The sequence below is a fragment of the Balaenoptera acutorostrata genome, chromosome 3 (genome assembly GCF_949987535.1).
Source record: "Balaenoptera acutorostrata chromosome 3, mBalAcu1.1, whole genome shotgun sequence".
Classification (NCBI taxonomy): Eukaryota; Metazoa; Chordata; class Mammalia; order Artiodactyla; family Balaenopteridae; genus Balaenoptera; species Balaenoptera acutorostrata.
The window spans coordinates 72,222,191-72,366,013 of record NC_080066.1 but is presented as its reverse complement, the minus strand read 5'-3'; the positions used below and the strand labels follow the sequence as shown (position 1 = coordinate 72,366,013).

General features: G+C 42.7%; 5 protein-coding genes across 15 annotated transcripts; 2 read left to right on the top strand and 3 right to left on the bottom strand.

Annotated features, from left to right (window-relative positions):
- Positions 1–26,470: 26,470 nt before the first annotated feature.
- Positions 26,471–66,271, bottom strand: SPG21 (SPG21 abhydrolase domain containing, maspardin). Of its 5 annotated transcripts, none has more exons than XM_007166004.3 (9): positions 66,250–66,271; positions 55,899–55,985; positions 52,827–52,988; positions 35,725–35,805; positions 34,683–34,828; positions 32,288–32,396; positions 31,509–31,616; positions 28,682–28,822; positions 26,471–27,181 (listed from the first exon to the last, which is right to left on the bottom strand). In XM_007166004.3, exons 2-9 carry the CDS (start codon positions 55,959–55,961, stop codon positions 27,065–27,067), a joined length of 927 nt encoding a protein of 308 aa, XP_007166066.1. In that variant the 5' UTR covers positions 55,962–55,985; positions 66,250–66,271; the 3' UTR covers positions 26,471–27,064. The 5 variants fall into 5 exon arrangements, with proteins under 5 accessions (XP_007166066.1, XP_007166063.1, XP_007166062.1 ...); XM_007166001.3 differs by lacking the exon at positions 66,250–66,271 and adding an exon at positions 59,724–60,046; XM_007166000.2 differs by lacking the exon at positions 66,250–66,271 and adding an exon at positions 59,788–60,046.
- A 1,217-nt stretch (positions 66,272–67,488) lies between these two features.
- MTFMT (mitochondrial methionyl-tRNA formyltransferase) lies at positions 67,489–87,542 on the bottom strand. Of its 4 annotated transcripts, XM_007166009.2 has the most exons (9): positions 87,280–87,542; positions 85,203–85,412; positions 83,589–83,711; positions 81,804–81,906; positions 80,597–80,672; positions 77,002–77,093; positions 70,137–70,215; positions 69,200–69,282; positions 67,489–68,018 (listed from the first exon to the last, which is right to left on the bottom strand). In XM_007166009.2, exons 1-9 carry the CDS (start codon positions 87,504–87,506, stop codon positions 67,818–67,820), a joined length of 1,194 nt encoding a protein of 397 aa, XP_007166071.2. In that variant the 5' UTR covers positions 87,507–87,542; the 3' UTR covers positions 67,489–67,817. The 4 variants fall into 4 exon arrangements, with proteins under 4 accessions (XP_007166071.2, XP_007166073.2, XP_007166072.2 ...); XM_007166011.2 differs by lacking the exon at positions 85,203–85,412; XM_057544523.1 differs by lacking the exon at positions 69,200–69,282 and having other exon boundaries at positions 67,882–68,018.
- Positions 87,543–113,203: 25,661 nt separating this feature from the next.
- Positions 113,204–121,230, top strand: SLC51B (solute carrier family 51 subunit beta). 4 transcript variants are annotated; one of them, XM_028167082.2, is made up of 5 exons: positions 113,204–113,584; positions 116,797–116,882; positions 117,096–117,302; positions 118,365–118,455; positions 121,011–121,230. In XM_028167082.2, the coding sequence occupies exons 3-5, from the start codon at positions 117,206–117,208 to the stop codon at positions 121,213–121,215; spliced, it is 393 nt and encodes a 130-aa protein (XP_028022883.1). In that variant the 5' UTR covers positions 113,204–113,584; positions 116,797–116,882; positions 117,096–117,205; the 3' UTR covers positions 121,216–121,230. The 4 variants fall into 4 exon arrangements, with proteins under 4 accessions (XP_028022883.1, XP_007166070.1, XP_028022884.1 ...); XM_007166008.2 differs by having other exon boundaries at positions 117,093–117,302; XM_028167083.2 differs by lacking the exon at positions 116,797–116,882.
- Positions 121,231–121,524: 294 nt separating this feature from the next.
- RASL12 (RAS like family 12) lies at positions 121,525–135,366 on the bottom strand. Its single transcript, XM_007166005.3, has 5 exons — positions 134,738–135,366; positions 132,726–132,782; positions 126,793–126,866; positions 125,878–126,068; positions 121,525–123,220 (listed from the first exon to the last, which is right to left on the bottom strand). The coding sequence occupies exons 1-5, from the start codon at positions 134,838–134,840 to the stop codon at positions 122,845–122,847; spliced, it is 801 nt and encodes a 266-aa protein (XP_007166067.1). The 5' UTR covers positions 134,841–135,366; the 3' UTR covers positions 121,525–122,844.
- Positions 135,367–141,794: 6,428 nt separating this feature from the next.
- Positions 141,795–143,465, top strand: KBTBD13 (kelch repeat and BTB domain containing 13). Its single transcript, XM_057544381.1, has one exon. It carries the CDS (start codon positions 141,795–141,797, stop codon positions 143,169–143,171), a length of 1,377 nt encoding a protein of 458 aa, XP_057400364.1. The 3' UTR covers positions 143,172–143,465.
- The last annotated feature ends 358 nt before the right edge of the window (positions 143,466–143,823 follow it).

The window sequence follows — 143,823 nt, the reverse complement described above, 5'->3', positions numbered from 1 at the left end:
CTTCTTTGCGGTGCACAGGCTTCTCATTGCAGTGGCTTCTTTTGTTGCAGAGCATGCGCTCTAAGTGCGTGGGCTTCAGTAGTTGTGGCACGTGGGCTCTAGAGCGTAGGCTCGGTAGTAGTGGTGCACAGACTTAGTTGCTCTGTGGCATGTGGGATCTTCCCGGACCAGGGCTTGAACCCGTGTCCCCTGCATTGGCAGGAGGATTCTTAACCACTGCACCACCAAGGAAGTCCCTGAATTGTCTATTTTTGATTGGTTCATCTTTATAGCTTCTAGTTCCTTGTTACAGTGATCTGTGTTTCTATTGATAATCTTTCTTAATTCAGTTAGCATTTTTATTACCACCTTTTTGAACTCGGTGTCTAGTAGACTGGTGAGCTCTGTTTCATTATTCTTTCAGAGGATATCTCTTGCTCTTTTAATTGGGAGTAATTCCTCTGCCTTTTCATTTGACTTAACGTTCTCTGTCTCTATGAATTTAGGAGAAACAGTTATCTACTGTGGTCTTGAAGAGGCATTTTTTTGTGGGAGTGTCCGTGTGTAGACTGTGTGTGTCCAGTGTTTTTGGTGCGAGGGCTGGTTTTGGTATGGATGACAGCCACATCTTCCCTCAGGAAGTGCTGGCCATTATCCCCTTGATATGGGTGTGTGGTTGGTGTTGGAGTATCTAAAGCCTGTGCAGGGTGTGAGGCAGGACTTCCCCTCTGCTCCACGGCTATCACAGCTCTGTCAGGGGTGGGGTCTGCTCCTCAGTTGTTGAAGTAGAAGCCCTGAGGGTTGGGTTCAGTCAGGCTCTGTTGCCTTTGGGCACGTGCCCTGCTGCAAATGAGGTAGTTGCTGGAGGAAGTGAGCCCCATGCAGTCACAGGGGACCTATGTGCTACCTGTGTGTGCATCCACAGTTCTGCTCAGAAGCAGCCCAAGGTCGTGTCCCTTTCTCAGTTGTGTTCCTCTCAGATCTAGTGCAAGGCTATGCTGTGGAGCAGGCTGAGGCTGGGGGTTGTGATGTGTGGCTGCAGGAATTGAGGTGGCTGCACTGCCCACCAGAGATCTGGGCTGCCTCTGTGGCAGACTTCTCTCAGGACATGTCTACCAGATCCAGCGCTAAGCTGTGGTGTGGAGTGGGCAGAGCTGAGGTGTTGACCCCTTTGGATTGGGAAGTGTGGTGAGGTGGCAGCAGCCAGTGCAAGGCTCTCTCTGCCCTGATTGTTAGTGAGCCAGCATGGGCATACTCCTTGTGAGTGGAGTCTAGGCTTCTCCAGCCCTTCTGTCTATCCCAGTGGATTTCCCAGCAGGCAACTGGGCTTGTGTCCTCCATGCAAGACCCCCAGGACTGGGATGCCCAGATTGTGGCTCAACCTGCTTGCTCTCCAGGGTGAGGGTTCCAATCCAAGAGTGCAGGTCCCAATCCAATGGCTTTTTTACCTGTCTTACCCAGTTACATGGAAATCTTTCTTGCAGGTTTGGTTACATAGGAGTTCTTCTGCCAGTTTCCAGTTGGTTTTCCACAAGAATTGTTCCACATGTAGATGTATTTTTGATGTGTTTGTGGTCGGCAGGTGAGCTCTGTGTCCTCCTACTCCGCCATCTTGATCCCCCTTTCTGTCTCTGAGGAGGGAGGTGGAGGGACTGGCAGCACAGAGCTGAGGTAACTGTTTTTAATTGAAGTATTGTTGATGTACAATATTATGTAACTTTTAGGTGTACATATAATGATTCACAATTTTTAAAAGTTATACTCCATTTATACTTATTATAACATTTTGGCTATATTGCCTGTGCTGTACAGTATATTCTTATAACTTATTTATTTTTATATATAGTAGTTTGTACCTGTTAATCCCCTACCCCTATCCTGCCCCTTCCCCTTCCCACTGGTAACCACTAGTTTGTTCTCTATATCCGTGAGTCTCTTTCTTTTATGTAATATTCAGTAGGTGGTTTTATTTTTTAGATTCCACATGTAAGTGATATCATACAGTATTTTTCTTTCTTTGACTCATTTCACTAAGCATAATACCCTGCAGGTCCATCCATGTTGCTGCAAATGGCAAAATTCATTCTTTTTTTCATGGCTGAGTGGTGTTCCATTGTGTGTATATTTTCTTTATCCGTTTGTCTGTTGATGGACATTTAGGTTGCTTCCATATCTTGGCAATTGTAAATAATGCTGCTATGAACATGGTGTGTATGTATCTTTTCAAATTAATGTTCTTGTTTTTTCACGTAGATACCCAGTAGTGAAATTGCTGGATTATATGGTAGTTCTATTTTTAGTTTTTTGAGAAACTTCAATGTTGTTTCCTACAGTGGCTGCACCAATTTACATTCCCACCAACGGTGTGTTAGGGTTCCCTTTTCTCCACATCCTCACCAACATTTGTTATTTGTGTTCTTTTTGATGATAGCCATTCTAACAGGAGTGAAGTGTGATACATCATTGTGGTTTTGATTTGCATTTTCTCTGATAATTAATGATCTTGAGCATCTTTTCCTGTGTCTGTTGGCCATCTGCATGTCCTCTTTGGAAAAATGTCTATTCAGGTCTTCTGCCCACTTTTCAATCTGGTTGTTTTTTGATGTTGGGCTGTCTGAGCTGTATAAATATTTTGGATATTAAGCCCTTATCAGTTGCACAGTTTGCAAATATTTTCTCCCATTAAGTAGGCTGTCTTTTTATTTTGTCGATGGTTTCCTTTGCTGTGCAAAAGCTTTTAAGTTTATTTAAGTCCCATTTGTTTGTTTTTGCTTTTTTGTCCTTTGCTTTAGGGGACAGATCCAAAAAAATATTGCTACGATTTATGTCAAAGAGTGATCTGCCTATGTTTTCTTCTAGGAGTTTTATAGCCTCCCGCCTTACATTTAGGTCTTTAATCCGTTTTGAGTGTATTTTTGTATATGGTGTTAGACAATGTTCTAATTTCATTCTTTTACATGAAGCTGCCTGGTTTTCCCAGGACCATTTATTTTTATTTTTTCACTTTGCCCTGTTCCTTTTTTTTTTTTTTTTGAATTTTATTTTATTTTTTTATACAGCAGGTTCTTATTAGTTATCTATTTTATACATATTAGTGTATATATGTCAATCCCAATCTCCCAATTCATCCTACCACCACCACCCCCACCCCCCGCTTTCCCCCTTTGGTGTCCATACATTTGTTCTCTACATCTGTGTCTCTATTTCTGCCTTGCAAACTGGTTCATCTGTACCATTTTTCTAGATTCCACATATATGCGTTAATATACGATATTTGTTTTTCTTTTTCTGACTTACTTCACTCTGTATAACTATCTCTAGGTCTATCCATGGCTCTACAAATGACCCAGTTTTGTTCCTTTTCATGGCTAATATTCCATTGTATATATGTACCACATCTTCTTTATCCATTCGTCTGTCGATGGGCATTTAGGTTGCTTCCATGACCTGGCTATTGTTAATAGTGCTGCAATGAACACTGGGGTGCATGTGTCTTTTTGTTTTTTTTGTTTTTGTTTTTTGGGTTTTTTTGTAATTTATTTTTATAATGGGGTTTAGCTGATTTTCACTGCTGTTTTATTTTCACACACACACACTGTATTTTATTTTTACAAGAGATAAATAGACTGACACCAAGCATTGTACATGGATGACCACAACAAAAGCAACAATGATTGCAATTACCACACATGAAACACACTCATACTATGTCATAATATTGACATTCAGTCCAGTAATCCTCCACTGTAACAGCTCCTTTACTTTGCAGTGAAAATTGATTTGTATATTCTTTGCCTCTGAGTCCTTGTGGGATTTTTTTTTAATTCAAACAGAAAGTCACAAAAATTATAATCATCCTCATGAGTTCACTCAGTGCCATGTAATTAATTTATTTTTTTTTCATCTTGATGTTTTGTTAGCACTTTTATGAGTTTGTCAGTTTTTCATTAGAGTTCTGAAAATGCTTATTCATTCAGTTCAGCAGTACAGTCAGTTACCAGAAACCTGTACTTGTCAGAGCCTTTTCCATGAATTTCTTAAAGATGAAACCCTTTTATAGGAACATATTTGCAAAAGCATCAGAGTACACCCAGAACTGTCTGTAAATGACAAAAGACTTAAAAATGACCACGGTTAAAGATTTGATGAAAGTTCATAATAATGCAGTTGACAAGAAAATTAGTTATTTCTGAGATATACATTTCAAAGTAATAACTAGGATTATGACTTATAACATTATACCAAAATATATAAGATTTTTAGAAATTTCATGTAATGTCTGAAACATTTATATTAACATATTTCCATACAAATAAACCAGTGAAAGTTTAGAATTAGTTGTTTTGTTTGTTTTTTTATACTGCAGGTTCTTATTAGTCATCAGTTTTATACACATCAGTGTATACATGTCAATCCCAATCGCCCAATTCAGCACACCACCATCCCCACCCCACCGCAGTTTTCCCCCCTTGGTGTCCATATGTCTGTTCTCTACATCTGTGTCTCAACTTCTGCCCTGCAAACCGGCTCATCTGTACCATTTTTCTAGGTTCCACATACATGCATTAATATACGATATTTGTTTTTCTCTTCCTGACTTACTTCACTCTGTATGACAGTCTCTGGATCCATCCACGTCTCAACAAATGACTCAATTTCGTTCCTTTTTATGGCTGAGTAATATTCCATTGTATATATGTACCACATCTTCTTTATCCATTCGTCTGTTGATGGGCATTTAGGTTGCTTCCATGACCTGGCTATTGTAAATAGTGCTGCAATGAACATTCGGGTGCATGTGTCTTTTTGAATTATGGTTTTCTCTGGGTATATGCCCAGTAGTGGGATTGCTGGGTCATATGGTAATTCTATTTTTAGTTTTTTAAGGAACCTCCATATTGTTCTCCATAGTGGCTGTATCAATTTACATTCCCACCAACAGTGCAAGAGGGTTCCCTTTTCTCCACACCCTCTCCAGCATTTGTTGTTTGTAGATTTTCTGCTGATGCCCATTCTAACTGGTGTGAGGTGATACGTCATTGTAGTTTTGATTTGCATTTCTCTAATAATTAGTGATGTTGAGCAGTTTTTCATGTGCTTCTTGGTCATCTGTATGTCTTCTTTGGAGAAATGTCTATTTAGGTCTTCTGCCCATTTTTGGATTGGGGTGTTTGTTTCTTTAATATTGAGCTGAATGAGCTGTTTATATATTTTGGATATTAATCCTTTGTCCGTTGATTTATTTGCAAATATTTTCTCCCATTCTGAGGGTTGTCTTTTTGTCTTGTTTATGGTTTCCTTTGCTGTGCAAAAGCTTTGAAGTTTCATTAGGTCCCATTTGTTTATTTTTGTTTTTATTTCCATTACTCTAGGAGGTGGATCAGAAAAGATCTTGCTGTGATTTATGTCAAAGAGTGTTCTTCCTATGTTTTCCTCTAAGAGTTTTATAGTGTCCGGTCTTACATTTAGGGCTCTAATCCATTTTGAGTTTATTTTTGTGTATGGTGTTAGGGAGTATTCTAATTTCAATCTTTTACATGTAGCTGTCCAGTTTTCCCAGCACCACTTATTGAAGAGACTGTCTTTTCTCCATTGTATATCTTTGCCTCCTTTGTCATAGATTAGTTGACCATAGGTGCGTGGGTTTATCTCTGGGCTTTCTATCTTGTTCCATTGATCTGTGTTTCTGTTTTTGTGCCAGTACCATATAGTCTTGATTACTGTAGCTTTGTAGTGTAGTCTGAAGTCAGGGAGTCTGATTCCTCCAGCTCCGTTTTTTTCCCTCAAGACTGCTTTGGCTATTCGGGGTCTTTTGTGTCTCCGTACAAATTTTAAGATGATTTGTTCTAGCTCCGTAAAAAATGCCATTGGTAATTTGATAGGGATTGCATTGAATCTGTAGATTGCTTTGGGTAGTATAGTCATTTTCACAATGTTGATTCTTCCAATCCAAGAACATGGTATATCTCTCCATCTGTTGGTATCATCTTTAATTTCTTTCATCAGTGTCTTATAGTTTTCTGCATACAGGTCTTTTGTCTCCCTAGGTAGGTTTATTCCTAGGTATTTTATTCTTTTTGTTGCAATGGTAAATGGGAGTGTTTCCATAATTTCTCTTTCAGATCTTTCATAATTAGTGTATAGGAATGCAAGAGATTTCTGTGCATTAATTTTGTATCCTGCAACTTTACCATATTCATTAATTAGCTCTAGCAGTTTTCTGGTGGCAGTTTTAGGATTCTCTATGTATAGTATCATGTCATCTGCAAACAGTGACAGTTTTACTTCTTCTTTTCCAATTTGTATTCCTTTTATTTCTTTTTCTTCTCTGATTGCCGTGGCTAGGACTTCCAGAACTATGTTGAATAATAGTGGTGAGAGTGGACATCCTTGTCTCGTTCCTCATCTTAGAGGAAATGCCTTCAGTTTTTCACCATTGAGAATGATGTTTGCTGTGGGTTTGTCATATATGGCCTTTATTATGTTGAGGAAAGTTCCCTCTATGCCCACTTTCTGGAGAGTTTTTATCATAAATCGGTGTTGAATTTTGTCAAAAGCTTTTTCTGCATCTATTGAGATGATCATATGGTTTTTATTCTTCAATTTGTTAATATGGTGTATCACATTGATTGATTTGCGTATATTGAAGAATCCTTGCCATCCCTGGGATAAATCCCACTTGATCGTGGTGTATGATCCTTTTAATGTGTTGTTGGATTCTGTTTGCTAGTATTTTGTTGAGGACTTTTGCATCTATATTCATCAGTGATACTGGTCTGTAATTTTCTTTTTTTGTAGTGTCTTTGTCTGGTTTTGGTATCAGGGTGATGGTGGCCTCATAGAATGAGTTTGGGAGTGTTCCTTCCTCTGCAGTTTTTTGGAAGAGTTTGAGAAGGATAGGTGTTAGCTCGTCTCTAAATGTTTGATAGAATTCACCTGTGAAGCCATGTGGTCCTGGACTTTTGTTTGTTGGAAGGTTTTTAATCACAGTTTCAATTTCATTACTTGTGATTGGTCTGTTCATATTTTCTATTTCTTCCTGGTTCAGTCTTGGAAGGTTATACCTTTCTAAGAATTTGTCCAGTTCTTCCAGGTTGTCCATTTTATTGGCATAGAGTTGTTTGTAGTAGTCTCTTAGGATGCTTTGTATTTCTGCAGTGTCTGTTGTAACTTCTCCTTTTTCATTTCTGATTTTACTGATTTGAGTCCTCTCTCTCTTTTTCTTGATGAGTCTGGCTAATGGCTTATCAATTTTGTTTATCTTCTCAAAGAACCAGCTTTTAGTTTTATTGATCTTTGCTATTGTTTTCTTTGCTTCTATTTCATTTATTTCCGCTCTGATCTTTATGATTTCTTTCCTTCTGCTAACTTTGGGTTTTGTTTGTTCTTCTTTCTCTAGTTCCTTTAGGTGTAAGGTTAGATTGTTTACTTGAGATTTTTCTTGTTTCTTGAGGTAGGCTTGTATAGCTATAAACTTCCCTCTTAGAACTGCTTTTTCTGCATCCCATAGGTTTTGGGTCATCGTGTTTTCATTGTCATTTGTCTCTAGGTATTTTTTGATTTCCTCTTTGATTTTTTCAGTGATCTCTTGGTTATTTAGTAACGTATTGTTTAGCCTCCATGTGTTTGTGTTTTTTACGTTTTTTTCCCTGTAATTGATTTCTAATCTCATAGTGTTGTGGTCAGAAAAGATGCGTGATATGATTTCAATTTTCTTAAATTTACCGAGGCTTGATTTGTGACCCAAGATGTGATCTATCCTGGAGAATGTTCCGTGCGCACTTGAGAAGAACATGTAATCTGCTGTTTTTGGATGGAATGTCCTATAAGTATCAATTAAATCTATCTGGTCTATTGTGTCATTTAAAGCTTTTGTTTCCTCATTTATTCTCATTTTGGATGATCTGTCCATTGGTGTAAGTGAGGTGTTAAAGTCCCCCACTATTATTGTGTTACTGTCGATTTCCTCTTTTATAGCTGTTAGCAGTTGCCTTATGTATTGAGGTGCTCCTATGTTGGCTGCATATATATTTATAATTGTTATATCTTCTTCTTGGATTGATCCCTTGATCATTATGTAGTATCCTTCCTTGTCTCTTGTAACATTCTTTATTTTAAAGTCTATTTTATCTGATATGAGTATAGCTACTCCAGCTTTCTTTTGATTTCCATTTGCATGGAATACCTTTTTCCATCCCCTCACTTTCAGTCTGTATGTGTCCCTAGTTCTAAAGTGGGTCTCTTGTAGACAGCATATATATGGGTCTTGTCTTTGTATCCATTCAGCAAGCCTGTGTCTTTTGGTTGGAGCATTTAATCCATTCACGTTTAAGGTCATTATTGATAGGTATGTTCCTATGACCATTTTCTTTATTGTTTTGGGTTCGTTTTTGTAGATCCTTTTCTTCTCTTGTGTCTCCCACTTAGAGAAGTTCCTTTAGCATTTGTTGTAGAGCTGGTTTGGTGGTGCTGAATTCTCTTAGCTTTTGCTTGTCTGTAAAGCTTTTGAATTCTCCATCAAATCTGAATGAGATCCTTGCTGGGTAGAGTAATCTTGGTTGTAGGTTCTTCCCTTTCATCACTTTAAGTATATCATGCCACTCCCTTCTGGCTTGTAGAGTTTCTGCTGAGAAATCAGCTGTTAACCTTATGGGAGTTCCCTTGTATGTTATTTGTCGTTTTTCCCTTGCTACTTTCAATAATTTTTCTTTGTCTTTAATTTTTGCCCCTTTGATTACTATGTGTCTCGGCGTGTTTCTCCTTGGGTTTATCCTGTATGGGACTCTCTGCACTTCCTGTACTTGGGTGGCTATTTCCTTTCCCATGTTAGGGAAATTTTCGACTATAATCTCTTCAAATATTTTCTCTGGTCCTTTCTCTCTCTCTTCTCCTTCTGGGACCCCTATAATGCGAATGTTGTTGCGTTTAATGTTGTCCCAGAGGTCTCTTAGGCTGTCTTCATTTCTTTTCATTCTTTTTTCTTTAGTCTGTTCTGCAGCAGTGAATTCTACCATTCTGTCTTCCAGGTCGTTTATCCGTTCTTCTGCCTCAGTTATTCTGCTATTGATTCCTTCTAGTGTAGTTTTCATTTCAGTTATTGTATTGTTCATCTGTGTTTGGTTGTTCTTTAATTCTTCTAGGTCTTTTTTAAACATTTCTTGCATCTTCTCGATCTTTGCCTCCATTATTTTTCCGAGGTCCTGGATCATCTTCACTATCATTATTCTGAATTCTTTTTCTGGAAGGTTGCCTATCTCCACTTCATTTAGTTGTTTTTCTGGGTTTTTTTCTTGTTCCTTCATCTGGTATATAGCCCTCTGCCTTTTCATCTTGTCTGTCTTTTTGTAAATGTGGTTTTTGTTCCACAGGCTGCAGGATTGTAGTTTTTCTTGCTTCTGCTGTCTGCCCTCTGGTGGTTGAGGCTATCTAAGAGGCTTGATGGGAGGCTCTGGTGGTGGGTAGAGCTGACTGTTGCTGTGGTGGTCAGAGCTCCGTAAAACTTTAATCCACTTGACTGTTGGTGGGTAGGGCTGGGTTCCCTCCCTGTTGGTTGTTTTGCCTGAGGCAACCCAATACTGGAGCCTACCTGGGCTCTTTGGTGGGGCTAATGGCAGACTCTGGGAGGGCTCATGCCAAGGAGTACTTCGCAGAACCTCCGTTGCCAGTGTCCTTGTCCCCACGGTGAAACAGAGCCAGCCCCCGCCTCTGCAGGAGACCCTCCAACACTAGCAGGTAGGTCTGGTTCAGTCTCCCCCAGGGTCACTGCTCCTTCCCCGGGGTCCCGATGCACACACTATTCCGTGTGCGCCCTCCAAGAGTGGGGTCTCTGTTTCCCCCAGTCTTGTCGAAGTCCTGCAATCAATTCCCACTAGGCTTCAAAGTCTGATTCTCTATGAATTCCTCCTCCCATTGCTGGACCCCCAGGTTGGGAAGCCTGACGTGGGGCTCAGAACCTTCACTCCAGTGGGTGGACTTCTGTGGTATAAGTGTTCGCCAGTCTGTGAGTCACCCACACAGCAGTTATGGGATTTGATTTTACTCTGATTGCGCCCCTCCTACCATCTCACTGTGGCTTCTCCTCTGTCCTTGGACGTGGGGTATCCTCCTTGGTGAAGTCCAGTGTCTTCCTGTCGATGATTGTCCAGCAGCCAATTGTGATTCTGGTACTCTCGCAAGAGGGAGTGAGAGCACGTCCTTCTACTCCGCCATTTTGGTTCTGTAATCTTCGCATGTGTCTTTTTGAATTATGGTTTTCTCAGGGTATATGCCCAGTAGTGGGATTGCTGGGTCGTATGGTAGTTCTATTTTTAGTTTTTTAAGGAACCTCCATACTGTTCTCCATAGTGGCTGTATCAATTTACATTCCCATCAACAGTGCAAGAGGGTTCCCTTTTCTCCACACCCTCTCCAGCATTTGTCATTTGTAGATTTTCTTTTCTTTCTTTCTTTTTTTATGATGGCTAGCACTTTTTAACAATCAAGTATTTTTTAATTAAAAAAAAAAGAGAGAGACCACTCAGGCTGCTTTGTAGGAAACAGACTTGCAGGCGGGACTGGAATAGAATCAGAGAGACCAGTTAGGAGGCTACTGGAGTATTTCAGGCAGAGAAGATGGTAGTTTGGATGGTGACAGCAAGAAGAATTGGTCTGAGTCTGGCTATAATTTGAAGGTTCTTGCTGCTGATTGGATGTGGAGTATGAAAAAGAGAGAAATCAAGGATTGCTCCAGAATATATTGCCTGCTCATTTGAAAGCTTAGAGGGACCTCTAGAGGCAAATTTGGAGTTTGGTTTGGGGCATGTTTGAGACACCCAAGTGGAGCCGTCAAGTTGGCATTGAGTCGTCAGCATATGGATGCACTTTGAAGTCAAGAAGTTGAATGTGTTCACCAAGTGAGTGATGAGTCGAGATAGAGAAGAACTTTCTGGACTGAATCTCGAGGCAGCCCTAACTCTTGGAGGTCAGGGACATGAGGAGGAACCACAAGGAAATTCTGTACCAACTAGAAGCCCCTGGAAACCTTGGAAATCAGCAAAGAGTATCTTAGCATGTGCTGCTTAAAGGGTGGTCCCTGGGGCAGCTGTATCAGCATCACCTGGAAACTTGTTAGAAATACAGATTCCTGGGCTCCACTGCAGAGCTGTTGCATCAGAATCTTTCGAGGTGGCATCCAGCAGTCTGTTTTAGCAATCTCTTGTGATTTTTTAAAACTCTAAAGTTTGCAAAGCGCAGTCCTGGAGGATCCTGAAGAGTCGAGTTTGAAAGGCATTGTTGTGGAGGACTTGTTACAGATCTGGCCTCTGCTTTCCTTTGCCCTTTATCCTCCATATAGGAGGTCAGCAGGTGACCCAGTCTTCCACACTTGCTTCGGAGAGAGCCATCCTAGTGCAGGGCAGGGCATACATGGTGTGAGACAGGTGCCTGGCAGAGCAGGCTGTGCAAAGGTCCAGGACAGGTGGTTAGAGGAAAGGAGGACACCTGAGCTCCTGAAGCACCACAGTCCAGGGTGCATCTTAGAGTGGACATCCCAAGCGGGTGTATCTGTTTGTCTGAATTTGCCCTGGGGCTTGGATCTAAGGGAAAAACAGGTAAGGGAAGGCAGAAGTTCCCGGTCAGTGTCTTTGCACTACCTACTCACTAGCTCCAGGCTGATTTTGAGAGTTCTGCTCGTCTGTGTCCATCACAGACTGTTGATGGGATTTGCTAAGTGCATCTGAGGGGCCACACCTGTCCAAGATAGTGAAGATAAATAAAGGAAGAAGACTGGAGTCCCTCAGTGATTTAGAGATGTTAACAAGGCAGGCTGTGTGAAAGGTGCTAAGCCAGCATTTTAAACAGAGTGTGGCTGGGGCCCAGCGTGGTTCATCCAATCTGGTGCTGACAGGAGAAGGCTTCATTAGTTCTTGAACTCGAGTCTATGGTGTAATGCAGCAGGTCCATGAACTTGAGTGGGAAAAAAATGTATACTTGTCAAACTGAAAATTAGCACTTCCTTCTATTATGAATGTAGGCAGCAAACCACAATAGTATTAGCAGAACCTGTGACTCTGTTATCCATGTAAATCATAGATATTCTTTTTTTAAATTATTAATTAATTTATTTTTGGCTGCGTTGGGTCTTTGTTGCTGCATGTGGGCTTTCTCTAGTTGCGGTGAGTGTGGGCTGCTCTTCATTGTGGCGCACAGGCTTCTCATTGCGGTGGCTTCTCTTGTTGTGGAGCACGGGCTCTAGGCATGAGGGCTTCAGTAGTTGTGGCACACAGGGTCAGTAGTTGTGGCTCACAGACTTCAGAGCACAGGCTTAGTTGAGAGTGCAGGCTTAGTTGTGGCGCATGGGCTTAGTTGCTCCGCGGTGTCGTTTGTAGATTTTCTGATGATGCCCATTCTAACTGGTGTGAGGTGATACCTCATTGTAGTTTTGATTTGCATTTCTCTAATAATTAGTGATGTTGAGCAGCTTTTCATGTACCTCTTGGCCATCTGTATGTCTTCTTTGGAGAAATGTCTATTTAGGTCTTCTGCCCATTTTTTGATTGGGTTGTTTATTTTTTTTTAATATTGAGCTGCATAAGCTATTTATATATTTTGGAGATTAATCCTTTGTCCATTGATTCGTTTGCAAATATTTTCTCCCATTCTGAGGGTTGTCTTTTCATCTTGTTTATAGTTTCCTTTGCTGTGTAAAAGATTTTAAGTTTCATTAGGTCCCATTTGTTCCAGGACCATTTATTAAAGAGACTTTTTTTCCATTGTATATTCTTATCTCCTTTGGCATAGATTAATTGACCATAAGTGTGTTGGTTTATTTCTGGGCTTTCTATTCTGTTCCATTGATCTATGTGTTTGTTTTTTGTGCCAGTACCTTATTGTTTTTATTACTGTATCTTTGTAGTATAGTTTGAAGCCATGGAGCATGATTCCTCCAGCTCTGTTCTTTCTCAAGATTGCTCTGGCTTTTTGTGGTCTTTTGTGTTTCCATACAAATTTTAAAAGTATTTGTTTTAGTTCTGTGAAAAATGCCCTTGGTATTTTGATGGGGTTTGCATTGAACTGTAGATCACCTGGGTAGTATGGTCATTTTAACAATATTAATTCTTCCAATCCATGAATGTGGTCTGTCTTTCCATCTGTCTGTGTCATCTTCAACTTCTTTCATCAGTGTCTTACAGTTAGTTTTCTGAGTACAGGTCTTTTACCTCCTTAGGTAGGTTTATTCCTATTTTACTCTTTTTGATGTGACAGTAAATGGATTGTTTCCTTAATTTCTCTTTCTAATAGTTCGTTCTTAGTGTTTAGAAATGCAACAGATTTCTGTATATTAATTTTGTATCCTGTAACTTTAGTGAATTAATTGATGAGCCTTGTTAGTTTTCTGGTGGTGTCTTTAGGATTTTCTATGTATAGAATCATGTTTTGTCCAAACAATGACAGTTTTACTTCTTCCTTTTCAATTTGGATTACTTTTCTTTTCTTGTCTGATTGTTGTGGCTAGGACTTCCAAAACCATGTTGAATAAAAGTGGCAAGAGTGGGCATGCTTGTCTTGTTCCTTATCTTAGAGGAAATGCTTTCAGCTTTTTACTGTCGAGCATGATGTTAATAGTGGGCTTGTCATATATGGCCTTTATTATGTTGAGTTATATTTCTCTCTATGCCCACTTTCTGGAGAGTTTTTTATCATAAATGGATATTGAGTTTTTATCAAAAGCTTTTTCTGAATCTATTGAGATGATCATATGGTTTTTATTCTTCAGTTTGTTAATGTGGTGTATCACATTGATTGATTTGTGAATATTGAAAAATTCTTGCATCCCTGGGATAAATCCCACTTGATTATGTTATATGATTCTTTTAATGTATCATTAGAGTTGGTTTGCTAATATTTTGTTGAGGGTTTTTGCATTTATATTCATCAGTGATATTGGCCTGCAATTTTCTTTTTTTGTGGTATCTTTGTCTGGTTTTGGTATCATGGTGATGCTGGCCTCATAGAATGAGTTTGGGAGTATTCCTTCCTCTGCAGTTTTTTGGAATAGTTTCATAAGGATAGGTGTTAACTCTTGTAGAAATGTTTGGTAGAATTCTCCTGTGAAGCCACATGGTCCTGGACTTTTTTTGTTGTTGTTGGGATTTTTTAAAGTTTCTGATTCAGTTTCATTATGGGTAATTGATTTGTTCATATTTTCTATTTATTCCTGGTCCAGTCTTGGGAAGTTGTATATTTCTAGGAATTTGTCCATTTCTTCTAGGTTGTTCATTTTATTAGCATATACTTGTTTGTAGTAGTCTCTTATGATCCTTTGTATTTCTGTGGTGTTGGCTGTAACTTCTCCGTTTTCATTTCCGATTTTATTGATTTGGGCCCTCCGTCTTTTTTCTTGATGAGTCTGGCTAAAGGTTTATCAATTTTATCCTTTCAAAGAACTAGCTCTTAGTTTCACTGATTTTTAAAAAATCTCTATTTCATTTATTTCTGCTCTGATCTTTACAATTTCTTTCCTTCTATGGACTTGGGGTTTTGTTTGTTGTTCTTTTTCTAGTTCCTTTACGTGTAAGGTCAGGTTGTTTGAGATTTTTCTTGTTTCCTGAGGTAAGCTTGTATTGCTATAAACTTCTCTCTTAGAACTGCTTTTGCTGCATCCCATAGACTTTTGGATCATTTTGTTTTCATTTTCATTTGTCTCTAGGTATTTTTTATTTCCTCTTTGATTTATTCAGTGCTTGTTTAGTAGCATATTGTTTAGCCTCCACCTGTTTGTGTTTTTTGCAGGTTTTTTTTTCCTGTAGTTGATTTTTAGTTTCATAGCATTGTGGTTGGAAAAGATGCTTGATATGATTTCAATTTTCTTAAATTTACCAAGAATTGTTTTCTGGCCTAGCATGTGATCTATCCTGGAGAATGTTCCATGAGCACTTGAATGTGTATTCTACTGCTTTTTATGGGATGTTCTATATATATCTATTAAGTTCATTTGGTCTAATGTGTCATTTAAGGCCAGTGTTTCCTTATTGATTCTCTGGATGTTCTGTCCATTGATGTAAGTGTGGTAAGGTCCCCTATTATTATTGTTACTATCAATTTCTGCCTTTATGTCCATTAATATTTGCTTTATGTATTTAGGTGCTCCTATGTTGGGTGCATATATGTTTACAATTGGTATAACTTTTTCTTGGATTGATCCCTTGTTCATTATGTAATGTCCTTCTTTATCTCTTGTAACAGTCTTTATTTTAAAGTCTATTTTATCTGATATGAGTATTGCTACCTTGGCTTTCTTTTGATTTCCATTTGCATGGAATACCTTTTTCCATCCCCTCAGTTTCAGTTTGTGTGTGTCTTTACATCTCAAGTGAGTCTCTTGTAGCCAGCATATATGTGGGTCTTGTTTTTTTATTCATTCAGCTACTGTCTTTTTTTTTTTTTTATAAATTTATTTATTTTATTTATTTTTGGCTGCGTTGGGTCTTCATTGTAGCGTGCGGGCTTTCTCTAGTTGTGGCGAGCGGGGGCTACTCTTTGTTGTGGTGTGTAGACTTCTCATTGCGGTGGCTTCTCTTGTTGCAGAGCACAGGCTCTAGGTGCACGGGCTTCAATAGTTGTGGCACACGGGCTCAGTAGTTGTGGCTCGTGGGCTCTAGAGCAGAGGCTCAGTAATTCTGGTGCACAGGCTTAGTTGTTCTGCGGCATGTGGGATCTTCCCAGACCAGGGCTCGAACCCGTGTCCCCTGCATCGGCAGGTGGATTCTTAACCACTGTGCCACCAGGGAAGCCCCTACTCTGTCTTTTGATTGGAGCATTTAGTCCATTTACATTTAAAGTAATTACAGATATGTATGTTCTTATTGCCATTTTGTTAATTGTTTTGGGTTATTTTTATAGGTCTTTTTTGTTCCTTTCTTCTTTTGTTCTCTTGTGATTTGATGACTATCTTTAGTGTTATGTTTGGATTCCTTTTTCTTTTTGAGTGTGTGTGTCTATTACAGATCTTGTGTGTGATTACCATGAGGTTTTTTTTAAAAATATTTATTTATTTATTTTGGCTGTGCCACGTCTTAGTTGTCGCATGTGGGATCTTCACTGCAGCATGCATGTGGGATCTAATTCCCTGACCAGGGATTGAACCTGGGCTCCCTGCATTGGGAGCATGAAGTCTTAGCCACTGGACCACCAGGGAAGTCCCCCATGAGGTTTTTATATAGCAATTGATATATATATGTGATTGTTTTAAGTTGCTGATCTCTTAATTTCCAATGCCTTTTAACAGCCCTGCATTTGTACTCTCCTCCCCTCATGTTTACTGTTTTTGATATTATGTTTTTTTTAAAACATCTTTATTGAAGTATAATTGCTTTACAATGGTGTGTTAGTTTCTGCCTTATAACAAAGTGAATCACTTATACATATACATATGTTCCCATATCTCTTCCCTCTTGCATCTCCCTCCCTCCCACCCTCCCCATCCCACCCCTCTAGGTGGTCACAAAGCACTGAGCTGATCTCCCTGTGCTATGTGGCTGCTTCCCACTAGTTATCTATTTTACATTTGGTAGTGTATATATGTCCATGACACTCTCTCACCCTGTCACATCTCACCCCTCCCCCTCCCCATATCCTCAAGTCCATTCTCTAGTAGGTCTGTGTCTTTATTCCCGTCTTGCCACTAGGTTCTTCATGGCCTTTTTTGTTTTCCCTTAGATTCCATATATATGTGTTAGCATACTGTATTTGTTTTTCTCTTTCTGACTTACTTCACTCTGTATGACAGACTCTAACTCCATCCACCTCATTACAAATACCTCCATTTCATTTCTTTTTATGGCTGAGTAATATTCCATTGTATATATGTGCCACATCTTCTTTATCCATTCATCCGATGATGGACACTTAGGTTGCTTCCATGTCCTGGCTATTGTAAATAGAGCTGCAATGAACATTTTGGTACATGACTCTTCTTGAACTATGGTTTTCTCAGGGTATATGCCCAGTAGTGGGATTGCTGGGTCGTATGGTAGTTCTATTTGTAGTTTTTTAAGGAACCTCCATACTGTTCTCCATAGTGGCTGTATCAATTTACATTCCCACCAACAGTGCAAGAGTGTTCCCTTTCCTCCACACCCTCTCCAGCATTTACTGTTTCTAGATTTTTTGATGATGGCCATTCTGACTGGTGTGAGATGATATCTCATTGTAGCTTTGATTTGCATTTCTCTAATGATTAATGACGTTGAGTATTCTTTCATGTGTCTGTTGGCAATCTGTACATCTTCTTTGGAGAAATGTCTATTTAGGTCTTCTGCCCATTTTTGGATTGGGTTGTTCGTTTTTTTGTTATTGAGCTACATGAGCTGCTTGTAAATCTTGGAGATTAATCCTTTGTCAGTTGCTTCATTTGCAAATATTTTCTCCCATTCTGAGGGTTGTCTTTTGGTCTTGTTTATGGTTCCCTTTGCTGTGCAAAAGCTTTTAAGTTTCATTAAGCCCATTTGTTTATTTGTGTTTTTATTTCCATTTCTCTAGGAGCTGGGTCAAAAAGAATCTTGCTGTGATGTATGTCATAGAGTGTTCTGCCTGTGTTTTCCTCTAAGACTTTGATAGTGTCTGGCCTCACACTTAGGTCTTTAATCCATTTTGAGTTTATTTTTGTGCATGGTGTCAGGGAATGTTCTAATTTCATACTTTTACATGTATCTGTCCAATTTTCCCAGCACCACTTATTGAAGAGGCTGTCTTTTCTCCACTGTATATGCTTGCCTCCTTTATCAAAGATAAGGTGACCATATGTGCGTGGGTTTATCTCTGGGCTTTCTATCCTGTTCCATTGATCTATATTTCTCTTTTTGTGCCAGTACCAAACTGTCTTGATTACTGAAGCTTTGTAATATAATCTGAAATCAGGGAGCCTGATTCCCCCAGCTCCATTTTTCGTTCTCAAGATTGCTTTGGCTATTCGGGGTCTTTTGTGTTTGCATACAAATTGTGAAATTTTTTGTTCTAGTTCTGTGAAAAATGCCAGTGGTAGTTTGATAGGGATTGCATTGAATCTGTAGATTGCTTTGGGTAGTAGAGTCATTTTCACAATGTTGATTCTTCCAATCCAAGAACATGGTATATCTCTCCATCTATTTGTATCATCTTTCTTTCATCAGTGTCTTATAATTTTCTGCATACAGGTCTTTTGTCTCCTTAGGTAGGTTTATTCCTAGATATTTTATTCTTTTTGTTGCAATGGTAAACGGGAGTGTTTTCTTAATTTCACTTTCAGATTTTTCATCATTAGTGTATAGAAATGCAAGAGATTTCTGTGCATTAATTTTGTATCCTGCTACTTTACCAAATTCATTGATTAGCTCTAGGAGTTTTCTGGTAGCATCTTTAGGATTCTCTATGTATAGTATCATGTCATCTGCAAACAGTGACAGCTTTACTTCTTCTTTTCCGATTTGGATTCCTTTTATTTCTTTTTCTTCTCTGATTGCTGTGGCTAACACTTCCAAAACTATGTTGAATAATAGTGGTGAGAGTGGGCAACCTTGTCTTGTTCCTGATCTTAGTGGAAATGGTTTCAGTGTTTCACCATTGAGGACAATGTTGGCTGTGGGTTTGTCATATATGGCCTTTATTATGTTGAGGAAAGTTCCCTCTATGCCTACTTTCTGCAGGGCTTTTATCATAAATGGGTGTTGAATTTTGTCGAAAGCTTTCTCTGCATCTATTGAGATGATCATATGGTTTTTCTCCTTCAATTTGTTAATATGGTGTATCACGTTGATTGATTTGCATATATTGAAGAATCCTTGCATTCCTGGGATAAACCCCACTTGATCATGGTGTATGATCCTTTTAATGTGTTGTTGGATTCTGTTTGCTACTATTTTGTTGAGGATTTTTGCATCTATGTTCATCAGTGATAGTGGCCTGTAGTTTTCTTTCTTTGTGACATCTTTGTCTGGTTTTGGTATCAGGGTGATGGTGGCCTCGTAGAATGAGTTTGGGAGTGTTCCTCCCTCTGCAATATTTTGGAAGAGTTTGAGAAGGATAGGTGTTAGCTTTTCTCTAAATGTTTGATAGAATTCGCCTGTGAAGCCATCTGGTCCTGGGCTTTTGTTTGTTGGAAGGTTTTTAATCACAGTTTCAATTTCAGTGCTTGTGATTGGTCTGTTTATATTTTCTATTTCTTCCTGGTTCAGTCTCGGCAGGTTGTGCATTTCTAAGAATCTGTCCATTTCTTCCAGGTTGTCCATTTTATTGGCATAGAGTTGCTTGTAGTAATCTCTCATGATCTTTTGTATTTCTGCAGTGTCAGTGGTTACTTCTCCTTTTTCATTTCTAATTCTATTGAGTCTTCTCCCTTTTTCTCTTGATGAGTCTGGCTAATGGTTTATCAATTTTTTTTATCTTCTCAAAGAACCAGCTTTTAGTTTCATTGATTTTTGCTATTGTTTCCTTCATTTCTTTTTCATTTATTTCTGATCTGATCTTTATGATTTCTTTCCTTCTGCTAGCTTTGGGTTTTTTTTTGTTCTTCTTTCTCTAATTGCTTCAGGTGCAAGGTTAGGTTGTTTATTCGAGATGTTTCCTGTTTCTTGAGGTAGGCTTGTATTGCTATAAACTTCCCTCTTAGCACTGCTTTTGCTGCATCCCATAGGTTTTGAGTCGTCGTGTCTCCATTGTCATTTGTTTCTAGGTATTTTTTGATTTCCCCTTTGATTTCTTCAGTGATCACTTCGTTGTTAAGTAGTGTATTGTGTAGCCTCCATGTGTTTGTATTTTTTACAGATCTTTTCCTATAATTGATATCTAGTCTCATAGCGTTGTGGTCGGAAAAGATACTTGATACGATTTCAATTTTCTTAAATTTACCAAGGCTTGATTTGTGACCCAAGATATGATCTATCCTGGAGAGTGTTCCATGAGCACTTGAGAAAAATGTGTATTCTGTTGTTTTTGGGTGGAATGTCCTATAAATATCAATTAAGTCCATCTTGTTTAATGTATCATTTAAAGCTTGTGTTTCCTTATTTATTTTCATTTTGGATGATCTGTCCATTGGTGAAAGTGGGGTGTTAAAGTCCCCTACTATGATTGTGTTGCTGTCGATTTCCCCTTTTATGGCTGTTAGTATTTGCCTTATGTATTGAGGTGCTCCTATGTTGGGTGCATAAATATTTACAATTGTTATACCTTCCTCTTGGATCGATCCCTTGATCATTATATAGTGTCCTTCTTTGTCTCTTGTAATAGTCTTTATTTTAAAGTCTATTTTGTCTGATATGAGAATTGCTACTCCAGCTTTCTTTTGATTTCCATTTGCATGGAATATCTTTTTCCATCCCCTCACTTTCAGCCTGTATGTGTCTCTAGGTCTGAAGTGTGTCTCTTGTAGACAGCATATATATGGGTCTTGTTTTTGTATCCATTCAGCCAGTCTGTGTCTTTTGGTGGGAGCATTTAATCCATTTACATTCAAGGTAATTATCGATATGTATGTTCCTATTCCCATTTTCTTAAATGTTTTGGGTTTGTTATTGTAGGTCTTTTCCTTCTCTTGTGTTTCTTGCCTAGAGAAGTTCCTTTAGCATTTGTTGTAAAGCTGGTTTGGTGGTGCTGAACTCTCTCAGCTTTTGCTTGTCTGTAAAGGTTTTAATTTCTCCATCGAATCTGAATGAGATCCTTGCTGGGTAGAGTAATCTTGGTTGTAGGTTTTTCCCCTTCATCATTTTAAGTATATCCTGCCACTCCCTTCTGGCTTGCAGAGTTTCTGCTGAAAGATCAGATGTTAACCTTATGGGGATTCCCTTGTGTGTTATTTGTTGTTTTTCCCTTGCTGCCTTTAATATGTTTTCTTTATATTTAATTTTTGACAGTTTGATTAATATGTGTCTTGGTGTTTCTCCTTGGATTTATCCTGTATGGGACTCTCTGTGCTTCCAGGACTTGATTAACTATTTCCTTTCCCATATTAGGGAAGTTTTCAACTATAATCTCTTCAAATATTTTCTCAGTCCCTTTCTTTTTCTCTTCTTCTTCTGGGACCCCTATAATTCGAATGTTGGTGCGTTTAATGTTGTCCCAGAGGTCTCTGAGACTGTCCTCAGTTCTTTTCATTCTTTTTTCTTTATCCTGCTCTGCAGTAGTTATTTCCACCATTTTATCTTCCAGGTCACTTATCCGTTCTTCTGCCTCAGTTGTTCTGCTATTGATCCCATCTAGAGTATTTTTAATTTCATTTATTGTGTTTTTCATCGTTGCTTGGTTCCTCTTTAGTTCTTCTACGTCCTTGTTAAATGTTTCTTGCATTTTGTCTATTCTATTTCCCAGATTTTGGATCATCCTTACTATCATTATTCTGAATTCTTTTTCAGGTAGACTACCTATTTCCTCTTCATTTGTTAGGTCTGGTGTGTTTTGACTCTGCTCCTTCATCTGCTGTGTGTTTTTCTGTCATCTCATTTTGCTTATCTTACTGTGTTTGGGGTCTCCTTTTCACAGGCTGCAGGTTCGTAGTTCCCGTTGTTTTTGGTATCTGTCCCCAGTGGCTAAGGTTGGTTCAGTGGGTTGTGTAGGCTTCCTGGTGGAGGGAACTAGTGCCTGAGTTCTGGTGGATGAGGCTAGATCTTGTCTTTCTGGTGGGCACCTCCACGTCTGGTGGTGTATTTTGTGGTGTCTGTGGCCTTATTATGATTTTAGGCAGCCTCTCTGCTAATGGATGGGGCTGTGTTCCTGTCTTGCTAGTTGTTTGGCATAGGGTGTCCAGCACTGTAGCTTGCTGGTCGTTGAGTGAAGCTGGGTCTTGATGTTGAGATGGAGATCTCTGAGAGATTTTTGCCGTTTGGTATTACGTGGAGCTGGGAGGTCTCTTGTGGACCAGTGTTCTGAAGTTGGCTCTCCCACCTCAGAGGTACGGCCCTGATGCCTGGCTGGAGCACCAAGAGCCTTTCGTCCACACGGCTCAGAGTAAAAGGGAGAAAAAATAGAAAGAAAGAAAGAAAGAGGCTATAATATAGTGAAGTAAAATAAAGCTATTGTAAAGCAAAGTTATACAGACAAAATCTCACCCAGAAGCATATACATATACACTCACAAAAAAAGGAAAAGGGGAAAAATTAATATCTCCTGCTCCCAGAGTCCCCCTCCTGAATTTGGGCTGATTCGTTGTCTATTCAGGTGTTCAGCAGATGCAGGCACATCAAGTTGTTTGTGGAGCTTTAATCCGCTGCTTCTGAGGCTGCTGGGAGAGATTTCCCCTTCTCTTCCCTGTTCGCACAGCTCCTGGGGTTCAGCTTTGGATTTGGACCCGCCTCTGCGTGTAGGTCGCCTGAGAGCGTCTGTTCCCCGCCCAGACAGGACGGGGTTAAAGGAGCAGCTGCTTCGGGGGCTCTGGCTCACTCAGGCCAGAGGGAGGGAGGGGTACAGAGGAGGCGGGGCGAGCCTGCGGCGGCAGAGGCCGGCGTGACGTTGCACCAGCCTGAGGCGCGCCGTGCGTTCTCCCGGGAAAGTTGTCCCTGGATCACGGGACCCTGGCAGTGGCGGGCTGCACCGGCTCCCGGGAGGGGCGGTGTGGAGAGTGACCTGTGCTCGCACACAGGCTTTTTGGTGGCGGCAGCAGCAGCCTTAGCGTCTCACGCCCATCTCTGGGGCCCGCGCTGATCGCCACGGCTCGCGCCCTTCTCTGGAGTTCGTTTAGGCGGCACTCTGAATCCCTTCTCCTTGTGTGCCGCGAAACAAAGAGGCAAGAAAAAGTCTCTTGCCTCTTCAGCAGCTGCAGACTTTTTCCCGGACCCCCTCCCGGCTAGCTGTGGTGCACTAACCCCTTCAGGCTGTGTTCACGCCACCAACCCCAGTCCTCTCCCTGCGATCCGACCGAAGCCCGAGCCTCAGCTCCCAGCCCCCGCCCGCCCCGGCGGGTGAGCAGACAAGCCTCTCGGGCTGGTGAGTGCTGCTCGGTGCCGAGCCTCTGTGCGGGAATCTCTCCACTTTGCCCTCCGCACCCCTGTGGCTGCGCTCTCCTCCGTGGCTCCGAAGCTTCCCACCTCTGCTACCCGCAGTCCCCGCCCACGAAGGGGCTTCCTAGTGCGTGGAAACCTTTCCTCCTTCACGGCTCCCTCCCACTGGTGCAGGTCGCGTCCCTATTCTTTTGTCTCTGTTATTTCTTTTTTCTTTTGCCCTACCCAAGTACGTGGGGAGTTTCTTGCCTTTTGGGAGGTCTGACATTTTCTGCCAGCGTTCAGTGGGTGTTCTGTAGGAGCAGTTCCACGTGTAGATGTATTTCTACTGTATCTGTGGGAAGGAAGGTGATCTCCACGTCTTACTCTTCCACCATCTTCTCTCCGGCCTGATATTATGTTTTACATCTATTTGTTTTGTGTATCTCTTTTCTGCTTACTGTGGATGTAGATTTTACTACTTTTGTGTTTTAACCTTCCTACTAGCTTTGTGCGTGGGTGATTTCCTGCCTTTACTGTTTGCCTTTACCAATGAGATTTTTTTCCTTTCATGATTTTTGGGTTTCCTGTTGTGGCCTTTTCTTTTTTGCTTAGAGAAGTTCCTTTCACATTTCTTGTTTGGTGGTGCTGAACTCTTTCTGCTTTTGCTTGTCTGTAAGGCTTTTGATCTCTCCATCAAATCTGAATGAGAGCCTTGCTGGGTATTCTTGGTTGTTGTAGGTTTTTCCCTTTCATCAGTTTAAGTATATTGTGCCATTCCCTACTGGCCTACAGAGTTTCTGCTGAAAAGTCAGCTGATAGCTTTATGGGACTTTACTTGTATTTCATTTGTTGTTTTTCCCTTGCTGCTTTTAATATTCTCTCTTCATCTCTAATTTCTGCCATTTTGATTACAATGTGTCTTGGTGTGTTTCTCTTTGGGTTAATCCTGTGGGGACTCTGTACTTCCTGGATTGGATGTGTGTTTCCTTTCCCATTTTAGGCCAGTTTTCGGCTATTATGTCTTCAAGTTTGTTCTCAGCTCCCTTTTCTCTGTTTCCTCCTTCTTGGACCTCTATATTAGTGCACTTGATGTTGTCCCAGAGGTCTCTTAAATTGTCCTCATTTCTTTTCATTGTTTTTTCTGTTCAGCTTCAGTGATTTCCACTTCTCCATCTTCCAGCTCGCTGATCCATTCCTCTGTCCCATTTAGTCTACTGTTGGTTTCTTCTAGTATATTTTTCATTTCAGTTATTGTATTCTTCATCTGTTTGGTTCTTTACATTTTCCAACTCTTTGTTTAAAACTTCCAACTTTTCTGTTTATCCACTCTTCTCCCGAGTTCTTTGATCATTTTTATGATCACTACCCTGAACTCCTTCTTGAGTAGACTGCATATCTCCACTTTGCTTAGTTTTTCTTCTGGGGTTTTATCTTGTTCCTTCGTTTGGAAAATACTCCTCTGTTGCCTCATTTTGCCAAGTTGTTTTTATTTTTATGTATCTGGCAGGTTGGTTCCGTTTCCTCACCCTGGAGAAGCGGCCTTTTGTAGGAGATGTCCTGTGCATCCCAGCAATGCATCCCCCTCTTGTTACCCAAGCTGTATGTCCTCTAGGGGTTCACCCTATGAGGGCTGCATGGGTCCCTCTGTTGTGGCAGACTGTGTGGGTAGTTTGGTAGGCTTGATTGGCCCCCGGTTCAGTTGATTGCCAGGCCTTGCCTTGTGTGGGGGGTGCTAACTGCTGGTTGCTGGGACCAGGTCACGTGGTGGCTGACTGTGGAACCCAGGAGGCCTGGGACTAGTGCTAGGCACTGGTGGGCAGAGTCAAGGTCCAGGGGACTCTGGGGCTGTTGCCCACCCACTGGTGGGGGAACCCAGGTCCTGGGGCTAGTGCCAGCCTACTGGTAAGCAGAGCCAGATCCTGGAATCTAGTCACAGTGACCAGGGGTCCCTGAGCTGGTGTCAGGTCGCTGGTGGGTGAGGCCCATTCCTGACATGGTTGAGTGCAGAGTCCAGAGCATCCTGAAGTTTGTGTTGGCCTGCTAGTGGGTGGGGCCAGGCCCAGCTGGTCCTAGTGCAGGATCTGGCCTGCTGGTGGCGTGTCTGGATCCATCGGCCGTGGAGCTGTGGTTTTCTTGCTGTTGGTGTCTGCTCCCTGGTGGGTGAGACTGGTCTGGAGGCTAGAGCAGACTCCTTAGAATGTGGGACTGTGGCCCAGGCACTGGTGCCTGCCCATGGGTGGGTGGAGCTGGGCCCTATGGTGGGCAAGGCCATGTTCAGAGGTGGCTGGGGGCTCAGGGGGTCTCAAGGCAGCCTATCTGATGGTGGGTGGAGCTGTGTCCCCACCCAGTTAGTTGCTTGGCCTAAGGTGTCCCAGCAGTGGTGCCTATAGGCTGTTGGGCCAGGGCCAGGCTGGGTGCTGGGGCTAATAAGCTGGAGGGAGGATTCCACAATGACTTGTCAGCACCAGTGTCCATGTGGTAGAATGACCTCCCAAGAATGGCTGCTGCCAGTGTCTGTGTCCCTAGGGTGAGCTGCAGTTGCCTCCTGCCTCTCCAGGAGATTCTCTAAGAGCAGCAGGTAGGTCTGACCCAGGCTCCTATATAATCAATCACTGCTCCTGCCCTGGGTCCTGGAGCATGTGAGATTTTCTGTGAGCCCTTTGAGAGTGAAGTCTCCGTTTCCGCCAGTCCTCTGGTACTCCTGAAAGTAAGCCCCTCTTGCCTTTCAAAGCCAAATGCTCTGGGTGCTCATCTTGCCAGTGCAGGACCCTTGGGCTGGGGAGCCTGACTTGGGGCTTGGAACCCTCTTTTGGGAGAACCTCTGCAATTGCAATTCTCCTGTATGTTGGTCCCACACCTGGGGGTATGGGACTTGGCTATATTGTGACTCCACCCCTCCTGTCTGTCTTGTTGTGGTTCCTTCTTTATATTATCTTTAGTTGTAGAAGAGCTTTTTGGTAGGTTCTGGTCTTTCCAAGTGTGAACTTTGGAAGCTGATTAGAACAAGTCAACTGTGAAAAGACATTTATGAGATAATCACAAATAAGAACATTGACTGGATGTTAGACAGTATGAAGGAATTATTGGTGAATTTTTTAGTGTGATAATGGCATTACTTTATCTCTTGAAGGTACATATAGAAATGTACAGATGAAATAAGGTATCAGAAATTGCCTTAAAATAATTCAGTCATAGGAGTATGTGTGGAAAAAGTGAGGGTGGGGTAAGAGATGATACAACACTGTCCATGAGTTGATAATTTTTGAAACTGGGTAATGGGGATGTAGTTCATTATACTATTTTCTCTACTTTATGTGTGTTTGTTTAAAATCTTCCACTGAGGTGGAAAAAAAAGCAGGTATGAAAAGTACCTTGCACATAGCAGCAGCTCAATAAAGGATTGTTTCTGTAATCTAACAAACAATGAGCAAACTGCGCTTTAGAGAGAGAGATTAAGTAACTTAACGTAAAGAAAGACACACAGGCTTGGCAAACACAAGTCTGCTTCTCAGAGAGTCCTATGTGTAGGTAGCCCAGTTGGCAGCTATGATAATCACAAAAGCCACTCACTCAAATTGAATTTTTATTCCAAAGACTGTAATGGGTAGAAAGACAGACAACAGCCAAAACTGAGAACAATTTGCTTAACTGGAAATTAGTAGTTCATTTGCAGGAGAGCAAACAGTGGGTGACAGCCTTGGCACTCTGATAAATTATAACCAAGAAAGCATAAAAATAACCAACGTCCTTCTGATACACAATGTGGATGTGCAGCATTTACAGCAAATAACAGAAAGAAAGAAAGGAAGAAAAGAAAGAAAGGAAAAAAATCCACAGAATCCCCAAATTCAGAAACTAACATTCACTTAACAACACAGTGGTGAAGACTTTTTTTGGTAGCAAAATTTTCACAATTCTTAAAATGGGAATCTTCAGGAGTACTTCTTTAAGTTCAAAAGCTAAAAAAGCTGAAGAGGGAATAGTTACACTGGCTTAGAAGAGCTGCCGCCTGTCACGAAGATGACAATCAGTCCTAGTTCCAAACACAGTGATAACCGGTGAACCTGACGAACCGAAGAGAGAGGCCGACTGGTGGGCACTGATGTCACTGATTGTACGAACACACTGGATCCCTCATCACTAACAGCCAACGCTAACAGCTACTGCTCCTCCTGACTGATGCCAAGGTTGCCTTTCTGCACCTCGAGTTCCTCAGCACTGACCATCGATGGGTCAATAGCCGCATATTTGGTTCCGTGGAATTGCAGCAAATGTATCTGCAGAAATGCAGAATAATTATTTTAAACATCATTGTCGTGTATTAATGGTTTCTAGTTCTAAAATTACAGAGTACTGGGGGAATGGGCAAGATAAGCTCAGGGGGTTAAAAGGTACAAACTACTACGTATAAAATAAGCTATAAGAATATATCGTACAACACAGGGAATATAGCCAATATTTTATAGTAACTTTAAATGGAGTATAATCTATAAAAATGTTGAATCACTATATAGAACACCTGAAACTAATATTGTAAATCAACTATACCTCAATAAAAATAAAAATATACACTAAAAAATTAGAGTAATACATACTAATTAGAAAAATTAGAAAACAGAAAAGTCAAAAAATTTTTAAAAACCACAATTTGGAGATTTCCCTGGCAATGCAGTGGTTAAGAATCCGCCTGCCAATGCAGGGGACATGGGTTCGAGCCCTGGTCCGGGAAGATCCCACATGCTGTGGAGCAACTAAGCCTGTGTGTCACAACTACTGCGCCTGTGCTCCAGAGCCTGCAAGCCACAACTACTGAGCCCGTGTGCCACAACTACTGAAGCCTGCGTGCCTAGAGCCTGTGCTCTGCAATAAGAGAAGCCACCGCAATGAGAAGCCTGCGCATCACAATGAAGAGTAGCCCCTGCTTGCTGCAACCAGAGAAAGCCCGTGTGCAGCAATGAAGACCCAACGCAGCCAAAAGAAAGAAAAAAAAAAAAAAACAAACCAAAACCACAATTTGGGATCTTTGTTCCTCACTTAATATGTAACCAGTCTTTCCAGGTAACTACAAATTGTTATTAACATCTTAAATTGCCACGTGCTTCTTCACTAGTAGGTGTTTACCCTTCCCCTCTGCTGCTACGAATCAGGTCCTACCCATCCTCTGCTGTTCTAACACCGTAATGACTATCTCTGGGAATCAAGTTTTTTTTGTATTTATGATCCTCTCCTCAGGATCTGTTGCCACACGTGGACGACAGGATCAAAGAACGTGACTGGTTTTTTAAGGCTCTTGATACTACTTGCCAAATTGCAAAGCAACCATTTCTCACCACTATTCTAATATCCATTTAGGCAGGTATTAGAAGAAGTGGTGTTTACTTGTTTGTGTGGTGTTTTAATGCATAAAATTAGACCAAGAAGTCACTTCATGGGATTCAGATCGACTCCATTTAAGTCTGGTATCCTGCTCTGGCTGAATTCATTGCGTCCAGGAGCCAAGGTCCCATCGTACCAAACGGCTGCTTCAGTGTGTGAGTTCAGGCCTGTGGTTCTTAGAAAAGGGATAGTGGGCAGAGAGTCCCCCAGGCGTCTCTAATATGCTTGAATTCTTCTGTAAGTTATTAATGTAGACCACCTTTATCAAGTCAATGCTTCATTCCTACAGAGAATTCTGTAGTTCTCTTACTCGACCACCAAAAAAAAAAAATAAAAAAGCTTTATGTTTCAAACCATAGACTCTGGGTTCAAAGTGCTCTGGGTTCCAACCTAGGACCTACCTGTACATAGAGATTCACCTCTGCACTTCTGCACAGGTATGGGAAATTGCCTCCTGTTTTCAGGTGAGCCCTCCGGGCATTAGGATACAGTTTGTACATTTCTTCTTTAGCTTCAGTTGAAAGTGCACTCTGGTCAAACACCTTTAAAAGAACATGAGGCCCAAACTGTTATTTCAATGTGTTCTTTTCACATTCAGCAAAGTGCCCCCCCCAACCAAGCATTCCTTTCAAGAGACATGGCTGAACCCTTCTAGAGCCTGGGCCACCCCACCCCCTCTTGCTCATCCCTGGTGACTCTAACTCCAATGTAAAACATTAACACAGATTTTACTGCCAAATGTCTCTTGCATTGTTTAGGGGAAAAAATTCTACCATGAATTTCCTTTGTCCTCAAACATAGTTAACTAAATTAACAATATTAATAGCGATGTTTTTTTTTGGGCTGCGTTGGGTCTTCGTTGCTGCGTGTGGGCCTTCTCTAGTTGCGGCGAGTGGGAGCTACTCTTTGTTGTGGTGTGTGGCTTCTCATTGTGGTGGCTTCTCTTGTGGAGCACGGGCTCTAGGCGCATGGGCTTCAGTAGTTGTGGCTTCCGGGCTCTAGGGCACAGGCTCAGGAGTTGTGGTGCACGGGCTTAGCTGCTCCGTGTCATGTGGGATCTTCCCGGACCAGGGCTCGAACCCATGTCCCCTGCATTGGCAGGCGGATTCTTAACCATTGAGCCACCAGGGAAGTCCTGTGAACAATCATTGAAAATAACAATTTCAAAAAGATTGCGAAACCCTAAAAGAACTTATTATTAATTTGAGACAGTTATAGGGACTTTCCTGGTGGCACAGTGGTTAAGAATATGCCTGCCAATGCAGGGGACATGGGTTCGAGCCCTGGCCTGGGAAGATCCCACATGCCGCAGAGCAGCTAAGTCCATGCGCCACAACTACTGAGCCTGTGCTCTAGAGCCCGCGAGCTACAACTACTGAAGCCCACGCGCCTAGAGCCTGTGCTCCACAACAAGAGAAGCCACTGCAATGAGAAGCCCACGCACTGCAACAAAGAGTAGCCCCTGCTTGCCACAACTAGGCCCGGGCACAACAATGAAGACCCAATGCAGCCATAAATAACTAAATAAATAAATTTATAAAAAAAAGAAAAAAAAGAAAGTTTTCTTAAAAAAATAGAAACAGTTATACAAGTAGCATATGCTCAGTGAAAAAGAATTCAAAAAAATTTTTTTATAGTATAAGAAGAAGTCCAGACCCTTTTCTGGGGGAGCCACTGTTAGAAGTTTGGAATGTATGACTCTAGAATCTTTCAGTACTCATACAAATTTATGTTTATGCACATGCAACAAATTATTCAAAATAATTTAAAAGAAACAAAAAAACCCATGAAAATAAAAATAGGTGTATCTCCACCTTGCTAAAACTTGCAGACAGTTTTAAGTGACCATGTACCCAAGTGGTGAACACAACTTTGAAAGGGCAGGCAGAACAAATGCACTGCGAGGACCATGTATTTCACTGAGAGTGTTGAAAAGCTTGCTCTGTGTCATGGTAAATGTTGGAATGTAGGAATTATAGTGGAGAATGATAAGTTATTGTACATGTTTGTAATGGATAATTTCCTGATAAAAATCAGTTCTTAAAAATACCATGTTACTTGCATTTAGGAATAAATCCATTATGAGACAGAACAGTTACATGATTAAAATAAAAAGTCAAAGCCACAGTGAGATACCACTTCACAACCATTAGGGTGGCTACTATCAAAAAAACCAGAAAATAACAAGTGTTGGAGAGGATATGGAGAAATTGGAAACCTTATGTATTGCTAGTGGGAATGTAAAATGGTACAGCCCCTGTGGAAGGTGATAAGGCAGTTCCTCCAAAAGTTAAATATAGAATTACCAAATGATTCAGCATTTCTACTTCTAGGTATGCACTACCCAAAAGAATTGAAAGCAGGAACTCAAATGGGTATTTGTACACCAATGTTTGCAACAGCCAAAAGGTGGAAACAACTCAAATGTCTGTCAGGAGATGAGAAGATAAACAAGAGGTGGTATATACGTACAACGGAGTATAATTCAGCCGTAAAAGGGAATGACACTGTAACATGGATGAACCTTGAAAACATTATGCTAAGTAAGTGAAACAAGCCAGATACAAAAGGATAATTATATGATTCCACTTGTATGAGGTACCTAGAATAGGCAAATTCATAGAGACAAAAAGTAAGATAAAGGTTACTAGTAGGGACTGGGGGGGATGGGGAATTATTGTTTAATGGGTACAGAGTTTCAGTTTGGGATGATGGAAAGTTCTGGGGATGGGTAACAGTGGCAGTTGGACCACACTGTAAATGTACTTAATGCCACTGCTCTGTACACTTAAAAGTGGTTTAAATGGTGAATTTTGTTATGTATATTTCACTACAATTAAAAAATATATAAGAAGCAAGTTTTTGTGTTAGACTTTATGGGATTCTTGATTCTCTGCACTCATGAGGCACCTTCACTTTACTGCCCAGATTTGTAATTTAGGCTAAAGAGCAATATCTGTTGATGAGAATAGCAAAGCAAACCAAAATGGGTAAGGAGTACCATGTTTGTTTAAATTTACTTTGATTTCAATGGTGTTATTCCTGCCAGAAAAAATACAGGATAAGCAATAAAAGATTATTTTGGATTTGAGAAAGCTGGGGGGTAAAAAAAAGAAAATCCAAGGCAGTATTTGAAGAGGCACACTGAAAAATCATAAAATAATTATAAGGTGGATCTTGACATATACATATAGAAAAGGCAAAGCATCTATTTTACTTAAAACTTACGTCCATGATGGTCACAGGGATGTCCCGAATTTTATGAGGTTCCACATAAGAATTTTGACAATTCAGGGTAAGTCTTGAAGCCAGTTCACTCTGCCCCAAACTTTCCAGCTGCAGAAAGAAACAAAGGTGAATTTTTTAAAAATTAATTTTGTTTTTCACATTTACATTAAATCCACAGATAATACCTGTGCTCAGAAAGGCGGTATTATGTGTGGTGGGGCCAGTATGGTCACCACTGAGGAAACACAGTGTATTTGAGACCATAACTGGGTCTTGCAAGTGGTGACATTTTTCTATTCTGGGCACCTGGCCTTCCACAGCCCTCAACCTGAGCAGACTCTTCCACCAGGTGCCTGTGGGCACCAAGCCAATTCCAGCAGCTCAAAGAGGACAGATAGACATTTAAGTAGAGGCCTCCAAAGAAAAACGTCTATCCCAGTAGTTCCTAAATGCAAGTCCACAGACCTGCTCCATCACACTTACCTGGGGAGGTGGAAGAGGAGTGAGGTAAAAACACAGATTCCCAGCGCCCTCGGCCAGGGATTCTAGTTCAATGGTCTGGTGTGAGGCCTTAGAATCTGTATTTTTAAAAGCTCCCCCAAGTGATTCTGATGAATTACTTAGCAGCAGGAATATCTGTCTGGATGTAGTAAAGTTAATACGGAAGAACGCTTAACAAATACCTCTAGTACACAGTGAGACAGGTATTTCTTCAGGAACCAAGCAGACATGAAAATTCCGAGTACAAGGTGTCCCCACCCCAAGGCCATGATCCTTACCCTGTCCACCATGAAATCAATGGCATCAGCCATCATAGGGTCCACTGGGCCAGATGAAAAGTTTCCAAGAACTATTTTTTTGAGCATAAATGATGGCATCAGCCAAAAGCTGTTAAAAAAAAAAAAGACCTGATAATTTAAATTTCCAAGACTACACATAAATGGCAAATATTCATTCAACACTGAAGCTTCGTATTAGCTAGGTACTTGGGACCTAGAGATTAAAAAAGACCTAGTCCCTTCCTTTAAAGAGCTAGTTTTGAAGCATCTAGTTTTTGTATACATTTTCTCAAGCTCCAAGAGTTATGGTTTAATATGATCCAACTTTTAGGGATTTGGAATAATTATAAGCAATATTTCAAAATGCCTTTACAGAGGTAGACATTCTGATGATTCCAAGATTTTATTTTCTATTTGGTCTTATTTCCAATGGCTAACCTATTTGCGGTAAACTGAACACTTACCATATCAACCTTCAGGTTTATATCACCTCTTGATTAAAGATAGATTTCAAAATAGGAAAATCAGAGTTATTATACCTCCTATTGCTACTACTGGGTTCAACTGGGCTAATTCAAGGCAATTCAATCTTTATGTATTTCTATATGTGATCTGTCATGAGTATTTACTCCACTAATTACACTGAGAGCCATTATACAGGGTAAACATGAATTTCTCTACCCTATGCTGAAAATGACTTATAAAAGGTGTAGACCAGGGTCTTCCCTGGTGGTCCAATGGTTAAGACTCCATGCTTCCAATGCAGGGCACGTGGGTTCGATCCCTGGTTGGGGAACTAAGATCCCACAGGCCACGGCCAAAAAGAAAACACAAAAAACACGTGCAGACCACCTTCTGATGCATATTCTCAGTGGGCTTCCCTCACAAAGACCAGACAGCCATCTTTCAGTCACCTTCAGTGATCTAAGTTCTCTGCCCCACAGTTCCTTATCTTCTAAAGGTGATGCTGCCTAGGTGTGCCCTGTAGAGGGTGCCTCCTCTTGGCTCTGTTTGCCCCTGCGGCCTCTGTGTGGCACAGAGTAAGCACTCAGACATTTGATAAAAAGTAGCTGATATGCAAGAGCACGAACGAAGTGGGGGAAGTCTTGGCTTCTGACAATTAAAACAACATGAAAAATCATCAAAAATAATCAATGACTTAGTGCATCATCTGGACATGAAGTATCTGTGTGTGATGTATACAAGAAATTGCTGCATGAATGCTGAGTAATCAACTGAGAAAATATCAGGAGAAATATTTTAAAAATCAGAGTGAATGCTGAGTAGATGTGAAAACCATGAAAACAATGTTTACCTAGAAAATTATGTGAAAACCAATCTGATCACACAGGTAGGTTTAGTTACTAGGCTGCTTTTTGGGGTAGAGCCTAGCCTTGCTAGCAATGAAAGAAATATCATGAAGTCAGCTTTAAGGTACCATTAGACATCTATCAAGTTAATTAAAATGATAAAAATCAATAAAGGGATGGCTTAGAGGAAACAGGTACCCCACTAGTTGCCCCGCAAAGCATTCCACCATTTCCATCTTTCTAAAAAGCAGACTAACGTTGTAAAAGTGTCAAGATGTGCAGAACATCTGCTGACAGACTAAATGCTCTAATCTCTCCCTTTTGGGGAACATATCTCAAGAAAATAACCCAGAAAGGGAAGGAACAAAAGTAATTTATACAAAGATTTACAGTAGAACATGATGAAAAATTGGGAGAAGCCAAAGGCCTTAAAAAACTATAACAGGGGGGCTTCCCTGGTGGCGCAGTGGTTGAGAATCTGCCTGCCAATGCAGGGGACACGGGTTCGTGCCCTGGTCTGGGAAGATCCCACATGCCACGGAGCAACTGGGCCCGTGAGCCACAATTACTGAGCCTGCGCGTCTGGAGCCTGTGCTCCACAACAAGAGAGGCCGCGATGGTGAGAGGCCCGCGCACCGCGATGAAGAGTGGTCCCCACTTGCCGCAACTAGAGAAAGCCCTCGCACAGAAACGAAGACTCAACACAGTCATAAATAAATAAATAAAAGAACGTGAAAAAAAAAAATTGTTAAAAAAAACTATAACAGGACTGTGTACACAAAATACTAAGTGGAGCAAGCAGAACACAGTATCAGTTACATATGCACTAAACTGTAAAGGCATGTGAACGTATAGTAAACAAAGCTAGACAATGATTTAGAGTAATGGAAACAACTGAATTTAGAAGTCTTTCAATTCTTTTCTTTTCCAAAGGTGATTGTTTCTAATTTTAAAAGCCAGGGTGGTTTCAAAAGACACAAGTATACATGGCCCCTCCCTCCCTAATGCATCGAAAAACCAAAAGCCAACATTTTCAAAATTCCACTGAAAATAAAAAAATGTTGGCTGAATGTTTACATTCTTACCTGTTTGCAGTCCATGTTTGGTTAAAGATAGAAGTGTCACTGAAGGAATTGCAGAGGATGAGAGAATGGACTCTGGGAGATTTGTGAGTGTATTCAGCAAACTTCTGGGCCAAAAAGCCTCCCAAAGAAGCCCCAAAGAGATGAACCTAATTGGAGACAAACACAAGGATCCTAAAAACAATGATCAATCTTGAAGTATCAAAAAAAATTGTTTTAATTATCACCAACTACAGAATACAATGTCATCACCAGTCATTAGACTGAAATATTTATAGCAGTTAGAAATTTAGGAAATATTGTATTTAAATGCAGTGTCTACACCCTGTCAAGAAAAAATACAACTGTGTATATAAATTACACAAGTTAAAAAATATTATTCATAGATTACATTAGAAAATTAAACTACTTTGTAGTTTCTGTTTAAGAAACCTATGATTTGGTAATTCCACTCCTAGGCATGTACCCAAGAGAACTGAAAACATCTGTCTACACAAAAACTTGTATAAGAATGTTCATAGCAACATTACTCATAATAACTAACCAATGGAAACAAACCAAATGATGAATGGATAAATAAAATGTGTTATATCCATACAATGGGATATTACTTGACAATAAAAAGCGATGAAATATTGATATAATCTGCAACATTGATGAACCCTGAAAATGCTACACTAAGTGAAAATAGCCAGTCACAAAAGACCACAAATTACATCATTCCATTATATAAAATATCCAAAATAGGCAAATCCATAGAAACAGGGCTCCAGCCAGGGAGGAAGGGTGGGGAGTGACTGCTAAGTATGGGGTTTCTTTCTGGGGTGGAAAAATGTTCAAAAATTGACTGTGGTGATGGTTGTACATACTGTGAATATATTAAAAACCAGTGAATTATACACTTTAAAAGGGTAAACTGTATGGTATGTGAATTCTATCTCAAAAGAGCTGTTATTAAAAAATAAAAGACAACACCAGACTTAACAATGTATCAATAAATGTTGCATTAAAATCACACGTGAGTAATTAGTTTCAAGGGACTCACTTTATCCAACTGTAAATGGTCTAAAAGTTTTCTGAATCCATCACAGAATTCAAGATGGTCCCAATAAACTGGATACTGCAACTAGAATAATAACAATAAATTTAAAATTTATTTTAAAAACTGTAGAGGTAAAATACAACTCATATATATCTGAAAAATTTAGGACTTTCATAATAGCATTTCTCATTTGCCTAATCTCTGCTCCTTATTCAAAATATGTGGAAAATAAGCTCTCATCTTATCCTAAACTTCAAAATTCACATTTTATCTAATAGAACAATTTAAAAAATAAAAATAAAACACACTTTAGTGATATTATGTACACAACAATTTTAATTCACATCAATTTCCTTTCCAAATAGCTAAGAAACTCTGAGGTTCAAGGATGAACAGAGCAGAACCCATTCAAATAAAGAAATTCTGTTTTCCCTTTAAACCAATTTCATTCTGAATTATGGCTCAGGAGAACTAGAAATAAAATCTGTTCTAAGGAGAGTTTCCTCTCTTTTTGGCAGCATTTCTTTAAGGGAATATTCAATAAAATTGTTCCTCTACTTTTAATGACTTAGTCATTCTATCTGATTTCTTGTAGTACTTTTGTTTGTGACCAAAAATTTCAGATGCTTGACCCTAAGTAGCCTATTAATGTTGACAATAATGAAGAAAAAAAACCACAAGTCATTAATTCCTTTCTAGGAGACTCAGGCTTGTCACCTAAGAGTTCCCCTCTCTTTAATACATGTAAAACCCATCTTAAAGGCTTGCTGTTTTAAGCACTTAGATTCATTTTGCCATTGACAAATCACTGGGATAGATACTGCCATGTAAATTATGGGATAATTTCAGATATGATGTAATATGTTACTTTTACTATTAAAATTCCACTTGTGGATAGGATTCCACTTTTCTGAGGCAGGATGGAGAACAGACTCTCCCTAGCTGTAAATTTGAGAATTTGAGTCAGATGACAGCCTAAAAGAAAGGAGATGACATTTTTATGAATCCTTTAATTTAAAACTGCCTGTGCCTTATGGAGTGTAGCAGAGCTGAGGTGTCAAGCACGGCCATTTCACACTAGAAACTCTGGCTTGAAGTGCCAGGTGGAAGGCCTCTGCATGCAGGACTCTATGAGCAAGTGAGACTGGAAGCACAAAGGGAAAAAAAAAAGCTGGAGACAAGATGGTGGAGTAGAAGGACTTGAGCTCACCTCCTCTCATGAAAACACCAAAATCACAACTAACTGCTGACAAAAAAAACTTGAGCCTACCAAAAAAGATATTCTATACCCAAAGACAAAGAAGCCATAACGAGACACCTGAGGAACAGAGATCACAAACACAGAAAATTAGACAAAATGAGATGCAGAGAAATATGTTCCAGATGAAAGAACAAGACAAAACCCCAGAAGAACAACTCAGTGAAGTGGAGATAGGCAAGCTACCTGAAAAAGAATTCAGAGTAATGATAGTAAAGATGACCTAAGATCTCGGTAAAAGAATGGAGGCACAGATGGAGAAGATACAAGAAATGTTTAAGAAAGAGCTAGAAGTTTTAAAGAACAAACAGAGATGAACAATACAACTGAAATGAAAAACAGAATAGAAGGAATCGATAGCAGAATAAATGAGACAAAAGAACGAATAAGTGAGTTGTAAGGTTGGTGGAAATCACTGCTGCAGAACAGAATAAAGAAAAAAGAATGAAAAGAAATGAGGACAGGGCTTCCCTGGTGGCGCAGTGGTTGAGAGTCTGCCTGCTAATGCAGGGGAGACAGGTTCGAGCCCTGGTCTGGGAAGATCCCACATGCCGCGGAGCAGCTGGGCCCGTGAGCCACAACTGCTGAGCCTGAGCGTCTGGAGCCTGTGCTCCGCAATAAGAGAGGCCACGATAGTGAGAGGCCCGCGCACCGCGATGAAGAGTGGCCCCCGCTTGCCGCAACTGGAGAAAGCCCTCGCACAGAAACGAAGACCCAACACAGCCAAAAATAAATATAAAAAATAAATAAATAAATAAATAAGACCCGGTGCAACTAAATTAATTAATTAATTAATTAATTAATTAAAAAAAATGAGGACAGTCTGAGAGACCACTGGGACAACATTAAATGCACCAACATTCACATTATAGGGGTCCCAGAAGAAGAGGGAGAGAAAGGGCCTGAAAAAATATTTGCAGAGATAATAGCCAAAAACTTCCCTAACATGGGAAAGGAAACACTCAAGTCCAGAGAGTTCCATATAGGATAAACCCAAGGAGGAACACACCAAGAAACGTATTAATCAAATTTATAAAAATTAAAGACAAAGAGAAGATATTAAAAGCAACAATTTATATACAAGGACTCCCCATACAGTTATCAGCTGATTTTACAGCAGAAAACTCTGCAGACCAGAAGGGAGTGGCACAATATATTTAAAGTGATGTAACCAAGAATACTCTACCCAGCAAGGCTCTCGCTCAGATTGGACAGAGAAATCAAAAGCTTTATGGACAAGCAAAAGCTAAAAGAATTCAGCACCACCAAACCTGCTTTACAACAAATGCTAAAGGAACTTCTCTAGATGGGAAAGAAAGGCCACAGCTAGAAACAAGAAAATTACAAACGGGAAAGCTCACCAGTAAAGGCAAACATACAGTAAAGCTAGGAAATCATCCACACACAAATATGATATCAAAACCAGCAATCGGGCTTCCCTGGTGGCGCAGTGGTTGAGAGTCTGCCTGCCAGTGCAGGGGACACGGGTTCGAGCCCTGGTCTGGGAGGATCCCACATGCCGCGGAGCGGCTGGGCCCGTGAGCCACAACTGCTGGGCCTGAGCGTCTGGAGCCTCTGCTCCGCAACGAGAGAGGCCGCGATAGTGACAGGCCCGCGCACCGCGATGAAGAGTGGCCCCCACTCGCCACGGCTGGAGAGGGCCCTCGCGCAGAAACGAAGACCCAACACAGCCAAAAATAAAATAAACATAATAATAAAAAAAAAACCAGCAATCATGGGACTTCCCTGGTGGTCCAGTGGGTAAGACTCTGTGCTCCCAATGCAGGAGGCCCGGGTTCAATCCCTAGTTGGGGAACTAGATCCCGCATGCATGCTGCAACTAAGAGCAGGCTGCAACTAAGAGTCCGCATGCTGCAACTAAGAAGTCCGCATGCTGCAACTAAAAGATCCTGTATGCTGCAACAAAGATCCCGCATGCTGCAACTAAGACCCAGCACAGCCAAAATAAATAAATAAATAAACAGATAGATAGATAGATAACACCAGCAATCGTGAGAAGAGAGTACAAATGCAGGATGTTAGAAATGCATTTGAAATTAAGAGACCAGCACTTAAAACAATCTTGTATATATAGACTGCTATAACAAAACCTCATGGTAACTGCAAACCAAAAATCTACAATAGATACACACACAAAAAAGAAGCGGCAATCCAAACAAAACACTAAACATAGTCATCAAATCACAAGAGAAGAGAACAAAAGAGGAAGGGAAGAAAAAAGACCTACAAAAACAAATCCAAAACAATTAACAAAACAGCAATAAGAGCATACATATCGATAATTACCTTAAATGTAAATGGATTAAATGCTCCAACCAAACGACACAGACTGGCTGAATGGATACAAAAACAAGACCTGTATATATGCTGCCTACAGAGACCCACTTCAGACCTAGGGACACATACAGACTGAAAGTGAGGGGATGGAAAAAGGTATTCCATGCAAATGGAAATCAAAAGAAAGCTGAAGTAGTAATTCTCATATCAGACAAAATAGACTTTAAAATAAAGACTGTTACAAGAGACAAAGAAGGACACTGCATAATGATCAAGGGATCAATCCAAGAAAAAGATATAACAATTGTAAATATATATGCACCCAAGATAGGAGCACCTCAATATATAGGCAAATGCTAACAGCCATAAAAGGAGAAATCAACAGTAACACAGTAATAGTGGGGGACTTTAACACCCCACTTACATCAATGGACAGAACATCCAGATAGAAAATCAAGTAAGGAAATACAAGGCTTAAATGACACATTAGAGCAAATGAACTTAATTGATATTTATAGAACATTCCATCTGAAAGCAGAATATACATTCTTCTCAAGTGCACATGGCACATTCTCCAGGACAGATTACATGCTGGGCCACAAAGCAAGCCTTGGCAAATTTAAGAAAACTGAAATCATATCAAGCATCTTCTCCAACCACAATGCTATGAGATTAGAAATCAACTACAAGAAAAAAAACTGAAAAACACAAACACATGGAAGCCAAACAATATGTTACTAAACAATCAATGGATTGCTGAAAAAAATCAAAGAAGAAATCAAAAAATACCTAGAGACAAAAGAAAATGAAGACACGATGATCCAAAACCGATGGGATGCACCAAAAATAGTTTTATGAGGGAAGTTCATAGCAATACAATCTGATCTCAGGAAACAAGAAAAATCTCAAATAAACAACCTAACCTTACACCTAAAGCAACTAGAGAACGAAAAACAAACAAAACCCAAAGTTAGTAGAAGGAAAGAAATCATAAAAATCAGAGCAGAAATAAATGAAATGGAGATGAAGAAAACAATAGGAAAGATCAATGAAACTAAAAGCTGGTCCTTTGAAAGGATAAACAAAATTGATAAACCTTTAGGGGGGAGGAGAGAAGATGGCGGAAGAGTAAGACACGGAGATCACCTTCCTTCCCACAGATACAGTAGAAATACATCTACACGTGGAACTGCTCCTACAGAACACCCACTGAACGCTGGCAGAAAACGTCAGACCTCCCAAAAGGCAAGAAAATCCCCACGTACTTGGGTAGGGCAAAAGAAAAAAAGAAACAACAGAGACAAAAGAATAGGGATGGCACCTGCACCAGTGGGAGGGAGCTGTGAAGGAGGAAAGATTTCCACGCACTAAGAAGCCCCTTCGCGGGCAGAGACTGCAGGTGGCGGAGGGGGGAGCTTCGGAGCCACGGAGGAGAGCACAGCCACAGGGGTGCGGAGGGCAAAGCGGAGAGATTCCCGCACGGAGGATCAGTGCTGACCAGCACTCACCAGCCCGAGAGGCTTGTCTTCTCACTCGCCGGGGTGGGCGGGGCTGGGAGCTGAGGCTAGGGCTTCGGTGGGATCGCAGGGAGAGGACTGGGGTTGGTGGCGTGAACACAGCCTGAAGGGGTAAGCGCACCACAGCTGGCTGGGAGGGAGACTGGGAAAAGGTCTGCAGCTGCCGAAGAGGCAAGAGACTTTTTCTTGCCTCTTTGTTTCGCGGCGCACAGGGAGGGGGGATTCAGAGCGCTGCCTAAACAAACTCCAGAGACGGGCGCGAGCCGCGGCGATCAGCACGGACCCCAGAGATGGGCGTGAGACGCTGGGGCTGCTGCTGCCGCCTCCAAAAATCCTGTGTGTGAGCACAGGTCACTCTCCACACCGCCCCTCCCGGGAGCCTGTGCAGCACGCCACTGCCAGGGTCCCGTGATCCAGGGACAACTTTCCCGGGAGAACGCAGGGCGCGCCTCAGGCTGGTGCAACGTCACGCCGGCCTCTGCCGCCACAGGCTCGCCCCGCCTCCTCTGTACCCCTCCCTCCCCACGGCCTGGGTGAGCCAGAGCCCCCGAAGCAGCTGCTCCTTTAACCCCGTTCTGTCTGGGAGGGGAACAGACGCCCTCAGGCGACCTACACGCAGAGGCGGGTCCAAATCCAAAGCTGAACCCCAGGAGCTGTGCAAACAAAGAAGAGAAGGGGAAATCTCTCCCAGCAGCCTCAGAAGCAGCGGATTAAAGCTCCACAAACAACTTGATGTGCCTGCATCTGCTGAACACCTGAATAGACAACGAATCAGCCCAAATTCAGGAGGGGGACTCTGGGAGCAGGAGATATTAATCTTTCCCCTTTTCCTTTTTTTTGTGAGTGTATATGTATATGCTTCTGGGTGAGATTTTGTCTGTATAGCTTTGCTTTACAATAGCTTTATTTTACTTCACTATATTATAGCCTCTTTCTTTCTTTCTTTCTATTTTTTCTCCCTTTTACTCTGAGCCGTGTGGACGAAAGGCTCTTGGTACTCCAGCCAGGCATCAGGGCCGTGCCTCTGAGGTGGGAGAGCCAACTTCAGAACACTGGTCCACAAGAGACCTCCCAGCTCCACGTAATATCAAACGGCAAAAATCTCCCAGAGATCTCCATCTCAACATCAAGACCCAGCTTCACTCGACGACCAGCAAGCTACAGTGCTGGACACCCTATGCCAAACAACTAGCAAGACAGGAACACAGCCCCATCCATTAGCAGAGTGGCTGCCTAAAATCATAATAAGGCCACAGACACCTCAAAACACACCACCAGACATGGTTGTGCCCACCAGAAAGACAAGATCCAGCCTCATCCACCAGAACTCAGGCACTAGTTCCCTCCACCAGGAAGCCTACACAACCCACTGAACCAACCTTAGCCACTGGGGACAGATGCCAAAAACAATGGGAACTACGAACCTTCAGCCTGTGAAAAGGAGACCCCAAACACAGTAAGATAAGCAAAATGAGATGACAGAAAAACACACAGCAGATGAAGGAGCAGGGTCAAAACACACCAGACTTAACAAATGAAGAGGAAATAGGTAGTCTACCTGAAAAAGAATTCAGAATAATGATAGTAAGGATGATCCAAAATCTGGGAAATAGAATAGACAAAATGCAAGAAACATTTAACAAGGACGTAGAAGAACTAAAGAGGAACCAAGCAACGATGAAAAACACAATAAATGAAATTAAAAATACTCTAGATGGGATCAATAGCAGAACAACTGAGGCAGAAGAACGGATAAGTGACCTGGAAGATAAAATGGTGGAAATAACTACTGCAGAGCAGGATAAAGAAAAAAGAATGAAAAGAACTGAGGACAGTCTCAGAGACCTCTGGGACAACATTAAACGCACCAACATTCGAATTATAGGGGTCCCAGAAGAAGAAGAGAAAAAGAAAGGGACTGAGAAAATATTTGAAGAGATTATAGTTGAAAACTTCCCTAATATGGGAAAGGAAATAGTTAATCAAGTCCTGGAAGCACAGAGAGTCCCATACAGGATAAACCCAAGGAGAAACACACCAAGACACATATTAATCAAACTGTCAAAAATTAAATATAAGGAAAACATATTAAAGGCAGCAAGGGAAAAACAACAAATAACACACAAGGGAATCCCCATAAGGTTAACATCTGATCTTTCAGCAGAAACTCTGCAAGCCAGAAGGGAGTGGCAGGATATACTTAAAGTGATGAAGGAGAAAAACGTACAACCAAGATTACTCTACCCAGCAAGGATCTCATTCAGATTCGATGGAGAAATTAAAACCTTTACAGACAAGCAAAAGCTGAGAGAGTTCAGCACCACCAAACCAGCTTTACAACAAATACTAAAGGAACTTCTCTAGGCAAGAAACACAAGAGAAGGAAAACACCTGCAATAACAAACCCAAAACATTTAAGAAAATGGGAATAGGAACATACATATCGATAATTACCTTGAATGTAAATGGATTAAATGCTCCCACCAAAAGACACAGACTGGCTGAATGGATACAAAAACAAGACCCATATATATGCTGTCTACAAGAGACACACTTCAGACCTAGAGACACATACAGGCTGAAAGTGAGGGGATGGAAAAAGATATTCCATGCAAATAGAAATCAAAAGAAAGCTGGAGTAGCAATTCTCATATCAGACAAAATAGACTTTAAAATAAAGACTATTACAAGAGACAAAGAAGGACACTATATAATGATCAAGGGATCGATCCAAGAGGAAGGTATAACAATTGTAAATATTTATGCACCCAACATAGGAGCACCTCAATACATAAGGCAAATACTAACAGCCATAAAAGGGGAAATCGACAGCAACACAATCATAGTAGGGGACTTTAACACCCCACTTTCACCAATGGACAGATCATCCAAAATGAAAATAAATAAGGAAACACAAGCTTTAAATGATACATTAAACAAGATGGACTTAATTGATATTTATAGGACATTCCACCCAGAAACAACAGAATACACATTTTTCTCAAGTGCTCATGGAACATTCTCCAGGATAGATCATATCTTGGGTCACAAATCAAGCCTTGGTAAATTTAAGAAAATTGAAATCGTATCAAGTATCTTTTCCGACCACAACGCTATGAGACTAGATATCAATTACAGGAAAAGATCTGTAAAAAATACAAACACATGGAGGCTACACAATACACTACTTAATAACGAAGTGATCATTGAAGAAATCAAAGGGGAAATCAAAAAATACCTAGAAACAAATGACAATGGAGATACGACGACCCAAAGCCTATGGGACGCAGCAAAAGCAGTGCTAAGAGGGAAGTTTATAGCAATACAAGCCTACCTCAAGAAACAGGAAATATCTTGAATAAACAACCTAACCTTGCACCTAAAGCAATTAGAGAAAGAAGAACAAAAAAACCCCAAAGCCAGCAGAAGGAAAGAAATCATAAAGATTAGGTCAGAAATAAATGAAAAATAAATGAAGGAAACAATAGCAGAAATCAATGAAACTAAAAGCTGGTTCTTTGAGAAGATAAACTAAATTGATAAACCATTAGCCAGACTCATCGAGAGAAAAAGGGAGAAGACTCAAATCAATAGAATTAGAAATGAAAAAGGAGAAGTAACCACTGACACTGCAGAAATACAAACGATCATGAGAGATTACTACAAGCAACTCTACGCCAATAAAATGGACAACCTGGAAGAAATGGACAGATTCTTAGAAATGCACAAACTGTCGAGACTGAACCAGGAAGAAATAGAAAATATGAACAGACCAATCACAAGCACTGAAATTGAAACTGTGATTAAAAACCTTCCAACAAACAAAAGCCCAGGACCAGATGGCTTCACAGGCGAATTCTATCAAACATTTAGAGAAGAGCTAACACCTATCCTTCTCAAACTCTTCCAAAATATTGCAGAGGGAGGAACACTCCCCAACTCATTCTATGAGGCCACCATCACCCTGATACCAAAACCAGACAAAGATGTCACAAAGAAAGAAAACTACAGGCCACTATCACTGATGAACATAGATGCAAAAATCCTCAACAAAATAGTAGCAAACAGAATCCAACAGCACATTAAAAGGATCATACACCATGATCAAGTGGGGTTTATCCCAGGAATGCAAGGATTCTTCAATATACGCAAATCAATCAATGTGATACACCATATTAACGAATTGAAGGAGAAAAACCATATGATCATCTCAATAGATGCAGAGAAAGCTTTCGACAAAATTCAACACCCATTTATGATAAAAGCCCTGCAGAAAGTAGGCATAGAGGGAACTTTCCTCAACATAATAAAGGCCATATATGACAAACCGACAGCCAACATTGTCCTCAATGGTGAAACACTGAAACCATTTCCACTAAGATCAGGAACAAGACAAGGTTGCCCACTCTCACCACTATTATTCAACACAGTTTTGGAAGTGTTAGCCACAGCAATCAGAGAAGACAAAGAAATAAAAGGAATCCAAAACGGAAAAGAAGAAGTAAAGCTGTCACTATTTGCAGATGACATGATATTATACATAGAGAATCCTAAAGATGCTACCAGAAAACTCCTAGAGCTAATCAATGAATTTGGTAAAGTAGCAGGATACAAAATTAATGCACAGAAATCTCTTGCATTTCTATACACTAATGACGAAAAATCTGAAAGTGAAATTAAGAAGACACTCCCGTTTACCATTGCAACAAAAAGAATAAAATATCTAGGAACAAACCTACCTAAGAAGACAAAAGACCTGTATGCAGAAAATTATAAGACACTGATGAAAGAAATTAAAGATGATACAAATAGATGGAGAGATATACCATGTTCCTGGATTGGAAGAATCAACATTGTGAAAATGACTCTACTACCCAAAGCAATCTAAGATTCAATGCAATCCCTATCAAACTACCACTGGCATTTTTCACAGAACTAGAACAAAAAATTTCACAATTTGTATGGAAACACAAAAGACCCCGAATAGCCAAAGCAATCTTGAGAATGAAAAATGGAGCTGGGGGAATCAGGCTCCCTGACTTCAGACTATATTACAAAGCTTCAGTAATCAAGACAGTTTGGTACTGGCACAAAAAGAGAAATATAGATCAATGGAACAGGATAGAAAGCCCAGAGATAAACCCACACACATATGGTCACCTTATCTTTGATAAAGGAGGCAAGCATATACAGTGGAGAAAAGACAGCCTCTTCAATAAGTGGTGCTGGGAAAATTGGACAGATACATGTAAAAGTATGAAATTAGAACACTCCCTGACACCATGCACAAAAATAAACTCAAAATGGATTAAAGACCTAAGTGTAAGGGCAGACACTATCAAACTCTTAGAGGAGAACATAGGCAGAACACTCTATGACATACATCACAGCAAGATTCTTTTTGACCCAGCTCCCAGAGAAATGGAAATAAGAACACAAATAAACAAATGGGACCTAATGAAACTTAAAAGCTTTTGCACAGCAAAGGAAACCATAAACAAGACCAAAAGACAACCATCAGAATGGGAGAAAATATTTGCAAATGAAGCAACTGACAAAGGATTAATCTCCAAGATTTACAAGCAGCTCATGCAGCTCAATAACAAAAAAACGAACAACCCAATCCAAAAATGGGCAGAAGACCTAAATAGACATTTCTCCAAAGAAGATATACAGATTGCCAACAGACACATGAAAGAATGCTCAACATCCTTAATCATTAGAGAAATGCAAATCAAAACTACAATGAGATATCATCTCACACCAGTCAGAATGGCCATCATCAAAAAATCCAGAAACAATAAATGCTGGAGAGGGTGTGGAGAAAAGGGAACACTCTTGCACTGTTGGTGGGAATGTAAATTGATACAGCCACTATGGAGAACAGTATGGAGGTTCCTTAAAAAACTACAAATAGAACTACCATACGACCCAGCAATCCCACTACTGGGCATATACCCTGAGAAAACCATAGTTCAAAAAGAGTCATGTACCAAAATGTTCATTGCAGCTCTATTTACAATAGCCAGGACATGGAAGCAACGTAAATGTCCATCGACAGATGAATGGATAAAGAAGATGTGGCACATATATACAATGGAATATTACTCAGCCATAAAAAGAAATGAAATGGAGGTATTTGTAAGGAGGTGGATGGAGTTAGAGTCTGTCATACAGAGTGAAGTAAGTCAGAAAGAGAAAAACAAATACAGTATGCTAACACATATATACGGAATCTAAGGAGAAAAAAAAAAAAGGCCATGAAGAACCTAGTGGCAAGACGGGAATAAAGACACAGACCTACTAGAGAATGGACTTGAGGATTTGGGGAGGGGGTAGGGTGAGATGTGACAGGGTAAGAGAGTGTCATGGACATATATACACTACCAAATGTAAAATAGATAACTAGTGGGAAGCAGCCACATAGCACAGGGAGATCAGCTCGGTGCTTTGTCACCACCTAGAGGGGTGGGATGGGGAGGGTGGGAGGGAGGGAGATGCAAGAGGGAAGAGAAATGGGAACATATTGTATATGTATAACTGGTTCACTTTGTTATAAAGCAGAAGCTAATACACCATTGTAAGGCAATTATACTTCAATAAAGATGTTTAAAAAAAAATTGATAAACCTTTAGCCAGACTCATCAAGAAAAAAAGGGAGGGCTTCCCTGGTGGTGCAGTGGTTAAGAATCTGCCTGCCAATGCAGGGGATACGGGTTCGAGCCCTGGTCCGGGAAGATCCCACATGCTGAGGAGCAACTAAGCCCGTGCGCCACAATTACTGAGCCTGTGCTCTAGAGCCTGTGAGCCACAACTACTGAGCCTGTGTGCCGCAACTACTGAAGCCCATACACCTAGAGCCTGTGCTCCGCAACAAGAGAAGCCACTGCAATGGGAAGCCCATGCACCGCAACGAAGAGTAGCCCCCGCTCGCCGCAACTAGAGAAAGCCCGCGTGCAGCAACAAAGACCCAACACAGCCAAAAATAAAAATAAAATAAATAAATTTAAAAAAAAAAAAAAAGAAAAATGGGAGAGGGCTCAAATCAATAAAATTAGAAATAAAAAAGAAGAAGTTACAATGGACACCACAGAAATACTAAGGATAATAAGAGACTACTACAAGCAACTGTATGCCAATAAAATGGACAATCTAGAAGAAGTGGACAAATTCTTAGAAAGGTACAATCTTCCAAGACTGAACCAGGAAGAAATAGAAAATATGAACAGACCTATCACAAGTACTGAATTTGAAACTGTGATTAAAAAACTTCCAACAAACAAAAGTCCAGGACCAGATGGCTTCACAGGCGAATTCTATCAAGCATTTAGACAAGAGTTAACACCTATCCTTCTGAAACTATTCCAAAAAACTGCAGAGGAAGGAACACTCCCAAACTCATTCTATGAGGCCACCATCACCCTGATACCAAAACCAGACAAAGATACCACAAAAATAGAAAGAAACCAATATCACTGATGAACATAGATGCAAAAATCCTCAAAAAAAATAATAGCAAACTGAATCCAACAATACATTAAAAGGATAATACACCATGATCAAGTGGGATGCAAGCCTTTTTCAATATCCACAAATCAATCAATGTGATACATCACATTAACAAACTGAAGAATAAAAGCCATGTGATCATCTAATAGATGCAGAAAAAGCTCTTGACAAAACTCAACACCCATTTATTATAAAAACTCTCCAGAAAGTAGGCATAGAGGGAACCTACCTCAACATAATAAAGGCCATATATGACAAACCCAGAGCTAACATCATACTCAACGGTGAAAAGCTGAAAGCATTTTCTCTAGGATCAGGAACAAGACGAGGATGTCCACTCTTGCCACTTTTACTCAACATAGTTTTGGAATTCCTAGCCATGGGAATTAGAGAAGTAAAAGAAATAAAAGGAATCCAAATTGGAAAAGAAGTAAAACTGTCACTGTTTGCAGATGACGCGATACTATACACAGAAAATCCTAAAGATGCTACCATAAAACTACTAGAGCTCATCAATGAATTCGGTAAAGTTGCAGGATACCAAATTAATACACAGAAATCTGTTGCATTTCTATACATTAACAATGAAAGATCAGAAAGAGAAATTAAAGAAACAATCCCATTTACCAATGCATCAAAAAGAATAAAATATCTAGGAATAAACCTGCCTAAGGAGGCAAAAGACCTATACTCTGAAAACTATAAGACGCTGATGAAAGAAATTGAAGATGACACAAACAAATTGAAAGATAGACTCTGTTCTTGGATTAGAAGAATCAATATTGTCAAAATGACTATACTACTCAAGGCAATCTACAGATTCAATGCAATCCCTATTAAATTACCAATGGCATATTTCACAGAACTAGAACAAAAAAATTTAAAAATTTGCATGGAAACACAAAAGACCCAAATAGCCAAAGCAATCCTGAGAAAGAAAAATGGAGCTGGAGGAATCAGGCTCCCTGATTTCAGACTATATTACAAAGCTACAGTAATCAAAACAGTATGGTGCTGGCACAAAAACAGAAATATAGATCAGTGGAACAGGATAGAAAGCCCAGAAATAAACCCATGTGCCTATGGTCAATTAATCTATGACAAAGGAGACAAGAATATACAATGGAGAAATGGCGCTGGGAAAACTGGACAGCTACATGTAAAAGAATGAAACTAGAACATTCTCTAACACCATACACAAAAATAAACTCAAAATAGATTAAAGACCTAAATGAAGACTGGATACTGTAAAACTCTCAGAGGAAAACATAGGCAGAACACTCTGACATAAATCACAGCAGTATCTTTTTGGATCCACCATCTAGAGTAAAGAAAATAAAAATAAAAATAAACAAATGGGACCTAATTAAACTTAAAAGCTTTTGCACAGCAAAGGAAACCATAAACAAAATGAAAAGACAACCCACAGAATGGGAGAAAATATTTGCAAACGAAGCAACTGACAAGGGATTAATCTCCAAAATATGCAAACAGCTCATGCAGCTCAATATTAAAAAACAAACAGCCTGATTGAAAAATAGGCAGAAAACCTGAATAGACATTTCTCCAAAGAAGACATACAGATGGCCAAAAAGCACATGAAAAGATGCTCAGCACTGCTAATTATTAGAGAAATGCAAATCAAAACTACAATGAGGTATCACCTCACATAAGTCAGAATGGCCATCATCAAAAAGTCTACAAACAATAAATGCTAAAGAGGGTGTGGAGAAAAGAGAACCCTCCTACACTGTTGGTGGGAATGTAAATTGGCACAACCACTGTGGAGAACACTATGGAGGTTCCTTAAAAAACTAAGAACTACCACTTGATCCAGCAATCTCACTCCTGGGCATATATCCAGAAAAAATCATAATTCGAAAAGATACATGCACTCCAATGTTCAGTGCAACACTATTTACAACAGCCAAGACATGGAAGCAACCTAAATGTCCATCGAGAGGAATGGATAAAGAAGATGTGGTACATATATACAATGGAATACTACTCAGCCATAAAAACGAATGAAATAACGCCATTTGCAGCATCATGGATGGACCTAGGGATTATCATACTAAGTGAAGTAAGTCAGACAGAGAAAGACAAATATCACAGGATTACACTTATATGTGGAATTTAAAAAAATGATACAAATGAACTTATTTACAAAACAGAAACAGACTCACAGACTTTGAAAACAAACTTATCGTTACCAAAGGGGAATGGTGGGAGAGGGATGAATTAGAAGTTTGGGATTTATATATATATATATATATATATATATATATATATATATATATATATATATATAGTAGTGTTACTATATATAAAATAGATAATCAATAAGAACCTACTGTATAGCTCAGGAAACTCTACTCAATATTCTCTAATAACCTATATGGGAAAACAATCTGAAGAAGAATGGATATATGTATATGTATAACTGAATCACTTTGTTGTACACCTGAAACTAACACAACATTGTAAATCGACTATAATATAAAATAATATAAATATAAATATAAATATAAAATAAAAATTAAATTAAAAAAATCTGTGCCCTAGACAGGTGATAAAACTGTATATGACTTGATACACACACACACAACTGAGTACGAGTAAAACTGGGAAATCTGAACAAGGCTGGTGGATTACATTAACATCAATATCTTGGTTGTGATATCCTACTACAGTTTTATAAAATGTTACTATTGGGAGAAACTGGGCAAAGTATATAAGGGATATCTCTCTATTATTTCTTACTGCATGTGAATCTATAATTATCTCAATAAATATGTAAATGAAAAGAGGATCCATGCATTTTAACTGCTAGGTATTTAACAAATACCTAGTAAATTTCAGAACCTCCTGGGGTTGGGCATTCTGATCAAATCTTAAGAAGGATAAAGTAATTTTGAAGACATTGCTGGCCTTTTTCTTGATTCATTATCTAGCTAAGAAATAGCGAAAGCCTGCATCAGGAAGCAAGAAGAAATATCCAGCCAGAAGGCAAGGCTATGTGCTCTGTCAGTTTGGAGTGATAACCACACTGTTCGCTTTGGACAGCACTCTAAAGTGAGAGAGACACCTGGGAGCTGCTCAGGTTCCCCCTCCCTGGCTAATCAACAGTGACCACAAGGACAGAAAGTGTCACGACTTAGGCTGCAGTGGACTGGGATGAGGGCGGTTACCACTCTGCTCTCCTGCAATGCTGTCCACTGAGAGGGATTACTGAACACCCAGAACAAGGGAGGATTATGTTGCAGGGATTCAAACACACCGTACGAGGAATGGTTAAAGAATCTGGAGAAATTTAGCTGCAGAAGAAAAGACCTGGGGGCGGAAGGCAGTAGGCCGCCGATAATAACTAGTTTTTTCAAGAAAGAGAAGGGCTGTCTGGATGAAGAGGAATTGGATTTGTCTTGTATGACCCCAGTTAGTGGTAACCCCATTGGAATTTTCAGTTATCATCCAAGAGAAGAGATCTGGTCCACGTTTTCTCTCTTCTAGGCAGTAAATAAAATGTATACTAACGGCAGTACTCCCAAGGGGAGTACTGTTTACATGTTAACATTCCAGGTCCCAGAAACAATTGCTGGCTCCAAAGCCAGAGCCTCTCTTTCCAGGGGAAGTTAGGAAACCAACTTCCATTGTCCTGACCCGATCGAGGTACACCAAACACTCCACTGTGAGCAACAGTGCCTTCCTGGGAATTCCCTGGCAGTCCAGTGGTTAGGACTCTGTGCTTCTACTGCATGGGGCATGGGTTCAATCCCTGGTTGGGAAACTAAGATCCCGCTGCCACGCCGTGTGGCCAAAACAAAAACAAAAAAACAAACAGTGCCTTCCCACCTACGCCCACCTCCCAGAGAGGAAGCTTAGAGAATGATCAATGTGAAACTAGATTTGGACCGAACTCAGTGATAACGATTAGAAACAAAAAACTTAACCAAATGCAAAGGCTATGAGCTAATTAATGAGCCTCACCTCACCTGTCAAAGACTCACATTAAAGCAAGCTTTCAGTCCCCCGGATGTCAGCTGATCCGTCTGCTGCCCCCGAAGCAGTGATGTAATAAAAGGGGAGGGTAAATGGGGTCAGAAGACTGAGCTGGGCTCTCCCTCCATGGCCTACTGGCTGTGTGACCCTCGGTGATCACTAAAACGGTCCGGACCTCAGTCTCCTTATCTATAAACAAGGACAATGCTTCCTGCTGGTCAGACTTATTCAGAAAATGCACGTTCAAGCTGAGGGTAGAGAAGGCTTCCAATAGAGGTTTGTCCCCTCTGAGCCTCTGTACGCTGGTGAACCACACCACCTTCCTTCAAAAAACTCCCTTTCACATTTTAACAAAGGAAAACAGTATCTTACCTCAATAAAAAACATGCCTATTACTACAGTTAATCAGAAACAGAAGCACACATGCACACATGCACGCACACACGCACACACACACACACACACACACACACAAAACCAGAAAATGTGGACTTGAATTTTAATCCTGAATCAATAATACTTACAGCTATAACCCGGTAACCCCATCCAGTCAAAGCCAAAATCTGCCGGAAAAATACATCAGCAGTTCCGCTGACGGGAGGGAGAAATATGAGAGGACACCTGATATTTCTGGGGCCGGCATCGTAGAGCGACCAGATCTTACTGTCGTCATCATCCACAATAATCTGGAGGGAAAATTATAAGAAAAAAAATGAAAAACCTCATGGATTGGGTTTTATATAGTTATTTCAGCACTATAATTTCACTGACAATTTTAATACCACTGCCTTGGTTGTTACAAGCTAATGCGGGGATCACACCAGACTAGCACATATAAAAAACGGCTTTGTCTCCTTTTCCTTCTTCAGTGCTGACATAGTCCACGGAACTGCTTTATACTTCTCCCAAGAGCTGTTTTTTCTATCAGTTTTGAATTTTCCTCCCCAGCCGTGATTATATGAAGTTTATTTTGTTTACCATTAAACAGTAAACTCTGTACATGGCATCTTATTTCTTCCTCATAGTTCTGCCTGTGTGTGTGTGTGCGCGTACACAGGCATGTGCGCGTGCGTGTGTGCACATAGGATGAGGACAATTTGCAGAGTCATTCTCGGGTGCTGGCCCAGAGGGCGGGCTGGGATCAGCAGGGTCAGTGTGTGACCAGGGGAGGTGAGGGGAAGAAAAGACTCCAGGCTCCGGGGAGAAGCTGGGTAGAGATGGGACCTCTCAAGAGATGCTTCAGGAGCCTGATCTAGACCAAGCCTCTGAGGGGGAGACCTCTGCTAGAGAGGAGGGACGAGGCAGGAATAGGCATCTCTGTCCCCAGAGAATGTTTCAAACCATTCAGTCAGTGTGGGGAATGGCCTCAGGGAAAAACTGGCTTTTTGGGGAAAAGGGGGTAAGAAGGAGGAAGGTCATCAGAAACCTTCCTGATTTAGTGGTTCTTGACCCAACAAGGGAAACAGGTGAGCATTCCATGAGCTGAGACAAATCAGGTGTTTAGCACAGAGTTTGGCAGATATTGAGTGTTCAACAGTGTCAAGAGTGTTAGCTACAGTATGCACTGCATGATAGTTTAATTTTTGTTCTCTTTGGCTTACTTTTTGGTATTTGGAAAAGTACATTAACTGCTTGAACTTTTGCCAATGCAAATCAACACTTATCCTTTTTACATTAAAAAGTTCAAGGTTCTATTTTCTGAGAGCTCCTAGCTGGCAGTGCTGTGGGGCCCATGGTGTCAATGTGGGTGGCGGCACACTAACCAGGGTCACTGGCATCACTGGGAGCAGACAAACAGGGCAAAGTCCATAGGGCCCTAACCAACACCTTCTGGACTCCCCCGGGTGACAATATACCTCATGATTATGTTTTTGCCCTTTGTATTTGCCACTCACATTTTTGCTTTTCCTGTTTCTTTTTGCTATGACTGTAGTAAAAAAAACCTCAGTAACCTCTGACAGTGCATACAGTAAATTCCAACCTTATAGTAATAAAATTCATATAAGATATTCAGATCTCTGAAATGAAAATCTAGCACTACGAAATTTCAAGCAAACTTTTCATGACTTGTGGACCAAACTGACCAAAGCAGAAAATTACATCAATGAAACTACTACTTCGAAGAATATTTAGATAAGTTTGTGTTGTTTTGGGTCTGGTGATCAGCTTGCTGAGCGAGTCCCATCAAGAGGAGCTCATATGAATTACTTGAGGGGATGGGACAAGGCAGAGGGACTCTGGGGGCAATTCTCCTAGCATGGGCAGTTCCTGGGGTAGCAAGAAGAAAGGTGGGTTCCCTTTGGTAAGCTGCCAATTAGTTCTGGCTTTTTTTTTTTTTTTAAAGGAACTTTTTCTTTTTTTAAAAAAGTTAATTTTTGGCTGCGTTGGGTCTTTGTTGCTGAGTGTGGGCTTTCTCTAGTTGCGGAGAGCGGGGGCTACTCTTTGTTGTGGTGCGCGGGCTTCTCATTGCCGCGGCTTCTCTTGTTGCGGAGCATGGGCTCTAGGCGCACGGGCCTCAGTAGTTGTGGCATGCAGGCTCAGTAGTTGTGGCACACAGACTTAGTTGCTCAGCGGCATGTGGGATCTTCCTGGACCAGGGATCGAACCTGTGTCCCCTGCATTGGCAGGCGGATTCTTAACCGCTGTGCCACCAGGGAAGCCCAGTTCTGGCTTTGAAGCCAGACTAATTTGATTTTAATTCAAACTCGACTAGACTGTGTGACTTTAGCATGTTAGCCTCCATGAACCTCAGTTTTCCCATCTGCTAAGTGGGCACACCACTATCCACTTTGTTAAACTGTTGAAAGAATTAAATAAGATATTTGGGGACTTCCTACAACAGTGCCAGGTATATAGCAGGTATTCTGTCTATACTTGGAGACTGTATCTCAAATTTCTATATGAAGAGTAATTCTGTTACCAATTCAAACTTGCATGATACTTCCACAGCTATCTATCCTGACAAATTAATTACAACAGAGACATAGATGTTCTTCAGATCATAGTACTCTAATATTTCTGCAAGGGGATCAGCAAAGATTTTATTCTGACACAACTTTTGTCTAGTGTGATCCCCAAACATTTGGGATTAAATTGGGACTCAGAGTCAACAAGCTTCAATATAAGTGTTTAGCATTTTTAGACATCCCAGGCATATAAAGTTTCCAAAAGATGACTATGGCAGAATGAGTATATATATCATGGCAAACAGAGGATATATAATGTGACTCACTGTAAATCTTAAATCTGAGGAACAGGAAAATGCTTTCTAATAGAATCTAACTGCACTTACTGTACAGTTGCAGTTGCTGTAAGCTTTCTACTAAACTATACAGAGTACACATATTCCTGCTTGCTTGAATATGTAAAAACAATTATAAAATAATGAGTACAATTATTCTCACTTTTACTCTTGAATGAGTCTCAAAAGTTGATTGTACTTGACAGGGAAGGGGTGACCTTTAGGCTCTGCAACCCAGCCACAATACTTGGCAATAACCTTTACTCTCAAACACTACTAAGACATAACATCTAAATCACACATAAAAACAATTACAAGATTTTGCAAATAAGAGGTGTAGTAAAACCATACATACCTTTTTAAGGGGGACTGTACTTCTAAACCAGTTATAATCAGGGGAGACTTTAATCTCTCCCATGATTAGCTGAAATGGAGGTTAATCCTGAAATAAAAGCATGTGATGTTTCATGTCAAGAATTCATGTTTATATCAGCACTAAATGTAGAGTCTGGTCTAGCTGTACCAACAATACTTTAAAGGATAAAACTGAGGAAATGGGCTATTTCACCTTGTCGGCATATACTTAAACTACAGAAGACAATTTGGTGAAAACCTATAATCATGGAGCAGGAAGGGCCCCGAGAGAGAATTAGTCCAACCCTCTTAGTTCCTCCAGAAGAAGAATCTGGTCTAGAAAATTTTAATAACTTACCCAAGATCCCATGGCTATTGCAAAACCAGGACCAGACGCAGGACAGCCTTTTCTGACACCTGACTGTCTGTCCTAGTTAAATGATTCCAAATGCAGTAGCATAACCTATCTTTTGACAAAATCTTAAGAATCTATGTTAATAAAGATATTCCTGTCTGATAGAATTCTAGAGAACAGTCCACACTAGAAAAAGGAGTTAATGTAAGCCTGCTTCCTCATAAATTCATAAAATGCCATAAATCTCACTCTAGGGGAACATAGCTTCAGAAACTCACACATAGTTTTTAATGCAAAATACAGGAAAACTTGCTGTTCATATGGATGTGGTTAAAAGTGATATAATGTACTCTGAAAGATCCATGATAAGATGCCAGAATAGACCTGAAGGCACAATAACTAGCAACAAAACAAAACATGTGCCTTTAGAAAAAATGTGTGGTCTTCTGTTGTGAGATTAGTGATTTCCAGCTTTTATAGCTCTGTGACGTTGGAAAAGTCACTGACCCTTTTTGGGCTGTTTTCTCATCTGTGACTATTTCACCACTCTCTCTCCAAAGCATAGAACAGTGCTTGGTACACAGCAGGCATTATCTATTGACTAAATAAATGACTATATCCTAAGCAGGCCAAACTAGGCAATCTTAGAGTCCCTTTTAACCCGGGTACCTACGAGCTTTCCATTAGCTGGGCATCTTCAACTTAAAGGCTACCCCTCTTTGCTCAGGGATCTGTGTTGTGTTGTAACAGGAACCTGAAAATTATAGTTGTTGCAGATTCTTATTGCCCAATGAAGAACTTCCACCCATCAGTTTGGAAGGATTCAAATGCTTGTTTGCATCATGTCCTCTACCCCAGCACAAGCCTGGGTTTTCCTAGCAGGGCTAGGATGAGTTTGAGACCCTAGGACTTAACTCCTGGGCTGACTCTGAACTGCTATTTTAGAGGGGCTTCTCTGGACTGGTCAGGAGCTGGGGATTCTAAAACCAACAAATCTTCCTCCTTGGCCTTCCAAATCATCTCCCTCAAGAACACAGGGCACTGAGCAATCTCAACTGCTACCTCTAACCTTGGGGGTTACTAAACTGAACCCCAAGGAGATGGTAAATGTAGACATCCAATATTAAACTAGGTTTACAACCTTGACACTGTAATAATGGTCTCCTCTCAAGGCTAGGATGGTACTTAGAAAAGTTTATTAAAATCTTAAGTGACTCTAAAATATCAAGAAAATTATCAGCCAGTCTTATGCTGAAAATCAGTGTGCACAGATGTAGTTCTTATTCATACTGAAATAAAGAAAATCATTCTTTGCATATTCATTTTCTCTTAACAAATATTAACATGTTAAAAAATTGAAGCCATTTGAACTAACAGCCTTTCTCTAAGCTGGTCACTGCTTTTAATTGAAAGCAACTAGCCCATATAGTTAATTCCAGAGTATTTTCTACCTGGACAGACTTGAAATATTCCTATATCATCTACATATTGCCTAATGGAGACATTTTCTAGTATTGCAATACTATAAACAATCACTATTCTACAGGAGGAAATATCAAAAACATTGTTTAGAAAAAAAACCCTACTCAACAGATTTATAAAACACTTTAGCTAATTAAAGCCAGAAAGTATGCTTCTAGATTCACCAAACTTGGATAAAATAAAGTATTCATAGTTTGAATCAGTTGCAATCTACAAACCAAACTACCATACAAATACACATACACACATCATTCCCAGGCACACACATTCACTGTCATCCACTTCTTCCCTCAGCAGTAAGTAGAAAGATGTTCCTCACCACAATCCTCAGTATTATCCACTACCACCCAATATTATAATATTTTGTAACTAATCTTGCTGGATGGAGAGATTCCACCCAACTGTGACTAAATTTTTGTAGAGGCAAGTGATTTTAACACTTGTGCTAGTTTGGCAGTATATGAAAGCTAAGATAGATACCAAATGTTGCATCTGACCAACTGACGTTTAAGTGAAAAAAAAAAAAAAAAAAAAAAAAAAAAACTGCTCCAAAGGGAAAGCAGCTGTGAGTGGTATGAAAAGGAAGTTTGTTCTCCCAGCTCTCTTTCATCCACTTCAGGGGAATACTTTTCCAAGTCACAAGGGGAACATTCTGCATAGGGCAGGAAAAAAAAAAAGGTTCACTGAGACTGTAACTCAACTGGTCAGTATTAAATAAGAAAAAATGTGGACCACGAACTCAATGCTGATTTGATCTCTCACAATTCTTCACAAAAACAAAAGCACCTGTTCATGTTGCTGGGAAAAGGGCTGCAGGAATTTTGCCTTAATCCTGCCTAAGGAAACCCCTCCTCAGGGAGTGCTCTGGACACCGGGGCCTCTCTGGCCCTTGTACTGCTCGACAATTAAACTGCTAGTTGTGAGTGTGCACCAAGAATTATGTGCACTTATCCCTCAAGGTTTCAGCAGAACCAGCCAGTTTACAGCCCACTTATCCCTCAGGGTTTCAACAGACCCTGCCAATTTACAGTCAGTGAAATTGCCTTCACAAATGTTTGTCATCTAACCAGTTTAACTAGTCAGATGTTTTCTTATCCTTTATCTCAATCATACGATCTTCGTATGGACAATCTGTGATTATTATTAACACCAGCAATAACGAAATATTAGAACCTGAGAGTCTCTGGGCAATGCCATTGGCTTTTTAACGCAAGCCTCCATACCTCACCACACCAGTACAGAGCTATTCTTTTTTTAGGTTTCCTCAGGGGAAGATTTACCCCTCCTTTCTTCAGAAACTTATTCCATTATCTTCTAAACCTCATGGGAGGAAAAGCTAACTACTTGACATTTCGACGGTGACACCTCATCTTGTACTCTGCCTTAGTATAAAAGCTTTTGGAAATTTGCACACAGCTATGCTATCACCCCTCAGTCTCTTGAAGCTTTATGCCAACAGGAGCTGGAACACTGTAGGTGGAGACAAAGAAGCAGCATAAATGCAGAACTTACGGCTCCCTAGGGAAAGTGAGACAGCCTAGCCCTACTTTCCTCATGCCTCCTTCACAAGCCTCACACCTGGCCCGTACTCAGCAATGACAAAGGCATTTATCACTTTCAGGCTGAGGTGCAATCTCCAAAATAACTAGTCTGCTCAGAGTTCTTAAAAGTTTACAGGAAAAACATGTTCCTGGGCTGCAGCACTGTAGCCCCCAAATGGTATTACAGTTGTATGCCCAGGTCAAGCGCCCCACTGCCCACCCCAGGCGACCCACACACAGACCTCCGCCTTCTCCCAGTCCCACTGATGACAGCTACACAGAGGCAGGGGCACAGGCACACCAATCACCCCCGTGAACTCAGACTCGACCTCAGACACACACAGGGACATGCAATCACGTGCATGGTCACATGAACCGACCCACTCAGGGCCACACTCACAAAGTCACACCGACAGAGGCAGCCGCGCACACTGCAAACCATACTCACCTGCAGCCACAAACGCGTCACACACCCACATCCCCCGCTTCCCAGGGCCTCGCCCACCCCTCACCTGCCGTGGCCGCCCCCAGGTCCCTTTCCCTCCTCCCCAAGGCGGCTCTTCCCTCCACTACGGGTGCGGGCCTGGGAAGCTGCTGGGCCCGGGTCGGGGCCGGCGGCTTGAGCGCTCAGTACCCGCAAGCGCTGTGGACCTTGGGGGAGCGCTGGAGGGCCGGCCTCCGAGGGGCGGGGAGCGCAGCCAAGCGAGCCTCGGCCACCGCCCTCCCTCCTCCCGAAGCTTTCGCGCAGCTGGCTCGAGCCTCGCGTTTCCGGGTTCGGAGGGGCGGGGCCACGCCGCGAGGAAGGGGTGGAGCTGCGTGACTACGGCGGTCACCATGGCGACGGGGCGGGTTGGACCACAGGGTGAGACTCCGGCGCTCTATGTACATCCTGCCGGGTGCGGAGTCGGCATCCGCTCTGGCGGTGGCGGCGGGCGCGGGGAGGAGGTCCGAGGAGCCTCTGGGTCAGCTCTAGGTCACCCATGTGACGTGAACACCTAGGGAGAGGTCGTGGGGCTGGAAGAAAGGGGCGCCTGACCCTTGAGATCTGCCTCCGCCTGCAGTTCGCGCCCTCTTGGAGGAAGCAGATGCCGACCTTTTCTCTCCGCCGTGTAAAGCTTTGAGGGGATCCCTTTGGGTTACAGGCTTTGATGAACAGGGCTTTGTATATTCTCTTTTCTTGGCAAGATTTTTTTCCTTTGGCACAGCTACAGACGCCCTCCCTAATCCTCCACTGTAACGCCCCCACCTCCCTTCCCAGACTTGTGCTGAGGTCCTGGGGATTTCGGGGAACAGCTCCCACTGAGCCTCCAGCTCCTTCATCACTTTCCCTTAAAGGAATAGAGAATATTAATCTATTTATAATCATTTTTCTTAAGATGTTGCAGAGGTCATGACTCTCTTTTTCAGTAAAATATTTGGAGGTATGAAAAGGCTGACTAACATGTAAATTTCCTTGTTGTAAGTTTTTTAGTGATCCTTCAACAAGATCCTGCTGAAAATGCCTCTCCCTAATCTGTGTTAGGGAAAACTTGTACCCTACTAAAGGCCTTTGCCTTTACCCTGGCAACTGTTTTGGGGATTAAGGTCAGGGGAGAATCCAAGTAAACTGCATCCTAAGTCATCACCTCTGCCCTCCTGCTCAGGAGCCTTGGTTCCCAGTCTAGAACTTGGGCAAATCCCAAACGAATTTCCCAAGAGCACAGTAACATATCTGTCTTTTTTCCCCCCAAATCACCTTTTTGGAATTTTGAGTCAGTAACAGAAAATGGTCTTCTATTATAAGCACCACATTGGTGCTATATAGGGAATGTTTCTGTGGAAGATTTTTAACTTTGGGACTTTTTCTAAAAAACTTGGAGAGGTTTAATGAATGGAATACCTGTTAAATCACTGGTTGTATTTATGTAAAATCCATTATGGGTACTCATTACATTGTTTATCTGTCTCCCCCAGTGGGCTGGGAGCTTTAATTTAGAGCAAAGTGAACAGAGTGATTTAACCAGTGCCTTAGCTATTATGACCTGGTTCATAATAAGTACTAAATGTGTATTGAATGAACTAATTAGCAAATAAAGAAATCTATCCGCTTGTATTCCTAAAGCTGTATTCCTTATATCCCATACTCCCAGACCTCACTTGAGTATCAGCCCTTAAGAGACATGAACTATGGATGTGCCCAAATGTATTAGAAGTCCTTTTTCTGTTAGTTTGGTAATAATAATTTTTAACTTGACTGTTGATAATGGAAAACTATTTCACTATGTAGATACGTTTTGTTATATGTATACTTTTATTAAAAGATCAAACCCAAAATAATGAATGTTTTGTTTCCCTTAGAAAAGGAACCCATGGTCATGTTTGGATCTTCAGTCGGTCCATAACACATAGCAAGCACATTGTCCATCCCCTAATCTGAACAAGAAACATTTAGTATCCGTGAATTCCAGCTGTCCTGTAATTGCACAACTGCAGGAAGCAAACTTTTAACCCAGGGCAGGCCACGGTGCAGGCAGACCTGGTGGATATGGCTGGGAGGGTTTGCAGCTGTCATGGTTGGGGTCTGCGAGATGGTTCCCACAGCACCAGTCCCTGGATGAGAATCTCACTTTACAAACTGGAATGTTCACAAAATACTCTGTGAACACCGAGCAAAGTAAACAGGTGGCCAGCTGGTTCTCAAAATTGCCCAAACCCAAGGTCTTTTCCTCAAATTTATCTTTTTGACAGGATAATATTTGTTTTAAAACACATGTGCAAAATAATCCTAGATATCTCTCTTATGCACATATACATACCAAACAGAGTAGTGGTTACCTCTGAGGGGAAACTGGGGATAAAAGGGGTGTTGAAGGAGAAGCTGGCTTTAGATTTAGTATCTGAATTTATATAAGCATGTAGCCATATGTTATGGTGTGACAAAAAATTACTTAAAAGCAACTATATTCATGCTTTAAATGCTGCTGTAAACCTGCTCTAAATCCTTCAATAGCTCCCCATTGCCTTCAAGCTAAAGTCCAAAGTGTATGGGCTACAGCAGGTCTGACTCTCTCAAAGGGCCCATTACACCCTATGAGGTCTCAAACCTCTAGGCATTTGTGTATGCTCTTCCCTCCACTCAGAGTGTCCCCCCTCCACCAGAGTGAATTTCCCCTATTTTGCTCCCAGGAACCATGTGTGAAAAAGTAAAAGAGGAGCAGAACACTTAGTTTTTCATACTAATACCAATTCTTGGAATACCATCCTTTTAAGCTTTCCAGGGTACAATCGACTGCAGTGTTATATATCAAATTATGCTAAGAACCAAGATTGAAAATGAATGCTGTTTCCTCATTGCCAGACCCAGTCTGTGACATACACATACTATACTGGATTATAGGGATCAGACACAGAGTGGGGATTCTAAAACTGCCCAAGAAAGATACCGACATGACTATTCTATAGTTTGCTACCTAAAGTTCCTACCAAACAAGTTATATACAGTTATTTATAATTAATAATTTATTATCATTCAGGAGTTAAGAAACCTGAGTTCTATCCTTGGGCAAGACATTTCCTCTCTCTAGGTGTGGTTTTCTTTTCTGTAAAATGAGTCCAAAGTTAGACTAAATGATCTCTAAGTTCTTTCCAATTCTAAGATTTTAGATTCTATGCACTTATGAGAGCTATATTACAGAATCTTTACAACCGCCTTTCCTCAAAGCTGCTCTTCTCTGATAATTCCCCCACCGTCACTCCCTTCCAATCAAACTTAAAAAAAAAGTAGCCTGGCCAGTGAGTCGCAACTAAGGAGCCCGTCTGCCACAACTAAGACCCAGTGCAACCAAATAAATGAACAAATAAAATAAACATTAAAAAAAAGAAGTATCCTGCACACAAAAATGCCTGCTTATGGAAACGGTATTTTGACTTCTTCGATAAGTTAATGTCTGACCATTATTAACTCGGTAAAATAAAAGTTCCTAAACAAATGTACCACATCTTTTGTATCATCTGCCAACCTAGCATCTCATTAATGTTTCTTCCATAAATAACAATGCGATAACCTTCCGGAAAAAGAGCTGCAATTAAAAAATCCTGGGAAACAAGAGCTGCACTATTATACTACAAAATAAAGCAGCTTCTATCTGTAGGGTTCTAGAAAACTTTATGAATTCTTAGGTAATAAAGACAGTGATTAAATAGTAACTAAAATAGTAACAATTTCTTTGAAATTGTCTAGCCTAGTGCATGCATATGATGGGCACTCAATTAACATGTGCTCCTACTTCTACATTTCTGAGCACAAAAGCCTAATACATTAAATTCCTTGATCAAGGATAAAAACATTTGCAATAGAGGTAGGGTACCAAAGTGGTTAGGCCCACAGACTGGTGTCAGAAGTGTGAATTCAGGAGTGTGAATTCTAGCTCTACCACTTATTAGCTATCTAACAGTCTGGAAAAATGAGGATCAATAACATTACCTGCCTCATAGGGTTACTGTAAATATAAAATGAGATAGTTCAGGTCGAGTCCTTAGCAACGAGACTAGCAATCAATAAATGTTGGCTAATAATAATGGTATTGAGAACCTTCTGTGTTCCAGGCACTGTGCTAGGTACATTACATATACTATTTTTATTCCTCATGAGAGTCCTTGCAAAGGAGGTACAATTTTCATTTCATAGATAAGGAAATAGATTCAGAGAGGGTGTGTAATCAGCCTCGGCTTAAGGTCAGTGGCAGGGCTCATGCCATGTTTGTTGAATCTAAGACTCTACCTCTCAAGATCATAACTCTTTACCTTGCAATTGTTTGATAAATATAAAGAAAAATGGTGAAAATAGGTTGTACTTCCTTTAACACAAATTTTAAAAGCAATAAACATTCTTTCAGTAGGCTTTTTCAAGAGCTCAATTTTATGCTCAGGAACATTTCTTTTGTCCCTCAAATCGAACCAAGAATAAAATCCTTTTTAAACAAAATCTACAGTAGAAAAAAAAAAAATCTACAGTAGTCTTTGGGTTCTAATATTGTCACTAGCTAGCTGTTGCTGGACCCCTGTTTCATCATCTCCAAACTGAAATTTTGAGTACTAAATCATTGAGCCTTTCCTGATCTAAAATTCTTTTCCTCCTGTTAGTCTAAAGGCATCTCAGCAAGTTGCTGCTGCCATCCAGAGGAGAAAATATTGTTGCAGGCCCAAAGAAGGCATTATAGCAGTGTTAGACTGTGGTGACAAAAGTAGCTACCATTTATTGTCTACTGTTTGCCACGTGCTTCCCTGGGCATATTCTATATGTATTTCTATTCTGCAAGATAGAATGTTTTTACATTCTACCCTTGTTTTTAAACTGAGAAATCAGAATTAAAAAAAGTTTTTTTTGGTTGCACCACACAAGGCATGTGGGATCTTAGTTCCCCAACCCGGGATTGAACCCGTGCCCCCTGCAGTGGAAGCACGGAGTCCTAACCACTGGACCACCAGGAAATTCCCAGAATTTAAAATTTTTTAAATTTGTCCTGGGTCACCCAACTAGCCATGAGTAACTGAACTGTTTTGAGTCTGATGTTTTTTCAGCAATGACAAGAATCAAAATAGAAGCATCTTGCACAAGGAGGCAATGTGTTTGCAAATCCATCCTTTCAGCCAGAGTGCAGAAAAGGCTGTGTTCCACCCTTTCTGGGAGGACCCCGGATCTAAGGCCCAACATGTGGCCCCATGTGTACCTCTTGCGAGTTAAAGCTGTTACTGCTCTAACATACAAATTATTTGTTGAGTGTGATCAAATGCAGATTCCCATATCCAGACATTCTGATTCAAGTGCTGGAGTAGGGCCCAGGAATCTACATTTTAAACAAGTACTCCAGGTGATTCTGGTTCAGATGAGAAACTGCTCAGTCATACTGGGTTGTGGTCTCTACAGGAGGCCTGAAAGAGTGGGTCACCTCATTTCCTGAGGCCTATCTGGGATGTGCACCATTTAATTTTTCAAAAAATGGGCTGTTAACAGAGATGGCATTCTAAACCTGGTGTTTGTCCTCCAGTCCCATGATGGGCTTGAGGCTCCCTGGATGGGAAACTGCCCTCTACAAGATGGGCCTTGCACTAGTGCCTCAAGATTTCATATGTATAAACGGTATTTCATGTTGTCCTAAGTGTACCAACCACGTCAATCATGATGACCAGCTTCCCTTTCCAGCTCACACAGCCTCACCCACAGCCCCCTACTTGGCATTAGGCTGAATTGTTTATGCAGGTGGCATCACTGGACTGGGGTAGGCCTTGACTCACTGTCTGGCCAAGGGCTAGGGGTGGTCTGGCACAAAAGATTCTGCCCAGCAAGGGCAATGGTAATAGGCTAAACAATCAGATAGGCTCCACCCAGAATGCAGGGAGGCAGACCTGAGACCATTTACCACCATGTAGTAAGAGATGAGAACTTATAGCAGAAATCTGTGCCCTCACTAAGGTTCCCCACTCCCCGTGGCAATGTCTGAGTGGGTACCTCCTGTGATTCCCTGCAGAAATCTCCAGTAAGCTCCCAGGGGACACTGACTCTTGTTCTCTCTGAATTCCATAACATGAGCTTAGTGCCTGGAGAGGGGAGTAAGTGCTCAATACACATTAACTGAAAAACAACAACAAAAAGGCACTTTCACACAGTCATTGATTCTCAAAACTATTTTGGGAGTGCTGTTTTTTATCTTCAGCCCCATTTCACATATGAGGAAACTAAAGTTCAGTGATGTTTAGTAACTTGTTAGAGATCAAAGAGCTAATCAGTGGTGAAGCCAAAACTCTCCATAAGAATATAATAACCAACTGATAACTCAAGTTCTTACTGCCACAGCAAAATCTTTTAAACCATTTCCCCCACCCCCATTACCTGCTGCCATAGTTTATATCTTCATGTTTCTAACCTCCCAACAGATCTTCCTGCCCCCGGTTTTACCTCCAATCTACCTTCCACCCCACCACCAGAGTTAACTTACCAAAATGCAAATCTGTAGTCGTGTCACTTCCTTGATTGTCTATTGCACTACAAGACAAAGGTCCAAATTCTCATGGTCTTCAAGCCCTCCATGATCTGGTCTTCCAGACTCATCTCCATCGTTCTACTCCATTTCTATCAATTCTTCCAGTTTCTTTAAAACACAGCTCTTTTTTCCTGTGTTTAACATGCCATTTGTTTCTCTTCCATGATCCACCGTTAGCGTTCTCCAAGCCATCGATATATACACTTACGTAAGTGTATAACTAGCTCATACACGGAAGAGAGTGCATAGCAAATTTATGGTTTAAAGAATGATAATAAAAGGCAATCATGCTCCCAGTTTAAGAACCACGTTACCAACCCCCTACGGGATAGTGTTCTTTTATGCCTCTGTTCCTCTGCACATGCTAGAATGTTCTTCCAGGCCTTAGTCTGCATAATGAACTCATCATTTGGAACCTCAGATTCAGCTTTGCCCCTTCTGGGAAGCCTCCAATGACTCCCTTGAGGGTGACTTACTGCTTCCACTATACCTTCATTATGGCATTTATAACAGTATTATATTTGCTTATGCTTGCCTCCCCGGTAGATTGAACACACCAAATATTATTTAATCTCTGAATCTCCAGCAATCAGCATAAAGCCTGGTTACACTGCAAGTGTTCAATAAATAGGATGTTTACACAACCTGGTTTGCCTGGGAGAGTCCTGTTTATGCCTGTTGTCCAGAAATAATTAATATAAGTGCTTCTTTTTATTCATGAACATGTCCTAATTTAGATGACCAATTACCTGATCACGCTATCAATAAATGTTGTTGAATGGATGAATTAATGATTGCAGAAAGATTTTAACTGATAGAATCTAGGCAGGAAAAGCTGATTATGTAAAGATATTAAAAAATTCAACAGCTGGCCACTGCACCTCCTTCCTCCTCCAGAAGTGCCTGACTCTCCTGGAGACGGAGATGAGTTTGCACAGACCAGATGCTCAATAACCTTTACTGCACAAATACGTTGAAGAATGTTACTGTATTCCTACTTTAAGAAAATCTAGATGTAAAATCTGAATTTATTGGACAGATCAATGTGACACAGATTATTACACATTATGAATGTTTATGACTTGGTGAGAACTAGATGGTAGCTAAATTTAAAGAGCTGACTTTACTCCTTGTTGAAAATCCAAAATGTAGATTAAATACTACTGAAATGGTAACATAGTCAATGGGGACACATGATTTTAAAAATTTAATAGATGCACTTTTTAAAAAACCCTCTCTTCAGTATATACACATAACAGTTAGTTGTACTTGCTCTTAGGGAAAGATACAATCTCCATGAATCTGATATTATAAATAAAAATTTAAAGTTTCTTTTGTTATTGAAATAGAAAAAGCTGTTTTTAACTACTGTTAAATGAAAAGTGAAAAGTGAGGTAATTTATCTTTTTGACAATAATCTTTCCTTCCAACAGTGTCATCTTCTTTGAAAGTCAAGGTAATTCCTTGTAAATAAGGCTTTTAACAAATTACAAGTATATAGTAGGTACTTGTCCATCGTCTTCCTAACTACTTGGTGCACTATTGCACAGCAACAATTTTTTTTTCTGCTTCTTCTTCAGTGGAAGTCTGAGAGTCTGAAATCTGCACTGGCTTGGTTGAGCCTGCGAATTTTTCTGGTACCAGGGGTGTAAATATCCATTGTAGAAATCAGTAGCTGTTAGTGTTTTCTTGAGCATCACTGATCGAACACCAATCCAGCCATCCTAAAGGGAAAAAGACAAATAGTGAATACGCGGTGCTGGCAAAACTGGTGGTAAATTTTAGTTTATAAAACTTTTATCATGAAAAAAAATAAACCAACAAATCTTTACTAAATGCCAGGCTACAAATAGCACTAAGTAACATATATGATTCTTTGACTCTAAAAGTTTATTACCGAGGAGTGATAACAAATGTGTAGACCTATTTAAATCTATTTAAACATAGACAGGGCAGAATAAAAAGGTACGTTGTATTTGTGTGGTGCTTGACAGTTTTCAGAGTATGTCCATGTATCTTATTGTTACTGGTTGTCAAAATACAAGCACTCTAAAAAGTAGGCAGATCCAATATTATCCCCCGAGAAAACTGATTTTACAAGAGAAAACTGATGCCCAGAGAGTGTGAGTGATTTGTCCAAGGTGACATAACTGGTGGGACTCAAACTCACATGTTGAGACAACCCACTTCTTCTATGAGAGCAAACTGTGCATTTGCAGTATAGATGTATACAGACCCAGACATATGCACCCAGTGCTATTCCAGAATAAGTTGAAGAGAGGTGAAGAGAGGTTGCTGTAGGCATTCTGTATCTACAGTCTGTGTAGGTCAGATCAATCTATCACACATTTTAAATACTCTTTCTTGAGCATGGAACATCGCACATAAATACCACATGAAGGAAAATACTCAGGAAATGGAAGGAACATGGAACACTTCTCAGGATAATGCCATTGTCTTAAAAATGATAATGGTTTCAAAGTCATTTTAAATAGTTAAGAAATCTCCTCTCTAACCACATTAAACAGTAGAAGCAAGTAGGATACAGGCACTGTTGTAGTTCAGTGAGATACTTTGACATTACTATTTTTTGGTGATAGTCCTATTAACAAGATGACTTGTTAATTAAATTGGATTACTGAGAATATACAAGTTTCTTTTGAGAAAGAACTAAAGTTACTGAATCTTCTTTCATTGTCTGAGTAATAATAACACCTTGGTAAAACTTCATCTCTTGAAAAAAATTATACTAGAGATTCTACTATTTCTTAAGAAAATTAAACTGTCCATTGGCTCAATCTGATGGACAGGCAGTTGAGTGAAGTCTCAGCTAAAAATGACAAATGACACCAACTATAAACTCAGTAAAACAAGTGTGATAATGTGAAACTAAAGGAAAGTGTACCTTGCAACAAACCAGCAGTATTTGTGACTGTTTGTGGTATATTACTGATCCTGGAATAACAGCCTGTCCTGTTAATTTTGGATCTAAAGACAGGGGAGGGGAAAAAAGGGATATGAGAGAGAGAATAAATAATTATGCAACTTCACGATGCTTCTTAAAAATCAAAAAACATCCTGCAAGACAGTACTAATACCGGAGAGTACACATCTGCTGATGCCCTGACTTTGTAATCTAAAACTTATGACAGAGCTGTGGTGCTCTGTGTGTATCTTGAACCCAAAGGGAAGCTTTCCATACACACAGGAAGCTATGAGTCCTTTACCCAGTGTCCCAGAGATCAACCTAAAATGTTGAATCTAGAAGTTTTGACCATTTCGGGGAAATAACTAGCTACCAGTGGAGAGACATACAGGAGACTTAGGATCTAAGCTGGCCCTTCCATCCATGACTAAACAAGTCCCAATTCCCAGATTTCTGGGGAACTCTCTGCCTTTGTGGCTCACACTCCTTCAGTCCACCAGGATGGGAGGGCACTGATGGGCCTCTGAATGGACCAGGGTCATGAAATGCTATACCCTGGCCTAAGAGTCTCACTGAGGTGCCCAGAGATTTTCATTATGATATTCACCAGAATGAAGTCAACCTAGGCACTCTGCATTCCCTGAAAACCTTAATATAGGAAATCACAGAGCTTAAAATGGGATGGTAACACTGATCTGCCTACTTCTCAGGTTCTTATGATCAGAAGAGAAAATACACGTGAATGGACACTGTAAAGAATAAGACTATAAATGAATGTAAAGTATTACCATTATTGAACTGAAACAAGCTAAAAGAATCCTTATTTTTAGTAAATGGGATCTATGGTAAAACAGACACATTTTCAAATAGACTATACTGAAAACATTTTCCATGTCAGCTATTCAAAAATAAGTACCAGTGAGGACTGAACTATTAACTTCTACCAAATCCAGAAGTTTAATGGTACTATTCACCCAGAGTGTCTGCAACGGAATCTGCAAATAAAATGAAAGAAGGATGATAAATAAATAAACTCAATCCTGAAACCCTTTTCAACTACTATTTTGTGTTAATCTGGTCTGACTGCTCTCCCAATTACAGAGGAATTGGGAACTCAGTCTCTAAACATTACGGAACAGAACATAACATGACCCTCTACATCAGTCTCCAGGATTCATTAGATCTTAAAATTAAACACTATTTTAAAATCAATGTTTATATCTTTATTAATATTTCTAGTTAAAAATCGTGCTCATTTAAAAAAATGCAAGCATTACAACAACTATGTTAAAAAAAATTAGAATGTGAACGTATTCTGTACTCCCATCCCCAGAGGTAACCACTGTTAATAGTTCAATGTGTATATCCTTGTATTTTTCCCACAAATATAATTATCACAAAAATCTAGAACATACTGTTTGACAAGGAACTTTTTTTACTTAACCATAAACTGTGGACAAATTTTCATCAGTACACACTTATCTATTTCACTCTTTAATCTGCTGCACAGTATTCCATTTTATAAAATGTACCATAATTTATGCAACAAATGTCTTTATGATGGATATTTCATAACACATTACAAAATTACGAAAAATTTTAAACGTGATAACAAATAGTCTGGTAGATATATCTTTGAGGACTTTTATATTTCTGGAGAATGGTTGTTTTTTAAATGGACCACCTGGGTTAAAGAGTATCAACATTTTATTGTTAAACTGCCTTGATAAGAGAAAAAAAATGGCAGTCTATTGCTGTTTATTATTAGTGAGGCCGAGGAGCAGTCCATATCTACCTGCACATTTTATTTACTTCTTAGGCCTATTTATGCCCTTTGCCCATTAAAAAAAAAACAAAACAAAAAACCTGAGTTATTCATCTATTTCTTATAAATTTGTGAAAGGCTTTTATATTTTTAGGAAATTAGCCCTTTAGTTCTCAGATATATTATGAATATTTTTCTAGTTTGTTGACTTTAAATATTGGGTAATTTTTTTCCAGGCATAATTTTTTAATTTTATGGAGTAATATTTATCACTCTTTTCTCTCATGACTTCATTGGTTCATGTCATGCTTTAAAAGGCCTATCCACGTTTATCAAATATTATAAAATTATTCAACTGTTCTTTTTCCCAGTTCTTTGTGGTTTCATTTTTTGAAAACACTTAAATCCTTGATCCATCTAGATTTTATTTTGATTTGAAAAGGTGAGACTTGAGGGCTCCCCCTTTTAAAGGCTAACCAGCTGTCCCAACACTATTTATTGAATAATCCATCTCACCCTTCCCCTCAGTGTGAAATGTTACCTTTATTACATTTTGATTTAAATAGGCTAACAGAAATTAACACACACCAGGAAATAAGTTCTCTCAAATTTCTGAAGTAAATAAACGGATTTTCAGACTGCAGTTCAGTCCTCTATTTCACAGACGAGGAAAGTGAGGCCCAGAGAAATGCAGCTGTTTTCCCAAGTTTAGACACAGCTAGTTAGTGGCAGAGCCAAGGATCAGAATCTATGCTTTCTCATTCTCAGCTCAGTGCTCTTTTGATGACATCCTCTAAAGAGAACATTTAACTTTCAGAACAGTTAGGTTGTTTCAAAGATGTGAACAATTAAATCAGAGAATTAAGTAAATTTGAAGAAAAGTATTCACAACCTTATATATGTCATATTTTGGTAAAATATCCTCTTCTATAACTTGCTTATTTTTCTTTCATCTGCTTCTAATAAAAGTTATGAAATGACTTTCATGTGTATAACTTTTTTCTTCCAAAGAACTCAAAATACTTCTGAAACATGATTACTGTTTGAAAAATGTTTATGTTTACTAAGAGGTATAAATATGATAGGTATAGAATCAGAATATACTCTTCTTGTTCTTGAGGAGGTAAAGCTCATCTTCACCTTATCATCAGAACACTGAAGAAAGGAAAGGGATGGTGAGAAAATAGTCATTTCTGTGTCGACCGTCATTACTGTCAAAATCATATGTTGGCGTGGATTTAAATTCAGTTTATCTCCTTTGATCTTGAGAGTTATGGACCAGGTCATTAACCCCATTTTAGAGATAAAAAAGCAGAAGCTCAGAGAAGATAAGGATCTTGCTCTTGGTTAATACACGGCAGCTCTAGGAATCAAATTTCACCTTCTGGCTCCAAGATACGCACTCCTTCTGTTGTAGCACAAGAATTTCTCAGTGGAGAGGAAAGGTGAATTGCAGAAGATAAGAATTATTATGTAGTGTTTAACTTTTTGGGGAAATGTCAAACTGTTTTCTAAAGCAGCTGCCCCATTTTACATTTCTACCAACAATGAATGAGGGTTCCAAATTTCTCCATATCCCTGTCAACACTTGTTATTGTCTGTTTTTTAAAATTACAGTAATCCTAGTGAGTGTGAAGTGGTATCTCAGTATAGTTTTGATTTGCATTTCCCTAATGACTAATGAAATTATCTTTTCATATGCGTAGTGGCCATTTATATATTTTCTTAGGATAAACGTCTATGTAGATCCTTTGCTGATTTTCTAATCATGTTATTTATCTTTTTGCTATAAAAGTTCTTTATAATATTCTGGATACTAGACCCTCAGCAGATATATGATTTGCAAATATCTTCTTTTATTATGTAGGTTGTCTTTTCATTTTCTTGATAGTGTTCTTTGAAGCCCAATGGTTTTAAATTTTGAAGTCCAATTTCTCTATTTTTAGTTCATTGCTTATGCTTCAGGCATTATATCTAAGAACCACTGCCTACTTCAAGTTCATGAAGATACGCCCCTATGTCTTCTTCCAAGAGTTTTCATAGTTTCAGCTCTTACATTTAGGTTTCTGATCCATTTAGAGTTCATTTTTATATGTGGTATGAGGTAGGGATCCAAATCCATTTCTTCTGATTGTGGATATCCAGTTGTCCAAGCACCATGTGGTAAAAAGATTATTCTTTCCCCATCAAATTGCTTTGGCACCCTTATCAAAAATCAAGTGACCATAAATGTATGGGTTTATTTCTGGACTCTGAATTCTATCCCATTGAGCTTTATGTCTTTGTCAGTATCACACTGCCTTGATTACTGTAGCATTGTAGTAAATTTTGAAATCAGGAACTATGAGTCCTGCTTTCATAGGAACTTTGAAATTGGAACTTCGTTCCTCTTTTTCAAGATTTTCTCTCTATTCTGGGCCTCCTGGGATTCCATATGAATTTTAGGATAAGCCTGTCAATTTCTGCAAAGAAGTCAACTAGGATTTTTATAGGAATTGTGTTGAGTCTGTAGATCAATTTGGGAAATAGTGCCATCTTAACAATATTAAGTCTTCTAATCCATAAACACAGAGGCCCTTCCATTTACTTAGGTCTTCTTTACAGTTTATTAGCCCTATTAGTTTTGGGGGGTGGAATTATTTATAATTTTCTATATATAAGATTACACCACCTGCAAATATAGTTTTACATTGTTCTTTTTTTCTTGCCTAATTACCCCGGCTATAACCTCCAGTACAATGTTGAATAGAAGTGGTGAGAGTGGACATCTTTGTCTTGTTCCTGATCTTAGAGGGAACACTTTCAATCTTCCGCCATCAAATATGATGTTAGATTTGGATTTTTTTGTAGATATTCATCAGGTTGAAGAAGTTCCTGTCTATTCTTAGTTTGTTGAACATTTTTATCATGAAAAGGTATTGGATTTTTCAAATGCTGTTTCTGCATCTACTGAGATAATTATGTGGCTTTTTTCCTTTATTCTATTAATATGGTATATTACGTGGATTGATTTTTGTATGTTGAACCAGCCTTATGTTCCTGGGCTACATCCCACTTGGTCAAAGTGTATAATAGTTTTCTACATGTTGTTTGATTCACTTTGCTAATTCTGTTAAGGATTTTTGCCTCTATATTAATAAGGGCTATTGATTTGTAGTTTTCTTTTCTTGTAAAATCTGTATCTGGTTTAGCTTACTTGACTTTTGTACTAGCTGCTCCCTCTGCCTGGAATGCTCTTTTCCTGATCTTGGCATGACTTGCTCCTTATTGTCTTTCAGACCTCAGCTTAAATGTCAGTTCAAAGTGGCCTTCCCCATTTACATATCCAGTCTAAAATAGCCACCAGTTAATCTATCACATTATCTTATTTTAAATTTCATCAAAGAGCTTATCACACCATCTGCTATTTTTCTTATTTATTTGCTTATTTGTTTCCATCTTCTCACATCACCTCTAATACCTAGAACAATGCCTGACATATAATAGGCTGTCAATAAATATTTTGTTTAATGAATGAATAAGAGCAGACATCATTTAATGAGTACCTACTCAGATACTGTACTAGATGCTTTATATACATTATATCATTCTAATTTTCAAATGAACTAACTAAAGCTCAGAGATTAAATAACCTTCTCAAGTCTACAAAGCTAGGAAGTAGCAGAGAGAAGATGGAACCCAGCTCTGTCTGGCTCTAAAGTCAATGTTCCTTGCCCTATGCCGTTCTCTTACAGTGGGGAAAGTACAGGGTTTGACGTCAGGCAGATCTGGTTCAAAACCTGACTCTCACTAACTAGCAATGTGACCTTGAGCAACATTCAACAGCCATTCACTGAGTATCTTCTTTAAGCCTCAATTTCATCAACTTAAAATGGGATAATACCCACAACATGAGGCTGTAATCCTCACCGAAGAACCTGGCATGCTACAGATATTCAATGGCAGTTCTCCATTTTAACCTACAGAGGAGGTCCATTAAAAGCCCCACACCTTATTACTCAGCCATAAACGAAATAATGCCATTTGCAGCAACATGGATGCAACTAGAGATTATCATACTAAGTGAAGTCAGTCAGAAAGAGAAAGACAAATATATGATATCACTTATATGTGGAAACTAAAATATGACACAAATGAACCTGTCTACGAAACAGAAACAGAATCACGGACATAGAGAACAGACTGGTGGTTGCCAAGCGGGAGGGGGTTGGCAGAGGGATGGAGTGGGAGGTTGGGGTTAGCAGATGTAAGCTTCTCTATAGAGAATGGATAAAAAACAAGGTCCTACTGTATAGCACAGGGAACTATATTCAATATCCTTGATAAACCATAATGGAAAATAATATTTTTAAAAAAGAATGTGTGTGTGTGTGTGTATATATATATATATATATATATGTAACTGAATCACTTTTCTGTACAGCAGAAATTAGCACATTGTAAATCAACTATACTTCAATTTAAAAAATTAAAATCAAAAAAATTATAAAGTTATAAAAACTTTCTAAGGTAAAAAAAAAAAAAAAAAAAAAAAAGCCCCACACTTGGTAGACTCAGAGTTCAAACAACGTAAGATGCTATCAAAATGAAGGGAAAAAAACCCAATAAATTTGTCAAAGAACTGAGAATTTAATTCAGATATTTTAACAAGTTATTACAACTAGATTTTGTATGCCATATGTAGCAATCAAGGATTTAAGAATTCGGTTGTAAAAAATGGGCCAAAGGCAGAAAGACATACTAGTGAAAGCATTGGACTAGGAGTTAGAAGATTTAGGTTCATTATTCAGTGACTGGGCACCCGAAGTTAGTCACTTCATTTTCATTCTCCTCATCCATGAAACAGGATAATAAAATTTGGTTATGGGAGATGGCAAAATATCTATTTTGAAGTACTTTGTGAATTCTAAGGTCCCTATGAAAACTTGAAGTTTAAAGAATATTTAAAAAATGAATGTCATATATACAAAAGAACTGAAACAGGGACTCAAACAGATATGTGTACACCCATGTTCATGCAGCATTATTCACATTAGCTAAAAGGTAGAAACAACCCAAATGTCCATTGATAGACAAATGGATAAACAAAATGTGCTATACACATACAATGGAATATTATTCAGACTAAAAAAGGAATGACATTCTGATACATGGTACAACATGAATGAAACTTGAAAACATTATGCTAGGTGAGATAAGCCAGACACAAAAGGATAAATATTGTATGATTCCACTTATATGAGGTACCTATAAAAGGCAGATTCATAGAGACAGGAAGTAGAATAGTGATTACCAGGGACTGTGGGGTGGGTGGAATGAGGAGTTGTTATTTAATGGGTATAGAGTTTCAGTTTGAGATGATGAAAAAGTTCTGGAAATGGATACTGGTGATGGTTGCATAAGAATGTAAATGTACTTAATGCCACTGAACTATACACTTAAAAATGGTTTAAATGGTAAATTTTATGTTATATATATTTTACCCCAATAAAATAATAGTTTCTTTTTTTAACATCTTTATTGGAGTATAATTGCTTTACAGTGTTGTGTTAGTTTCTGCTGCATAACAAAGTGAATCAGCTATATGCATATGTATATCCCCATATCCCCTCCCTCTTGCATCTCCCTCCCACCCTCCTTATCCCACCCCTCTAGGTGGTCGCAAAGCACAGAGCTGATCTCCCTGTGCCATGAAGCTGCTTCCCACTAGCTATCTATTTTACATTTGGTAGTGTATATATGTCAATGCTACTCTCTCACTTCGTCCCAGCTTACCCGACACCCTCCCCTTGTCCTCAAGTCCATTCTCTACATCTGTGTCTTTATTCCTGTCCTGCCCCTAGGTTCAAAAGAACAAAAAAATAGTTATTTTTAAAAAAATGAATTTTAGGATCTTGGTTTTGTTTATGAGATTTATTCCTAAATTAAAATATTTCAAAAGTAAATTACACACACACACACACACACACAAACACACACACAATTAGGTAAAACTGCAATTTGACTTCCAACTTACTATATTTCCAATGGCACGATGAAGTCTGAATATTTGCTCTGAAGTTTGTTCCTCCCATTTTATACAGCTGGTAGCAGCAGAAATCTTAGGGGCTATAAGATAAAGCCAATAGCAAGAATGAATATCAGATCAATGACCATAAATTGGTAATTATTGATACTGAATGACAGCTACAAGAGAATTCATTATATTATTTTCTCAACTTTTGTATGTTTTAAATTTTCCATAATATAAAGTAAAAATATATACATACATACATAATAAATAAAAGTACTGGAAGAAAACATGGATAAATTTCTTTATAACCTAGGAATAGAAAAAGTCCTTCTATGACTCAAAATCCAGAAGCAATTAAAGAATGATAAATGTGACTACAAAAAATTAAACTTTTGTAAGACAAAGAGAAATACCACAAATCAAGCCAAAAAACAAATGACAAACAAGTTATTTGCAATTTATATCACAGTACTTTATATCTGTTTATATATATTCCATGAGAGATGTATCTATATAATAAATATAAATATTTATATATAATTACTATATATATGTGTTATGTATATTTATATTATATTTAGGAGTACTTTGTATCTATTATATAGATTTATTTATATCTATTACACAAAGTACTCCTAAAAACTGAGACAAAAAAGACCAAAAACCAAATAGAAAAATGGGCAAAAGATATAACAGACCCTTCTCAGAAAAAAAGAAATGCAAATAGTCCTTAAACATATAAAAAGCTCCTCAGCCTCACTCAAGGAGGAATGTAAATTAAAACTACTCCAAGACACAATTTTTTATCTATTAGATTAGGAGGTAATGTATGCATAAAGTTATTCATAGTGGCATTATTTGAAATAGCAAAAGATTAGAAACAATCCAAATGTCCACCAATAGGGGATCTATTGATTAAATTATGTTTTACCCAAACAAGTGAGAACTATACTGCCATAAAAAAGAACAGGAAAATTTCTTCTTATTGATAGGAAATGATCACCAGTATACACTGTAAAGTGAAAAAAAGAAATGCAGAAGAGTGTATATTTTATGCCACCTTTTGTGGAAGAAAAAGGGAAAAATCAGTTTTAAAGTATGTGTTTTTGTTTATTTTCATAAAAGGAAACAACTGAAAGGCTAAATCAGAAACTACTAACTCTAGAGGGAGGGAAACAGGATTGGAAGAGATAGAAATGGGATGGAAGTAAGACTTCTCTGTATAACCTTTTCAAATAGTTTTAACTTTGAATCATGTAAGTATTTTATATATTCAAAAATAAGATTTAGTTGTAAAGAGGAAAATGCAACCCTGAAAATTAAAAACAATCTGAAACAAAGAAACTTAACTATATATCAAACTAGATAACAAAACCACATGGAAAAAATAATTATCTCCGTTAAGTTTTGAACACAGTACTCTGACTATATACCCTTCGTAGGATATATTTTAAGGAAAAAAAAAAAAAAACTGCAGACAAAAAAAAAAACTGCAGAAAAATTTTAACTCTTACTTAGTAGTTATACTTTCTGTAGTGATACTGGTGTTGTAATCTTGAAATTATTTTATGCACAGCAAATAAAAAACAGGTCAGCATTGATTTAAAAAGGATTTTCTGTGTAAGAGAAAATACCAGAAAAACCCTGTACTTTAAAATTTGAATCAGAAACAATATGAGCTCAAATATTTTTTTTTAAAGACTTTATTGAATTTGTTACAATACTGCTTCTGTTTTATGTTTTGTTTTTTTGGCCCCGAGGCATGTGGGATCTTAGCTCCCCAACCAGGGATTGAATCTGCACCCCCTGCATTGGAATGTGAAGTCTTAACCACTGGACCGCCAGGGAAGTCCCTGAACTCAAATATTTTTAAAAAATATAATGCCTACCCTTCTCCACTAACATTTCATTTTGGAACACATCATTGTATTAGATGGTTTCTAAATACTACCCCCCAACTAAAATAAACAAGGGAGAGGTGGCTGATTCCAACATGGGACAGAGAATTTACAAGGTGAGCCTGGGACATCTTGTGATAGAAACAAGGAAGTGCTCAAACACTAGCTGGGGGTGGAGGGATGTCAAAAGGATTCAGGAGCCAATTTTAAGAGGCTACCACTGGCCAAATTTGGGACAACTTGAGCAGCACAAAGCATTATGAATGTAATTAACTATAAAACACGGTAAATAAAAATCCACAAGTCAAATGACTAAAAAAACTCACTTGCCACCAAAATTGAAGGTGATCATGGCACCAACTCCCTATTTTAAAAATTGATAATTAGGGAAGGAATTAAGCATTTATCCTGCCATTTTAGGATGAATTAAAATTCACCCGCGATTAATGAGGAAAATCTCTTCTTTACAGAACAATGCCAGCTATTAAATATAAAAGGAACTGGAAAATCACCATTTTGATTTTCACTGAAATAATTCATTCAGGGAAGGAGCATCAATCCATGCTAAAATTGTTACACGAAAGGCTGGTAGGGAACCGGATATTTGCATGGTACCAAAGTATTACCCCATGGATTACCTGCCATTTGCAAAGGGAGAAACACATCTCTACACTGGAAAGAGCTGGTGGTCACCACCTCCATCAAGTGATCAAATTTAGCTTCACTAGCCTTGATGCAACCTGGTATTATGGCTTACTGATATGACTCCCTAAGACTGTAGGGGACGGAGGCGGGGGCTTCTCTGAGTAGATCCTTTAAACAGTTTTAACTTTTGAGTCATGTAAATGTCTTACATAGTAAAGAAATAAAATTACATCATAAATAAAAATAAAAAGCCACCCTTCAGGTTAAAAAAACAAACTGGAACAAATATCACTGGAACACAATATCATCTATGAAATACTCTTTCCACAAACTTTAAGCCCGAATCTCATGAAGCCTTTAGAACTTCCGATTTACAGGAACTTTAAGGGCTAGAAAAACACATTAAACAACACTGGAAGGAAAGAGACAATTGGCCTGGTCTCTTCATAAAGTTAATGACATGGAGGGAAAAAAACAGTGGAGGAATTACTATAATGAGACTAAAGAGACATACGACTAATTATAATTGGATCCTAGTTTGAAAAAATATACAGCTATAAAATATGTTTTTAGAGTGTTAGGAAAATTTAAATATGGACAGGCTATTCAATGCTATTAGGGAACTGTTCATTTTTCCTAGGAGATGCATGTTGAAATATTTAGGGATGAAAGGTCATGATGCATACTTCCAAATGGTATAGCAAAAATTAAAATATATATGCTACATAAACACATATATAAAGAAAATGTGGCCAAACATTAATAATTGTTGACTCTGGGTTAAACAGGTATTCACTGTCTTTCAACTTACCTTTGTGTTTGGTACTTTTCAATATAAAGAATAGAGAAAATTGTTCTAATCTTTCATAAAGCTAAATGTGAAGGGGGAGAGAGACCCTTTAACAATCATTCTCTGGAAAGGACATGCAAGTGGACATTCAACCTTTGGTCAAAATTAAGGGAAACTTGCAAGTGAGGAAGCCACAGTGTTCAGATGCCATCACAACAAACAAAACCTTAGGAAAGATGTAAGAGCCTCTGCCGTCTGCACTTACCATGTGTCACCCCCTCGGCTGGCTGCTGCCTTCCATTGTTCAAACTTTCAGGCAAATTTTTCAAAATTGAAATAAGCTTAAAATAAAGGAGAGTAATATATTCAAGATGAAAAGAACGAAAGCAGAAATACATTACAATTCAGTACCATAAAATTACAGCTTTAAGAGCAGTGTGGCAGGGTAAAGCAGTAAATTGGCTTAAGCTGTGAGGATCCATCTACTTGGTGGAGTTTCAGTGGAGATGTTGCTCTCTGTAGAGTACAGGTCATTGATTTCCTTCCAGAGAACGCTGAGCCTCGACTGGCTGTCAGAACAGCCTGTGCTCGGCCATCCACACTCTCACTCTCACTCTGAAGGAAGGCAGTGGGGACTTCGTACTCTGGAGTCACATAGTTCTGGATTCAAATCCCAGTTCTACCACCTGCTAGCTGTGTCACTGTGGAAAAGTTATTTTACTTGTCTGTGGCTTTCAATGTCATAATCTATAAAACAGTTGAAAGCAATAGCTACCTCAAAGGTTTCTTGCGAAGGTTAAAAAAAAAAATAAGTCTATGAAAGTATCTAAAACAGTCTTGGCACACAAGCCAGTGCTCAATAAATGACAGACACTATAATAACAGCATTTCCGAGGTGAGTGCCTAGAATGGGAAGCATCAGCCATACGGCGGGGGGTGGGGGTTCCTCTACAGAAAATTTAGTTCAGATGAAAATCATTAATTGGGTCATTAAGCCTTTATTCACACCCTATTGTATGCAGACTCAAAAAAAAGTCTCAGAGTTCATTTATAGCTAGGGGGTCAGCAGAATTCCAATGCGTACAGATGCAAATGACTGGAACACAGGCACGTAAGTGGGAGGAAAACAGGGACTTACTTAGGAAATGCTGTTGGTTCAGTTCGACAGGGGTGAATGGTACGTCTATGAGACTAAGGAGAGTGAAAATGGGAAGAACAGTCTAAAAGCCTCACCATGAAATGTAATAGACCATATAAAATCACATATTTCATTCAAAAGCCTTGATTAAGTACATACTCTGTGTAAATTCTCAAAGACTAACATAAGATCACAAAAGCCATGCTAATTTTTAGGAAGCCAGGGATAGAAACCACTTTTTAAAAAGAAGCTTAAAATCATACATCATAAAATTGTTCTTTTCATCATAACCACTTAGGAAACAAGCACGGGGATATTGGAAAACTAACTGTACCATGTTGGCACCCAGTCTTGACAGCACTGCTTCCAAATCCTTTGTGGTGCTCTTGGGTGGTACAGGAACCGTTTCCTGTTTGAGAATTGGGCCTACATCAAACCTACCAAAAAATCAAAAGCAAATAATAACATGATTACTGACTATTTCTTAAGATCAATATGTTTGTCTACATGAATGTTTATATACCACAAGGACAGTTTTTTTTGTTTGTTCGGGTGGGTTTTGTTTTGTTTTGTTTTTTTTAGGCCACACAGTGCGGCTTGTGGGATCTTAGTTCCCTGACCAGGGATCGAACCCGGGCCCGCTGCAGTGGAAGTGCAGAGTCCTAACCACTGGAAGGCCGGGAAATTCCCCCACAAGGATAGTTTAACCGTGGCCATGAATGTGACTGTTAGCCATTGGCAAGGGAGAAATGTCAGTTTGAAAGAAGGGAGAGCAACATTAGTATGTTACTAATATCACTTTAGTCTATCAACTCGATAGTTTAAGCACGTTAACTTTTCACCATTCTCTGCATTTTCATCTACTTTATTCTTAAGTACCATTTTCTGGTCATTTATGGAGTCAGTACTTGAGCTTAACAAAATTAAATTCTAATACAGTCATTTTACTAAACTATTAAAATTTTAAAAATTAAAATCCATAAAATTAAAAAAAAAGAAAGAAGGGAGAGCAAAATCTGGCCTATATTTAGATTTTAGGTTTATTTTTTCACAAAGGAAAAAAGTTGCATATCAGGGATTTAATTGCAACTACAAATAATTCTATCATTAGTAGTAAATAGTACGAAAAAAATCTCTAATTATATAATGAAAGTACAGAGCAAAGAATACATTTTCCAAGGAAGTACAACTAGGAATTTACAATCATTCCTTCCTGTATTTCTTTTCTCAAAGGACAAGAGTTTTGCCTGGATTATAATCAATAGAGATTATAAGTAGGTGCAAGTGTATTTGCATTCCCACAAGTGTTATATTCAATATTTTATATCAAGCTCTGCAAATATTGGCCATCAGCTTTTATTAGAAATATATTTTGTTTTAAATACTTAACTTTGTGGTCTGTTAACTCTATTTTTAACCTGTGAGCTTTAATAAAATGCTTATTATGAAAAGTTACAAACATTCCCAAAACAGAATGAACAATCTAAGGAATCCCCACATACACATCTCCCAGATGTGAGAATTACCAAAGTTTCGCCACTCTTGTTTCATCTGTCCCTCCCCTCTTTTTTTTTTTTGAAGTAAGTTAAAGCAAATCCCAGATGTTGACTTGGTCTTGTGAACTTGTGAATTTTTCTTTTCTATGGGGATGTTAGGTGATAATAGGCAGAGGCATAATATACTCCTAAAACAATTTAAAATAATTGTTTCTTAGATTGTAGGTATAATTTAAAAAATTAAACATTTAAGACAATTATATAACACATTGGTATACAACGTATTCTTACTTCAGGTTCCAAAAAATTTTTGACCATAGAAACCAAAGCCAGCAGAACAGAGATTCATAACTATTATACAAAAATCCATCTCTCATTTACACAACATCGTTTATAGAAATCCAGTTGTTAATAATTTATTTCAATTAACAAGTTTAAAGAGACCCTGTGTAAATGCCAAATCACACGTGGTTATGTTAGAAACCAGGAAGAAACAGAAGGATAAAGCACCCAGGAGTTAGAGAAATTAGTGATTAGTACCCACTCATCCACCTCCACTTCCCCCCAGGCAGACTGATATCAACATTCAAAATCACAAAAAGTCTCAAGAAAATATGCTCTACCTTTTAGGTCTAATTTGCATAATCGTTACTCCAGCAACTGTGTCTCCGTGCAGAACCGTATGGATTATAGGGGCTGGACCACGCCACCTCGGGAGGCAACTGGGATGGACATTCAAGACGCCACTGAGTTAGAAAAGGCAGAAATTAGTATGCAAGTGGGCTTTTTACCATTTAGTTTACTGCTACTTAAATTAATATGCTACTTTTCATCATTAAACTTGCCCAGAAATTTTGAAAAACAGTTAAATCTAGTCTCATACCAACTTAAGCAGGAGTCAGAGCTAAGTTCAACTTTCTTACCGTAAGAGACCAATGAAACTCAATTAAAAAAAGAGCAGGAACAACTATTCATTGTTCCGAAGATGTTCCAGCTTCGCAATTCAAGACATAGCTCGCAATGTCTGGGAGTTTTTAAATAAAAACAAAAAATGTGTTTTTTTACTATATGAGAAGAACCACTCAAATCCAATTGTGCATCTCATGGATGATGTGAATTATACGTATAGTTTAGTTACATAATTACTCTCACTTCACTTAGTTTGTATATAGAGTTCCTAAAACAAGCTTCTTAAATCCCCATCTAATGATTTATTCACCTTTGCTGTTTATCCCTATACACCTTTCACCCATTAATGAGCAATTTTAATAATTTACTAATCTGTCATTAGTTTAATGTCTCCATCAGCATGAGTATGCACTTGAGAGTGTGTATGTGTATATATATATTCTAAATTCCACTGTTCAGCCCAGTCTCATTCATCCAACAAATATTTACTGAGCACAATCCATGTTCTGGCACTAAGTGCTGGGGATATAAGCAACAGTGAACCACACAGACCAAAAAAAAAAAAATTCTGCCCTCTTAGGCCAATATAACGACTTGACTTTTATTCTGAGCGAGATGGAAAACCACCAGAGAATTTTGAGCAGAGTGACATGATCTGACTTACGTTTTAAAAGGATCACTTTGGTGTTGGGTGGTAAAAGACTGAGAGTGCCAAAGACAGAAGTGGAGACCCCTTAGGAGGCTACTGCAGTATGACAGCCAAGAGTGGTGGCAGCGGAAGTGATGAGAATCAGTCATTCTAGAGAGATTTCAAAGGCAGAGCCAATAGGATTTCCTGATGGATTGGATGCGTGGTGTGAGATAAGGAATTAAGAATAACGCCAAGGCTTTGGGTCCGAGCAACTTAAAGGCTGGAGCTACCATGTACTGAGATGAAGATTTTGGGAAGGAGCAGGTTTTGGGGTGAAATTTCAGGAATGTTGTTTTGGACATCTTACATGTAAGGTGCCTATCAGACATCCAAGCAGAGCTGCGGAGGAGGCAGTGGGTATCAGGGGCCTGGAGTTCAGGGAGAGATCTGAACTGGAGGGACAAATCTGGGAGTTGTCAGCATACACGTGGAATTTAAATAAGGGTGGGTGAGAGCCCATAGATAGTGATAAAGAGCATCATACATTTTAACAATTCATGCCACTAATAAAATCTTTTATTTTAAGAGAAAATACTAAAGAAAGCAGAATTAAGTTCAAGTTATTGCACTTTAGATACCAGGTCCATATATAAAGACCGAGGTCTCTACACTGTATTCCCTTACAAATAAAACTTACTAGGGAAATTTAAGAATAAGAGCCTCACTCAAAAGTCGGCCAAATGAAGCTACCACTCCAACATCATATTCTCCAGATCCCACATCTGGCCACTCATACACTGGAAGCTGAGATTGGACAGCATATTGCTTCACCGGCAGTCTTTTTGGTGATGGGGAGGGCACTGTGACCACCTCCAAGTTGTCAATTAACTCTTCCCCTTTGTTTTCCCTAAGTTGGAAAGATTAGAAGAAAATGTGACAGTGTTAAGACAATGTCGGAAAGCTAAACTACTTCACACATTTCTAAGGCATTTTTATGATTAAATTCACGAAGCATTTAAAGGTAAATGATTAAAACTAGTGCAACTGAGAGACTAAAGTTTTATTTTTATTCAATTTTAATTGTTTTAAATTTAAAGAGCCACAAGTGGCTACCGGCTACTGTTTGGACTGTTATGGTTGTAGAAATTCCTGTGCATGCAGAAACATATACAGTACAGACATTTTACACAACTGTAATATTATATATACTGTCCTGCATTTTGTTTTTTTCTCTTAACACTATGTATGCTATTATGTGAGTCTTTTTAAAAAATGGGTTAAATATACATTTGCTTGTATATGCATCAAACATTTCTAGAATAGGAAACTGAAAACAGTGGCTATCTTTGAAGAGAAGAACTGGGGACTGGGAGAAAGAGATGGAAGGAACTGACTTTTCATTTTATATCTTTTGAATCTTTTGAATTTTTTACTATAACCACGTTATTCAAACAATAAATACTTAAAATATATATATATATATACATACATAAATATACACACACACCATGGGCGTCATTCCATGACACTATATGTAGCACTACCTCATTTTTTTTACCTGCTGCAAAGTATTCCAGTGCCTGGGGCTCTTTATTTATTTATTTAGCAGGTACTGCATCACATGTTGAGGATTTATAAGAAAAGGAATAGACAGGAGGGCCCAAAAGAAAAAGTACAGAAGTACTGGAGCTGCCAAGTGAAGCATCAGCAGAAGCGTCAGGGTGCATGCAGTGAGAGATGCAGGAGGCCATACACGGAAAGTAGCACGTATAGAGTGTATTACGGAGGTGTGCAAAGGGAACATGTGTGAAGGAAGTGTTTCAGGGTGTGTTATAGAGGAGAGTGTGTGAAGAGGGGAATACAAGGGGATTCATGAATGAGTCAGCATCAGGGTCTGCTGGGAAGTATTTGTAGAAAAGACTTGATGGAGGGAGATGACAGAAATGAATGTGAGGGTGCATCAGGAAAAAACGGAGTGGGGAAATAAAAAATGGAGGCTGGGGAAAGGAGACAGAGCAGGATATATGGGTATAGCCACCACATACCATGGACTTTCAGGACAGGTTGGATCTCAATTATTTTTTTCCAGGAAACACAATTTGTTAAATTTTAGAAATACTAAATGTATACCTAAGAGTTCTGATTTATAAATTTATTCATAGGAAAACAATTCGGTTTTGGACTACGTCGTCATTTCAGTCTCAGAAAACTGGATCCGGTTGTATACAGGGAAGCGATGGGGAGCGAAGGCATGAGGCAAGCGTGTGCAGAGGGATGCCTGTGCCCGGGAAGAAGCCCAAAGGATTAGATGATACAAATCAGGTGAGTAAGAGGCAGTAGGAGGAAGTGGAAAGGGGAGGTCCTTTAAGTCAGAGCCCGTTTTAGTCCCAACCTGCTCAGCTGATAACCTTGGGCAATCTCTTAACCTCTCTGAGCTACGGTTTACATGCTAAACGGGCAGGGAGGTGGTGGGACTGGACGGAGGTGATGCAGGTAAAGCAACCAGCGCGGCCTTGGCACCGCAGGGCGCCCGGTGGCGCTCAGAGCGCGGAAAGAGTCGGGCGTGTAGACCGCACGGGACCAGGCAGGCGCCCAAGGGCTGACCGAGCGGGGATGGTGCACCTTCCGCGCGCCCGGAGACGCCGAGATCTGGGCCCACACCCCTCCGGCGCAGCTGCTTTCCCCGACTAGGAGTCCAAACCCTCGAGGCCGACCGCAGTGGCTCCACAGCCGCGTCCTCGACACCCGGGCCTCCCAGTCCCTGGCCCCGGTACCTGGCGGCGTGCAGCGCCCGCAGCGTTTCGCGGGCGAACTGGTCAGTGCCGAAGAAGAGCACCCGCCAAGGCGGCTTCTCGCGGACTCGAGCGCCCCGGCCGTCCTCCCCGCCAGAGGACCCGCTCAGGCCGACCAGGGATCGCCACTGAGGGCTCTGCCTCCTGCCCGCGCAGCCGCCGCCGCCGCCTGGCAGGGGCCCCCAGCAGCACCGTACCGGAACCCTCATGGCCTGCGCGGGCGGCCCACCCTGCGCAGGCGCATTGTGGTGGGGTAGAGGGAGCTAGGCAGGAGGGGCGGGGCCGGGGAGGAAACCCGATGGGCGAGGTCTTTCAGCGACTGGGGCGGGGCTTGCCTGATTGAAAGCGCGGCAGATGAAGGAATTTGCCGGTTCAAGCGTCCCCGTGACTTTTGTTGCATTTGTTTGCACGATTTAGCCAATCTCCCCAAACAACTCTTTTGGGAACAAATCATATGTGTTTTCAGACGACGAAATCTCATTTATTTATTTATTTCTGTATCATTTTCTCAGCCATTATAACTAATATTTACTAGAAGCCATGCTTTGGCTAAGCATTTTATATATCCGTTAGTTTAGTTAATCCTCATATCAACTATACCAGGTAGATATTATTACAACCATTTTACTGAAGAGGATCTGAGGCTCCGTGAAATTAAGGTAATTACCTATGTAGGATCCTCACAGCTAGCCCCATGTAGCTCCAAATTCTGTGATCCTAACCACTTGGCCTTCATAGCAATCCTATGTACTAGGGAAGTCAATGTCCCCATTTTGCCCCTGAGGAAACGGAGGCTTAATTCTTGCTCGTAGTCACTCTGGTGAATCAAAGGCCCGCTCTTGCCCGTACCCCGTGGGTTCTCTCCCACACCGAGGGATAACATAGAAGAGACTCTTAAGGAAAATGGGCAGGGGAAGCTGTCCTCAGAAGACCTCTAAAGACCTTTAGTGCTTAGATTCTGTATTCCTGAGGCCTATGCAGTGGCCTTCTCCTTGAGGATGGTCACACATCCTGGCTGTTGAGTGGAGACCAGATTCTCTTCTAGTCTTACTGCCCTCGCCACCTCTCTTCCTCTCTAAATGCTATCCATTCTTCAATGCCAAGGTCAGACATCCTTCCTGAAGACTTGAGCTCTTGCCTGCATGGATTTAATGTCTTTCTCTATGTGCCCTTTTAATGCTCTGTGGGGACCTCTGCTTCTCACACAATTTGGAATTACTGAGGGAAGTTGTCTAATGTATGCATAGACATTGACAAATTCACCTGTGTGTTGAACAGAAAAGAGAGAGACAAAGAGGAAGGGAGGGAGTGTATTTCCAGTGATTCTGTTCATCTGATCATATATGAGATGAGGAGCTAACTGAGATCCCAACCTTCTATTCTTACAATCAAGTTCTCTTCTAGTATCCTCTCTTAGGGTAAGTGAAATATGATTCTAATATTTTAAAAATGGTCTTTTCCCATACAACATGATCTATAAATACAACCCAAATACTCATTTAGGTTTTCGCCTTAGACTCTGGCTGCTGTCTAAAGAGTGACTCTTCATGTTTGTCTTTATGTAATTTCTCTCCTTGAGTTAGAGAGCCTGCATTATGCTACAATTTATTTTTGGCAGCCCAAATTCTCCACAGGTAGCCCCGCCCCACAGAGCTGCCTTGAGCCACTCACAGCGCCCTCTGCCGAGCACATAGAGACGGCTCAGTCTGAAGGGCCAATGCCAATCTGTTTTCTTTCCTCCATAGAGTTGGCTCCTACCACCGACATCTAATTTTCTAGTGGGTGATCTTTTGATTTTTAGCAAACTTATTTTTAAAAAACTGAACATGATATTATTGTAACGGCTTAAGTTTTCCCAGGATGCTAAAATGGAAATCTTTCTGAAACTCTTGGTGGTAAATTGGGGTTGTATTGGGGGTGGGGGAGTCCATTTCCAAGCCCAGACAAATCCACGTCTGGGGCTACTATACAGCACACAGAGAAAATGAGGACGTTAGCGCCTAATGGCAAGGAGTTTTAGGTAATAAGTTAAGACGCCCAGAAAGCACATCCAAGAGGACTGGGCTATAACAGAACCCAGATAATGCTAATTTGGCTGGTGCTCCAGTTTCCAGAAATTTCTCTCCCCTGATGAATGGAGTGTGTGTGCATTTGAATCAATGAAATTACTCCAGTTTCTGAGTCTGGGTGACAAGACAAGAGGTTGATGGAGAGGAAGAACTGCTTGGTGGTAACCATAATGACTTTCAGCTCTGCTTTGAAACTGAAGTGATGAGACAAGCAAGTGGAGATGTTTGGCAGAAATCTAGAACGTGGGACTGGCTTCCATGGCTAGGGCGGGTGAGAGAGCTGATCCTGGAGTGTGAGGAAGCAGGAAACATCCCCTCTCCCTATTCCCCATCATCCCACCCTAAACCTATGTGTGTATGATTTCTGAGGAGTCGGGAGACCTGCCACAGAGAGAGTGTGTGCGTGTGCGTGTGTGTGTGTGTGTGTGTGTGTATGTAATTAGCCCCTTGGTGTTGAGAGTCAAAAAGGGGAGCAGCCGCGGTGAGGGGCCTGCGCACCGCGATGAGGAGTGGCCCCCGCTTGCCACAACTAGAGAAAGCCCTCGCACAGAAGCGAAGACCCAACACAGCCAAAAATAAATTAAAAAAAAATACACTGTTTTAAAAAAAAAAAAAGGGAGGGGGGAGCAGCCGGAGCCCTGGGAAGGATGGAGCAGGGGCATGAGAGAAAAATGGTCAGAAGGACTTCCCCCATGGTCCAGTGGTTAAGACTTGCGCTTCCACTGCGGGGGGCAAGGGTTCAATCCCTGGTCGGGGAAGTGCCGCATGCCGCGCGGTGAGGCCAAAAAAGGGTGGGGGCGTGGGGAGGAAATTCTGGTTGGTATGTGGCTGATGCTTCAGTCCACAAAATTCCTGCGTGTGCCCTGGGAGGCAATGCCACATGTGACCAGGGGGAGAGTTGCCATACACAGGCATCGCGCCAATGTCAGCGGCAGGAACTGAACGGAGGGACGCAGGCCAGTGATGCCTTCTGGGATACGGCCCCTTAGTGCGAAGTTCCATATACGGCTATCTACTGCCTGTGGTTGCATCAGAAGCCCACAAGGGGGCGCTGCGCATTAATGTCCCATCACTGAGCGTGGTGGACAATTACACGCTTCAGAGCTTCTGACGCCCATCTGTCTGTCTGGCTGTCTGTGTTGTTAGGGTCCTTTGTGGTCTCAGTAGATATCACTTCCTAATTTGTCCAGCTGCTCTGTAAAGCAGCAAGGCCACCCGCTAGGGAAGGACCGGGACATGCTGGCCACCCCCAACACTTAACACCCGCCTCAGCTCTTACAGATAATACACAAATGTTAAAGAGGCAGTTCTATGCAACAGACTCTCTCCCACCAGGGGCCTGGGATGCCTTTCCGTCCCAGGGAAGAGCTTAAGAGGCAGTGTGGGCCCACAGGACTGGGTGTCCTTGAGGAGAGAGACTGGAGAGGTTACATGACAGCTGAAGGATGCCAGAGTCCCAGGAAGGGAAGCCAGATGTGGTACTATAGGAATGAGAAGCAGTCTAGGGATAAGAGAAAGGGCTAAGAAAGTTTCTTTTTGCTGCCCACAGTCAACCTAGTAAACCAAGGGAAATATCAAAATAGGCCTAAAGAGATCAAATCATAAAATCTTTGGTTGTTTCTCAGCCCCTTCCCCCCAAGCAAAAGAGCTGTGCTATATTAACAAAGGGAGAGTACAATTTCTTTTTATAAACTACCTTTGCCTATCCAAAAGGAAACTGACAAGATAGTAAAGCCTCTCACATTTACTGGAGCTCATAATTTGACTGGTCTAGAGACTGGTAATCACTTACATAAATTTAGAACAAGGGTTTCAAGAACTCTTGGGAAAATAAAAGGAGGAAGAAAGAAACAAGTGTTCAAAAAATAACAATACATTTTAGTTAATAGAAGGTGTCTGGGACTTCCCTAGTGGCACAGTGGTTAAGAATCCGCCTGCCAGCGCAGGGGACATGGGTTCGAGCCCTGGTCCGGGAAGATCCCACATGCCGCAGAGCAACTAAGCCCGTGCACCACAACTACTGAAGCCCACACACCTAGAGCCCATGCTCCGCAACAAGAGAAGCCACTGCAGTGAGAAGCCCGCGCACCACAACGAAGAGTAGCTCCCACTCGCAGCAACTAGAGAAAGGCCACGCGCAGCAACAAAGACCCAACCAGCCAAAAATGAATAAATAAATTAATTTTTTTAAAAAAAGGTGTCTGGTTACTAAGACAACATAGGGAATGAAAGATATCCAAATAGATATTAGACTAGCCCTAAGAAATCTTTCTATATAAGACTTAAAAAAAATTGTTTATTTTTTATTTATTTATTTTTGGCTGCATTGGGTCTTCGTTGCTGTGCAGGCTTTCTCTAGTTGCTGTGCATGGGCTTCTCACTGCAGTGGCTTCTCTTGTTGTGGAGCACGGGCCCAGGCGCGAGGGCTTAAGTAGTTGTGGCACATGGGCTTAGTAGTTGTGGCTCGAGGGCTCTAGAGCTCAGGCTCAGTAGTTGTGGCGCATGGGCTTAGTTGCTCCGTGGCATGTGGGATCTTCCCGGATCCAGGATCAAACCTGTGTCCCCTGCACTGGCAAGTGGATACTTAACCACTGTGCCACCAGCTAAGTCCATCTGTATAAGACTTTTTAACCAAGATATTAAAAGTTGTATCAAGGGACTTCCCTGGTGGTCCAGGGGTTAAGACTCTGCGCTCCCAATGCAGGGGGCCTGAGTTTGATCCCTCCTCAGGGAACTAGATCCCACATGCATGCTGCAACCAAGAGTTTGCATGCCGCAACTAAGAGTCCACATGCCGCAACGAAGATCCCGCGTGCTGCAACTAAGACCTGGTGCAGCCAAATAAATAAATATTATAAAAATAAAAGTTGTATCAATACTTGATAAACAAATAGAAGAGAATTATATACAATTACAATTTCTAATACTCTTGATCATGGTAAATACCTGGACAAGTTAAATATGTTTGTGTTAAATATGGTTTAAGAGAAAGCTATTGTGTATCTCTGAAAAAGGGCTTGTATCCAGAGTATATAAAGAATTCCCACAGGTGAATTTAAGAAGGCAGATAACCCAATGGAAAAAAGAGTTGGACACTCTATGAAAGAGGATATTCAAAGAATCAATAAGCATATTAGTCATCAAGGAAATGCAAATTAAAACCACAGTGAGATATAAACACGTGACTGTCAGAATGGCTGAGACCAGGAGACAGGCAATACCAAATGTTGGTATTGATGCAGAACAACTGGAATTCTCATACAGTGTTGGTGGGGGAGTCATTCTGCAAAATCATTTGACAGTATCTACTAAGGCTGAACATAAGCCTACCCTGTGACCTGGCAATTCTACTCCTAGTGTACACATGTTCACCAAAAGACAAGCTCACAAATGTTCATAGAACTACTCTTCATAATAGCCCCAAACTGGAAACAACCCCAAAGCTGTCAGCAATAGAATGGATAAATAATGTAAGACTAGTTACAAATGGAAGACCACATAGCAACTATACCTGCATGCAACAACATAGATAAATATCACTAACATCGTGTCAAGTGAAAGAAGCCAGACACAAAAGTGCTTCCACTTACATAAAGTTGAAAACACACAAAACAAATTCATGGTGTTAGAATCAAGATAGCTGTTGCACTTGGAGGGGGTTTGGTGGTGGTGACTGCAAGGAGCACAAGAGGGGCTTCTACGTAGCTGGTCAGGCTCCATTTCTTGATCTGGGGGCTGATTACGCAGGTGTGATCAGTTTGTGAAAATTCATCAAGCTCTACATTTATGATTTTTGGATTCTGTGTGTGTGGTATACTTCAATTTTTTAAAAGGCTCTTATTTGATCACAATGTGGGTAAAATGCCAACATACCATTTTAACTCATAAGGCTTGGATTTATAGTCTGATAAACCTAATTAGTTGGAATTTTCTAAATTCCTCATGCTTGTCTTATAGATTACATAGGTAATCATTCTTTACACCAAGAATATAAAACTATGTAGACATAAACGTGGGGTCTCAACTAAATGTAACTATAAAAACTAGTGAGATATGTAAAATTCAGGCAACGTTGCAAACCATGTGGAACCACAGAATTGCTTTGCTTGCAATACCTGAGTAAAAGTTAGGGTGTGTATTTAATATTAACAGTGATTAATTATTTAATGTCAGTTTAAATAGTAATCCCAAGGTCACTAATTAATTTTAAGAGCTTAGACATATTAATTAAAAGTAATTAATAAATGATTTTTGGTTATCTGAAAAAAAATTAAGAAATTAAAAGGAACAGAGACAGAAAGCATACAAGTTCTTGAAGACTATGGGATCCTTTTTACAACCAGTCACAAAAGATCACAAAAGACCAAATAAGTATATGATTCCATTTATATGAATGTCCAGAACAGACAGATCTCTAGAGACAGAAAGTAGGGCAGGGGTGGGTGTTGGAACAGTTGAGGGGTGCCTCCAAGGGGCACAGGGTTTTTTTGGGGATGATAAAAACACTCTGAAATTGGTTGCATTGATGGTTACACAGTTCTATGAACTTACTAAAAGCCATTGAATTGCACACATTCTAAATGAGTGAATTGTATGGTGTGTCAATTATATTTCAATAAAACTGTTAAAACATATATTTTTTTACATACTGTTGTCTGTATGGAATGTACTTTTTTCATCAGATTCAAATTACAAGAATAAAATCAATGCAGTAAAAAGTATCCTAAAATATGTTTATAAGGCTAATTTTATTTTTGAAGCAAAAATTTTAAGCTTTAAATAACACTGTACCTATCATTATTTAGGCTGCACATTCAAAATATATATGTATTGAGCTATATTAAAATTAATAATATAACTGGTAAGCTTATGTACAATAAAGTACTAAAAATCCAACTTGACACATCGATCACATGCCTGGTCGTGAGTATACAGTTGTCCTCAATGTGAGGTAGTGAAATAAGTTTGTATTTTTTTTTTTAATTAATTAATTAATTTATTTATTTATGGCTGTGTTGGGTCTTCGTTTCTGTGCGAGGGCTTTCTCTAGTTGTGGCAAGCGGGGGCCACTCTTCATCATGGTGCACGGGCCTCTCACTATCGCGGCCTCTCTTGTTGCGGAGCACAGACTCCAGACGCGCAGGCTCAGTAATTGTGGCTCACGGGCCCAGTTGCTCCGCGGCATGTGGGATCTTCCCAGACCAGGGCTCGTACCCATGTCCCCTGCATTGGCAGGCAGATTCTCAACCACTGCGCCACCAGGGAAGCCCTAAGTTTGTATTTTTAATGTATACTACTAAAAGGGTCTATTAACTTTCATGAAGCTTTTGGAAATATAAAACCTGCAAATGACTGTAAGCAAGCAGAACTATAAAGGATTCCTTGCTTCTAGTGCAGCTGGAATTCCTGTTTGTTGTGTTGCCTTCTGCTCTGGTATTACAAAGCATTGCAAAACTCTGGTTAATAAAATAGCTAAAGCCATGGCCATCTCTCGTTTTGGACACCTGGGTTCTTATCTGAAAGCCCTTTCTGATGCTGCTTTTCTCTGAAATTGGGCCCCATGTCTGAAGTAAAAGAATAGCTAGCCTGACTTTTACACCCAAACCATCTTTGCTATTTCCTAGACAGCTACAGACAGCACTAAAGCCTCACTCCCTCACCTCAAGTAGCACTCACAAAGAAGAGGGATGCGAGAAACAGTTGCATGTGATTGACGCACTCCATAGTTTTCAGTTACCTCAATAGCAAGCTTCTCTATTTATTGGGTTCAGAGTACAGGGAAAGTTGTCGAATTAAAAAAGAGAAGAGCAAGCTACCCTATTAGTTTCTGTAGGTAAAGTGTCACTGTGGATATATTATTATATAGCTTGTGTTGGATAGTAGCATATTTCTGTTCATGTATAAAGGCTGTCAATAAATTTACTTCTAAGAAGATTTCTCCTAGAATTATAATAACTTTGTCAGTTGGAGGTGATTTTGGTACCCACTTTACACTTTACAAGACAGAGTGTCATGCCCTGGAGATTTGTCAAAACCTTCACTGTCTGTAATATTACATCCTTCCCTCTGGGAGTGATGATCAATTAAGTCTTTTAAGAGTTATGGAAAGGCCCATTGCTTCTATCCTGCTCTCCAGTAGGGAATTCCACTCTCTTCCATTCTGATGTATTCAGTTGACACTGTAATAAATTAAAGCAGAGCTACCTAGTCTTGTCATCAACAGGTGGTTTTTTCTCTCTCTTCACACTTGCCTAAATGCCCTTGTATATAAGTCAGAGATCATGGCTTCTGGAAGAAATATCAAAGGAAAATCATATAATCTTGGTGGTAAGGACTGTATCAGATACTCATTATTTTTAACAGTTTTATTGAGATATAATTCACATATTATTCAATTCACCCATTTAAAATGTACAAGTTAGTGGCTTTCAGTATATTCACAGAGCTGTGCACCAACTACTTCCGTCAATTTTAGAACATTTTCATTACTTCCCAAATAAATCGTATTCCATTACCCCTCTCCAACCCTCCCCCATTGCCCCTAGGCAACCACTAATCTATTTTCTGTCTCTATAGATTTGCCTATTCTGGACATTTCATGTAAATAGAATCATATCAGATGTGGTCTTTTGTGACTGGCTTCTTTCACTATATAGTTTTAAAGGTTCATCTGTATTGTATATATCAGTTCTTCATTGCTTTTTTAAAAAATAAATTTATTTATTTATTTATTTATTTTTTGCTGTGTTGGGTCTTCATTGCTGTGCGCGGGCTTTCTCTAGTTGCGGTGAGCAGGGGCCACTCTTCATCGTGGTGTGCGGGCTTCTCATTGAGGTGGCTTCTCTTGTTGCAGAGCATGGGCTCCAGGTGCATGGGCTTCAGTAGTTGTGGCAGGCAGGGTCAGTAGTTGTGGCATGTGGGCTCTAGAGCGCAGGCTCAGTAGTTGTGGCACACAGGCTTAGTTGCTCCGCGGCATGTGGGATCTTCCCCGACCAGGGCTCGAACCCGTGTCTCCTGCACTGCAGATTCTTAACCACTGTGCCATCAGGGAAGCCCTTCACTGCTTTTTATAGCTGATTAATATTCCATTGCTTATTCATTCATCAGTCGACGGACATTGGGTTGTTTCTACTTGTTAATTATTATGAATAATACTGTTATGAACATTCATGTGCAAGGTTTTGTGTGGATATATGTTTTCAGTTTTCTTGGGTATAGACCTAGGAGTGGAATCGCTGGGTCAAATGGTAACTTCACATTCTTCTTTTAGAAGAACTGTCAAGGTGTTTTCCAGAGTGGCTGCACCATTTTATATTCCCACCAGCAGTGTAGGACAGCGTGCCAGCAATCTTAACTGTTGATACTTCAGGGAATTAACTCATGAGTTCTGGCCTTTTGGTGTGAGTTGACTTTGCCTGGCAGGCTGTACCAGAGCACTGAAATCCCAGAATTACTGGAACTCTTTTATCTAGAAGCAGATAAATTTTTAAACATGGACAGCTGACCCAATATTTGCCTACAGAGAATTCATCTTGTAGGACTGAATGAAACCAGTGACAGAATGTAGATGGCGTTGTCTTGGAATGTTTTTGGTACTTTTCTACTGTTCTATATTCTGCTAGGCATATGATTGATTAAGGGCCTTTTTATTGCATCTCTAACCTTCAGTTTAGCAGGCTTTAACTGTTCAAACTGAAAGAAACTCTCTCTCTCTCTTAACACGTGTAGTTAAAGGAACTATTACCCTAAATCTCCTTGATTATTAGCTTTGTGAATCCTTCCCCTTAGCTGGTATTTTATTTCAGATGATCCCTCAAGATTCATGAAAGAAATAATATTGTGTACTTCAGATCATCCAGTTTTTGGAAGCCAGGGACTAAATGCCTCAGAATACCTGCCCACATTGTCATACCCTATTAGAGTCCAGGAGGTATAAAATGTCCTTCTCTGTAGCACTATCCAGAATGGAGGTCAGGAAGGCCCCTGCTTTCCAGGGAGTTTATTGGCATAAGTTCAATAAGAATTGGTTCTCCTTCCACCAAAGTATGATTGGAAAATCCAAATGTGTAACCAAGTCCAGCCAGAAGGGTCATATTTAGAGATGAATTTCTTTCTATGAGTTTTAAACCTTCCCATGGATAGGAAACAAGGACTGCATTTTATATATGGAAATGATGCTGTAAAACCCTTCAAGGAAATGGCTTATGGAGTCACAACCTTACAGGTAGTAAAGACTGACACTTCTAGGCAGGCCAGAAACATTGACAAACCTCAGGGAGCTGGAGAAGAGATGTGGAAACTGATGACCAAACCTGGTGAGGTGAATTAGATTGTGCTTGGTTTCTGTCCTCAGAGCAAACACACAGACAAGTTCAGTAGAAAGCACTTCTGGTGGAAGAAATGGAAACTCGACCCTATGGCTTTGTAACATTTACAGGCAAAAGTTAACTTTCTGCTTCGAACCTTATAGGTCTAATTTTGTTCACCTTTCAGCAAAGAGGCTTTGTGCATTTATAGATGCCACTCGTTGCACCCCTGAATTAAAACATGACACACAGAATAACACTTACATAATTCAGGCTCATAAACTGCATGAGATAGTTACCACCAGACTGAAACACCATACAATATTTGTTTAGAAATTCCTCCCAACCTTCCTACACTGTAGGTGGGAATGTAAGTTGGTGCAGCCACTATGGAAAACAGTATGGAGATTCCTCAAAAAACTAAAAATAGAGTTGCCATATGATCCAGCAATCCCACTCCCGGGCATATATTTGGATAAAACTATAATTCAAAAAGATACACGCAGGGCTTCCCTGGTGGCACAGTGGTTAAGAATCCACCTGCCAATGCAGGGGACACTGGTTCAAGCCCTGGTCCGGGAAGATCCCACATGCCGCAGAGCAACTAAGCCCGTGAGCCACAACTACTGAGCTTGCTCTCTAGAGCCCATGAGCCACAACTACTGAGCCCACGCACCACATCTACTGAAGCCCGTGTGCTCTAGAGCCTGTGCTCTGCAACAAGAGAAGCCACCACAATGCAAAGTCTGCGCACCACAACGAAGAGTAGCCCCCGCTCGCTGCAACTAGAGAAAGCCCGCGCACAGCAACAAAGACCAAACACAGCCAAAAATAATAAATAAGTAAAAATAAATAAATTTATTAAAAAAAAAAGATACATGCATCCCTATATTCATAGCAGTGCTATGCACAATAGCCAAGACGTGGAAGCTACCTAAGTGTCCATCAACAGACGAATGGATAAGGAAGATGTCGGGACTTCCCTGGTGGCGCAGTTGTTAAGACTCCACCTGCCAATGCAGGGGACACAGGTTCAATCTCTGGTCCGGGAAGATCCCACATGCTGCAGAGCAACTAAGCTCATGCACCACAACCACTGAGCCTGTGCTCTAGAGCCAGCAAACCACAACTACTGAGCCCCTGTGCCACAACTACTGAAGCCCATGCACCTAGAGCCCATGCTCCGCAACAAGAGAAGCCACCACAATGAGAAGTCTGCGCACCACAATGAAGAGTAGCCCCCGCTCACCACAACTAGAGAAAGCCCACATGCAGCAACGAAGACCCAACGAAGCCAAAAAAATAAATAAACAAAATAAATTTTTTTAAAAAAAGGGAAGATGTGGTATAAATATACAATGGAATACTACTCAGCCATGAAAAAGAACCAAATAATGCCATTTGTAGCAATATGGATGGACCTACAGATTATCATACTAAGTGAAGTAAGTCAGAAAGACAAATACCATATGATATCACATATATGTGGAATCTAAAATATGACTCAAATGAACTTAGCTATGAAACAGAAACACACTCACAGATATAGAGAACAGATTTGTGGTTGCCAAAGGGGAGGGGCTGGGGGAGGGATGGAGTGGGAGTTTGGGGTTAGCAAATGCAAACTATAATATTATATATAAAATGGGGGGAGATTGGTTCAAGAAGGCAGAGTAGAAGGACGTGCTCTCACTCCCTCTCGCGAGAGCACCGGAATCACAACTAACTGCTGAACAATCATCAACAGGAAGACACTGGAACTCACCAAAAAAGATACCCCACATCCAAAGACAAAGGAGAAGCCACAATGAGATGGTAGGAGGGGCGCAATCACAATAAAATCAAATCCCATAACTGCTGAGTGGGTGACTCTCAAACTGGAGAACACTCATACCACAGAAGTCCACCCACTGGAGTGAAGGTTCTGAGCCCCACGTCAGGCTTCCCAACCTGGGGGTCCAGCAATGGGAGGAGGAATTCCCAGAGAATCAGACTTTGAAGCCTAGCGGGAATTGACTGCAGGACTTCGAGAGGACTGGGGGAAACAGAGCCTCCACTCTTGGAGGGAACACACAAAAGTAGTGTGAGCATCAGGACCCAGGGGAAGAAGCAGTGACCCCATAGGAGACTGAACCAGACCTACCTGCTAGTGTTGGAGGGTCTCCTGCAGAGGCAGGGGGTGGCTGTGTCTCACTGTGAGGACAAGGACACTGGCAGCAGAAGTTCTGAGAAGTACTCCTTGGCATGAGCCCTCCCAGAGTCCACCATTAGCCCCACCAAAGAGCCTGGGTAGGATCCAGTGTTGGGTCGCCTCAGGCCAAACAACTAACAGGGAGGGAACCCAGCCCCACCCATTAGCAGACAAGTGGATTAAAGTTTTACTGAGCTCTGCCCACCAGAGCAACAGCCGACTCTACCCACCACCAGTCCCTCCCATCAGGAAACTTGCTCAAGCCTCTTAGATAGCCTCATCCACCAGAGGGCAGACAGCAGAAGCAAGAAGAACTACAATCCTGCAGCCTGTGGAACAAAAACCACATTCACAGAAAGATAGACAAGATGAAAAGGCAGAGGGCTATGTACCAGATGAAGGAACAAGATAAAACCCCAGAAAAACAACTAAATGAATGGAGATAGGCAACCTTCCAGAAAAAGAATTCAGAATAATGATAGTGAAGATGATCCAGGACCTCGGAAAAAGAATGGAGGCAAAGATCGAGAAGATGCAAGAAATGTTTAACAAAGACCTAGAAGAATTAAAGAACAAACAAACAGAGATGAACAATACAATAACTGAAATGAAAAATACACTAGAAGGAATCAATAGCAGAATAACTGAGGCAGAAGAACGGATAAGTGACCTGGAAGACAGAATGGTGGAATTCACTGCTGTGGAACAGAATAAAGAAAAAAGAATGAAAAGAAATGAAGACAGCCTAAGAGACCTCTGGGACAACATTAAACGCAACAACATTCACATTATAGGGGTCCCAGAAGGAGAAGAGAGAGAAAAAGGACCCGAGAAAATATTTGAAGAGATTATAGTCGAAAATTTCCCTAACATGGGAAAGGAAATAGCCACCCAAGTCCAGGAAGCGCAGAGAGTCCCATACAGGATAAACCCAAGGAGAAACACGCCGAGACACACAGTAATCAAATTGGCAATAATTAAAGACAAAGAAAAATTATTGAAAGCATCAAGGGAAAAATGACACCATACAAGGGAACTCCCATAAGGTTAACAGCTGATTTCTCAGCAGAAACTCTACAAGCCAGAAGGGAGTGGCATGACATACTTAAAGTGATGAAAGGGAAGAACCTACAACCAAGATTACTCTACCTGGCAAGGATCTCATTCAGATTCGATGGAGAAATCAAAAGCTTCACAGTTAAGCAAAAGCTAAGAGAATTCAGCACCACCAAAACAGCTCTACAACAAATGCTAAAGGAATTTCTCTAAGTGGGAAACACAAGAGAAGAAAAGGACCTACAAAAACAAACCCAAGGGCTTCCCTGGTGGCGCAGTGGTTGAGAATCTGCCTGCCAATGCAGGGGACACGGGTTTGAGCCCTAGTCTGGGAAGATCCCATGTGCCGTGGAGTAGCTGGGCCCATGAGCCACAATTACTGAGCCTGTGCATCTGGAGCCTGTGCTCCGCAACAAGAGAGGCCGCGATAGTGAGAGGCCCGCGCACCACAATGAAGAGTGGCCCCCGCTTGCCACAACTAGAGAAAGCCCTCGCACAGAAACGAAGACCCAACACAGCCATAAATAAATAAACAAATACTTTAAAAAAAAAAAGAAAGTAAAGTCTATTAATAAAAAAAAACAACAACCCAAAACAATTAAGAAAATGGTCATAGGAACATACATATCGATAATTACCTTAAACGTGAATGGATTAAATGCTCCAGCCAAAAGACACAGGCTTGCTGAATGGATACAAAAACAAGACCCATATATATGCTGTCTACAAGAGACCCACTTCAGAACTAGGGACACATACAGACTGAAAGTGAGGGGATGGAAAAAGGTATTCCATGCAAATGGAAATCAAAAGAAAGCTGGAGTAGCAATACTCATATCAGATAAAATAGACTTTAAAATAAAGAGTGTTACAAGAGACAAGGAAGGACACTACATAATGATCAAGGGATCAATCCAAGAAGAAGATATAACAATTATAAATATATATGCAGCCAACATAGGAGCTCCTCAATACATAAGGCAACTGCTAACAGCTATAAAAGAGGAAATCGACAGTAACACAGTAATAGTGGGGGACTTTAACACCTCACTTACACCAATGGACAGATCATCCAAAATGAAAATAAATAAGGAAACAGAAGCTTTAAATGACACAATAGACCAGATAGATTTAATTGACATTTATAGGACATTCCATCCAAAAACAGTAGATTACACGTTCTTCTCAAGTGCGCATGGAACATTCTCCAGCATAGATCACATCTTGGGTCACAAATCAAGCCTCAGTAAATTTAAGAAAACTGAAATCATATCAAGCATCTTTTCTGACCACAACGCTATGAGGTTAAAAATGAATTACAGGGAAAAAAACGTAAAAAACACAAACACATGGAGGCTAAACAATATGTTACTAAATAACCAAGAGATACTGAAGAAATCAAAGAGGAAATCAAAAAATACCTAGAGACAAATGACAATGAAAACACGACAATCCAAAATCTATGGGATGCAGCAAAAGCAGTTCTAAGAGGGAAGTTTATAGCTATACAAGCCTACCTCAAGAAACAAGAAAAATCTCAAGTAAACAATCTAACCTTACACCTAAAGGAACTAGAGAAAGAAGAACAAACAAAACCCAAAGTTAGCAGAAGGAAAGAAATCATAAAGATCAGAGCAGAAATAAATGAAATAGAAACAAAGAAAACAATAGCAAAGATCAATAAAACTAAAAGCTGGTTCTTTGAGAAGATAAACAAAATTGATAAACCATTAGCCAGACTCATCAAGAAAAAGAGGGAGAGGACTCAAATCAATAAAATCAGAAATGAAAAAGGAGAAGTTACAACAGACACCGCAGAAATACAAAGCATCCTAAGAGATCACTACAAGCAACTCTATGCCAATAAAATGGACAACCTGGAAGAAATGGACAAATTCTTAGAAAGCTATAACCTTCCAAGACTGAACCAGGAAGAGACAGAAAATATGAACAGGCCAATCACAAGTAATGAAATTGAAACTGTGATTAAAAATCTTTCAACAAACAAAAGTCCAGGACCAGATGGCTTCACAGGTGAATTCAATCGAACATTTAGAGAAGAGTTAACACCTATCCTTCTCAAACTCTTCCAAAAAATTGCAGAGGAAGGAACATTCCCAAACTCATTCTATGAGAATACTCATTCTCATCACCCTGATACCAAAACCAGACAAAGACACTATAAAAAAAGAAAATTATAGACCAATATCACTGATGAATATAGATGCAAAGATCCTCAACAAAATACTAGCAAACAGGGCTTCCCTGGTGGCGCAGTGGTTGAGAATCTGCCTGCTAATGCAGGAAACACGGGTTCGAGCCCTGGTCTGGGAAGATCCCACATGCCGCGGAGCAACTAGGCCCGTGAGCCACAACTACTGAGCCTGCGCGTCTGGAGCCTGTGCTCCGCAACAAGAGAGGCCACAATAGTGAGAGGCCCGCGCACCGCGATGAAGAGTGGCCCCCACTTGCCACAACTGGAGAAAGCCATAGCACAAAAACGAAGACCCAACATAGCAATCAATCAGTCAATAAAAAAAGAAATCTTAAAAAAAAAAAAAAAAATACTAGCAAACAGAATCCAGCAACACATTAAAAGGATCATACACCATAATCAAGTGGGATTTATCCCAAGGATGCAAGGATTCTTCAATATATGCAAATCAATCAATGTGATACACCATATTAACAAATTGAAGAAGAAAAACCATATGATCATCTCAGTAGATGCAGAAAAAGCTTTTGACAAAATTCAACACCCATTTATGATAAAAACTCTCCAGAAAGTGGGCATAGAGGGAACCTACCTCAGTATAATAAAGGCCATATATGACAAACCCACAGCAAACATCATTCTCAACGGTGAAAAACTGATAGCATTTCCTCTCTGGTCAGGAATGAGACAAGGATGTCCACTCTCACCACTATTATTCAACATAGTATTGGAAGTCCTAGCCATGGCAATCAGAGAAGAAAAAGAAATAAAAGGAATACAAATCGGAGAAGAAGAAGTAAAACTGTCACTCTTTGCAGATGACATGATACTATATATAGAGAATCCTAAAGATGCCATCAGAAAACTACTAGAGCTAATCAATGAATTTGGTAATGTTGCAGGATACAAAATTAATGCACAGAAATCTCTGGCACTCCTATACACTAATGATGAAAAATCTGAAAGAGAAATTAAGGAAACACTCCCATTTACCATTGCAACAAAAAGAATAAAATACATAGGAATAAACTTACCTAGGAAGACAAAAGACCTGTATGCAGAAAACTATAAGACACTGATGAAAGAAGTTAAAGTTGATACAAACAGAGAGATATGCCATGTTCTTGGAGTGGAAGAATCAACATTGTGAAAATGACTATACTACCCAAAGCAATCCACAGATTCAGTGCAACCCCTATCAAATTACCAATGGCATTTTTTACAGAACTAGAACAAAAAATCTTAAAATTTGTATGGAGACACAAAAGACCCTGAATAGCCAAAGCAGTCTTGAGGGAAAAAAAGGGAGCTGGAGGAATCAGACTCCCTGACTTCAGACTATACTACAAAGCTACAGTCATCAAGACAATATGGTACTGGCACAAAAACAGAAATATAGATCAATGGAACAGGATAGAATGCCCAGAGATAGACCCACGCACCTATGGTCAACTAATCTATGACAAAGGAGGCAAGGATATACAATGGAGAAAAGACAGTGTCTTCAATAAGTGGTGCTGGGAAAACTGGACAGCTACATGTAAAAGAATGAAATTAGAACACTCTCTAACACCATACACAAAAATAAACTCAAAATGGATTAGAGACCTAAATGTAAGACCGGACACTATAAAACTCTTAGAGGAAAACATAGGAAGAACACTCTTTGACATAAATCACAGCCAGATCTTTTTTGATCCACCTCCTACAGTAATGGAAATAAAAACAAACAAAACAAATGGGACCTAATGAAACTTCAAAGCTTTTGCACAGCAAAGGAAACTACAAACAAGACGAAAAGACAACCCTCAGAATGGGAGAAAAAATTTGCAAACAAATCAACAGACAAAAGATTAATCTCCAAAATATATAAACAGCTTATGCAGCTCAGTATTAAAAAAACAAACAACTCAACCCAAAAATGGGCAGAAGACCTAAATAGACATTTCTCCAAAGAAGACATACAGATGGCCAAGAAGCACATGAAAAGCTGCTCAACATCACTAATTATTAGAGAAATGCAAATCAAAACTACAATGAGGTATCACCTCGCACCAGTTAGAATGGGCATCATCAGAAAATCTACAAACAACAAATGCTGGAGAGGGTGTGGAGAAAAGGGAACCCTCTTGCACTGTTGGTGGGAATGTAAATTGATACAGCCACTATGGAGAACAGTATGGAGGTTCCTTAAAAAACTAAAAATAGAACTACCCTACAACCCAGCAATCCCACTACTGGGTATATACCCAGAGAAAACCATAAATCAAAAAGACACATGCACCCCAATGTTCACTGCAGCACTATTTACAATATCCAGGACATGGAAGCAACCTAAATGCCCATCAACAGACGAATGGATAAAGAAGTTGTGGTACACATATACAATGGAATATTACTCAGCCATAAAAAGGAACGAAATTGAGTCATTTGTTGAGAAGTGGATGGATCTAGAGACTGTCATACAGAGTGAAGTAAGTCAGAAAGAGAAAAACAAATATCGTATATTAACACATGTATGTGGAACCTAGAAAAATGGTACAGATGAGCCGGTTTGCAGGGCAGAAGTTGAGACACAGATGTAGAGAACAGACATATGGACACCAAGGGGGGAAAACTGCGGTGGGGTGGGGATGGTGGTGTGCTGAATTGGGCGATTGGGATTGACATGTATACACTGATGTGTATAAAATTGATGACTAATAAGAACCTGCTATATAAAAAAATAAATAAAATAAAATTCAAAAATGAAAATAAAAAGATGTAGTGTGTATGTGTGTGTATGAAAAATATTATATATACAATGCATAAACAAGATCCTACTGTATAGCACAGGAAACTATATTCAATATCCTGTGATTAAACCATAATGGAAAAGAATATGAAAAAGAATATATACGTATTTGTACAACTGGATCACTTTGCCATACAGCAGAAACTAACACAACATTATAAATCAACTGTACATTGAGGGGACTTCCCTCGTGGTCCAGTGGTTAAGAATCCACCTTCATGCAGGGGACACAGGTTCGATCCCTGGTCAGGGAACTAAGATCTCACATGCTGCACGGAGCAACTAAGCCTGCGTGCCCAACTATTGAGCCCACGCGCCCTGGAGCCCACGCACCACAACTAAAGAGAAGTGTGCACACCACAACAAAAGATCCCACATGCCGCAACTAAGACCCAATGCAGCCAAAAAAAAAAAAAAAAAAACTATACTCCAATAAAAATTTTTAAAAAAATCAATTATATGTTGACGAAAAAAGATTTTTTTAAAGAAATTCTTTCCAAATATAGGAAGCCAGTTTAAAGGAATAATATTAATGTGGATATAAATACTTCTGTCAATGATGATTATATATTTTCTTGTATGGCTACTTGCCTCCAGTTTTTAAAAAAAGTAAAAAGTGATCAATTAGGCAAGAAATTTAATGAAAATAGAGTCCCTTTTTTGATGAAGACAGATCTTTAAAAATTATCTGAGACCAAAGGAGGAGTTGTTCAAAAGAAAAATTGTCCCAAATCTGGTCCAGGACAGAATTTTTTTTCTTTTTGAATGATTTAATTCATAACCTCCTTCTGGAAAGAAATTATGATTCCTGATTAAAATGCTCAGTTTTTCTGATACATTTAAGAGGATTAAGACTTATTCTGAAAACCTTAGTCACCCACCCACCCAACTGACATCAGTCAAGAGTCTTAGTGACTTTTTAATTGTACATGGTTTTTGTTTTTGTTTTAAATCTAGTCTCACAATGATTAATCACCCACCAAAAGTAAATTTCTAAACTGGGACTACCAGAAGCCCTTCCCCTTACAGCAAGATTGTGATAAAACTTTAACTGTAGTCCTAACTAAATTGTCTGAAGTGTTCTCGTTAACACTTCAGTGGGGTCAGTTGTATGCCACTTAGTTCCTCTGAAAGAATGCTTACTTGCTTGTAAAGGTGAGAACAACAAAATTCAGACCAAGTAACACACAGTGCTTATTGACCAAGTTGTTAGACATTCCTCAAACACATTATTGAGCAACTCTCTTCAAGACAAAGCTATTCAAAGAGTGATGTGTAGGGGAATGATTAAACTTCAAGTACCTCATATAATTAAAATGGAAGGCTGATAGACTGATTTTATTCTACTCTTGGACTTTGATTTAGTCAGGGACTGAAGAAGATATTTGGTTACCCTATAACCAGGAGCAAGGGGTCAAAGACATAGAATTAAGGATTGTAAATAAGGGTCAATGACATAGAACGTTTCTAATGTTATAACTAAGATAAAAGTGATGGCTACAGAATGTCCTTTCTTGGAGAAAGTACATACTTTGTACCATTGTTTCACACCAGTTTTTGCCCAAACTTCCAATACTTTGCAAATGTTCCTGAAATGCTTCCAGCAAAATCTATGTCTGTTGAAAATGCATCTGATCACTGAGATGATTTTATTTCAATATAACGATGTCTTCCCTTTGGATACCCATCTTTTTTCTCAACCACCCTATCACAGATGGAGGCATCAAGTCAGTGCTTAAGCACCAATAATTTTGGACTAAATTGCCACACCTTTTCAGAAAATCTCCTCACTAATTCTACTATATGTTTCCTTCCTCTGGGTTTAATATAAAAATTGGCCCCTAGAAGAAATACTGGTTCCAAATGTACTATAATTTAACCCCTCCCCTGTTCTTGGATATTTAGATTTTTTTTTAACCTCTTTAAACAATGTTCCAGTGAACATCCTTGTACATACATCTCTGCTGGGTTATCCTGTGTGTTATCATTTTCTTACGTCACCACTTTTGGATTTCATTTCATTTTCTGTGAAGTTTACTGAGAAGAGAATGTGCTGCTTTTGGGAACTTGGCAGAATTATTGTTCAAACTGAATGATTAAATTGGCTTCTGAGTGTAAGTGATGTTTGTGAAAATGAAGGAAAGAACAAACAGTAAGCCAAGGGCTTATCCACCCACTTGGCCTCAGCTGACAGTGAATGACCCACCCCAAGGAACAGCACAGCCTGACCTGGAAATATAGAGCAGTCTCCAGCACCTTTAAGCCTTTGCTGGCTGTCAGCTTTAGCAAGCATCACATCTTCGATGTGGGGAGGCAGGAGGTTGAGAAGCAGGAAGATGCTTACCCTTAGGTCCCTGGAGCTCAGGGTAGGATCCTACCTGGCACTTTAACCCTGGGCTCAGATTAAAGTGCCCTGAACTGAGAGGTCAAGACCCTGGACAGCTCAATGGGTGTTTCCCTACCTTTTCTTAGGAAAAGGGTTCCTCCCTTCATATTGGGTTTTACCTATTATTTATTTAGCAGAAAAGCTAACTGGTTAACCCCAGGTGAAAAACCTCCAGAGTTTAAAGGGCCTGGATTTTGTCATTACACAATTGACCCCTCCTGGTAATAATTTCTTAGATACGTTTCCTTTTTACTCCCCTTTGAAGCTTATATGGTTTGATAAGAAAAAGAGGTTCAAGGTCCAAGGCGCTATGGCTGGTCATAGCAAAGGTCAACTAGACTAGAACTTAGTTCTTCTGATACCATGGCATTCACTAATTCAGCAGTCACTGAGCATAAACAATGTATGTATTAGTTACAGTACAGACTAAGTTTCTGTAACAAAGAGATCTCAAACACAGTGCCTCAAATCATACCAAAGTTTACCTCTCTCACACATAACACTCCGGAGGTGGACAGCTCCGGGGCAGGTAGGCTGCTGTGCTCCATGAGGTCATCCAGGGAACCAGGCCCTTCTAACTTGTTGTCTGGGTCCACAAAATGTTCCTGTAAAGGGCCACATAGTAAGTATTTTAGGCTTTGCAGACAATACAATCATTGCTACCACTGCCCAATTCTTCTAATGTAATGCAAAAGCAGCCATAGACATTACATAAGCAAATGAGCACCGCCATGTTCCAATAAAACTGTATTTACAAAAACAGGCTGCAGGTTAGATTTGGCTCATACGTTGTAATTTAATGACTCTTGCCTTTAGATGTTCTTTCCACCATCATACTCATGTTCCAGACAAAGGAAAGAAGGGATGGGTTGAAATGTCTCTTATAAAAATAGGATCCATAGATAAAAATAGTGTGGCATAGTCACACAATGGAATATTCTGAAAACAAGAATGAATGAGCCACAACTACACACAACATGGGTGAATAGCACAATATAATGTTGAGCAAAAGAAGCCAGACACAAAAGATTACATATCGATTGATTCCGTTTACATAAAATATAAAAACAGGCAAACTAACCTATGGTATTAAAAGTCAGGACAGTGGTTGTCTTTGTGGGGGGTAGTAAGCAGAAGTGGACACAAGAAGACTTCTGCGTTCTGGCAATGTTCTATTTCTTGATCTAGAGGGTGTATGTTCCCACACATGGGTGTGTTCACATGTAAAAATCCACTAAGCCAGATCTTAATATTTGTTTACTTTTCTGCATGTAGGTTACACTTCAATTTAAAAGTTTACATAATTGCAAAAAAAAAAAAAAAAGAGAGAGAGAGTAATTCAGAAGTAGTATACTACTCTCATCTCTTGTCCAAAACTTAGTCAAAGGACCACCCCAAACTGCAAGCGATCTGGGAAATGCAGTCTCTAGCTGGGTGGCCATATGATGCTGAAATTCAGAGGGTTCTTTTATAAAAAGGAGGAAGGGAAGAATGTATTCTAGGGGACGATTAGCAGGCTCTGTTACAGTCTGCATAGCCATCTCTGGTCCATGACGGTTATCAAATCCTGCTGGGCATGACCTGTGACGATCTCCTGGCAATAGTTTCCTGGTTAGCCCACTGGCTGCCCTGCTACTGTTCTATGGGAATGCCGTCTTTCTCTGTAGTTCTCCGTGTTGTCTGGATTTACTCTCTGGCAGGTTATTTGTCCATAATACTTGATAGCCACATCTTTTTGTCCTTCTTCCCTTTTTCCTTTTTATCTGCTTGGAACTTGGACATCATGGCAGGGGCTGCATTAGCCTTCTTGGGACCATGAGGGAATTCTCAGAAATCAGCACTGATTTCCTTGAGCTTTTGACATCAGTAACTGTCTACCTCTGAAATTCTTTAAAAAAAAAAAAATTTAGTTATTTATTTAGCCTGCACCAGGTCTTAGTTGTGGCATGCGGGATCTTCGTTGCGGCATGTGGGATCTTTTTTTTTTTAGTTGCAGCATGCAGGCTTCTCAGTTGTGGCATGTGAACTCTTAGTTGCACCATGCATGTGGGATCTAGTTCCCCGACCAGGGATCGTACCCGGGCCCCCTGCATTGGGAGTGTGGAGTCTTACCCAATGGACCAGCAGGGAAGTCCCTACCTCTGAAACTCTTATATGAAAAAATAAACCCTATGTATTTAAACCACTGAAATTGGGTCTTTGTTACCCAGAACCAATCACAAGTCTTAACTGATATGGAAGGTTTCCCTGACAGGATATTTAAACTGAGATTAGAAGGATTATGAGGTGGTAGATTTAGAATAGCAGGGGAAAGTCCAAAGCTCTTTCTACTCCACTCCACTACTAATTGCCCAGGGAGGGAGACAAGGAACTGGAGAGGTCAAGAAAGGAGAGTCCAAGGTAGGACTGATTTGTCCAGGAGTGATATTTGAAGCTATGAGGAAGGGAGGGCTTGGTAATGTTCTCTCGTCTTTGTGTGTACGTCATGGCCCTTATCACACAGCAATCAATTACGTGATCCCTGGTGTGACCACCTGTGTGACTCCCATGAGACTGCCGTCTCCATGAAGTCAGGAACAATGACTGTGATTGTTCATCAGTAGCATAATCCTGGCACAGAGCAGATACGGAATAATAGTTATTGGATAAGCTGTAGCAGAGAGAACTAAAGTAAGAGGAAGAAGAAAAGAGAAACAGGCAGAAGAGTGGAAAACCTTGGATGGGGCAGGCGCCTCTTGAAGGGGACACAATCCCCTTTAAGAGCCCAGTGACACTCCCCCAGGGCAGACTGGGAGGATTGTAGTCAAGGGGTCACTTTAGGGACCCACACTGGCATGGCTATCCAGCTCACAGCCTTTCTCTCTTGGCTACTCAATGGGTATGAGATTTGAGCTAGCATCCATAGTACTTCACCCTTGGCCAAAACAACTGATCCAAAACGTGGGTATGTGACCCAGGCCAGGACAATTAGGGTCCTGTCCCAGGAACTGCCAAACTGGAGTTGAGAAGAGGAACTCCTTCCTCCTCTAGCTGTAAGGGTGTGAGCCTGGATTTCCTGCAGCCTGGTCCAGCTACCAGGAGATGGCCAGCCTGTGGGAATGAGCCTGATACCCAGAGAGAAGCAGAAAGAGACCTAGAGGGCTTCCCTGGTGGCGCAGTGGTTGAGAATCTGCCTGCCGATGCAGGGGACACGGGTTCGAGCCCTGGTCCGGGAAGATCCCCCATGCCGCGGAGCAACTAAGCCCATGCACCACAACTACTGAGCCTGCGCCTCTGGAGCTGTGCTCCGCAATGAGAGGCCGTGACAGTGAGAGGCCCGTGCACCGCGATGAAGAGTGGCCCCCGCTCGCCACAACTGGAGAAAGCCCTCGCACAGAAACGAAGAACCAACACAGCCAAAAATAAATAAATAAATGAATTTTTTTTTTTTAAAGTGCAATTACAAAAAAAAAAAAAAAAGAAAGAGACCTAGAGAGAAAGAGCGAAGGATCTTCAGACTCCTGGTTCCAGCTATCCTTAAGGACAGCTCCACTCTGCTCTTCCCAGTTATATGAGCCAATGAATTCCTTTCGAATTCCTTTTGTGCTTAAGAGAGTTACAGTTGAGTTCCTTTCTTTCGAAATCTATCAGCTGCCTTTCTCTCCAAAATGTACCCTGAATCTGACCACTTCTCCCCATCTTTGCTGTCATTATCCTGGTCCAAACCACCACTGTCTCTTGCCTGGATGAATGCAAGAGCCTCCTAATGTCTCCCATCTCCTTTCTCGCTCCCTTACAAACCATTCCCCACCCAGCAGGCCAAGTGATCTTGGATAAATGTCAGTCAGATCATGTCACCTCTAGTGGCTTCTCTCTACATCCATACTCCTTATTCTGTTTTACTGCATGTTCTGTTTCTGTCTACCCTCCAACTTTATTCCATGCCACCTCCCCATATCACTGTGCTTCAGCTACGTTGCCCTTTTTTTTGTTTCTCAAACTAATTAAGCTCATTATTTCTTCAGTGTCTTTGCACTTGCCGCCCCAGGTCTTTGCATAGTTAATTCTTTGTCGTTCAGTTTTTAGTAAAGTAATATAGTAATCATAGCCCCCCATCTATTTCTGTATCATTTCGTTGTTTAAATTACTCACAGAAATTGTCACTAGCTGAAATTATCTTATGTTTTACTTACTTTTTTGTTGCCTGTCTGTCCCCTAGAGTATAGCTTCAGGAGACCAGGGTCCTTGCCTGTCTTGTTTACCTTGTGTCCACACAGTTGGTGTTCAAGTAATATTTATTGAATGAATGAGTTACGAAACGATGAAGAGCTGGAGTCAATTCTGGCCCTAGGTTCCCTGTTGCATCTCCTTTTCTCTGTCGTTCACACCGCTGACCAATATTAACTCGTAGAGGAGCTTGCACTTGTCATGTGACTTCATTCAACCTGTTTCCTCACTTGGGAAATGGGAACCCTACTCCTTACTGAGCCAACTCCAAGGGTTGCTGGAGATGCAAGGAGCCTGAGGGTGGGTGGGTAGAAAAGCCCACTGATGATCAGAATTGAATACATGTGGCCTGGTGGGGGGAGCATCTCACTCCTGCTTCCCCACCAAACCCTTCCCACTCAACGCTGTTCAACCTGGCCCGCTTCCTCCTCTCTGTGTCACTCACACAGCCTCACGTGCCTTGCCTTCCCCACCCCTGACCCTCCAAAGGTCTTATTTTATAGCTTCTTGTGAGGAGTTCACAGGAGGCCATGACCCTCACTGGGAGAAAGCAGAGGCTGTAAAAGGCCAGGCTTGGCTCCCTGCTCCGTGGTTAAATATTGATAACACCAGGAAATAGAGGCCTGGAGTGGGCACACCACACAGCCCCCTGCAATGACGGGACCTTCAGATGGAGGGTCCTCCCCAGCCCATTCCCCTGGGCTGGCAAGAGGGTCTGGATGTTTTCTTTTTACTTGAGGCCAACAGATGAGAAGGAGAGCACTGGGCTCCTGGTTCTTGCTGATTGTGAAAGTCAGGTGGAGCCTGTTTGCCATCTGAGGCCTCTCATTCAAGAGGTCAGTCACCGCCAAGTGACAGAGAAGGCTCCAGGCGTGTGCTAAATGCAGAGCTACCAGATGGGCCTGGCTGCCCCAGGCTCTGCAGCGCTGCCCCCTAGGTGACAGCTGTGCAAAAGCTCAGGTGCAAAGACCATCAGTATTGCCCAGAAAGGAGGAAGAGGAACAGAGAAATCGGTGCTGCTCCCAGCAGCAGATCAGACAAGTCCTCGGAACCAAGGACCCAGGGTGAGTGTCTTCAACCTCCCATGGGGATGGGTGGCCCAGGTTCTTTGGCAGGAATCACTGTCCAATGACAGATGGTTAAGCCCTGTTTAAAATGCAGAAATCTCCTGGAGGGGCCTAAGGAGACATGACAACTAAATGCAATATGATATCCTGGATGGGAACCTGGAGCAGCAAAAAGACATTAATGGAAAAATGAAATGCAAATAAATCATGAAGTTTAGTTAATAATTTTTAAAAAGCAGAGATATTAATACCATGCTCACTCTAGAAGAAAACTGGATAAGTGCTCTGAGGGAACTGTGTCCTTTGTTTCTGTGGCATCTAACACAGTCAGGGAGGGCTGACTTGTATCCGTCTTATCTTTTTGTTTGTTTCATTTGTTGGTATATTTTTATTATAACAATATTATACATGTTTAAAACACACATTCCATTGTGGACATCAGCCTACAAGCAAATGTGTACACTTATCTGATTGGTTCCAGTATCACACTATCTTGATTACTGTAGTTTTAAAGTGAGTCTTGAAGTTGGGAAGCATCAGTCCTCTGACTTTGTTCTTCTCCTTCAATATTGTGTTGACTATTCTGGGTCTTTTGCCTCTCCATATAAACTTTAAATCCAGTTTGTCAATATCCATAAAATAACTTGCTGGGATTTTGACTGGGGTTGCACTCTATCTATAGATCAAATTGGGAAGAACTGACATCTTGATTAGTTCCACTAATTAAACATCCAAAATTGGAATTGTCTCAAAAGGTATAAATACAATATATACATACTTTTTTTATTGAGGTATAGTTCATTTACAATATTATATGCTTCAGGTGTATAACAGTGATTCATAATTTTTAAATGTTATACTCCATTTATAGTTATTATAAACTATTGTCTATATTTTCTGTGCTGTGCAGTATATCCTTGTAGCTTATTTTATACATAGTAGTTTGTACCTCCTAATCCCCTACCCTGATATATTGCCCCTCCCCCTTCCCTCTTCCCACTGGTAACCACTAGTTTGTTCTCTATATCTTTGAGTCTGTTTCTTTTTTGTTATATTCACTATTTCTTTTTTGTTTTATTTTTTAGATTCCACATATAAGTGATATCATACAGTATTTGTCTTTCTTTGACTTATTTCACTTAGCATAATACCCTTCAAGTCCATCCATGTTGCTGCAAATGGCAAAATTTCATTTTTTTTAATGGCTGAGTAGTATTCCATTGTATGTATATATACCACATCTTCTTTATCCATTCATTTGTTGATGGACAATTAGGTTGCTTCCATATCTTGGCTATTGTAAATAATGCTGCTGTGAATATTGGGTTGCATCTATCTTTTCTTTTTTTTTTTAAATAAATAAAATTATTTATTTATTTATTTATTTATTTATTTATTTACTTATGGCTGCGTTGGGTCTTCGTTGCTGTGCTCGGGCTTTCTCTAGTTGCAGCGAGCGGGGGCTACTCTTTGTTGTGGTGCACGGGCTTCTCATTGCGGTGGCTTCTCTTGTTGCGGAGCATGGGCTTTAGGCATGCGGGCTTCAGTAGTTGTGGCACATGGGCTCAGTAGTTGTGGCTTGCAGGCTCTAGAGCACAGTAGTTGTGGCGCATGGGCTTAGTTGCTCCACGGCATGTGGGATCTTCCCCGACCAGGGTTCGAACCCGTGTCCTCTGCATTGGCAGGCGGATTGTTAACCACTGTGCCACCAGGGAAGTCCCTGCATCTATCTTTTCGAATTTGTGTTTTCGTTTTCTTTGGATAGTATATACATACGTTTAAAATACATACAAATACACAAAATATATATTTAGAATATACATACAAAATACATACATTTAAAAAATGTAATTACATGTATTGTTTTCACGAAGGTAGTATGTGCTCACAAGAAATGTGTACAATACAGAAGTGTTCAAAGTGGATGTCCCATGGGTTTAGGCCCCATCCCACTTCCCCAAAGGGAGTTGGTGTTTGGTGTCTTGAAATCCATGCTCTTTTCTCTGTGGGTATTCAGGGGGGCTCTGCATATGCAACAGGGGCCTGTGGCCAATGTTACTAATTAATCCAGGTACTCCTGCCTCTGAGACTGGACAGAAACTCACAGCCCTTCTTAGCAAGTGCTCTGGACAGTTGGAGCTGGAACACAAGATCACATCGATTCGCCACTCCTGTAACTCTGTCTTTCCATTATTCAGTATATATATTATATGCTTCAAATGAGTAAGCAGGTAGTAGGCATCTGAGTCCCTGAAAGTCTAAAAAAAAGTCTTTCTTTCTCCCTGACTTCCATCTCTATCTTGATACATGAATGATCATTCACATAGGAAAAACTCAGCTCCATATTATATTTGTGTCAAAATATTTTCCCTCAAAATCTGTAGATGTTTCTTCAGTTTTCTCAGAGCTGGAGAGTTGGAGAAAACTCTGATGGCAATCTTTTTATTAGTACCTTGTTTTTCTGTTTGGCTGTTTGCCATCCACTTGTTTTCGGATGTTCCTGGCTGAGCCTCCAAAGGCTATTTTGGATTGGAAGGCAGTGTCAGAGCGGGGCGACTTGAGATGGCCTCTGGCCTCTCTTGTTCTCTCTTTGCCTCATTGTCTTCTTAGCCCTATGACATGATTTCATGATTGGTCTGTTCAAAACCCTTCTCCTGTTTTATTTCTTTACTTGGATCCCCATTTCTGTTCCCTTTTTCTTCTCCCCACCCCCAGTGATAATTATCCAAATGTGTTGAATGGGTCTTTTTAAAAATGTGTTTTTGTAAAATGTGTGTTGTTGTTTTGTGTGCATATGTGAATTTTCATAAATGGTGTGGCATGCCCCCTTATGATCCTCAGGGATACTTTCTTTGAGATATAAATACACTCAGGAGTAGAACTGCTGGGTCATGTGTACACTTACTTTGACTAATTTGCTCCTTAGATGGCTGCCCCAGTCTACACGCCCTGGCAGTGCATAAGGCTATAGCCCCAGAGCCCCGCCAACACACGGCATTATCCACCTTCCAAACTATGCCAATCTAATAGATGTCAAGTGGCGTTTCATTTTGTTTTAATTTTCATTCTTGTTATTTCCAAAGAGTTTATTTTCATATTCTTGCTAGCCTTTTGGGTTTCCTATTTTGTAAACTGCCTGTTTATATCCTTTACACATTTATTAGGATTCTAGTCTTTTTCTTCTTAATTTGCGAGAATTCTTTGTATAGTCTAGATATCGGTTTCTTCTTGGAGAACGGGAGTCCCCTGCAAGAGTCCCACAGCCCATCAGTGGCTCAGTCCTCCTCACTCCCAGGTCAGTGCTCTTCCCCACACATGATGAGTTTTCATAAAGATTTGAGTGACTCCCACTTCTACGGTCTCTGCTTCTCCAGGCCCCACCTGTTCCGGGAGTTCCAGCTGTTTTGGTCCTGTAACTTTGGGCCTGAGGAGAGCTGGGTTTGGGCAGGGAGGGGACAGTAAACTGGGGTGAGATATCCAGTCATGCTCTCTGCTTTGTCTCCAGCAGGCTTTGGGGCTTTGCAAAGAGCCAGAACCTAGGAGGCCAGGAGAGCACCTGGGGGCGAAGGGGCCTAAGGACTTTGTTGTCAGAAACATATCCCAACCAGGAGCAGTGGCATGGGCTACAATGAGGAGCTTACTGGAGCCCCACCTGGCACCGAGGTGCCTCAGGAGCTGCTGGAAGAAATGCTTTGGTTTTTTCGCGTAGAAGATGGTAAGTGGTGGACACAACACAAAGAGAGGAATCTGGCTGAAGCCCCCTTCATGGTCCCCTCCTCTGCAGCAGGCTGCACGTTTCCTCCGAGCCAGGGACTGAGGCTGAGGGGTCTCACTACCCAGAGGTGTCTGGCTAAACTGCACCCTCCTTTTCTCAGGGCTGGCCACTCATTTACTCATCCATCCTGTCATTCACAAATATTTATTAAGTTCCTTCTGTGCACCAGGCACTGTTCTCAGCACTGGGGTTACAGAAGGGAAAAAAAAAAAGCTCCGCCCTCATGCAGCATACCTTCTAGTGAAAGAGACAGAAAATCAACAAATGACTAAAATGCATAGTGTGCTGGTGATGCATAATACGGAGAAAAATTAAGCAGAGAAAGGGAATAGGAAGTGTGCTGCAGGGAACATAATGTGGTCAAGGAAGGCCTCCCTAAGAAGGTGGTGTTTGAATAAAGCTTGCAGGAGGTGAAGGAATTAGCCATGCAGATTATGTGGGGGAAGAACATTCCTGGTAGAGGGAACAGCAAACGCAAAAGCTCTGAAGCTAGATCCTGCCTCACTTGGGTACAGTGTGGACCAATCTTGATTATCCAAATTCAGATTAGCCACTTTACGTATTGTCTGTGGGCAGTGTGTTGAATCCAATTTAACTGCCGCCCCTTCTTTCTGTCCTCCCTCCCTCCTTCCCTCCCTCCCTCCCTTCCTTCCTTTTCCCCTTGTACTGCACTTGGCTAGCTCCTAGCAAAACTCTGAAGACTGTGAAGTTCATCTTCACCCACACTCCTCCTTTGCCCACTATTATTACCCAGCTGCAGTGCTGTCTCCCCCAGGTAGATGAGAACTTCTTCAGAGCAGAGATCTTATCTCCCTCTCCCCCCCCCCCCCACACTGGACTGGGAGTTCCCGCAGGGCAGGGGGCACATTTTCAGCTTAGTTAGAGTCTCTCTACAATACCTGGCCCACAGCACAGGACGGTTGATGCTGTGAGCTGGTCTGTTAGGGGCCTGAAGGGCACCCAGCCTCTCCTCAAGGCTCTGTCCTGTGTGTCCCTCCCCAGCAACTCCTTGGACTAGTTCCATGTTTGCCCTGGTGGCCGTGGTGGTCGTGATAAGCATCGTCTTCTTGGGAAGGAACATCCAGGCAAACAGGTGAGGAGCTGGTCTGGGGGTGGTCTCTGGAGGGGGGGGCCCTACCCTCCCAAAGGAAACCTAGAGAGGGGTCATCTAGGGGCCTTGGCTGTCCACCCTTTGGGACAGCAAAATGCATCCTTTAGGGTCCTTTGAGAACCCAAAGCTGCTGAAAAACTGGCAACTGTCCCCGATGACCACTCCTTGGCCCTGGCCAGCAAACAGGGCACGGGCTGGTGTATCTCAGAAGTCAGGATCTCTGGCTCTGGAGTCACACAAGCTGGGTTCAAATTCCAGTTCTGCCACTCAGTAGCTGGGCAAGACATTCGATATCTCCAAGCCAGCTTCTTCTTCTATAAATGGCAGTAATAACGGATTCCCTCCTCCTAGGATTGTGGCGAGTGCACAGTGGGGGCTTTTGCAGAGTTAGGGCCGTCCTTAAAGGGGAAAGCCTTGTGCTGCTCCAAGGCCAAACGCAGGGCATGGAAAGAGACCTGAGATCAGTGGGGGCTCCTGGGGTAATTTTGACATCTTTATAACAACAATACTCCTTAACCCTGGATACACAAGCAAATCACCTGAGAAGGAATATTAAAAACACAGAAATCTGTACCTCGCCTTGGAGATTCTGACACAAAGGGTGTAGGGTGGGACATGGGTATTGGCATTTTGTTAAACTCTCTGGATGATTCCAGGGCTAACTTCTGAGAGCTCCTTGAAGGCAGGGACCACATTTGACTCAATTTTGTTTCCCCAAGCAACTGGCACAAAGTCTGGTTCTAGAAGTTATTCAATAAATGCTTGGTTCACTCATTCCCATTCATTCAATAATTACTATAGCCCTAGTAACTAGCAGTAACTTTTAAACAATAATAATGAGAATCTCTCCCTCAGATCTGTATCATGTTTTACAATTTTAAAGACACCTTCACATTCTCTCACTTGATCAAGACAGCCCTGTAAGGTGGGGCTGGCACAAATTACCTATTCCCACTGTACAGAATAAGGTCCCTGAGGATCCATGGAAGCGTTGGCCTAACCTCCACGCTCTTCCTTCTGGGCTATATTTTATGTCATCTATGAATCCTCCTCACAGTTCTGCTGTAAAGCCAGAAAGAAATAACCCAGTGCCCTTGGCTCACGTTGGTAACTAGTCGTTATGAACTGCTACAGCCCAGTCATCATTCATTCCACAGAATAAGCTGAGCACCTGCTCTGCGCTAAGCTCCACACTGAGAGCGGGGGCCGCAGGGCTGGGCAAGATAGATTCAGCCCTGGCCTTATGGAGTTTACAGTTTGGTGGGGAGGTAAGTGTAGTTTAGAGTGACAGGTGGCGACTGTGGGACATATAGAGTATTGTGGGAGCACAGAGATAGGATCTGGGGCCTGCGGGGCCAAAAAAGAGAGAGAGAGGGTGGGCTATGGAAGCCTTCCAGACCAAGGGACAGCACACACCAAGCTCGAGGCAGGAGGAGGAGGGCCCGAGGGGCTGCAGCGTGGAGTGTGAGGAGGGCAGGGGGAGGAGGACGACAAGAGGCAGCAGAGCCCGGAGTGAACAGGCCCTGGGGACCATCCGAAGGAGTTCAGGTTCCAGCTCATGGGCATTGGGGAGCCAAAGAAGAGCTTTGCACAGGGACATGAAAGGTTTATGTTTTAGCAAGATCAGTCTGGATGCAGGATATAAAAAGACCCAAAGGGTATAGCCTCTAAGAATGTGACCTTTCCTCTCTCACCCTGTCAGGAAGCATCCCCCTCCAGAAGGTCACTTCAGAGACAAGGCAGGTGTCCTCAGAAGCAGCAGACACTGAGATACTCCCCTATGGCCCAAGCAGATTGGGCGGTCAGCTCTAACCACAGCCGGGTCCCTCTACTATGGCCAGGAAATCTAGAGGTGGGTACTTTGAGTAGAACCACCTCAGAGGGAAGACATTTGGGAAAGTTATTGGAAGGAAGACTGGACCTTGAATGCCAGGTTAAGGAAGTGGGAGTGGGGAGCCACTGAAGGGGCTTGGGCTGGGGAGTGATGTGTACGCACAGGGACTTCACAATCATGATTTGGTGTGTGTAGGCCAGTTTGGAGAAGTAAGCACCTAGAGGCAGGAAGATAAGTTAGGAATTTCCTGAGGTAGTTTGTCTAGAGATGGGGTGGAGTGAGGGTGGGGATGGGGTGTGGGGTGACAAGGACCTGCACTAAGTAGGATGACAGCCCTGCGATGAGAAAATGTGGTTTGGTGAAAAGAACACGGGACTCAGAGTCAGGAAGCTTAGACGCACGTCCCAGGCATGTGCTCCTTTGGCCCCTCTGAGCCACATTACATCACCTGTGAGGGGAGCAACAGTAGTTGAGCTCACAGGTGGCACTGAGGCTTTGCTAAGGTGACACACAGACAAGTGTACGACGTTTCTCTGCCAAAAACCATGGCACAGTCTCGGCTTCTCCCGAAACTGTTCCCAGAACTGCGTGCTGGATTTCTACCTCAAACTCACTAACCCACCTGGGAGACCCCGTCCTACCCCAAACACTCGGCACCCCAACTCAGGGAACTCACATTCCATAGTGTTTTCTCTCCTCCCAGAAATCAAAAGAGGCTGCCACCGGAAAAACAAACTCCAGGAGTCCTGTACTTGGCCGAGGCCAGAAACAAAGATGACAACAACCTGACCACCCTAAGAGAGACTCTGCTCTCAGAAAAGCCAAAGTTGGCCCAGGTGGAAATGGAGGTAAAAGACAGTGAAGTGCCGCCAGCCATTCTTCCAGACCCACGAGAATCTGAGCGCTAGTCAGGGTGCAGGGCAGTGCCCCCGTGGTGTTAGCAGACAGAGTGAGTGAATGCAATCAAACTAAAACCCTGTTAGGAAAAAACGAACAAAACCTTTTTATTAAAAAGCTTCTGGATGTGGGCAGTTGGAGTTGCACAGTTTGTTCAAATGGCAGTGGTCCACACACAAGCGGCTTGAAGCAAAAGTGCAAAATCCAGAGCGAGCCTGTGGGTGAGGAAGCCTGGCCAGGACTCCTCACGTGGCCTTGAGGAGTTCACAGCCTCCCTCTGACCTCGGCTTCTCCGTCTGCAGAAGGTGGCTGAAGTCTGGGCAAGAGCTATTGTTTTCAATCCAAGCTCCTGGAAGGGCTGAGTGAGGAAGGGGCAGGATTCTGGACTCAGAATCCCCTCCCCCTCCCTTCCCCCACCACAGGCCGCTCCTCTACCTGCTGATCTGCTGAGGGTCCGTGAGAGACTTCCTTTGGGCCAGGGGCCCTGTGGTAAACAGAGCTAGAAAACTAAGAAACTCCCTGCCTCTGAGACCCTTCTCTTGCTAACCGTGGAATCCCAAAGGAGTGTCGCGATCCCACGTCTGAGCCACCGTGTTGCAGTATAAGCTGTGGTGGCAACCCCAAATAATTGATGCAAAAATTTGCTTTATGAACCAAAAATGCTTTAGGTGGTATCTTACAAAAGTGGACTTTGAACACGCAGACCCATTGCCAAGGGTACTAGGTCCTGCCGCACCAGGCTACAAACAGAAAATTGTGTTTCTCCCTACTGGATGTCTGATACAGCCAGCTGTGGGCTCCCTGGAGTCCTGGGTGATTGTCACCGGAGAGAATGACTTTGTTCTGCAGTTTTGATCAGTAAACGTGAGAAGGCTGGTCCTGAGGGCCTGCGGACAGAGTCCTTGATTTAAGGTTGGAAAATACGGGGGCCCTGCCTCCTGGTGGAAACACACACAGGAGGCTCCCTACCCTGGCCTACCCACGGCCCTCTGCCTCTACCCTCATTGGGAGGCAAAGGACTGGAAATAGGCCTTCCTGGGACACCTTTGCTTCTCACAGGCTGTCCTGTAGGATTACTGCAACTAGATTTTACTTGGATAAACTGTGAGGTTTGTTGCCTGGGGGTTCTGTGAGGTCAGAAGGCAAAACCTGCAGCTGCCCTGCCCTTCCCGTCCACCAGGAGGTGCTGGGACCTCAGGGCAGGATGCTCTCAGGCCCACACTTATGCAGTGCCTCCTGAAGCTGTCCACCCAGAGCTGTCCACCAGGGGCTACATCAGGCCTGGCTGTAGATGCAGCAGGAAGGGGTGATGGCGCCATGACGGACGCTGCGATTTTCTTCCGCTTCAGGCTGACCCCAGGTCTCTGCGTTGTCACAGTGGCTGTTTCCTTCAGGGTGAGGGATGCGGTGGTTACCATGGAAACCAAGGTCTGGAGGGAACAGGAGCAGAATTTCTGCCTGTCCCTATTGCTCCTACAGTGAACTGGGTGTCAGGGACACTGCCTGGTGCTGGAGGAGGGGTCAGCTGTCCACCGGAGGGTGAGGGCTGCTGTTCCATCAGAAGGAAAGCCGGTGGTGAGAAGCCAGCTCCTGCCCTGCAGACTGCCCAGCGCTGAGCCTGGAATCCTGAGCAGGGGCCCTCAGAAGATCTTGAAGCCCTTCAACAGTGTCAGGGTGGGCGCCTTGCGCTTGCTCTGAGCCCGGGATGACTTTACAGTGACCAGCTTGGCCTGGGCCACGGTAGGCATCTCCTTCAGGCAAGCAGTAGAAAGTGTGTTGAAGGTGCAGCTGGCCAGCCCATGCCGGGCCGTGAGTGGGGCCTGGTGATGCAGGGCCCTCTCCTCGGAGATGAAGAGGGGCCTGGCCAGGGAGTTCTTCTCCAGCTCCCGCCGTGCCTCTCGTACTGCCTCATGGAAGACGTGCTGCACGTGCTCGAAGTCCAGGCAGGCAGAGACCTCGAAAAACAGGCACCCGAACCTGCCCGCCAAGGCCATGCCCTCTGCCTGAGTGACCTGCCTGGCGGGGAAGCAGGGTGAGGCGGGGTCAGGAGCATGCATCCAAGTCAGGCAGGCCCAGGCCTACACCTGGATCCTCACTTACTAGCTCGGTGACCATCTTCATCTCTCTGAGGCTCAGTTTTCTCATCAGTAAAATGGGATAATGAGAGCTGCCTCTCAGGGTTGTTAAGATTAAGAAAGACGATTTGTGTCAAGTGCCTAGCACAGTCCCTGCTTAATAAATGGCGGCTGATGCCACCGAAGCCAGAATTTCAGAACGAGGCTGAGGGGAAGGGAGAAGCTGGCCCAAAGTCCCTGCCTGTGGCCAGAGGAAGATGGGCATTCCCAGTCCCACATCTCCTTGACTCCCTTGGTCAGGAAATGAGCCACCCTCAGCCCTGGCATGTGGGATCAGCTCTGGGGAAAGGCGGTGGTCTGGCTGGAAGGATGTGAGACCACAGTGTCCACAGAGGCCTGGTGGGCCGAGGTCCTGACTCAGGACGCCTGTGGTCAGCAGAGGTCTCAGGGCTCGTGGCAGGGAGTTTTGTCTGCTTGCCCAGGAGAGAGGCAGGAGGGAGCAAGGGTGACAGCACGAGAGAGGGAGCAGCCCTATTCCCAGCTTCATCCTGTACCACCTCCCATGATGATGGGGTCGAGTATTTGTAACTAGGAAGGTCCTGAAAGCCATGGGAATCAGGGTGAGAGAAAAGTACTGGCCCTTGGACAGGTCAGATGTCCAGAAGAGGCAGGGGGCGGGTGGGGGGAGGGGTCCCTGAGGGCTGGAGGCCAAGGTTTCAATGGCTAAATCTCACTGCTGAGCTGCCTCACCTGCCATTCCTGAGGACAGTGGCACAGCCTGGGAGCTGCGAGGGGACACCAGGGTGGGTATGGTGGGAAACGGTTTCTGAGCCAAGGTTAATTTGGCAGGAGCAAAGGCTGGAAATGGGCTAGCTCAACAGACAGAGGGAAAGACTGGGACAAAAAGGGTCAGGGACAGAGCGCCTAATCCATTCCCCACCCAGGGTTGGTGTCCTGACTGTCAGCTCACAGATTCCTGAGGAACTCCTTTTGAAAGAATACTTGGTATTATGTGCCTTCGTGATGAACTTGAATCTGAAACTTTGTCATTGTGGGTCTTGAATAATGAGCTTTCAGAAACAAGAACCCCATACGTGCATGTGTGTGCGTGAATGGATGAGCCGGGCATATAACATTATTACCATTTTTCTTATTTTGGCATAGCCTAGCGAAAATGTTATCAGTGGTTATCACAGCTCTAACCCATATTTTACCCTTTAGCTGCAAGACAATCATGGGAGACACTGACCAACGCTCAGCTAAAAATTACATTGTCTGTGCCCATCAAATCCTGAACTACCAACCTCAGGACTTGACCAAAGAAGGAAGTGGGGATAAATCTCATGACTCCTTCTTAGGGAAACGATGCTGCTTTGCTCTTTGCCCCCAAACCACTTTCAGACAATCCCATTGGCAAATATTGGGACCAAAACAGTGGCCTAGTTTTTTTCCTCATATTTAAAACTGGTTTATTCACAATCCAGTCTTCTGATCCCTATTCTAGGCTCTGCGGGATCTGTGATTCCTCAAAGACTACCTTTTGGCTTTAAGATCACACAACTTTCCTCATTCCCTGAGATGGAATTTGTCTGGGTCTGAGGGTCTGCCCACCTTTGAAGGCCCCTACCATGAGCCCCCTTCATGAGACCACACCCCCTTTCCCCACTGCCCATCAGCCCTGATCTATATTAAGTGTCCCCTCCTTCCTAACATCAGTCAGTGGGCCTTTGGGGCCTGGGGAAGCAGGAGTGACCAGCCCTGAGAAGGAAGGGACGGGAGGAAGGCTGGTGGGAGGTGCCCTACCTCGCAGGTGGGCTGGCCACACAGGACAGATGTGCTGGAGAGGGCCGGTGGGGCCACTCATCAGGTGGAGGCATCACAGTCTCAAACTCCTCAGGGGCCAGGCGGGCAACTTGAATGTGTGGGGTGGGTGGAGGTAAGCCATGGGGAGTGTGAGGCCTGTATTCAGCTGGAGGGGGCATGCCCCGCCTCAAAGCATTCCAATTCCGGGTCTTTTAAAACACTGTGCCAGCCAAGCAAAATACGGCTGCAGCACTCAGTGGTCATCTGCCCTCTGGCCCAGTCTGTGGTCTCTGATTCAACTCCAACTCTTTCTAAGAGAACCTGCCCTCAGCACAGCCAACTGTGGGAATGAGCCTGGGGACCACGCTTGGGTGAGGCGAGAGCTGGTTGGACCAGAGCAGACACCTGACCCAGGTGGCCAATCAGAGCCTCGCTCCCCAGAATTGGAATTGGGCACTGGATGACCAGCCAGCTGTGGGGAGTGGAAACAGAAGGTCATATAGTCTCAGGAAAGAAAGGGTGAGGCTGAGAGAGACTTCAGAGCCCCAGGAGGATGGGAGGAGTGGCCTCTCTTCTGACTTTCAGGGTCCAGCCCCTGTGCAGCCCAGATGCTCTTCCCTTCCTGCCCTTGGCTGCCTGGAAGCCCTGCCCACTGTACCCTTACAACACACCCCCTTCTATCTACATCCAAGGGGATTACTCTTCTTAGCAGCCAGATAATCCCTGAAGATGACACCGCTTTTACGAGAAAGGAGAAAGCGGGCTCTAGGATGTGGGACAAAGCGCCGCACTCACCTGTACTGGGCCATGTCCAGCTTGTTGCCCAGCAGCAGAGCAGGGTAGCTGCGCTGCGTCTCCTTCGCATGCAGAGCGAGCAGCTCCAGGTAGCTGCTGCTGCCCTCGAAGCTCTGGCGGCTGTCGACGCTGTACACCACCAGGAAGGCGTGGGCCCAGTTCAGGTAGCGCTCACAGTTCCTGGGGGTGTCCTGGGGCAAAGGAGGGCAGCCTCTGTCAGGGGCAGAGGAGGCCAGGGTAAAGGCCTTCACCTGAGCTGCCTCATCCCACTTCCCCGCTCCCTGCATCTCTGTATATTGTTCCCCAGCAGGGCCCTTTTCAAAGGGGCACTTGAGTGTGGATTTGGCTTGTTGTGAAAGGAGACATTGTTTCTGAGCCTCACTCCCACCACCCAGCCACAGACTTGGAGACCTTGGCCTCTGGGGCACAGAGCCAAGACTTTGGCATGGCCCCTACAGAGACCTGGCTGTGCCTGGGCACTGCTGGTTTTGGGTCAGGTTCATGGTGCCCCTTTAGCTTCTGAGAAGAACCGGCATCCAGCCTTGGCAGGGGGTGGTGAGGACACAGGGAGATGTATGTACTGGGTGGCGGGGCGGGGTTGGCCCAGGGAAGCCGCTGTGTAAACACGTGTGTGCACCTGTCTCCATGTGTACACAGGCATCAAGCCCCAGAGCACAGAATCTCAGAGCTGACACCAACAATCATCAGGTCTCCCCCGGCCCCTTCCTATCCCTTCTCATTTGGCAAATCAATAGATTCAGGCCCAGAGAGGTCAGCACCTCAATCAGGGACGCATAGCAAATTGGAGCTTAAAAGGTTTACAGATTCCCATCTGAGGCCCACACTCTGGAAGCAGGACCTCCCAAGAGGCTGCACTGACTCTCAGCTCTTCATGGGTCATGGGGGTAATGTTACCGGGTCTGCAGTGTCCATGACCCTCAGGTGGACAGGCTGGTGGTCCACGGTCTCCTCGGAGCTGTAGGTATCCTCTGCAACACAGACGGTCAGCCCAGTCAGAGGCAGGGCAGGCCACTCGATGGTAGGCTGGGTCTGAGGCCCAGCTTCCCTTTGCTGGACCCCTGTGCACCCCTGGGGGACTTGCTCTGGGGCTGGCTGAGCCAGGACCACTGGAAAGACCTTGGCTCTCACCCACATGGAGGACACGGGCAGACCCTCCCACCAAGGAGATGCTGCTCCAACTGTCATGGCTCAGAGCACCAGGGGGCACTCATAAAACATGCCACAGGGTACGGGATTGTGTTCTGGGTCCACCCACCACACCTGCAGGATGGAGCGTGTGGCTCACGGGCCCACTGAGCAGCAGAGGCCTCAGGAGCTGCACTGCCAGCCCCTCCCACCTGAACCCCAAGCTTCTCCACCCCCTTCTCCTCCAACCACAGTACCTGGCCCACAGGAAGACCCCAAGGACAATCAGGACAACCCTCTGGCCCCCGGTGGGGAAGGGACAAGAAAGGAGAAACACACAACATGACTAAGGCAGGGGGGAGGTGGGTCAGACCCTGTTGAGAAGACCCGAGAAGGAGGGGCAGGGGGTGGGGGAGGGAAGGATTGGGAGTTTAGGATTAGCAGAGGTGAACTATTATATACAGGATGGATAAACAATAAGGTCCTACTGTGTAGCACAGGGAACTATATTCAATATCCTGTAATAAACCATAACGGAAAAGAATATTTTTAAAAATGTCTCTGTGTATAACTGAGTCACTTTGCTGTAGAGCAGAGACTGGCACAACGTTGTGTATCAACTATATTTCAATAAAGAAAAAGAAGTCCCAAGAAGGTTTTACAAATAATCCTGGTCAAAATAATAGCAGAGGAATCTAGGATGGTTGAAAGTTTTAGGTTGGAGATGGGAATCAAACCCAACTTCAGCTACTTTTTAGCTGTGTGCCTTGGCCAAGTCATTTCAGCATTCTGAGACTCTGTTTCCTCATTTTAAAATAGGGATGATGTGATAACACTGGCTAACAGTTTTCAGGTTTTTACTCCGTGCCAGGCGCTCTGCTAAATGCTTGTCCCTGCACCATTCACAGGGCTGCATGAGGACTGGATGGGCCCCTAGGCATGGGGCCTGGCCCTCCACAAATGCCTGGGAAAGGACAGTGGGGACACAGTGCTCCAAAGTTTCCAGGGCAGGTTCACATTCTTAGGTGATTTTTTTTTTTTTTTACTTTTTATTTTGAAATAATTTTAGACTCATGTAGAAGTTGCAAAATAGTACAGAGAGTTCCTGTGTACTCTTCCCCCCCTCTCCCCCCAATGTTAGCACCTTACATAATAACCATAGTACAATAGTCAAAACCAGGAAATTGACATTGGTACCATACTATGAACTACACCACTGACCTTATTTGGATTTCATAAGTTTTTACAAATTTTTTTTTCTAAGTTCTCATGACCTCAAACCTGAGAAAGTATCAAGTGGCCAGGCCTGCAAGGAGGACCTCGCTGTCACAATCATTCTCCCTACCCCCAACTTTCCCCTGTGCCACTGGCCCACACGTGTGAGTGCACTTGGCCCTCACCTTTCCCTGGGGGGGGGGTGCCCCTGTGCCCCAAGTGACCCCAAAGAAGAACCCTCTGGGCAGAACTGGAGCCCTCTCTGCCTGTTGGTAGCAGCCACCGTGAGAAGAGTACCCCCCAGCTGTGGCGGAATTCACAAACACTTCTCTCTGAGGGCCATTGGCAGCCAAGCCAGGCCTGGACACACGCCAGGTCCACTAGCAGCCAGCAGGAATCATAGACAGCTCCCATCCCCAGCCTGCTGTGGGGACTTGGATAAATAGCCGTTCCTGTTCAAAGACCAAAAAAAAAAATCTAATGGAAAATATGCCCCAAATGTTTAACTATATTTGGTGCAAGAAGAGCTGCCCCTGGATACCTACGTCTCCTTCAGATTTTTCTTTATTTTCCTGCCAGAGTTGTCTGATGCGTGCCTTTGCACAGGCACCATGCTGTGCCCAGCCCAAGGAAATATATTAGCCCAACCTTGGTCTCTTACAGTCCCTTAAATGCAACAGCTTTTTTTTTTTTTTTTAATTATTAGCACCTTTAATTATTATTTATTTATTTGGCTGTGTTGCGTCTTCGTTTCTGTGCGAGGGCTTCCTCTAGTTGTGGCAAACGGGGGCCACTCTTCATCGCCGTGCACGGGCCTCTCACTATCGTGGCCTCTCTTGGTGCGGAGCACAGGCTCCAGACACGCAGGCTCAGTAGTTGTGGCTCACGGGCCCAGTTGCTCCGTGGCATGTGGGATCTTCCCAGACCAGGGCTCGAACCCGTGTCCCCTGCATTAGCAGGCAGATTCTCAACCACTGCGCCACCAGGGAAGCCCAATGCAACAGCTTTTTGAGGTTGCTGTTAGCTCTTCCATAGAGAGATGACAGGAAGGTGAGGCCCAGAAAAGGAGCGAACTCTCCCACAGCCACACAGCACCCCATCAGAAGGAACTTGAACTTGGGGCTCTACAGTGGGACCCCCTCACTCCCTCTGCTCAGTGGACAAGCCAATTCTCCAGCTCTATCTGTGCAGAGTACAGGGAAAGAGCAGAAGCTCCCCGTCCAGCTGAGGCCGTGGAACATGCATGGGCACAGTGGAGAAGGCTCAGAGGTCATGAAATCATCTTATCCAGCTCCCTCCCCCTTTGCAAGTGAGGTGACTCCAGGGGCTGGGGGTGCAGTGGGGGCTCCTTTCCAAGTCACAGTAATGTCCTGCCTCCCCATCACAAAGTGCCTGCCCTCAGGTCATTCTAGAGTCCTTTAGTAAATACGGGTTTCCTAACTCCTAGTTCTAAATAACATTCTTAGGACATCAATGCTGAGAGAAGACCCCTTTCCCAAAGTATTTTTCTCTCATTTACAGTAATAATTTTTAAAACGTCACCAAAGGAGCTCTCGTCAGAGTATGTATGGGATGATGCTTCAGAAATGGTGCCTGTATCCTTGCTGGAGCAGGATGAGGAGAAGAGCGGTGGGAAGCTTGTCATTCTGCCCTGGGCAAACCAGGTGAGATGCCCCCAATCCCTCTGTGAGAGGAGGGCGCTCTCCTGGATACCCCTGCTCGCTTCCTGGAGCGCTCAGCGCAGGCGAAGCCCTTTCCCAGGCACTGACTCTCTTGGCTCCTACCAACTCTAACAGTCACAACCTATAACAAGGCACAGCTCACACACAGAGCACAGTCTATTAGTCCTATCTTCCAGATGGGGAAACCAAGGCTCAGAGAGCACAGTGCCACACAGACTTCTGACTTCAGGTCCTCGATAGCATAAGGCCACCCTTAGTGGAGGGCAACTGGAGTGCTGTCTCATCTTCCTTTGTACCTGAGGTTCTCCATGATCTTAGGCAAACCACTAAGCCCTCTCTGCCTCAGTTTCTTTACCTGTAAAATGGGGATAATAACAGGAGCTCTTCTTTAAAGGGTAATCCTAAAACCAAAATTCAAATCCCATGTTTAAGAGCATCTGTGTTGTGCTTAGCACTGCACTCCAAGCTGGAAATAGGAATGAACAACGCAGGTGTCCATCCTCAAGAGGCCCCTTTGAGCTCAAGCTCTTGGAAGGTGTTTGAAAAGGGGAAAGGGTGGTTTTACATCTCCACATGGCTAACTCTTCCTTGGATGCTCAGACCTTTCTCCACAGAAGGAAAGGCTCTGGTCCGAGAGTCCCCCCCGCCCCGCAACCCCGTTGCTGGAACCAGCCATGGGATAGTGGCGGGAATGTTTAGACAGTGGACAGGACCCCCAAGGAGCAGCACTGGCCTCCCAGAATGGCCAACAGGAGAGCGTCTGGCCATCTCTCCAGCTCAGAAGCTCTCAGGGTGTGGTAGGAGACCAAAGGCTGAGGTGACTAACCACTGTGGGGCTGCCACACCCCCGCCCCAGACCGTCTGACCACGCATTCCCCTACCAGTTCAGAACTACAAAATTGCTCAACCAGGAAGCTCAAACCACCACTGTAATAGGCTCCTCTGGTGGGGTCCTGCCTGAAGGGTATGGATGCGGGACAGGAAGAAGAGAGACTGGAGATAGGTTGCCAAATAAAGTACAAGATAACCAGTTAAATTTGAATTTCAGATAAACAGCTAATACTTTTTAGTATAAGTATGCTCCGTGCAATATTTGAGGTAGGCAGAATCTGTCTTTTGAGGCACTGTCCTTGAGAATCTCCGCTTTCCCTTCCCAGACATCCCTGCTGTGTGCCTTCCCTTCCCATCCACTCCCCCACCCTGCCCATCTGACTTTATGCTCCTGTGTCTCACTCCCCTGGGCACTGACCTCTGCTAATCAATGGGCTCCCCTCAGACCTGCTGGTGACCTTGGCCCACAAAGCTCCTTGGGCCTTCTTCCTCCACTGTAGCCGAGGGGCTGTGTCAAAGCACAGGCGGTCACACCAAACTTTGAGGAACAAACCCCTTAAGGACTGCCCACGAGTTGTCTGCCCTGCATTCCTGACTTAGCCAGGGGACCCCCTCTGCTTCCTCTGCTTGACCTCTGGGGTTCTGTGTAAGATCTCCGTGGAAGAAGGGATTCTGCTACGTAAGGAATAAATTCTAAAAACCATGGACCAAGTAGCCTTGACATCCCTTCCTGCTCTGACACTGGGATTCAACATCCCAGCCTGGACTGAGGGGCTGAGGGGCTGAGGGGCACCAGTGGGCTGAGAAGCTCTTTCCTTCAGGCGTGAAGGGCGCATTCCATCAGAGGCCTGCTGCTGGTGGTGCTGCACTGTGGAGGTTTCATTTGTGGGACCCCAGGGTCCTCCTGGAGCCCTGGGTTTCCTCAGAGGGCCTTCAGGGGTTCCACAAACGCCTTATTCAATTCTTATGAAGGGGGGAGATAATCTAAGACTGCAACCCCCATTTCCAAAGAGCAAAGAGCGTCCAGACACCCCATTTTTCTCAGTGGAAAGTTTTTCATAAAGAAATGCTATAAATGTGAGCTTTAAGTTACATTTATATTAATAAAATTCTGCTTTTACGTATTTAGATATTGGGCTTCCATGTAAGAGGTTATTTGAGGAAAAGGTCCTGCTGCTAAAATTAATTTTCAGAAACAGTGATCTAATTAACTTGGGTGAATCTCAGCCACCACAGATGGGAAGCCATTTGAGGAGAAAGAAGGAAGGAGAAGTGAATACGCACTCAATGTCTCTGTGGGTCAAGCAGTACGCTACATCTTTTACATGTGTTATTTCTTTAATCCTCACAGTAATTCTCTGAGATAGGTATTTTTATGCCCATTTCACAGATGAGGAAACAGAAGCTCAGAGAGCTTAGGTGACTGCTTCAAAGGTGCACAGCCAATAAGTGACAGAGCCAGGATTCAAACTCAGCTCTGACACCAGGGCATCCCTTTTTCCAATACACCATCATGATACACCTACCAAACAAGACTAGTTTTCTTGTGTGGTTAAAAAACTGGTTTAGAAGCCAGTATTACTAGGGAATTTCCCAAATGTCTTGTCCAGCTTTTCTGGAAAAGTACACTGAATAACCATCTGGAAGAAAAACACTTAATGGATGTGGATATTCTGCAATGCTTCATTTTTTTTTTTTTTTAAGTTTCATCATACCTCATATTTTAGGGCAAATCAACTTCTCTCAGTTCTCTTAATTGGGCTAACCCCCAAGCTGTCTGGGGTGAGCTGTGGAAGGGTACACTTTTGGAACTTAAAACATTTTGTCGCATGGGCTGAGTCATCCTGGTGGCTCCTCCCCTTGGCCCCCAGATGTGTGGTCCTGGTCAGGCCTGGGCCCACAACGGCATATGTGTGTTTGCAGGGGAGATCCAAGTGGGCACAGCAAGAGGGACAGGGAGGAGTGGGTCCTTACCCAAGTTGGGGTCATATTCGCTGATAAACCTCCTGGTCAGAAACTTCACCGTCAGGGCTGCAAGAAGAAGAAGTTGGTTCAGTCTCCCCATCGTGTCTGGCTGCTGGGCCCTGGAGCCTGCCCCTCTCATTTTAGGGAGGACTTATCTAGCCTCTGTGACCCCTCTGCTCTCTGGAGAGCTGGGGAACTGGTTTGAGAGGCTCAGAGGAAACCAGAAATATGGGGAACCATGTCCTTCCAGGTTGCATTCTGGGATTTTTTTTGGAGGGGGATGGCGGCGAGAAAAGAAATGAGAGGCAAGCCTAAGGGGCGTTTGTGAAGACCCTAACTAAGGGGTCTGGACCCAGGCAACCAGTTACCTTAGGGTCAGCTTGCTGAGACTCAAACTGAAGAGAGACCTCCCCCAACCTTGACAAGACACAAAGACTCTGAAGTGTGGAGGCATTTATCCCAGCTTTGGCTACAAGCCAAAGAGAGAGTAAGAGCTGAGTTGATCAGTGGGTGATCTCTGGGAGGGATATGAACCCCCGAATCCCAAGTAAACACACTCTAGTCCTCAGTCCTCGAGTCTTGGCTCTAAGGCCTCCACACTCATCATGGGAGTCTCACAGAACATAAAACCTGGGGAAGTTCTCCCCAGGTGGAATGCATTAACAAGATTGATTTCTGTTCAGAATTTAACCACATAAAGCTGAGGGCCAGCCCACTACTATACTGAACTCTTAAAAAGTAATGCAGTATTTTAAAGAAAATCCTTAAAATTCTTTCCCAGGATTCCTAACAGTGTCAGTTTGCAAACTAATACCCAGGGAATACATATTTTAAAATTTAAATTCTTTCATTCATGTAGTCACTGGCTAAACTGTACCAGTGACAGAGCCGCAGATAACAATTTCATTTTCAAAGGGAAGAAGGCAAATCTTTTCTCTAGGAAAGCATGATTCAGAGTCCCATCTCTGAGCCAGGGGGCTGGCTTCAAAAGTGGAGAGTAGGCTCCCAGTGAGTCTCAAAGAATACCCTGGAGAAGGAAACTCACAGCTGAGTCCATGATGGCCATTCACTAATGGCTGCAACTGGAAAACAGCCAGTGGAGGAGCCCCCTCTGCCTTCCCCCCTTCAGCTGCCTGGGACTGGGAATGGCAGGGAGAGCGGTGAACCCTTTTTCTGGATCTTTGCCTATGGTGACACCCTCCCCACACCCTGGGCTCCAGCTGGGCTCCAGCTGCCAAAAGTGGTGAAGGCAGAGCTCAGTGTTGATAGAAATGGCCTGAGTGTAAATCCAAGCGCTTTGTTCATCAAGGACATGTCCGAGGCACCTGAGACCATAGTCCAATGTGTTTCCATGAAGTCGAGAGGGGTCTGACTTGAAACAAATACATTTGATAAGAATTCACACTTCGTTCCAGAATCCCAGAGAATTGGGATGGGGAGTGGGTAGCAGCCTCCCCCTGGGAAATCCCAAAAGCCAGCGACTTTTACCACCTCCCTTCAGGGGCCTGGGGCCCCTTCTCCCCCGGCCTAAATCAAGGAGCAGCAAAGCTGCGACTAAGTTCCATAGGTGCCCTGGGCTGGGGATCAGTGCCTAACAGGTCCCTTTGGTACCAGTCACCAGGGCTGACTGCTGGCCCGGAAGAGGAGATGGAGGGCGGTAAACGGCAAGGGGGAGACCAGCAGAGGACTGGGAGATACAGAGACAGAGGGGAGAGAGCTGGGGTCACAGACAAGGAGGACACAGACCCAGTAGGGAGACACAGAGGGAAAGACAGGCAAGGAAGAGAAGACAGCTGAGAGATGGAGGAGCTGAAAACAAGCTGAGGGAGAGCCAAGCAACAGAGAAGCTGAGGCAAAGACGGATACCGTCACGGTGTCTCATCCAACCCACCTGGGCGCAGGAAGCCCCGAAAGCCAGTGCAAGAGCCTGCCCGCAAGCCCACAGCGCCCGGTTCCCTCCACCGCTCGCCGTCTCTCGCGTCCCCACCTGACCCCTTCCCTTCCGCCCGCACCCCACTCACCGGACTTGCCCACTCCGCGGCGCCCCAGGATGGCCAAGTTGACCTCGAGGGGAGCGCTCTGCTGCCCGCTGCCCGCGCGGGGTTTCCCGAACACCGAGGACATGGCGACGCTGCGGAGAGGGACACGGGTCCTGGCCTAAGGGCCCCGAGCAGCGTGCCCGCCCGTCGGGGCCCTCGGGAGCGAGTGGCGGCCTCTCTGGCACTCGCGGCCCCGGCGGCGTCGGCCTCCCGGGCCCCGCGCCTAGCAGGCAGTTTTCCCGCGGCCAGGCCCGACCGTGCGGGGAGGAGGGGCCGGGGGAGCCCGGCGGGCGGGGCCGCCCGAGCGCCGCCAAACTCCTTGAAAGGGCTGCGGAGACCCCTGCGAGCAGAAAGGATCTCCGGCCGGCCGCGCCCCCCAGGCCCTTGCTGGACCTCGAGGGCCGGGCGGCGCCGTCACCCTTCGGAGCGCCCCCAAGACCCGGCGGGAAAGGACAAGTACCGGAGAGAGGGAGGCCAGGGATAGGGGGACTGAGGGGAAGGATGATTTCCAGCCTTGTCTGAATCTCCAGTCACCTCCCATCAGCAAGAAGATCCACCCCTCCCTTTTTGGCCCCGCCTCCTCCTCCGGGAAGCCTGCCGGGTCCAACTCCGAGCCTGGTCCTTTCTCTGGATCACAAGCCAGCTCAGCCTTGGCACACAACTTCCCCGACCACATTACCCTGCCCTTCGGTGTGGGGACTCTCAGGCATCACTGCAGAACCCGTAAAGAATCCTAGCTTCTGGGGGCGGGGAGGGGCGCTGGGAGGAGACGACCTTAGTAAGATTTCATGGCCAATCTGGGTCCAGCTTCAAGAAACCAAACCCATTCTGGATTACTGTTTTCTCCCTGATGGGAGCTAATGAGTCGCATGTGTTTGTGGCCTAGTGTGTAAATGGGGCATTTTATTCTAAAACCTGGCACTCCCTCTTGCCTATGATTCTGGGATTGGTGGATGAGCCTGGCAGGGGTCACCTATCATTCCCCTTGAAACCCGGGGTAAATCTGGTCATGCTGGAAACAGGGCAAAGGGCTGACATGAGGAATCTGGACATTTAGGATCTAGTGCCAGCTCTTTCACTGGGTGACCTTAGGCCAGTCATCTCACTTCTTTGGGCTTTGGTGTCCCCATCTATAATACTAAAGGAAGGGGAAAATAAATCCAATTCACGCCTAATGGAGAGTGACAAAATCAACCCTGGGTTCCATGTCTGAGTACTTTCTAGAACCCTGTGGGACCTCTCTTTTGGAATACACGCCAGGCTTGAGTGGAGAAAGATATGGGAGTCTCAGAGACTTCTCACTGCAGCCCTTCCCCCTCCAACCCCAAACCCCTATCCTCCCATAGCTGATCTACCCACCCACGCGCAAAAGAAACCAGGAAAACCCAGGTCAGCAGGCGGAGGGTCTGGAGTCAGAGCCTGATGGTAATAACTTCTCCTCAACCAAGAGAGAAAATTATTTTCCAGGACAGGACATGAATACTGACTCAGCCTAATAGTGTGTCTGGGAGATCATGGTAAACCAGCTGTGCTATTAAGACTCTAAGGTGTTGGGAGGAATTTGTTTAGATTACAACCACAGGCCAGAATCGCTCACAGACCTAATGGCCAAGGGTTTTCCTTTGAGTTGTAGATGGAGAAAAAGTGGGAGCCAAGTTCTAGCCACATCCCTGGGCTGGCCCTAGTCCTGGGAGGACAGACTGGTTCTGGGTGGGGCTATGGGGAGACTCAGTCTCACTGGAGGACTGCTGGAGAGAGGGCAAGCTGTGGACCCCCAGAGGCCCAACTGGGAGTAAACCTGGGCTCTGCTACTTCCCTACTTACGTGATTTTGGAGGAGTTACGTTCCTTTAAGACTCAGACCAACCAGTAGATGGGAGCTGCAAGGAAGCAGGTTCTAGCTCGGTGTGAGTGTGAACTCCAACTACCTGAGCTGCCCATAGTTAGGAGGGACTACTGTCTTTGGAAGAAGTGAGGCCCCCTGACACTGAAGGCAATCAAGGGGGTGACACTTCAAGGAGGTGTTGTAAGGAGACACCACAGTGATTTGCAAGATGGGACAAGATGATCTTAACTCCCTTCTATTTAAGAGATTATCTGAATTCCTTGCCAGCTGGTTACTCAGGCCCTCAGCTGTGACCACTAAGTGCCCAAAGTATGCCCCTCCTATGAGGCTTGGGAGGAAAACAGTGCCCATCTCACAGCTGCAACCACTCCCATTCCCCATCCTCAGCCTCCTCATCTGTGGGCTGCTTGTCCAACACCCAGAAGTGCCCATTGTGGACCAGAAAGGCTCTTGGAATCAGTCACTTACTGCCAGACTGTGGAATAAGCTACTTTGTCCATCTGGGCCTCAGTTCCTCATCTTATTACTCCCTGCACATTTTTTCTCACACATCACTGTATTCTCAACCACCAACAACAGTTCCAAAATCTATCCAAAAACACAGTCAAAGGACTTCCCTGGTGGTCCAGTGGTTGAGATCCTGTGCTTCCACTGAAGGGGCACGGGTTCAATCCCTGTTCTGGGAACTAGGGTCCCACATGCCGCGTGGCGAGTCCAAAACAAACAAAACAAACAAACAAATACAGTCAAATAATTATGGAAATTTGATATAGGAAATTTGAAGTGCTGAATCAGACCTAAAAGATTAAAATATAAAAATTTCAACATTTCCACCTATGTCATTCCCTGGGGGGTACAATTTATTGAAAGGAATAGTCATTGTTTTTATACACAAATACCATCACCAAATTATTGACCTGTCTTGGGGATTTTTTAAAAATCTATGAATAATGTTGAGCTGAAAGGACTCTGATTTAAAGGATTTGAAATACACGTGTTTGGAATTCCTACCAATGAGAAATCATCATTGACTCTCAGGTGCCCTTCGTGGTCTATTTTTCAAAGACCCCAAATTCATTCAGAATCCCCAGAGCTGCAATATAATTAAATATCTATTACACTAAGCCAATATGATAATAATCTCCTTGAATTATTCACAATGCTTAATGCACTTCTCTGTTTTTTATCCATCTCTTCCTTATTATCATCCTAAGAGGTAGTTATCACACCCATTTCATAGTGGAAGAGTTACAGAGACACCTTGTCTTTAAAATAGGGATGATATTAAGTATTAGATGAGATAACATGAAAATATTCCACCTAGAGGTTGGCCCATAGCCCCAAACAGCAAATGATAGTTCCCTGCACTCCCCTGGACACGAATAGCTCACACTTCTCACCCAACTGCCAGGAAGCCACAACTGTTCAGTGACCAGGAATTTGGGCACTTTGGGTCAAGAGAGAGGTTATTCTGCTAGGGCCAGTACCCCAACCCTCCTTATCACCACCTCCCCACATTTGAGGCTCTTATAAGGGGCCCTGGGGCCCTCGAAATGCAGAGGATGTGGCCCCTCACCCAGCAGTGGGCTTGCAACAGGTGCTCAGTCGGTGGCTCTGGAGTGAGTGGGGGGGCACATACAGGTCTAGACAGGTAGGACTAGATCCTGCCCTTGCCACCCACCCCTACTCCCACCCCCAGAAGCCATTCCACATAAAGCTAACCTTTTGGGACCCCTTTGTCATGTCACTGCATTCCCTGGAGGCACAATATGACAACCACTTCTGTGATTTTTCAATTATAAATTCAGATGTCAAAACTGAACAGAACCTTAGAAGTCAGATCCAAGCTCCACTTTACAGATGAAGAACTGAGGCCTGGGGACTTCCCTGGTGGTCCAGTGGTTAAGACTCCGCACTCTCAATGCAGGGGGCACAGGTTTGATCCCTGGTTGGGGAACTACGATCCCGCATGCTGCATGGCATGGCCAAAAAAAAAAAAAAAAGAACTGAGGCCTGGACAGGTTGGGTAGCTTTGCAAGCCAGTGGTAGTACCAGCATCAAAGCCCAGCAGGAATCCTGACTCCCAGTCCAGTGCTCTTCTTCAGGTCCAGGCAAGCTCATCACTACCCTGTGTGCAGAAATACCACCATGGGTGGCAAAGGCCAGGGGTCACCCATCAGGCAGGAGGGCCAGGAGGTCACAGTTGGAGGGAACTTCAGTCTCATATGGTTCAACACCTTCATTTATAGTGGAGGGTCAGAAAGGGAATTATGCAGGGTGGTGGAGGTGGGCCCAGTCCTCCATCAGATTGCAGGCTCTCCTGGGTCAGGGGTTGTGTCTCCTCCATCAGACTGGGCATTCCTACTTAGGTTAGGGCCCAGGAGTCCACCAGATCCCTCAGTGTGCCAATCACTGCAGATAGAGAGATGTACAAGGCGGGGCGTGTGCTCTAGAAAGGCTCAGGGTCTGACACAGAGCCCCTTTCCTTGCCTCCACCCTCAACCTTGCTAAGTAGAGAGGGAGGTTGGTGTGGGGTCGGGCAGAGCCTGGGAACTCCGTGGGCTGCCCACAGCCATGACAGTTTCCTTGTCCTCTCCAAGTCCCAGAGGGACATTTGTTGTCCGGGTGGAGGAAACTCTCACCAGCTGCAGAAACCACCCCACTGGGGCCTTGGGCACAGGGCCAAAGGGCTGATCCTGGACTCAGCCTCAGAGCCGTGACCCCCCACCTTGGATGACCCCCTCCCCACTTCCTGGCTGCTGAGGGTGGGAGCCGGCTGTGTGCACTAGCCCTCCAACCCACTGAAATCAGGGATGGACTTGTGAAAAACTGGGACTGGGAGCGAACTTCAGCCAATAGTGGGTTCGTGCTCCTTCCCACTCCTGCTCTCAGGAGAGGTGCAGGCAGTGGTTCTGTTTGTCTACCAGTTACTAGGTGCCAGAAACAGGCCATCTGGGGAGGGAACTGTGGCCCCCTGGGGGTCAGCCCCTTCCCCACCCACCCCTTCATTTGAGCCTGGCAGGAGGCAGCTGCTTCCCTTCCTGAAGAAAAGGTTAACACCGGTGAGGAGAGGCAGCTGGGCTGGGGCCTGGGGTCAAGTGGACAGGGTTCAATCCATCCCACATCTTCATTCATAACCAAGGCAAAGCCCATTCCATCTCTAGGCCTCCCTTTCCTCATCTGTGAAATGAGAAGGGTCAGACGCTCCCCCTATCCTTGAGGCCACTAGCAAGGACAGAGTCAGGCCTGGGCACTGCAGAGCCCACTTTCCTCCAAGGAGGGGCTGTCATGCTTTCAGCCAACGTCTAGCCTCAGGGAAGGAGAAAAGCTGGCAGAGGGCCTGGGATAGTATCCGTGGGGACTCCTGCCCACCCCCTCTATCTCTTCCTCCTCTTCCTGTCTGGTCTCTGGGGCAGAGACTTACATATTTCTGGCTGCCGCCTCCAGGCTTCTGGCTTCCCAGGCTCACACAAGTGGTCCCCACATCCCAGCCCTGCTTTAATGGGGTGAACTGGGTGGGAGTCCCCGGCAAGAAAGGCACACTCGTGTTGGGTCTGCAGATTCATACTTGAGGATCTGTGCATGCATGTGTCTTGGGGGGAGGGAAGTTCCCTGCTCCCTTCCCAAGTACAGCTTTATCACTGTCAGCCACTGAGCCACCCCATCCCTCCTGAAGAAGACCTGCTGCGGAACATCTCCTGAAAGGCAGATACATCCTACACAGGGCTGGGCCTCAGTTAACCCACCTGTAGAACAAGGTAGCAGGAGAAGATAATCACCAAGCTCCCTTCCGGCTGACATTTTGGAACCCGGAGTCTTAGGTGGTCACCCAGGAAAGTTCTGGGCAAGGTGGGCAGCAGGAGGCCTGGGGCTGTCTACTTCCAGACCCTGGGCAATTCCCTGTCTGATCCTCTACTGTAAGTGAAGGGATTGAACCATAGGAGACTGAAATTCCTTCCAACTGTGACCTCCTAGCACAAAGTGACTGCCCAGCATTTGTAGCACAGGGAGGAAGCAGAGCACAACGGTTAGAGACGCAGGCTCTGGGGTCAGACTGGCTGCACTCCAGTCCTAGCTTTGCTGCTCTCTGGCCATGTCATCTCGGGCATGTGAGTGAACCTCTTGGTGACTCAGTCTCCTCATCTGTGAATTTAATAATATCTGACTCATGCATGCTGTAAGCAATAAATGGATAATATCTATCAAACGAGGGAAAATAATAGTTATTTTCTCACCTGATTGTTGCGAGGATTATAGACGTTCAAGTGCTCACAAAATGCCTGACAGTGCAATTTAAGTGTTAAATATTATTTCAAGAAGCCTGTCTCCTTCCCATCCACAGATATATAGTCCCCTCAGCAGCCCCACTTTCCTTTTCCCAAGATCTGAGCTATACAGCAATGGACGAGTGGGGAGTAGCAAGAGAGGAAGAGACACCAGCTTCCCACACCCATCCCGAGTCAGGGAATACTTCCACATTCAGGGACTTACTGAACGTTCACCTGTTACCCACCCATTTTTACAGAGAAGGAAATCGAGGCTCTCAAAAAGAGATTGGTCTAGCCCAGAGTCAGGGGCAGAGGCCCAAGTCAAAAGAAAACCTACTCTGGACCCCAGCCCGGCCCACTCTACGTGCTCCCCCTCTGCCTCTCCCTCCGGCACCCAAGTACCCCTGCCCCACCAACCGAAGGCGTGAGCTAGGTATTCATCCCGTCCTTGCTCTTTCCCAGCTGAATGACCTTGAACAAGTCGTAAATTCTCTGAGCCTCATTCCAAACACTGTACAGATATTGTCAAAATACCGTGAAATAGATGTTATTATTGGCCCCATTTCGAAGAAATAGAGGGTCAGAGTTAGGGTGCCTGCACGAGGGCTTACAGCTGCTTTAGTGCAGGTTAAATGGGATATTTTGTAAACTGCCCGCACAGTGCCCTGAATGCAGTAGGTGCCCGGTATACGGTCACCATTATTACTATTTTTCTTACGTACGTGAGTGACCCGACAGGTCTCCAGATGCCCTCCGGGCCCTTGGCCATCCAGCCCGCTGGCCACCACATCACATGAGCCGTACTATCTTTAGCCAGGAAGATATTTATATACCCCGGGTACGTTTTTGCCGGTACGGGGGAGCCCCGGAGTCGGTGACCGCTGCATCCAGGTCCCCGGAGGCGGCCTCCGCGCCTCGGGCCCGCCATGCCGCAGGGCCCTGGGGCCGTGGTGCAGGTGTGGGTGGGCAGCCAGCTCTTCCAGGCCGACCGGGCCCTGCTGGTGGAGCACTGCGGCTTCTTCCGCGGCCTCTTCCGCTCGGGCATGAGGGAGGCGCGCGCGGCCGAGGTGCGGCTGGGCGCTGTAAGCCCGGACGGCTTCCGCACCACGCTGCGGGTGCTGCATGGCGAACGTCCGGCGCTGGCGGCCCCGGACGAGCTGCTGCAAGCCGTGGAGTGCGCCGCCTTCCTGCAGACGCCGGCGCTGGCGCGCTTTCTGGAACACAGCCTCACGTCGGACAACTGCGCGCTGCTATGCGACGCCGCCGCCGCCTTCGGCCTGCACGACGTCTTCCACAGCGCCGCGCTCTTCATCCGCGACGGCGCCCACGAGCTAGCGGCCGAGCTGGCGCTGCCCGAGGCTCGGGCCTACGTGGCGGCGCTGCGACCCAGCAGCTACGTGGCCGTCAGCACGCACGCGCCGGCGCGCGGCTTCTTGGAGGACGCGTCGCGCACCGTGTGCTACCTGGACGAAGAGGAGGACGCGTGGCGTACGCTGGCCGCGCTGCCCCTGGAGGCTAGCACGCTGCTGGCGGGCGTGGGTACGCTGGGCAACAAGCTCTACATCGTGGGGGGAGTGCGGGGCCCCAACAAGGAGGTGGTGGAACTGGGCTTCTGCTACGACCCCGACGGTGGCACGTGGCGCGAGTTCCCCAGCCCCCGCCAGCCGCGCTACGACATGGCGCTGGCCGGCTTTGACGGCCACCTCTATGCCATCGGGGGCGAGTACCAGAGGATGACCATGAGCTTCGTGGAGCGCTACGACCCGGCCGCGGGCTGCTGGAGCTTTGTGGCCAACCTGCCGCAGCCAGCTGCTGGCGTGCCCTGCGCCCAAGCCCGCGGCCGCCTCTTCGTGTGTCTGTGGAGGCCAGCCGACACCACGACCGTGGTGGAGTACACGGTGCGGGCAGACGCGTGGCTGCCAGTGGCCGAGCTGCGGCACCCACAGAGCTATGGCCACTGCATGGTGGCCCACCACGATAGTCTCTACGTGGTACGCAACGGACCTAAGGATGACTTCCTGCACTGCGCCATCGACTGCCTCAACCTGGCCACGGGCCAGTGGACGGCGCTTCCCGGCCAGTTCGTCAACAGCAAGGGCGCGCTTTTCACGGCCGTGGTACGCGGCGACACCGTCTATACGGTCAACCGCGTGTTTACGCTGCTCTATGCCATCGAGGGCGGCACCTGGCGGCTGCTCAGGGAGACGGCCGGCTTCCCACGGCCCGGCTCCTTGCGGACCGTTCTCCTCAGGCTGCCTCCTGGTGCCGGGGGGCAGGTGGCCTCGACGACGCCAGCACTGTGACTCCTGGGCTGGGCTTTAGGAGGGGATGCCCAGAGTCTTCTCTGAGCCATGGCTGATTCTGTGAGACTGGCCTTAGGAGCTGCTGGGAACTTCTCTCTCCCTGCCCCAGTTGAGACGTTGGGGGCCTTGTGCCTTCTGCATTCTGGTGGTGTGAACATGTCCAAGAATCTCAGGAAGCAACGACTCTGGGATCTCAATCCTCAAATTACTTGGGTTCTCTTGAGAGCTGGTGGGTCACAATGTCAGTGGAAGGGATGGGGGGTAGGATTTCAATAATCCAGGCTTGTGTGTGAATGGGCCAGTAATTGAGCACCAGCTGGGAGTGGGTTAAGTGATGTTAATCCAACTGCTAGTCAGGCAAGTATTAGGCACCTACTGTGTGCTCAGCAGGGTGCTGCACCTAATGTGACTGTAGTTGACAGACAGGGGTCCATAAAGCTTAGAGTCTAGCCAAGGACAACAAAAGGTTTACACACATTTGTCTTGATCCACATCGGGCTGAAGGCAACGGGCAAAAACAAACAAAAAAACCCAAGCCCTGCAATATAATAAAGTACTGAAGAAATCAGGGCAAAGGGAAAATAAGGAGAGGAAAAATACGTTACTCCAGGCAGAAGGGTAGTAAACAAACTGTATGAAGAAGACAGGCAGG

Coding starts and splice junctions, on each gene's coding strand:
- SPG21 (XM_007166004.3), bottom strand. CDS start 55,961: ATGGGAGAGATTAAAGTCTCCCCTGATTATAACTGGTTTAGAAGTACA. Junction 52,989..55,898: donor GTACAGTCCCCCTTAAAAAG/GTATGTATGGTT, acceptor TTTTCCCTCCAG/ATTATTGTGGATGATGACGA. Junction 28,823..31,508: donor TCCCTGTGACCATCATGGAC/GTAAGTTTTAAG, acceptor GTTCTTTTAAAG/GTGTTTGACCAGAGTGCACT.
- MTFMT (XM_007166009.2), bottom strand. CDS start 87,506: ATGAGGGTTCCGGTACGGTGCTGCTGGGGGCCCCTGCCAGGCGGCGGC. Junction 81,907..83,588: donor ATGCAAATTAGACCTAAAAG/GTAGAGCATATT, acceptor ATTTTTTGGTAG/GTTTGATGTAGGCCCAATTC. Junction 69,283..70,136: donor TAATAGTTCAGTCCTCACTG/GTACTTATTTTT, acceptor CCCTGTCTTTAG/ATCCAAAATTAACAGGACAG.
- SLC51B (XM_028167083.2), top strand. CDS start 117,206: ATGGGCTACAATGAGGAGCTTACTGGAGCCCCACCTGGCACCGAGGTG. Junction 117,303..118,364: donor GTTTTTTCGCGTAGAAGATG/GTAAGTGGTGGA, acceptor GTCCCTCCCCAG/CAACTCCTTGGACTAGTTCC. Junction 118,456..121,010: donor AGGAACATCCAGGCAAACAG/GTGAGGAGCTGG, acceptor CTCTCCTCCCAG/AAATCAAAAGAGGCTGCCAC.
- RASL12 (XM_007166005.3), bottom strand. CDS start 134,840: ATGTCCTCGGTGTTCGGGAAACCCCGCGCGGGCAGCGGGCAGCAGAGC. Junction 132,783..134,737: donor CCGCGGAGTGGGCAAGTCCG/GTGAGTGGGGTG, acceptor TTCTTCTTGCAG/CCCTGACGGTGAAGTTTCTG. Junction 126,867..132,725: donor CGAATATGACCCCAACTTGG/GTAAGGACCCAC, acceptor TCTGTGTTGCAG/AGGATACCTACAGCTCCGAG.
- KBTBD13 (XM_057544381.1), top strand. CDS start 141,795: ATGCCGCAGGGCCCTGGGGCCGTGGTGCAGGTGTGGGTGGGCAGCCAG.